At 34.5% G+C, this 144,179-nt stretch overlaps 2 protein-coding genes across 2 annotated transcripts; one reads left to right on the top strand and one right to left on the bottom strand.

The window, feature by feature from the left end:
• Nucleotides 1-63,474: 63,474 nt before the first annotated feature.
• Nucleotides 63,475-123,501, bottom strand: LOC149558007 (uncharacterized). The gene is made up of 3 exons (XM_089832452.1): nt 123,175-123,501; nt 63,902-63,983; nt 63,475-63,807 (listed from the first exon to the last, which is right to left on the bottom strand). Exons 1-3 carry the CDS (start codon nt 123,486-123,488, stop codon nt 63,673-63,675), a joined length of 531 nt encoding a protein of 176 aa, XP_089688578.1. The 5' UTR covers nt 123,489-123,501; the 3' UTR covers nt 63,475-63,672.
• A 9,146-nt stretch (nt 123,502-132,647) lies between these two features.
• Nucleotides 132,648-139,459, top strand: LOC149558006 (acetyl-CoA carboxylase 1-like). The gene is made up of 3 exons (XM_089830548.1): nt 132,648-132,773; nt 133,272-133,691; nt 139,370-139,459. Exons 1-3 carry the CDS (start codon nt 132,648-132,650, stop codon nt 139,457-139,459), a joined length of 636 nt encoding a protein of 211 aa, XP_089686674.1.
• The last annotated feature ends 4,720 nt before the right edge of the window (nt 139,460-144,179 follow it).

Here is a 144,179-nt window from a genome sequence, read left to right as displayed (position 1 = left end):
GTAGGGGAATAAACGAAGGACCACATCCTCATTGGCAATCTACTTTCAGTTGAAAATTTCTTTGAATACTTTAATGTGGTCTTCAGTAGTTTGTGTTTCTCTATGGATGAACCTTGGGCAAAAAATTTTGAGATTCTTAGGGAGGTCATGGAGTGTACCTCTCAATTTTATTGGTGAGTCTACAGCATTTGCAAAAAATTCCATCGAAGGATTTTGTGGACCTAAGGGTGGTTGTTGAGGTGGAACTATGGAAGTATGTGGTGGTTCACTAGGTGGTAGGAGTGGAGGTGGAGTTGAAGAAGATGATGAAAGTTCAAACAAAAGTGGTTGAATTCGGGTTACTCCTTTATCACTGTCTACTATGCGAAAGTGGGTAAGCTCAATAAACTCGTGTGCCCTTGGTGAAGATCTTAATCCTTTCTGAAATGGGGATTCTAGATCAAAACCTTCCAGTTTGCACCAACTCTGGAAAAAGTGCACATCTATAAAAGTAAACTTTCTCACAAATTAGGCACACCATATAATTTTGTGCACCTACACACTTGTGTAGTTGTGGATCCATGGACCTATGGAGCTACACACTTGCACACCTGAATTTCTCAAAAACCCAAAAAAATTCTTGAACTTGTAGAAAGTGCAAAATTCTGTAAAAAATGTAGAATTTTGAAACTTTGGAAAATTTTCCACTATTTTTCAAGAATTAAAAGTGTGGCCCTCCTTCTAGAAAAACTTCTTTTGAGCTATCATTATGCACAACGCTAAACAATAGGAATTTTTGTGAACTCCTCTCTTGAAAAGCTGATTTTGTGAATCAACTCCAAGGTTTGGGTCGATATTGCGACCTACTAGAATCTGTTCAATTGAAGATAAATGTGATTGTTCACAAGGAGGCCTTTGCTAGTTCATTTTAATTTTAATAAGATGAAGAATCTGCACACTGTTTCAAAATAAAACACACAAAAGAACTATGTTTTTGTATTTTTATGTTGTTTACGAATGCAATCTAACAATGCAACTAAATGAAGTCTTATTCTAATAGGGGGGTTGGTAAAGAAAATAACAAAACTTTAAAGCAAATAACATGAAATTGAAACCCTAACAGACATGAGCTATGGAAAATGACACATCTGTGAGTTAAGCTTTCAAAGAAATTGGTAGATAACCAATGAAAAGAGCAGTGCTTCTTTGATTCTACTAATGTAATCATCAGTGAGAAACTTGGCAGTCATATGATGTTTCACTCTTCATCAAATTGCAAGGCCACGAAAAGTGCGCTCATGTGAGATGAAAAGTTATGTAGGCATAATTTGATGATTTCTTCTCAAGCTAGTTACATCAGTGAAATTTGTCAAAACCATAACAAACACTAGAACTAATGAATTGTACAACCAGAAACAAAGCAATAAACTTTTGGCTCAATTACAATTCCGTGAATGTAAATTCACAAAACAATGACACATTTAGGCAAGAATTACTACACTCCAAATGTGAACACCAAAAGCATAATTTTATTGCAAAATAATGGTGGCCCCAATTACATATTACAATGGAGTATTTATAAGAAATCATCTCCTCAATTTCTGTTGAGAGTGAGAGATATCTTCATGCAATAAAATGCTTTTAATTTATAAAACAAACTAATTATATACAAACTAACAATCTAACTGGTGCTAAGCAAGACTCTATCCATTTTTTATTCATTAATTGGATGCATGAGTCTTTACATGTCAAAAAAAAAGAATTTATTGAAGAAGAATGAATGAGAAAGCCTTTATTCAAAGTGGAAGTGTCTAAAAGTGCTAAAAATGGGAGCTAATCCTTCACTAGGCATTTGTCAGAGTTAAACTACCATCAAAATGCATTCTCGATGCATGGAAAGCTCCATTTTTAGAACTGGCAGTTAACTACTAGTGCACCTCTAGAAAAGTGCACCTGTAGACTTGCGCACCTCAAAATGGTCCAAAATCTCAAAATTTTACTAAGTGTTAAAATTAAAATCTTAGCATCTAGGTTTTATTCCCCTTCATCCCAAAGCTATGTTTGGATGTTTTCCCTTGAATTTCTCTATGATCTCAATAATTTTAGCCGCATCTAGTAAATCTAGAGCCTCATATTTATCTTTGACCTTCTATTTCTAATTGTCTACCTTAATTTGAGTCTCAACAAAATCCTCGACTTTGCTACCCAATTCTAATAATGTTTCTTCTATTCTGAAAGCTTGCCAAATATCTTCATCTTTAGTAGATTCCTCAAAACTCTTCTTAAAACTCTCTACTACTACTTCTACAAGCAACAACTTCTCACATTCCTCATCTTCAAAAATCTCTAAGCTTGCATCATTGTAATGCCTCTCTGCTTCCAAAATTTGTTCTCAGGCTTGGTTCTTGAGCCGGTGGATCTTCGTGTGTAATGTTTCCATTGATTTATTACTATCAGTAATTTTCTCTATCCAATCATCAATCAAATCCAACTCTTCTATTGTATATACATCTACCAAAATTCTATATCTTTGCCCCTTTATGGCTTGCAAAACTTGTAAGTCCTTACTCGAGGCCCTTACTTCATCCTTAATGCTAAAGTCCTACTTCAAAATTGCCACCATTTTATTCACATTCTCTTGCATAGCATGTAGTAACTTTAAGTTCCCCTAGATAATGAAAATTCCCTTGTCTTCAAAACTTTCCCACCACTATTGACATGCTTTCAAATATGGGTCTACATGCATAGCTCCCCCTTCTCTAACCATAGTGTTCAACGTCTCCTTGAGGTGCTCAAGATCTAGAGGACCAACCAAACTAGCTAAATATCCCCTTAGGATCTCATTTTTCCATCAAAGTGTTTAGAGTTTTACCTCTTCCTACTCCATGTTTTTGAAAACTTCCTTAATCCCCATGGCTACCATCAATCTGGGTGTATACAATGTGGGCCTCCTAAGCGTGACCTCTTTGATTTGATAATCTTGAAGACCATGGCTTTATGTATCTATATCATTAGGAGGGATAGCCACTTAAGCAAACAAATCCTAATCCCAAGTATTTTTGACAAATGCCAATAGTCTTGCCTCATGTAATGGGGATTCAAGTTTGTTCAAGATCTCATCCAATTCAAAAATATCTTCCTCGTCTACATCAAATTGAGGTTTCGTGCTCCTCGTTATTTCTTTCCTGAGCCATCTTGGGACCCATTCAGCTGAAGACCTACCTTTCAAGGATGAAGGAGTGTGTTTAGCTACCTCCTTTCCCTTATCACTCTTCCTCGAAGTACTTTCCTTTTGCAAGGGTTCTTCTCCTATGGCCTCTATCTCTGTAGATCCTGCAACTTGCACCTCAGTGTCTTGGGAAGCTGGTTGAGAATATTCTACTATTTTTCCCTCCTTCAACACTTCATCAATCACCATTTGTTGTGGCTCTTATACTTGTGAAGGTTCCTTTTGAACATGTTCTTCTTTTGAACTTTGGAGTGGAGGAGTAACCGAGCCTTTATCTACCATCAAGGCTTGTGGTGGAGATGGGGGAGTAAGATTGGGACCCTATGACTTTGGCAAAATTTGCATCTAATCATTTGTCATTCTAATAACATGCCTCACCTGATGATCAATATCATCACCCTCCTTCCTATCAACCTTGGTGCTCATTATGGGTCTCTCTCCAATTTTGTCTGAGTCAAATAGGTGGTCCAGCAGCTCCCCAGAATCTTGCTGCAATATTTCCTCTAGAATGCTTATTTTGAGAGCCTTCTCTGCCAAATACAAAGTCATCCTATAATAGTCCCTAATATAGACATCATAGTCATTTTTTTCATTCATCTAGTGGTCCTCAATGGCCTCTTTGTGTTGGAATTCCCTACTAGCCAGACTCTCAACTTTGCCAATGTTATCAAAATATGGCTTGGGAGAGTTGTACTCCTCAAGGGGATAATGTTCCCACTCCTACTCAAAAGATGGAATGTCTTGCTTCCTCTTCACCTGATATGGTCCTATGATTAGGATCCACATCCAACATGGTCTCCATTGCCTCCTGACCCTATCATACTCATATTCAATCTGTCATGCAATCTCCAATAAAACCAGTTTATCACTTGGATATCTAGGGAGCTTCTTCATGTTGAAAATGGCACTAGCTACTCATAGATATGTGAACATTTTGAACTAGAAGTAGTAGGCCCTAAGAGATGTTATCTATGCTATTGCATCATTGGATAACCTCTTCGCATAATCTCCCTCTATGAATTGGATGATTGCAAAAATGAATGCACCATTCACAATCCTGTATTTCTTGCTCTATGCCAAGAGCTTCTTCCTCACCAGTTGAGGGTAGACAATGTATGGCCAAGCATTGGGATCTTGCATGTTTCCCATCTTGTACAATCCAAGATAATTTGTGGCCCTAACCACTAGTAGATATACCATGTATGAAGTCATATAGAACTTCTTCTTATCCTTGGTTGCTGCCAATTATTCTCACAAGTTCTCACTTAATGTCGTGTCCCAGTCAAGTGGCATCTATGCCATCTTGATAGTCTCAATAAAATTCACCATGAAAACATTCAAGTGTCTAGCTATTGTTAGATCCATGACCCTACTCAAAAGAATAATAGAGTAGCCAATATCCTCCTTCATGCACCCCCTTGTCATGTCCACCTTTCCTGTTATCCTCCCTAGAGGAGTCTTCTGAATGAGATAGGAAGATTGGATGATATCTATCACCTCCTTTAGGTGCTCTCTATACCACCTTTCTCTTGCCTCATAAGAGAGCCTTATGAATTGATCTACCCTCGGGAGATAAAAAAACCCTTTCAATGTTGTTGGGTAGGAGGTCAAATACAACTTCTCTTGTTACACTCTTAACCACCCTTTCCTTGAGAACAAAGAGTTGTACTAGTGTCATGATGAGTTCAAATGACTATACTAAAGTTGGGTGCGAAGCTACACTCGCCAACCCCAATCAAATCAAAGCAAATACTAGAGCTAATCTCTATATAGGCTTGTTGCAGATTCTTAGAAATTCTCCCAAGTCTATGTGTCCCAAATCAATGTCTTTTATCTCTGTGTAGTCGTCTTGAAATCTTGATTTGGACAGGACCCCTTGGAACTTGAAAACCATGGGCTTGGGTGCCATTTTCTCTCTAGATGAAGATGTCATTATATCTGCATGATAAAAGGGAGACACCCATTAGTTCAAAATAACAAGATTATGAAAACAATTAATCTTACTCAAAACAAAACCCAAAAAGTTAAATGCATGAAAAACACCCAATATCCCTTTTTCCTTTGAAATTGAATTTAAAAAATAAGGTGTTCACCTACACACCTGATTAGGTGTGCAGATGCACACCTCATTTTTTGGTGTTTTGCATGTGTGATTTCTAGAGGGTGCACAGTAGTGCACCCCACCTTTCCATGGAAGGTTTGGTTTTTAGGTTTTTTTAGGTTTTTTGCAAGTGTAAGGGGGTGCACAGGTGTGCAGTAGATTAGGTGTGCATTTGTGCACCTCCTCTATTTACTTTCGCACCTCTTGCGTGTGTGGAGTGGTGGAGGTTTTGGATATGGATTGTGTAGGAGCACACCAAGTCAGGTGCACACCATGCACTTCTTTGATTTTTGCATCCAAGGGTTTTGATTATAAGGGTGTTTAGGTGCATGCCTAATTAGGTGTGCAACTGTGCACCTATTATTTTTAATTTTTTTCCATCTAGGTTTTTTGTGCGATTTGTTTCAATTTTTTTCAAAGTTATCAAAATTGGGTGTAGACCAACGCATCCGGAGAGATGCGCAAGTGTGCACCTAATTGGGACTTTGTGCCATCACTTGTGTAGAAGTTGGAAAGGTTGAGGGTCATAGCTACAATATGAAGGAGACTTGGTGTGATGGAGTGCAAAGGGGAGTTTGGTAAAGTGTTGCGTAGGATCGACTAAGGAAATGCAAGGAGGCATAACAAAAAACAAAGTAGAGAGTTTGGAGGGGGTTGGGGTTTATATAACCCTACCCACCATTGATGGTGTTTACGATGCACAACTATGTAAGTGTGCACTTTGTGCATCACCAACGGGCATTACGCTCTTCAAAATTGCACACCAACGCAATTGTGCTTTTTCGCATCCCTTTTTAATTTATTTATTTTTTTAAATTTAAAAAAAAATTGAAATTTTCCAATTTTCTACCTTTCTAATTTTTTTAATTTTATTTTTTTAAAAAAAATTTTAACTGTTGGACCTTTTCAAAAAGATATGTCCTTTCAAAAGTTTAACTCCTTATAAAGGATGTGGGACCTGATTCTGGGGACCAAGTAAGACCCCATTAATTTTCTTGAATCCCTGATTAGGAACCTTAGATTCAAAAGAACTCAATAGGGGGTCCCCATTCCTACTAGTGAATGGGGTGTGCATTGTGTAACCACAACAATATCACAATCTTAAGAAACTACACAACATACGATTAAAGATGAGGGAAATGTGGATCAAGGTGAATTTCACACCACTTTTATTCATACTTGGTGCCCCAATGTTTCAAATGATGACTTCCTATGTGGAGAAGATCTTCCTATTCATATCCTTCCATGATCCTTCAAGGTGATGAATCTCATAAAAATGATTCACGTGAATCGAGGATGAATAATGGCAGTCAAAAAAGTGTCCCAGTGCTTGTACCTATTGCTCATCAAAATCGTACTTCTATTTATTCCCATCAAGTTGAATTTTTAAAAAGCTTCTATGGCAATGCACACCTAGATCCTAACAAAGTACATCTTTCTTTACTTAAAATGCTTCAAGAACTTGAGAAAGAAGACCCATGCAAGAATTATTATCTTGATAATAGAACATATCCTGATCCAAATGTTAGAAAGGATTCATCTAATTCTTCATGCATGAAAGAAGATAGGGATTCTATGTTTAATCAAAGAGATGGTCAAGAAATGGGGTTTATTAGAGAAGGGTTTTCTAGTGTGTCAAGGCATCATTGTGAAAATTTCAAAACCAAGGAGGAAGTATTCGATCATATCAATCCTAATGAGAAAGAAAAAGAAATATCCAAATCTCAAGAAACTACACAACATGCAACTGAAGATGAGGGAAATGTGAATCAAGGTTAATTTTACACCACTTTTATTCCTACTTGGTGCCCTAATGTTTTAGATGATGACTACCTATGTGGAGAAGATCTTCCTATTCATCCTTCCATGATCATTCAAGGTGATGAATCTCAGAAAAATGACTCATTTGAATCGAGGATGGATAATGGTGGTCAAAAAGGTGTCCAAATTCTTGTACCTATTGCTCATCAAAATCATACTTCCATTGATTCCCATCAGGTTAAATTTTTAAAAAGCTTCTATGGCAATGCACGCATAGATCCTAACAAAGTACATCTTTCTTTACTTCAAACATTGCAAGAACTTGAGAAAGAGGACCCATGCAAGAATTATTATCTTGATAATAGAACATCTCCTAATTGAAATGTTAGAAAGGATTCATCTAATTCTTCATGCATGAAAGAAGACAGGGATTCTATGTTTAATCAAGGTGATGGTCAAGAAATGGGGCTTATTAGAGAAGAAGGGTTTGCTAGTGTATCAAGGCATCACTGTGAAAATGTCAAAACCAAGGAGGAAGTATTTGACCATATCGATCCTAATGAGAAAGAAAAAGAAATATCCAAATCTCAAGAAACTACACAACATACGATTGAAGAATAGGGAAATGTGGATCAAGGTGAATTTTACACCACTTTCATTCCTACTTGGTGCCCCAATGTTTTAGATGATGACTTCCTATGTGGAGAAGATCTTCCTATTCATCCTTCCATGATCGTTCAAGATGATGAATCTAGTGACAAAATTAATACTTGAGTTATTATGGCACAATATGAAACCACTACCATTGATGGAGATAAAACCACCAATGAACCTCTACAAATATCTAATTTCTCTATGAAAATGGAGACCATCACATTTGATGACATTGATGAACTCATGATTAAAAGATCGATTGATGAAAAAGCTAAAAATTACATTCAAGGAGAAGAAGATGAACCATCTAGCCTTCATTCTGTATCATGTATTTTGGCTTTCACATTTCATGAAAGATGTCTTGGAGAAGAATCAATGATTCAAAAGGACATCAATATCATTGAACGTATCCAAAATGAAAGCTATATGGACATGAATACAAGTTCCTCTAATCCAATGGAAGTGCACTTAAAATCCTATAGATCATTCAAAGGTCAAAGAAATCATCTTTTGAGCCTTCTCCTCAAATAGGAAATCCTATGTCAAAGAGCTTCTATTAGAAGAATAACCATGATAAAGAAGTAATGAGTTAGTAGGGGCTCTCATGGAAGAATATGATGAAGGAAACTCTTATGATTTTTTTATCCCAAGCTTGTGCTCAAAAGCCTTGGATGGTAATTTCATCTATGAAGAAAACATTTAATTTAATCCTTTATTCTTGGAGGAAGGTAGTTTTAATGATGATTCTCAAGTTGGTATTCAAATACAAGGTTCAATGGATATAACTCCACAAGTTGCATCACATCACAGATTATATGAAGGCAATCCAATACAAGCTTTGATATCTTCTAGTCTTAACCATCATAAATCCCTTCATATAGAGAATTTTGATATTGATGAGGAGGAACTCAAAGTTATGGCTTGTAATGTTGAAGATGGTATCAATGTAATTTAGAAGTGCCTAAAGATTCAAGATGATCTTTTGGAAGATGAGGAAAAGGAAATGGTTCATGTGAAGATTCAATCTAACATGGATGTGCATCTAAGTTGGAATAATTTTATAGAAGATTCAACCATGATAATGCTAATGGAAAAGCAAGAGTGACTGGTGTCAGATATGAATTCAGAACTTCATGATGACCAATCTTTGGAAATTCAAGTAGAGGGCTTACCAAGTAGAGGAGAAGATCAGAGATGCATTCAGAAACTTGAGAATCCTATACTTTAAATCTTTGAAAATGAATTCAACGATGACATAACATAGGAAGTGGAGTTGATTTTGAAGTTTGAGATTTTTTATGAAGTCTAGTTATTTGGATGTGTCCCTTTACATATAGAGGTGGAGCATGCTAGGAATCTCAAAATTGGAATTCCAAAAGTTGGCTTATATTTGAGTCTACAAGAATTTGAAATTTTCCACATGTTAGCATGCCATGGTATTTATTTTTCCTAGCTAGGTAATGGATTTGCATGATTATACCATGAGTCACTAGAGGTAGGGAGACCTACCTTATACATAGTCTAGTTGGGATTTTTTGTTGTGCTTGGTCTTCCTTTTAGTTCTCCTATTTTTGGTGTCAGTTTTCCCCTTTGCAAAGTGATACTTCATGTGACTCTATAGCCCAAAGGATAAAGCACTATTCTAATTTTTTTGGATTTGAGCTTCATCCTTATTAGTCCTTGTCCCCAGATAGAGCCAATTGTTTTCTAGATATCAAAAATTGCTATGAATTTTCAAAATCCTCATCATGTCAAACTATGGTTATTCCTTGGATGCACCTCTTTTTAAAAGCTAAATTATTTCTTCTCCTCAAATTTTTTAAACATTGTTTCCTTTTGAATATCTTTGGTTCGTTCCTATCTCCATCCAAAACTTCAAATTTTTGAAATCTGGTTCCTGAGTCTCAACTTATCAAAGGTTAATGAAGCCTCCCAAAACACTTGTTTCATCTTAAAATCTTAACCTCTCCATCAAAAGGGTTAAGATAAGTTTCCGAAATACATTTTTTCAAATAAATCATTAACCATTAACCTCATCTAAAAAGGTTAAGGTTTGGGCTCCAAAACACGTGTTTCATCTTAAAATATTAACCTCTCCAAAAAAAAGGGTTAAGATAAATTTCCAAAACATGTATTTTCCACAAGATCATTAACCTTAACCTCTCATCCAAAAAGGTTAAGGTTGGAATTAGAAATGCATATTTTGGATTCAGTTATTAACTTCTTTGATCCAAGTTGATAATTAACAATATGTTAGGATGATTTCATCACACGAGTTGTTGGATTCATTTATGAAGAAGATGGTGAAGATGAATTAGAAGCTCTTAATCAAAAATTCTCTGTGCCAAAAACATGGCCAAGGGTGAAGATACAGTTAGGAAGTTCTCATATAATTAGGACTCCAATATGAAAGATGCTTCTTGGTTATAGCTCAAATATAGAGCCATGGAGACAAAAATTTGTGACACATGAAACATTTATCATGGACATACATCATGGAAGCATAGAAGGAGATACAAATGTTTGACAAAAATCTCCAATCTCCAACTCTCACCTATGGGGTATATTCTCCATCAATTACTTAGAAATCTTCTCATGAGAATCGAGCCTTTGATACAAGAGATGGCATATGATAAAAACATGTCTATTATACTAATTTCTAAATATCTTAAAAAATGCTTAATGCCTAAGTGAAATATTTCTCTCACTTAAAAGAAGTCCTAAGTGATAAGAAAGAATATCAATGAGCATGCATGTCAACTATTTGATTAAATGAACTGTGGAGATAGTGCAATCCATCCACACACCAAAGAATCACCCACAAACCCAAATAATTGTAGTTCAAACCATGGAAGAATTTACAAGCATGAGACATGCATGGTAGAGTGCTAGTGAAGAAGTCCAAGGTGAGGCTTGAGGGTACCAGTGACATCTAGGAAAAATTTCAAAGCTACTCAGAATCACACATTTATAGAAGGCACATGAACTATTTCACAGAATGCCTCAAGAAATATTTTGTTGTATTAGTCAATATTCACAATGAGAATGTAGGAAGCATATTGAGGAATGAGATCAAATATTGATACTCTATATAGTCATGGGTCAAAGTTGGAGAGTTGGGTTGCAGAGTTGATGTTGAAAGAGTGGCATGTGATATCTTGCATCAAATATTTGACAAAAAGACACATAGTTTAAAGATGACCTTCTTATGTTTGTTACAGCTTGAAGAGAACAACATCTCATTCCATGGTGTATTTATAAATCCAAATATAATGAGTTTTTTGTGAAGACTTTCAAATCTTTCAAAATGAAGCCACAATACTTGTGGTCTGTAGAAAACCCCACAAGGATAAAATCAGATACCACAAAAAGGAAGTGTGTAGCATGATATCTATTTGTGATATTGTTAATTGTTCAACCAAATGCCTAACTTCCATCAACTCGTAGCTTTGTAAATTAACTTAGCAATTGGAAAGATCTCAACATAGGCACTTGGACAAGGTGTTTGATATTAGAAACAATAGTCCACCAAGATAACTAAGAGGGGGTGGGTGAATCAGGTATCCAATAATTAAAACATTTATCTTATTTTAACAAACTTTTTCATTCAACCAAACTAAAAAAAAACCATTATAAAATGCACATAGACAATTACACTAGATATGTTGACTAGGGAAACTCTTTATCAGAGGGCAAACCCCAATGGGAATGATGCTCATAAGATGATGTATAATATAAATATTCCTTGTTAGAGGATGGACTCTATTAGAAGTCTATTACAACATTTAGTACGTAGAGTCCTTGTTAGGAGAATTTGAATTCCTATTAGGAGATTCCAACCCTATTAGGAGTTGTAGTACAATGTATGCAAGATGAGCTCGTTGCCCAAACATGCAATTTGAACTACGAGAAGAGCTCACTACTCAAAAAAGTAATTTACTATTATCTTCCTTGTTTCTATGTCCTATCAACCAGAATAATCACTTTTAGACCTTGTAGACTAGGTTACAAATCTCAAATCCAAATATCAAACCTTGGATCACTTATCAAAACCTTGGAAATGAATTTTCCTTCACTTCCACACTGCTCTGCTCAACTTCACATTATGCACTCTCTATTGCTTATCAAACATTCACAATCCATACCATCACACTTCATGATAAAGGAAAATTTCCTTCCTTTATACTGAGTCCATAAAACAATTCCCTAAGTTAGTTGTTGGACCTTCTCAATTAATTATTATAGGACCTCATTAAGAACACATTACAATTAGCGATAACACAAATCTTTTTCCTTACAACTTGAATAACTTTCTGTATACTTGTCATTATGATGAGAAAACTTAGCCATGTCATCACCAACATGTCTTCTTCATGTCCTCAACCTTGATTCTAAGAATAAATACTCTATGAAGAGATACAAAAATTTTACCAAAGCATGCCTCTATAAACTCTATCTTAGAACAGACATCACCAAAACTTACATAACTTCTTCCAGACTTATCATTTCTTCTTTTGACATTAACTAAATATACCAAATACTCAAAATTATATTTCTTCTTTTGACATTAACTAAACATACCAAATACTCAAAAGTATTTCCCTTAACCTTGGATAGTTAGAATACTCAACTAGTCATCCCTACTAACATGATCTTTCTACTATTCTTCTATTAGATACCACAAAAAATTGCTATGTTGACATCAATGACAAACTCAATCATGAAAGTAACATATCTATATCACTCCCCCATAGGAATATCATCAGAATTCATGCTTCCAACAAATCTTCTAACAATCTCCCCCTTTAGCATTGATGGCAACATACATGAAAATCATCTACTTCTAGGAATACCAACAAAAGGTTGTTAATCTTCTTCTTCATCAATCATTCTCCCTTATTGATATACCTCGATGTGTTTTCTACCAACTATCATTCAATTTTGTGCTTATGCCTAACATCTTCCTTAGCATAATATTTTCCAAACATCTTCCTCAACATAATGTTTATCATGCAATATTATTCCCCGTTGACATCAATGTCAAAGGTTTCAGCAACCAACATCTCTACAAAAAACTCTACAACAACTGATACTTACTAGCTCAAGTGTCAAAAGACAATATTAAAAACAACATCAAACAAGAGTCCTAGATGACTTTGTCCATCACAGATACTCCCCCATATAGGAAGCATCAGCATTCAATCTAGATAAACAATGGTGCTCTGTTACATTGAACTGATGCACTCTTGCATCTTTTATTCTAATGTAGGAAGGGGCATAACCCCAAGTATACCTCATAAATACTCAAAATTCTCTTTGAGAAGAGGCTTAGTGAATATATCTGTAATATTCTCTTTAGTGCTCACATACTCCAATCCAATTTCATTTTCTATAGCTTTCTCTCTCAAAATATGATACTTAATAGAAATTTTCTTAGTGCTCAAATGCAACACTAGATTCTTACACATATTTAACATGCTTTTGTTGCCACAATGTCTAACAATAGGTTCGTTGATTTCTATCCTTGTACCCTTCGGCATCTACTTCATCCAAATGACTTGATTGTAATTTTTTTTATTGCAGCATACTCTACTTTTGTTGTACTTTGTGATGTAAAATCCTACTTCTTTCTTAACCAAGAAACCAATCTTCCTCCAAGAAAGAAGGCTCCTCCACTAGTGCTCTTTGTGTCATTCATATTGCCTACCCAATCTATAGTAATATAAGAACTTACAGTGAAATCATTAGATTTTTCATATGATAATCCATACTTAGATGTTCCCTTTAGATCTAAATATGCTTTTAACTATTGCATAATATGCTTCTCTAGGATTATCCTATAATCTTGCAACAATTCCAACTACATTTTTTCTATCTAGCCTTGTGTGACTCAAATATTGCAAACCTTTGATCATATATCTATACTTCTTCTGCTCAATAGTAGGTGTCTCATTCTTTGTAGACAAATTGTGTTTAGTTACCATAGGTGTTCCAATGGGTTTGCATATTTCCAAACCAAACCTTTTCAAAAAATCCTTCAAATACTTAGTCTAAGAAATAAAGATTCCTTCTTTACTTTGTATAATTTGCAATCCTAGGAAATATTTCATCTCTCTCATAATACTCATTTCAAATTCTTTCATCTCTTTTGCAAAATTCTCACTTTCTTCATCATTTCCTCCAAATATGATATCATCAACAAATATTACTAAAATCATCAAGCCATCATCAATTTCTTTCCAATACGTATTACTATCTACCATACTTTTTCCATATCCAAGTTTTGTCAAATGTTTGTCCAACCTTGCATACTAGGTTCTGGGTGCTTACTTCAATCCATACAATGCTTTTCTTAGTCTGCATACTATTTCCTTGTCATATTTCAAAGGACATCCTTCAAGTTGTTCAATGTATACCTCTTCTTCAAGTTATCCATTTAGAAATTTTGATTTGACATCCATCTGATATACTTTAAATTTTTTCTATGTTGCATAGGCTAAGAATAATCTTACTACTTGAATTCTAGCCACTGCAGCATAAGTCACCTCATAATCTATTCCTTCTTGCTATGAGTAACATTTATATACCAATCTTTCTTTTTTTCTTACAACTTCTCCTTGTTCATTCACCTTGTTTCTGAATACCCATTTAGTTCCTATCACATTCTTGTCTACTGGTCTAGGGACCAATTCCCATGTCTCATTCTTTACTATCTGATCCAATTCCTCTTTCATAGCTTGTTTCCAACAATCATCTTTGCATGCTTCATTTTCATTCTTAGTCTCAACTTGAGATATCAAGCATAGTTCTTCATCTACTCTACTTCTTGTCATCACACCTTTGTCTTTGCTACTAATGATCTACTCAGATGGGTGATTCTTTATCATATTCTTTCCTAAAGTAGGAGTTACTATCTCAACTCTTGGCTCTACTAAAGGTTCTGAGCTTTGTTCTTCCTTGGCTCTCCTTCATTCTGCAAATCATTTTTAGTCTCAAGAAATACCTCATTATTCCTTGGCTTAGTAACAACATCATCATCTAAATTGTAATCAACTATTTTCTCTTGTATCTTGAATTTCTCATCAATTCTCACATTTGCACTTTCCATAATAGTCTTAGTTCTCTGATTGTAAAATCTATAAGCCTTTCTTTTCAATGAATAACCAAGAAACATACCTTCATCACTTCTAGCATCAAACTTACCAATATCATCATCTCTTTTGGTATAACACTTACTCCCAAGAATTTTGAAGTACTTAATTATAGATGAGTGACCAAACCATAGTTCATAAGGGGTCTTGTTTGTGTCCTTCCTAACTTGCACTCTATTCATAGTGTAGACTATTGTATTCACATCTTCTCTCCAAAATGTCTTGGATACATTATTCTCTACTCACATAGCTCTTGTAGGTTCTATAACTAACGTGTTCCTTCTCTCTACAATGCCATCATATTTAAGGGTTCTTAGAGTAGATAAATATCTTTTAATTATATTTTCTTCACAAAACATGTTAAACTTATTTGAAGTAAATTATCCTCCTCTATCTGATCTTAAATATTTATTCTTCATACCAGATTCATTCTCAACTCTGTTCTTGAATATCTTGAACTTATAAAATGCCTCAGATTTCTCTTTAAGAAATGAATCCCACATCATTCTAGAAAAATCATCAGCTAGAATCATAAAATACATTTCACCATAGAATCCTTTAGTCTTTTTAGGACCATTGAGATCTATGTGTAAAATCTCCAACTTTGTTATAGTTTTAAACTTCTTGCTAGGAAAAGAATTTATGTTATGCTTTGCCAAAACACACTCCTTGCAAATTGTGTTACTAGGCTTTACAATCTTTAGCAAATCTCTAACTACAAACATTCTACTAGTCCTCACAATACTATCAAAGTTTATATGAAAAAATCACTTATTTTATAACAACTGCCATCTACCTTTGCAACCAAACATGTCATTTCAATAGGATTCAACTGAAATACATTACCTCTAGATCTGGTTCTTGTTCCAATTACCTTTCCATTTTTGTCTTTAATCATGCATGTATTTTTTGTGAACTCCAACTAATAACCTTTGTTTACTATATATCTAACACTCAAAAGATTATGCTTTAAACCATCAACAAAGTATACATCCTCAGTGTTAGTTTTACCATCAAGAGTTATAGATCCAATACCTTTAACTTGGCATGTTGCATTGTTTCCAACTCTAACAATTCCTCCATCCTAAATTTTTTAGCCAAAAAACTTATTCATATCACTAGTTATATGATGTGAACAACCACTATCAATTATCCAATTAGATTTCTTCTCAACCTGTGACACAAAAGCTACCTTTTCTGGACTTTCTTCTTTAATTGCCACAAATCCAATTTCATCGTCACTAGCACTTAATGCTTTTTCATCAAAATCATTATCTTCACTTGTATACAAGCATTCTCTATCTTTTCTAGGCTTATGATATCTCTTATACTATTTCTCTCTTTTAGGACACTTAGATGCATAATGACCATATTCATCACAAGTCCAACATTTAAAAATATTCTTCCCTTCTTTTTCTCTTCTTACTAGAAGAATACTCCTTCAATCTTTCTGTCCTCCTCAGATCTGATGCTGCTAGAAAAATCTCCTCTAGCACTTGTACTTTTTGATAAGTTAGGTCAAATATTCGAAGCACTAAAAGATTTCTATGTTTTGGTTAGTTCTTTGGACTGTCTAAGTTTATTCTCAAATGCTTTTAGTCTTCCAAGCAATGTCTCCTTTGTGAAATATTTGGTACAAGATATCCACAATTGTATCATCTGATTGCTGATTTAAATGGTGGTGTTAGAGTCTTCAATATCTTCCATATAACCTCATCATCTTCTTTGGTTCCTCCTTGAACTTTAATACCTGTAGTAATTTTTGATATCCTACCGATATATGCTCTACAGATTAATCTTCCATGATTTTAGCATCTTGAAATGCATAAATCCAACTTTGTAACCTCAACTTCATAGGATGTACATCACCTACAAAACTATTTTCCAAACCTTTGAAAATCATATGTGAAGTAGCAAGTGATTTTACTTGATTGTACTCAATTTTAGGAAGCGCAATCAATAGTGCTTCTCTAGCTCTCATGTCACACATGAAAAGATCTCTTTCTACTTCGGTGCAAATTTCCAAATCCATTTTAGAAATGATTATCTTCTCTAATTTTTTCAATATCTTGGACCCATACGCAACAAATGTGTCTTCATCCTTTCCTTCTAGCTGTCATAATTTGTTCCCTTAAACTTTGGACTGTCTTTCCTGAACATGTTCATCATGGATCTCCCAAAGTTGTTAAACTTTTCCTTCAAAGACTTGATTCTCTAATACCAATTTTTAGAAATAATAGTCCACCAAGATAACTGAGAGTTGTGGGGGGGGGGGGGCGTGGGGGGTGGAAGTTGAATCAATTATCCAATAATTAAAACATTTATCTTCTTTAAAAAAACTTAGCCATTCAACCAAAGTAAACAGCAACCATAATAAAATGCACATAGATAATTAGACCATATATGTTGACTAGGGAAACCTTTGATCAGAGGAAAAACCTCGGTGGGAATGATGCCCTCAAGATGATGTACTAATATAAATATTCCTTGTTAGAGGATGGACCCTCATAGGATTCTTTTACTAAATTTAGTACATAGAGTACCTGTTAGGAGACTTTGAATCCTTGTTAGGAGATTCCAACCCTATTATGAGTTGTAGTACAATGTATGCAAGATGAGCCCATTACCCAAACATGAAATTTCAACTACAAGAAGACCAATCACTATCAAACCTTGTAGACCAGGTCATGAACCTCAGATCCAAATATCAAACCTTGGATCACTCATCCAAACCTTGACAATGAAGTTTCCTTCACTTACGCACTTCTCTTCTCAACTTTGTATTCTACACTCTTTGTTGCTTATCAAATGTTAACAATCCATACTATCACACTTCATGATAAATGAAAATGTCCTTCCTCTATACCAAGTCCATAAAACAATTCCCTAAATTGGTTGTTAGACCTTCTCAATTAATTATTATAGGACCTCAATAAGAACACGTTACACTTAGCAATAACACAAATATTCTTCCTTGCAACTTGAATAACTTTTTGTACACGTGTCATTATGATGAGAGAACTTAGCCATGTCATCACCAACATGTCTACTTCATGTTCTCAACCTTAGTTCTAACAATAACCACTTTGCTAAGAGATATAAAAAGTTTACCAGAACATCCCTTTGTAAACCCTATCTCCGAATAGACATCACCAAAACTTAAATAACTTCTTCTAGACTTATCATTTCTTCTTATGATGTTAATCACATAATTGATACTCAAAAGTATCTCCCATAACCTCAAATAGTTAGAATACTTGACTAGTCATATGTACCAACATGATCTTTCTATTGTTCATCTGTTAGATACCATAAAAAATGGCTATGTTGACATCAGTGATAAACTTAGTTGTAAATGTAACATATCTATTGTAATCCCCCATAAGAATATCATCAGCATTCATGCTTCCAACCAATCATCTAACATGTGAGCTATTTGAAAAAATTCTTTCAAAAGACATGAGAAAAATGATTGGTTGTTCAAGACAATGCCTCCAAAGTATGCTATCCAAAGGGGTAAAGTAATTGATTATGAACTACGTGCACATTTAAATGTTAGTTATGACAATGTTGATAGTGCTTATCAAGTGCCACTTTAAAGTAGTCGCATGAATGAGGACCCCACCATGCCTGAAACTGATGGTCAGATATGGAAAATAACATGTTAGCAACATGTCCAAAGTTAGAGGCCCCATGACATACTGACTTTATAGCTTATTCCTAATGTGAAGATTAATGTAGGTTATGAGCCTCATTAAAAATTAGAAATAAATGTCCACATTTTTATAATCACCATTGTGATTTCTAGACTATGACAAGTGCTAAAAGTGCAAGAGTCTCCAAATCAACTATTCAAATAAGTGCCTTTATGTAGCTCTTCCAAAAAGATTCAATCATGAATTAGGAAGATGAAAATTTTGGGATAACATGTACACTCAAAAAAAAGATGGCTCAAAAGAACATGAGAACATATGATGGGTACATGAACTATTTAGCAGAATTCAATATAGGTTCAGGCATGGTATTGATATATAGAGCATGATAGTTTCTTTCTATATAATCAAGGATGAATTTGATTTTTTTATGTCATTTGAAAACATATATCATGATTCCCACATTTGTATATGTGTAAGCCTCTCCTTAGCAAGCTATGCCAAGTTTTTGAATACCCATTCACTGAAAGATATGCAGATACAAAAATCAAAAAGTTATGTGATTAGAATCATTGCAAAAATGATATTCACAATCCAAGGGTCAAGTGGTAAGAGGTTGAATGCAAATAATAATTGGATTGATGAATTGCTCCAGAATGCTATGATCCATATGTCTAGTGGCAAGGGAGCAAGTGAACAATGTATATGACATTTTGGGTTAATTTTTTAGAGGTTAATTAACCTCTCCAAAATCACGTGATTGGGAGGTGGTTATTAACCACAGAGGAGTAGTTCTTAACCTTGATATCTATATAAGTGATCATCTTAGCTTTGTAGAGGGACTTTTTGGACTTTGGAATAGGAGAACACTTATGTTAGAGTTTTGTGATAAGATAATATTTGGAAAGTGTATACAAATTTTGTCTTTGTAATAAAAAATTCCTCTTAGGTTCTTGGTGCAAGAAAATAAAGGAACATGCAATTTGAGTTCTCTTCTTTCAAATCTAAATTGTTAGAAATGTTGATTCTCTATGCAATGAGCATATTCATGGTATTGTACATATGTTTATGAATTTTTATATCAACATTGTGCTAGTGGTAATTCTCAAGCATAGATCTTGATTGTTGTTATTAGCAGTTTAAGTTAGTCAAGGAAAGCTTTGAAGTTGTCTGGTGCATTTTTCATCAATGGCTTTATATTGATCCTTTAAAGTTTGATTTCATCTTTATTTGAAAAACTTCAAAATTATATCTTATGAGGGTGTTGCCCCTCTAAACACAAAGGAAGGTCGCCTATCAAGGGCCTATCCAACTATTGTGAATAGTTTACCACATACACTCTGTTGAGCCATTTTCAAGTGAGAAATCTATTTACCAAAAATATTGCAAAGTGTCTCTAGTAATATGTGCAACCAAGTGTTATTGTTTTCAAGTTAGTGTGGTGAAGACTCTAATAGACATAGGAAGTAGGGATGTAAAATCTACTTTCAAATTCCTAATGGCACTAGAGGAAATGAATCTGATCATAGAATATACAGTTGCTATTAATAACCACAATGGAATTCATTTCTGGAACTATTTGAAGTCCTTGACAATATTTTGGTCTGTTTGTGACATTGAAACTCGACGTTTGTTCCAAAACTCAAAATCAAACTATGAGGTTTGATTCAAAACTGCCAAAACAGAATCCAAAGATGACAAAATTAAAAAATTTAGAGGGGTTGATTGGCTTGTTGACACTATTTTTAAAAGACCTATGATGAATAAGAAGGGGTTTGACCAATCTCTTGATGTCATTTTATCAAGCCAGTCACAGGTTAAGGTATGGGATAAATGCATAGGTCAATGAGAACTACTATAGTTGAGGTTGTAAGCCATTAGGATTGGACCAAGACTATGAATTCTTTATCTTTTGGGATAGACGTACCTAATGGCAAGCTTGCCCCAACCCCCCAGCCATTGAGGCAAATACTCCATGGATTACCATCTCCATAGATCCTTCATGTTGATGTTGCTTATAGCTTGATATCCCCCAATGAACCATAGTGGAAGTCACTACTGATTGGATTCATCACAAATTATCAAAGTTCTTATCATTATTATGGAATGAATCAATGGTGCCACTATGGAGGAAATAAATGATGAGATCTTATTTTGACATTGAGTGGACAAGAGAAGTACAAACCCTCTAATGTAAGCAAATCACAGACAAGAGAAAGGGCAAGCGAGGCCCATAACACTAAAATCTAGTTGCATGACATGCATGCATAGAAAGACCCTTTGTAATGTGGAAAAGGATGTGGAAGTACAAAGAAATTAACAAGCAAGTAAATCACAACATCTATTTGCACAAATAGTAAGAGAAGTCTTATCTAATGTGGTATTTCTATCAAATGCATGATGTGACATTTCCATCAAATATGGATGCAACTCTCCCACAGTTTAACCACCCTATTTATAGGGGACAAAGATAGTTCTAATGTGGAGAAATAGGATTTACCACCAACTATTTTTATTAGATATGTAAATTCAAAAACAAAGATATGTTAGAGACAACATACAGGATACTAAATGCATATATATTACCCATCACAAAAGAAAAATAAGGGAGACATGAAAAAGGGTGATGGGAAGATGCATTAAGAAAGTTGTTGGTCCACTCACTATTGAAAATGCAGTAAATTATGTATGTGAGATTGCCAACTCCATGAGGTAAGTATAGGTCATGCATGCAACAATCTTAGCACCCATGGAAAGAGTTATGATGATTTGTATATTAGAAATATAGTATATGTTCTAGATTAAAATCTAAAACTACTTTAACATATAATTGGAAATGATAATAGAAGAAAAATTATATAAGGAGGAGATATATAATTATGTTCACTAACTACTCTTAGCTAGTAAAATATAGTTGGTATTATAATTATGAAGTTGGTAACAATAAGTTGTAATATTGTTACAAAATATAATTATAATAATAGAACTCAATCTAAATATATAGTGATAATATGATTTCCTAATAATATGATTATAGTTTATTCTTTCACAAGGAGTCTAGTATAATGGTGAATGATAGATAAGTCTATAAGAACCATTATATCAATTATGTAATGGATAGGGAGTGTGTACAAGGGGAGGAGTAGATTTCTCATATTGGGGAAAGAGAATCCCATGTAGATCATGTTTGAATTTGAGCATCTATAAATCTAGCATCCATTACATGATCTGATACATGGCGAATATGAATATAATCCAAAATTATTAATAGAGTTTTAAGGATAGTTTATACCATTTGGTTTAAATATGATAAATTATATTAAGATTTAACTTCCAAATAATATTATATTCCTTCTAGGATCATTCTAAACCCGCATAGTAGAAGTGATCATCATAGATAAGTAAATTTAAAGGAAACATCTAAAAGATCAACCTACAAATGAAAAATAGAGAAACTATCAGTAATAAATCAATATGAGCAATCAAAACAATGGAATAACATGCAAAAAAACATATATAAGGGTGATAAATAGGCATACAAAGACATGTGAATAACCGAATAGAGGAAATTTCAATTCTAAACCTAGGAAAATAAGTCACATTTTTTGAATGAAAAATAGGAAATAGAAAAAGTATTGCATATTCTTGTATGATAATACATAGGTTTTCATACAAATAAATAGACTCATACAAGGTTTTTCACCATATGAGATGAGAAAATAGAGGCTTAAAACAAATTTGTATGATGGAAAAATTAGATTATAGTGTGTTTGCATATATATAGTGGAACATTTCAGAGGAGAACATTCTTTTGGTTACTTATGAAATGAGTGTACCTCTTATAAAAATTGTGATTTTCAAATGTTCATCTCTTTTGTGTAATTTATTTTATGGTGATATTCTTAAAATAACTAAAATTTTGATATACAATTTGTGTAAATCTCCACTTTGTTAGGTTATCTAGTCTACTTGCATGCATGAAACATAAAGTAGTAAAGTAAAGACACCATAACACAGTATTTGGTAACCTAGACCCTCCAAGTAGAAATTAAAACTAGAGTGGGGATGACACCAACAATGTTTCACTACTATAGTAATAAAGTTAGCATGTTAAGGCTTATAATTGATCACTTCTAGTGATCTACTCAGTTAAGAGTAATAAGGACTATTAGGTCCACCTTTTGAAAGACTTTATACAATACAATCAAGGATGTACTCTATTAGGAGTTTATGGAAAGGATTGTTAGGTCCACCATATTAGGTGATTTGAGATTGATACACCTATTAGGATGAATCAGTGGATTGATCTTTGAGATGCCACTTTGATTGCTAATGAAGATCCTTTGGAGTAAATTGATCACCTAACTATGATAGATTAGTATCTTCTTTTCCTTATGCTTCTTGTAGCCTTCTAAATATTTTTCTCATCCATATTCACTTCTATACAATGTTATTCAACTTATAGTACTTTTATTTAGATTTAAAAAATACCTCATACTTATATCCATCCAAATAGTTCCATCATAGGTTGGCTACAACATAAATAGTTCAGAAAAAAATTACCAAGTCGGCTCAAATTTGTAACTTGGGTCCAATGGCTTACTCATGTGATACTAAAGACACTCGACAAACACTGTCACCTTGGTTAACTTTGGCACTCACTTGATATTGGATGCTCAGTTCATACTGATCACTTGGTAGACATTGCTAACTTAGTTCGCAGTGCTCTGCCAGATTGATTATCATCTTGGAACAAGAATACTTTGTTGACTCGATTCACATAGGAGCTTAGTAGATACTGTTAACTCATTTGACACTACATCTTAATGGGAATTGTCAACTCAATTGACACTTTACCTCAATTGACACTTCTTACTTCATGCTAGGTTAACACTATTAACTTAGTTCTTCATAAGCTCGATTAACAGTGTAGACTGGTAACTCAGTTACTATTGTCTTTCCATTATGACTAAGTGTTTTGACACTAATTGACAATATATCTTTCCATGAGATTAAAAATCTCCCCCTTTGGAATTAGTGACAAAAACACTTATCATGCAAATGATCTAAAATCAAAATTTCTTCAATCAAACTCCCCCTTTGAGTATGCTTTATTATGTAGCTTGATTTGTACTTAAGACTCTGCAACTTAGTTTGAACTAAAAACTTTGTTTTGATTTTTCAAATTTGTTTTTGTTTTTCTTCTTTTTACACATCTTTCTTGATGTACATATTTTCTCATTCCTATACATATCTCCCTTTACATATATAAATATGTACATTTCCTTTATACTTTTCCCTTATATATTTTCCCCCTTTTTATACTTCCCCCCTTGTTTTTGTTACAAATGCCAAAAACAAATTACAAGGTTATGCCAAAATAAGAAAGAAAATCATGGTGTACCTTCAAAATTATAGATAAAGTCTTGTTCCATTTATCTTGTAGAACCTTTAGAGTGTGTAGATCAATCTAAATCTTTGTTAAAAACTCAAACATGTGATCTGTAACTGATAGATGTGTATCCTTGACTAGTGTCCTTGCATGATCAATTATATTCCACATAATGTCCATGTGGGGAAGTATCATACTTTGTATATCAACCAGTGTTGCCCTTATTCTAGCTTCTTCTCTTAGTAGTTATGCCTAAAGATTTGTCAAGAATCTATTTTTCGCAAAATGATTGAAACTAGAGCTTTGATTGAGTACCAACTAACTTGCACTATCCTTCAAGTCCATATCAATATTGGATAGTTTCTCTTTTATTTCCTTGGTAAAGTTGGTGGAATCAATCAACTTTACAAAGAAAGATACAACATTATGTACAAAAATTTCTAATGCAAAAATTAAAGTAAATAATTCTACTTGATCAATTGCCATTTTCTGGGTTACACTGTCTAGCACTTTTTTTAAAACTTCCTTTCATCTTTCTCAAGGAGTTTTTCCTACCCAACAGTGTCCTCATTGAACTTATGTACAATATCAATCAATTGGTTAATGATAGAGGCTTTCTCATTTACCTCTATAGATAGAGCATCCACAAATATTTATTTGATGTCCTCCAAAAAATTTCTTCTATCTCTTTCAACCCTTAGCATTCATTGCTTCACCCTTTTCTTCCACAATTCTCCCAAAATATTCATTTTCTCAGCAAATAGATTGGATTGGTTCCAGTTTGGGATCACAATCTCTTCATCTAGATCTATGCCATCAACTATCTTCTCTTTACCTTTTCTCTTAACAATTGAACACTTGGTATGATCTCTTTGCCTTTGTCAACTGAGTATTTCTTTTGATGTAGCTTAGTTGAAACTATGGGATCCTATTTCTCAGTTACCTTCTAGGAGATATCTCGGTGAAGGTGTAATAGTCTTCACTTCACTACTTGGTTGAACTGGGTTCAACTCAATGTATTGTTTCTTAGGTGTTGCTTTAGGTGGAGTGGTAGGAAAATATTTCATGACTTCTGCAACAATATTCTCAAGATCATACTCTTCAATTGTTTGAACCTTTGTTAGGTCTCCCTCTTCCTTGATATCAAAAAAAAATTTCCACACATTTTTTGCAGACTTCACAACATCTTCTATCTTATTTAACAACACTTGATAAGCTTTAAACCTAGGAGTTTATCTAATTTCATGATTATACATTGCCTCCTTGATTTCATTGTTAGAGAGATTAGGTATTAGACTCCTTAGAGTGTGCTCTCTAATATCCTCCTCAATGTGTATTATATTGGCCCAATGATGTGAAACAACCTTCAATAGGCCTTTAGGAGCTTTCCCTTTAAGTTTAGAAGGGTTATATTTCCATCTAGCCATCTTCTCAACTAATGCTTACTTAATCTGTGTATGTTCTTCTTTGCTTCTTGATTCATACTTGAAGAATTTAAATCCTACCATACCCCTTCCTTCCTTTATATTTTTTTCAATTTTTTCTCAAAGGTGGGCGGTCCCTTCTTCAAAGAAATGATTGGGGTGTTATCCTCATCTTTATCATCATCGTTGCCCTCAAGTTTCAATTTCTTTCTTAGCCTCCTAGGCTTTGAGGTAGTGATCACAAGAGTAGACCTTGTTGTTTTTTTGGTGGAGGCTTTGGTTTAGCTTTCTTCTTGGGAGGCTCCTCTTCTTCTTCTTCTTCTTCCTCTTTTATATTAGAATCCTTTGCTTCAGTGAGTATGAGAGGTGAATTTATTTTTGAAAGTTTCTTCTCAATTTTCTCAAGCCTTTTCTTTCCTCTCTTCAAAATTTGAGAGAGTTGACCCTTTAGTTTCTTGATTTGTTCAATGGCCACATGTAGATCCAACTTTTCATTTTTAATGGCTTTCTCTAGCTTGCATACTTCTATTATCTCTGATATTTTCTCACAAGCTGATAAACTTCTGATAAGAGAACATTTTTCTAATACCAATTTTTGGAAATGCAATGCAAACTAGGTGACTGAGAGTGGAGGGGGGGGGGGGGGAGATGAATCAACAACCACTTAAAATTCTTTCACTTAATCCACTTTTTTCAGTTATCTAATTTACTTGCATGCATGAAACATAAATCAATAAAGTAATAACACCATAACATAATATTTGGTAACCCAGAAACCCTCCAAGTAGAAGGTAAAACTAGGGTAGGGATGACACCCATAATGCTTCACTACTACAATAATAAAGTTGGCTCTTTAAGTCTTACAATTGATCACTTATGTTGATCTACTTGGTTAAGAGTAATAAGGATTGTTAGGTCCACATTGTAAAATGATTTATACAATACAATCAAATATGTACTCTATTAGGAGTTTCTACAAAGGATTGTTAGGTCCACCTAGTTAGGAGATTTGGGATTGATGCACCTGTTAGGATAAATCAATGGATTGATCTCTGATATGCAACTCTAATTGCTGATGAAGATCCTTTGGAGTAAACTAATCACTTGACTGTGATAGATGAGTCTCTTCTTTTCCTTATGCTTCTTGTAGCCTCCTAAATATTCTTCTCTTCCATATTTGCTTCTATACAATGGTCTTCAACTCATACTACTTTCATTTGGATAAAAAAATACCTCATACTTATATACATCCAAATAATTCCATCATAGGTTGGCTACAACATAAATAGTTCCAAAAATAATTACCAAGTCAGCTTAGTGTTGTAACCCAAGTCCAATGGCTTACTCAGGTGATACTGAAGACACTTGAGAAACACTATCACCTTAGCTAACTCTGGCACTTGATTGATATTGGATGCTCAGTTCATATTGATCACTCGGTAGACACTACTAACTTGGTTCACACTACTCTGGTAGCTTGATTATCATCTTGGAACAAGAATACTCTTTCGACTCAGTCCACACTAGAGTTTGGTAGATACTATCAACTCGGTTGATGTAGGGCCCACTTACCGTTGCACCAAAAGCCATGACTGTTAGTGAACATGGAACACCACATAATTAACCACCTGTGGGCAAGGGAGCGCGTCGCATCACCCAACAATCTCCCCCTCAACGCGCATACCAGGTGCTTACGCGGGTCGGGAAGGCACCGGGGAGATTTGAACCCATGACAAGCCAAAACCAGGCTCTGATACCAATTGTAGGGCCCACTTACCGTTGCACCAAAAGCCATGACTGTTAGTGAACATGGAACACCACATAATTAACCACCTGTGGGCAGGGGAGCGCGTCGCATCACCCAACAGTTGACACTTCTTCCTTCATGCTAGGTTAACACTGTTAGCTTGGTTCTTTCATGAGCTCAGTTAACACTTCAGACTAGTAACTCGATTACTATTTTCTTTCCATTATGACTAAGTGTTTTGACACTAATTGAAAATATATCTTTCGATGAGATTAACACAACTATGTTCTTAGATGTCATCAAATTGATTATCTTTGGGTTGTTTGTATAAGTACATATTAGAGATATTGGTAAATATGCATCTTGTGAGACTTATGACTAACAGCTTAGAGATTAATTATAATGTCTTTGAGTTGTTTTTATAAATACATACTAAGTGTTTTACTAACTAAGCGATTAGACATCATTAAATTGAATGTCTATGGGTTGAGTAAAATATTGTTAGACCATTATCCTTGATTCCTTTTTGACTAAGAGGGAGTGTTAAATAAAAAATTCAATCTAGGATATTTCTTTTGGAGTAGTTTTATATATATATATATAATACAATTTTACTTTCATTAAATAATAATATCATTTATTTTACCAAAAGCTTATTGGATTATAAACTATTCATGATTGATTAGTTACAACTTGATGCTCATGGCTCATAGTCAACACCATTGGGTAGTGACTCATTAGTCACAACCCGATGGGTGTGACTATTAGTTAGCATCACTGGGTGGTGTCTTTTCCACCCTATATATATGTATCGAGTAAATATGTCAAAGATGTATAGACAACATAGTCCTTTGATAGAGGATATACTCAATCAACCTGCAATGATGTTGATCAAAGTAATTCAAAGGGAGTAAACCATGTTGAGATTGATTCTCCAGTGATTAATAAATTATATTAGTAAAGAGGACTATTATCCATGAATATACTTTGTGAGTATGTCATTTTAATGGGCATACCCCTTTTGTACATCATAAGGAAATGATGACTTCCAAATGATGTCAATTGTTTTTGTAGAAGTTATTGAAAGGTGATGATCTTACAATAACTTAATTTTCTATTATAATGGATATCTTAGGATGTCTACGCAAATCATGATAGGGTATACCTTTCATGGTGGATTTTTATATGGTAAGTATTATGAGAATGTGTGTGCACAAACCTTATAAACATTCCTTGAGTTCATGGTGAATGTTATGCAAATTGATGTTCTAGAGGCCATTACATAGAGTATGTGGTGATTATCACATGTTGATATTCTAAAGTCCACTACTCTTGATACCTTATGTGATATCAAAATGGTGGGTATCTTATGATCAAAGATATCCTTAAGTTTGTCATTCCTAATATTACCAATGGTGTAATATTTATCTTATGTTTATCCTCCCTAGCTAAGAGGGAATTTTGATGTTTGATAGCTTCAGTTAGATAAGCTTATGAGATATAATTTATGTAGATGTCCTAATATTACCAATGGTGTAATATTTGTCTTATGTTTATCCTCCCTAGCTAAGAGGGAGTGTTTATGTTTGATAGCTCCATTTGAATAAACTTATGAGATATAATTTATGTAGATGTGTTCATTATATTTGAGTTATATATTTATTGTTATATGGGAGAAATTAATATAATAATAATATGTGTATGTGTTGTGTGTGTGTGAGAGAGAGAGAGAGAGATTAAATTTAATATATTAATTTAATGAATAGACTTATTCTCAATATAAAGAATATATCGTTGTCATTTGAAAAACACATACCTTTTATCATGGTAGTGCTTAGTACATTTGCAGCAATCCTCATGATAACTCAATAGTTTTGAAGAAATTCATGGGTAAGTTTGTGATAGTAAATATTGATGATATTCTGATATTTAGTAAGTCTAGGGAGGAACAATTATTGCATATTAGGCAAGTTTTGGATAGATTGAAAAAAGAGAAGTTGTCAATTAATTTTAAAACATGTTCATTCATGAAACAGGTGATTGTGTACCTTATTTTTCTAAATTTATGTAGATGATATGGGGATGGATCTTGAGAAGGTAAAAGTAATTCTTGATTTGCCTACACCTAAGAATATTGATGAAGTTAGATCATTTCATGGATTTGCAAGTTTTTATAGAAAATTCATCAGAAATTTTAGTTTAATTTGTAATGCTATAACTAGAACAATGAGGAGTTGTAAAAGGAATTCAAGTAGACACATGGTACCTAAGGAGTTTGTGTTGTATATTGATCATAGTTTTTGGCAAGTCAACATAAATTAAATTAGAAGCATATTAAGTGGGTTGGGTATTTACAAAATTGCACTTTTGTGATTAGGCATTAGAGTGGATTCACTAACCAAGTTGCACATGCATTGAGTAGAAGAAGATATTTTTTGACTAAGATGAAGATTGAAGTTCTTGGTTTTGATGAGATGAAATATTTGTATGAAACTGATCCTAATTTTGATGAGCTTTGGAGAGTGTGTAGAGCACCAACTATTTTAGATTAACTAAGTAAGTATGAAGATTGTTTCGTTCAAGATGGTCTATTATTTATAGGAATTAAGTTATGTGTACTAAGGGGATCTATGAGATTCAATTTGATAAAGGAAAAACATAGCAGTGGATTTGTTGGACATTTTGGTATTGATAAGATATGTAATTTTCTCAAGGAGAAGTATTATTGGTAGATGTATAAGGATGTTTAGAAGTTTGTAAAGATCTATGGAGTTTGTCAAGTTGAAAAAAGAGTGAGTCAGAAGATTAGATTTCATACACCTATATTAGTACCTAAGAAACCTTGGAGTGATATCATCATGGATTTTGTTCTTGGTTCGCCAAGGACAACAAGATGGAATGTGATGTAGTATAAGACTAGTGAGTCCCCAAATCAGATGACCAAGCCCCCAACAAATACAACATAGTAGAATAAAAAAAGTATATAATTTCAAAAGACCACTTGATTAACAGAAGAAATCAATTATATATAATATTCACCATACATTCCATTGATGATAGCACAACTACCATGATAGACAAACTATGTTGGGTTGTAAGGCCTTCTTGGCTATGACCAATGTACAACTCCATTTTATAGACCAAAGTTTGTTATCCAAGATCATTATAAGCATCTCTTCCATTGATACTACTTAAATACTACTTCCCAATTCTCCTAAGACCCAAATACATTACATATATATCCATGAGGAAACACAAGTCATCTTAGAGTTCACAATCTCCTATAATAGGAATTGTACATTATATTAAATATAGGATTGGCCCAATTAATTAATCACCAAATCATAATACATCTCGAAATTAAATTATTTTTCCTTGCATATAGTTCCACATGTTAACAAGGCACCAAGATCCAAGAGCATGTAAACCAACTCTTAAAATATGAAACCGCACCAAATTAAATAGTGGGCATTGCCAGAAGAAAAACCAAAGGAAAATAGCACCCAAGAAGATGAAGCATAACTACTACTACTAGTCACATAGGATTATACACACTTAGGGTAATGATATATCATATGACCCCAACATGAATCCAAGAGTTCCAAATTTGGAAACAATAAACAAGAGTTTTCCAATATACACTATTAGGTAGGTATCTGTAAAATAGGAAATAGAAAATATATTTTTGGGTGATGTAAGATTGCCAATAGTCAAAGGATGCTCCTACATCAGACACCCAAGGTGACAAATAGATGTTCCACAAGGAATTACAAACATTTTTAAAAATTCAAAACATAAATTCCATGCTCATTCTTAATCCAAAAATCCTCTTCATCAATTGTTATAGAAGTCTGTCCAAATTTATTGCTACAATCAACTATGTCTTTAGTAATCTCAAATTTTCCACTGCTACTACAACTTCCAAGGTTAAATGAATCATAAATGTTGTATGCCTTCATCTAATTATGAATTTTATTTCTTTTAGCCTTGTTCTTTATCACTGATTAGCTAACTTTAATTCAATCTATCTTTCATCAGCAATAACAGCAATAATAGTTCCAATTATCTTTAAGATGAAAGTATTAAAAACACTTAGATTCTTTTCTTTGATAGCTTCTTCATCCTTCAAAGGAAGTAAAATAAATTTATTACCATCATTTTCAACTATGGCAATATTTTTTTCTACAATCATGTATAGCTCCTTTATTAAATTACCAAGGTCTTTCAAGTAAAACATGACAAGAACTCATGTGCACTACATCACATAAAAATTCATCCTTAAAAGGACCAATACTGAAGTTAACAAGAAATTTTTCTCTAACCTACACTCAATGATTATCTTGAAACCAACTAATACCATAAGGAGTAGGATTTTTCAATCTTTGCAACCCATGTTTCCTAACCATCTCTTCAAAAACAAGATATCAATATTTCCTCTATTCATAATAACTTTACAATATTTACCTCTAGACTTACAATAGTTTAGAACAAGTTCCTTCTTTGCACTAGTTCAACTTCATGTTTAGAAAACATGGTTCTTCTCATCATAAGAGATTCTCCATCTTTTGGTCAAGTCAAATCAACATCATGAGATTCCACTTTATGTACTTTATGTAGTGCCAATTTATGTTTGTCAACTTTCATATTAGACCATTCAAAAGCTTGGTGACTATCCTTATTGTTGGAGTTTTAAAACTACTGAGAAATAGATTGCTTCAATACCAAAATGATGATACTTATGCAACCTAAGGATTATCTATTTCCTATTTTCAATTACAGATGCAAACCATTTGGATCCAACATTAACAAAACCAAGAATGGTTTCCTTCTCTTTAGGCTTTGTAAGACCAAGGTGGGTATACCTAAGGGATGATTCAATCTGACTGTTGCTATATGGATACTACCTGAGTTTCATTCTGATTCTCATCCTCAATCCATAAACACACAGCTAATTGTGATATTTTAAATAGAATACATCCCATATAACAGATTTGGTCATAAAGTCTTCTATAGATCTACAAGTATTATTTACAATAGTGGCTAACTAAGGCTAGAATACTTCATGCAAACAAGCATTGACCAACTTTGAAGATCTTCAAAAAATAAAACTAAAATTGATTGTAATTTTACATTTTGATATCCATTTATGATCTATTTCTCTTTCAGCCGAATCACCTTGACCAATGCCTAATCTAGTAGGGCTTAGAGTCTACCACAAATCTATAAATCTAATTTATTGCCTTACAAAAAATATTATCAACAATTCTTACTGGAATCCATCATTCAAAACATCCTTCTGATTGCTACAGCAACCTTATCAAATTCATCAAAGCTCTTACTTAATTCATTGAACTAATAGTAGTGAGGAAAAGATATACAACCTAAAGAATTGCATTCAATTACATAAGTTTGTACTCATACAACATCAAGATAACTAGGTAACCAAAAGGAGACAAACTTCAGAAAGAACTAATATGGGGACAGCTCATAATTTGTATTCATTTTCTTTGAAAATTGTATGCATTTTGCAGTAAACTCAGAATGACCATAAAGAAAAAAAACATAGAGATCATTCTACATTAATGTATTCCCATAAACCTATAGAGAAAATACATCATAAAGTTTTCTCAAATTACTTGGACCGAAACAAAGTCTATTGAAATCATTAGAAATTGGACCCCCTTTCCAGCCCTGGGATCTCACTTAAATATGTGACATGCAACAAGCTTTAGGCTTGGAAAACTTGACACGTGTCTAGAAAAACAAAACTCAATGTAACAAAAAGTTAACATAATAATATGTACTTTAGGTAGGCCCATTTCTGTTACATCAAAATGAGTTACTAGCCTTTTCATTCGTCACCATTATTCTGACTCCTCTGAATATGTTGCCATTAGGCTGGCCAATGATGAGTCTTGTGGTGTTTCTATATCAACTTTTACCTTTGTATTTTCACTTTTTTCACCTTGGATGGACAATATTACTTTTATCCTTTATTGTTTATGTGTCACGTCCATATCTTGGGCTTTTGTAGCTATAACTGGAGCTAACTGGTCATTCTTGTCTTCTTCTTCCTATTGGCCTTATGTAATGGTGTCAATGATTTGAACCTCATCATCCTACACCTCATCATTATCCATTTAAATTTCCTCAAACTATTCATTAGGAGCTATATCAGCCATCCATTTGTCAAACAATGTGTCATCAAGCCAATCAAACTGCAGAATATCTTGTTTCCTTTTGATAACATATTATGCCTCCCTATTAATATCAACAAATTCTTGTTTTAAAGAATCAAATAATATTTGGTCTTTCATTATTTCTTCAATTTTGGTAGCTCACCATGCATGCCCTATTTCATTTATAATTCTATTCATCCTTAAACAAAATATATCATCAAGTTCTTTTGCCCATTCATCTTTGTTTTTCAAATTATGTCTCCTATCTAGGGCATGAGGAAACAAACTAAACTTTTGGCTCTTGTATTTGTTCAAGTGGCCTACTATTATTCTTTATAAATGAATCCTCCTATTGTCAAAATCAAAAAAATTAGAAACAATATCAAAGGTCTTCTCAATTTGATCATAAGAAGTTTTTATGATAGAGTAACATAAAAATGTTATTTCTTTCTTCCTTATCACCCACTTATTCACAATAGGCTTCAAAGCCTCATCACTGACTTTCAATTCCTCCCAGATATTGATCATCCTAGCCAACTGATCATAGACTAGTGGCCATTCAATTTTGTCCCCCAAGTATGTGAGAGATTTTCTTAATTTATCTTCATATTTTGCCTCCAACTCCACATGCAATGTCCATAGCTTGCCTTTTTCTTCTTCTTCTACTTTGTAGTATTCTGGCCTTTGGGGTGTATCTGGTATTTCTATGAGGGGGGTGGATTTGAAGGGTTCAATTGGGGGTTGAGGCTATGTTATTCTTGGTGTTGTTGACCTCCCCATTAGCTTTTTTTCAAGCTCAATCCTCTTTTTAACCTCTTTATTGTAGGCCTCTAGAATTGTTTCATATTTGCTCTGTAATTCAAACGTGGCCTATTCTTCCTTCTTAGCAATGGCCAAAACAAATTGGGATGAATCCACATTCCATTGTGTTGCCTATACATGAGACGTCTCAACCACCCTCCTCACAATGATGTTTCCTCTTAGCCAAGATTCATCTGGCTGTGATGAAACAGCCCTAGACCCTCTCCTTAATGACCACATGACTAGAGTAGCTTGATCTTCACTAAATGATGTCCCTGCAAACTCCTTTTTATTTGGGTCTTGTAATTTCAATTTATTAGAAATAGAATTAAAGATCAAAGCATCTGCAATATCCCAATTAGGCAACAATAATATATTAGAAGCCTTTACCATTTGTCTCCCCTCATCAGGGGTTATGTTCTAGAACTCTTGCATCATTTGTTCCTTTATTTGGTTTTGTATAGAGGCATCATCCATTTCTGGATGCTTTTCTATCAACTTTTTGCATATTTCCTCAAAATTGCTCATATTTTCCCTCCATGCAAATTGATGGAAGGCCCTAGATTTGACAAAACTGCCATTAGACAAAAATTGTTGACTAGCTTGTTCCAAAAGAGGGTCCAATTCCCTTCCTCTATAATCTGCAATTGTTAATTCAAAACTTGGCATTGGAGGCTCCTAAGGTTCTCCTTCATTTATTTTTTCTTGTGTAACCAAAACTTCCCCTTGTGATCTCAACTACTCAATCTACTCTTTAGTGTGTTGCTCCTCTTTGATTCTCAAGGGGGTCTGTAAGGGTGAGTATTCCTCAACATGAGGATCCTCTTCCCTTATTATCTTTCTCCTCTTTAGATAAGGTTCAAAAGGCATCTCCTCCACAGCAGCACTAGTGGAGGCCACTATTTGTTTTCCTTTGTCTACAGTGGCCCCTTTATTCTGAATAAGAGTGTACCTTGGCTTTTTTTGGATAGTTGATTGACCTGCCCCTATATTGGGAGTAAAACCCAATCTTCTCATTGCTTCCCTGGCCTTATCTAGGTAAAATCTAATAAAGAATTGTTTCTTTTCATTCATTGCCTCTATTATTTTAGGAAAAGTATTCATAAGTTTCCTTATCTTATCTACATTTGTGACTGCATCATCCACTGGACTATAATCTGGATCAAAATAATGAATGAAATCCAAAATTTTAGAGAAGACTCTCCACTTTTCTTTCCTTGTCTCCTACTCTTGCAAGGAGTACTCTTTCCTTATTATATCTTCTGGAAAGTAAAATTCATGTTCAATTTGTCCAAGTTTAATTCTACGCCTCAAGGCCATGTTGAAAAATCCCTCAAAATCACAAAAACAAGGGTAAGAAATAGCCATCTTGTAGGGATACAAAATTTTGTTCAAAGAGTTCCAACCCCCTTTTGTGATTACAAAATGATGGGCTATTGTGCAAGTGGGGGAAATTGACCCTATTGATCTTTTCAGAAAAAATGTTTCCTCTTCTCCTCCCAATTGCCACAAAAACTCAACTACTCCTACCTTCAAAAGCACCTGGTAGGGTAATACATGAGGGCTCCCCCTAAAACCATAAATTCTAAAAATAGTACAAATAGAGTAAGGAATAATATCTCCCCAATTATGTGAAACCATCAAATTATGGGGGCTATCCATAGGCCTTATGAGACCCATCAGTGCTTTGGAGATTCTAGGATTGTCACTTAATAAGAGGCATCTCAGCTTGGAAGCGAAATACCTATCAAACCTGACAAAATTAGCATTCTCTACATCCCACATCATATTTTCACTCCACAATTGGATTGGTAGTGCTACCCCATTCTCCTCTCTATTTAATTTCATTTCTTTACCAAAAAATGAAGCTCTCTTAAACAAAAACATATGCATCAATAATGATTAATGACCAAAGGTTTTTTCTATCTTGCTCTAGGCAATCCCAATTAATTCATTGTGAATTTTCTCAGCCAAATAAGAAGAAAAATAAAAAATGATGTCCACACCAAAAGATGAGATCTTAACAACCATATACATAACATCCATAGGCATAAATTCTTCATCTCTCCCAAAAACTCTGCACAAGGTCCTATATATTTCTATAGCCCTAGAATTGAAATATGCCCTTTTGAAGGGTTCCCTGGAGGCTATTGTTATCACTGGCAGAGTTCCAATTTTACCTATATGTGCCTTCAATGCACCTTGTCTAATGATATCCTTTTTGGACTTGTACTCCTTTTCTAATCCTTCCAAATCAATGGGCACATTGTAATTAGTGATAGGCCCTAGGCCAAAAACTTTCCTAATCTCATCTAGGCTGACTGTAATTAAGACTTGGCCATCAGTTCTTCTTACAACCCTAATGGCTTGGTCATAGTTTTTGGCCACAACTTCAAGTAGATCATAGTCCATGAACACACTAGGAACCACTAGTTTCCCTAGATCAAAGTTCTAGATATTGGCATGTGGGGCAAAAAGGTTCCTCTCTAAAAACCATTTTCTAAATAATTCTAGACCAATTTAAGTGGTACTGGCATCCCTGACCCCATTACCCTTGTCATATAATCCATCTAATATCCTCAACCTAAGGTTTAATGTTGTAAGTTTTTTGACTTGTACAATTTCAATGGTCAAATTGGGAAGCAACTCAAGTAAATCATCATGGACATTCATGTCCAAGTAATTATCCTAACCAGAGAATCCCTTCTTTGGAGGCATTATGAATTGTAATTTGTAGAATTAAGATACTATAGAGATTATAGTGTAAATACTTACCTGAATCTTTTCTTATTTCTCTCTGTAACTCTACAATGTCTTCACGAACACTAGGAATTTGCTTCACGTTCTTGTTCAGCTCACAACTTTCTCAGTAATGGCTTCTGCTTAAAAAAACTTTGTAATCTTTGTTCGCATAGGACGAACTTGAGAAAATCTTTTGTATTATACTCTGCTTTCCTTCACACGTGAAACCTTCAAGATTCACAAATGCACAGATTGGCAAAAAATAGTGTGGCATCATCTTTCTTTTTGAATTTGCATCGTTGATCTATGAAAAATCCTACAATTCAAGGATATAAACAAAGCTAATTCATCTTTCCTCTTAACACTTTGGCAGTCAAACCAATGAAGCATGTCCACCTATACCTTTCCTTTGTTTTTGGTGTTTCAGTTTGTACCCACTGAAGACTAGGGACATGTGTCATCAAGTCACTACCTCACTATACATAACTCTTAAGCATCTTGCTATAGCGAAGTAGCGACAACCATTGATCTTATGTTGATCATATGGAACACATTTTAATACAACACTTAAGAGAAAATAGGTGGGCCCCTCACTAACTACTTCACTATACATAAACTTTGTGTAATTCTTCATAGTGAGGTAGCAATGACCATAGATTTGAACTTGATCTGATGTCGTGGAAACTACATGAACTTCTTAGTATGTGGTGGGTCCCATATTCGCTATGTCACATAGAGTAAAAATTGTGTATCTTTCCATAGCGAGGTAGCAATAGCCATAGATCCCATCTTGATCTGACGATTAGAATACCTCATGTGTTTTATAAATGGGGCATGGGTCTAGGATATTGATTATGTGAGAAATCCTACATTTTTGGCATAACGAAACCATACTTTAATCCTAGTCACCCTTCCACGTTGCTTGATGCCCCACCATGTGTCATTTCACAGCAACTCACTATGTCACTAATGGAAAGATGCCTAAATTTTTTGATAGTGAATTAATGAGCTCTAGCATCTCAACAAAACTCAGCACTAGACAAATAAAGGCAAGTCAAGTCACCAGCACCCTTATTAAATACTTTTGGCAATAACATTTATTACTCATCATGCCACTTGGAAAAGTTTACAGTCACCTGGAAATTTGATTTCTTATGCCCACCTTCTACTGGGTTCCTACTTGTTCTAACAATATTGACAAAGGGCATGTGCCTAAAAAATTTGGATGCAACATACTTCTCGACCACCGTATCTCTAGTTTACACCATTGTTCTTTAGTTTCACAGCATTTGCTACCTCGCTATACATAAGAAGTGCACAATTCACCATGGTGAAGTAACGAATGTTGTAGATCTCATCAAGATCAAATGGGGAGGGATAACAACTTGGGGGTGTAGGAATGTTTTTCTTTTTTTCTTTTTTAAGAAAATAAAATACTCGCGAAAGTTCAAAAAGATTTTACACCCAAACTTTTGAAAGGTTTGAAATTTTTCAAAAGGAAAATAAAAATCTAGAAGACTAAACCAGAAACTCCATTCACCAATGATGGACTCAATCTGATTTTTGCACCTAGGCAAGGGAAAAAACATCATGCAAAAAATCAGACCAATACTTACCACATTTTTAAAAAAGTACCTCTAAAATAAAACTTCTTTTCAAGAACAAGTTGCTTGCCCTTATCAACTTTAGTAACTTGCTAACCTTTCTTTCTTCCCAACTTTTTTTCATCTTTCAATGCATACTGATAAATATCTTCAACTAAATTAAGTTTCAGCATACTCAATTCATCTTGAACATTGAATTTTTAACCATTAACATATCTTGCAACTTTTTCCTTAGAAGATTTACGATGTCCAAATCTAATTTGTATGTTGTAAAATTACTCAATATAAGATTTCACATTCATATCTTTTTGCTTCAAGTTCTACAATTTCTTAAATAGTTCAAGTTCTACCATGTGTTTCCATCTACTAATCTTAGATTCATCATTATCTTCTCTATCCTTCTACAATTCCTTCCACCATAAGGTAGCATGACCTTTCAAGTTAGTCTATGATAACCTAACTCTCTATAGTTCTACAATACTTTCAAGCTCAAAGTAATCCTCAAGTTCATTATTCCAAACTATCAATTACTCGGGATCTAAAAAACTAGAATAATTTGAGATTGTCATTCTATGATTCTTACCCATTTGTGACATAGATTTCAACTATATTTCCTTTTCTGCAAAGATCTCTACTTTAGGTACTTCAAGATCTTCAGTATCTTCAATATATTATTCTTGTTGGAATTACAATAGGAAAGGTAAACCCTAAGAGGGGAAGGTGAATTAGTGCTTAAAAATTTTACCCATAAAAGCATTCACCATACATCCATCTCATCATTTAACAAGTAAACTGAAATACCATATAAAGCATATACATCTAAACTATTTAAACAAGTAAGCATTCACACATGTATGACACAAGATATGATTACCCAAAAACCCTCCAATGACAAGATAAAACTAAGATGGGGATGACACCCACAAATCTTCACTATTACATTAATAAAGTGTATCCAATGAAGGTTATGATGTTTGATCATGAAACATGATCTACCTAGTGAAAGGTTTTCCCTATTAAAAGATCACAAAGACTATTAGGTCTTACCTTGTTAAAGGATTTCAACACCTTCTTAAAAGTGTGCCTAATTAGAGGACTTCAACTCACAATTAATTAAGCACCTTGTTAGAGGATTTCAATATAGCCTATTAGGACTACTTTGTTAAGAGATTTAATTGATTCACCTATTAGAATGTCTCAAAAATGATCTTGCAATTAGCACTTTATTGCTTGATGTCAGATTACCTTTATACTAATGTGTACTTGATCCTTTCTAATTAGATGTCTCTTTGTTGTCCACTATCTCCTTCCTCTGTTCTCCTTTTAACTGATTCTACAATGTAACTTCAAATCATAATACCTTGGTCATCATGAATGTCTTGTTTTCACATGAAAACTCTCCTTCTCTCTCTTTGATCATTCATAAAAAGTTTAGGGTTTTTCCTCCTTGAGAAAACTTAGGTTACTTAGGGTTAGGTATGAATCAATGGTTTTGGTTCAACTTAAGATTCATCCCTATCAACAAAAGATCATAAATCTATCCTTAAGTTGGCTCAAAAATGGTTTACATAGTAGTTTGTGCCAATACAAACAACTATGTCAAAGTTGTGTTACTTGGCATCTAAAGTCCCTGGTTCTAAGCACTAACTATGACTTTAATGTTGTTACTCAACAACTAAATGACTCAGTATTCACTACTTGCTCGACAACTGAATGACTTGGCACATACTATCTTCTCAACACTTGAATGACTTGGCACATGAGTGACTCAGCACACATTGTTTACTTAGCATGCTCTAACTTACATGGTGTGCTTGGCATATGTTACTTGTTCAGCATGAACTAAGTAAATGATTTAAGTGTATAAACACTCACTTGTCAAAACCAATCTAAGATTAACAATCTCCCCCTTTGATATGAGTGTCAAAAATAATTGGTCATGAATTAATGATCTTATCCTTACGATCATAACATAGATATTTATTTGTCTTCTATACAAAATTTCAAAATTTCAAAATTTTGCAATACATGACTTATACGTCAAAATTTCATAATTCCCCCTGAGTTGAATGTTCAATCATGTTTTATATGATGTATCAATTAATACTCTTTCTATGTTCCTGTCTGAACTGATGTTTGCATTTTGTTGTTCTCTTACTTCCTCTTTTCTCTTACTCCCTCTTTGTTCTTACTCCTCCTTGAGTTTAGATATCTACTTTACTTGGCTTGCTTACTCACCCATTGCTCTTACTCCCCCTTTTTCAACACTGATGTCAATGGGTTTATACACTAATAGTGTATTTGTCCAAAAAATATTTATGGACCTCAAGTATAATTTTAAGAGTAGCATCCCAATTACCACAAGCTACCTCCAAAGACTTGATTTGGATGGCCAACTTGGTAGCAAGGTGTACTAAGCCGTCCAATGTAGAAAGATTTGGATCTTTCTTCGTAAGTTTTTATGCATAGACTAGTTCCTTGTGTAAAATCTCCATGTGAGGAATCAATTTTGTTTGGATGCTAATCATTTTAGCCCTTATGTCGGCTTCATCTTCTTGTCATGATGCTAACTGACTCTAGGATTGTAATAGGTATCTAAAATGTTTCTCACTTTGAGCTGGAGACTTGGGAAAAGTAGCATCAGATGTCTAAAAATGGGTCTCCAAACTCAGGATGTGATTCCTTAATTCTTCTGTGAAGAGTGTGTAGGATTACACAGTTTGGTGTACAAAGAGAAAATATTCTCTAGTACCTTCTTCACACTATCTATCTTGGTTGCTAGCTCAACCTATGCTAGTGCGATATCACTTGATATCTTCTCATTTACCTTGTTTTGAAACTTCCTTTCAAACCATTCTAGTAATTTTAAATTAGTCCCCAAGTTTGTATCACTAACCCATTCCACTATATTGGTTAATTGTTTAATGATTGACTTGGTTTCATTTGGAGTTGGTAGACTGAATGCATCTAGGAAAATATCATTGATGTCAATCAAAGCTTGTGTCTTCCTATGCTCCCTTTTGAGCAATTCTTGATGTTTCTTCTTTGCTAGGGCCTCTTTTAATATACCAATCTTCTCAATCATGATTGATTTATAATCAAATTTAGGCAATACAATCTCTTCATCTAGGCTAACATATCCATGAGTAGTTACCTCTTCTACCTTAGATGAGCTAGGAGTTGCAATGGTGTAGAATCTATGCTTGGCCTCTGAAGAGCTTTTCTGGAAAGAGTACTAGATTCTAGTAATGTCACTAGTGCTTGAATAGCTAGCAGCTCCTTTGGCTTGGGTGTCAAACTTGTCTCTTTAGTCTTGTCATTTTTTGCCTCTATAGTTCCAATTGCATCTTGATCTTGTGATGGAGGTGCAAGTGCATCTACCTGACCTGTTTGGATTTGAGTCCCATCATTTGCTGGTATTTATGTCTTGTCTTCTCCAACTGTCTCATCCTTATCTTTTTTAGTTTCTTTTACATTCATTGAGACTGGAGTGTCTTGCATATGTGTACTAATAGTGAAACTTGATGTCTCCTTCCTTTGATATACCACTAAAGTTTGTAAAGGTTGTAAACTTGTGACTTGAGAAGTAACTAAAGATGTTTCTTGTATTTTCACTTCCTCCCCTATAGTTATTGTTTTTGTCTTCTAAATTTTATCTACACTTACAAGTATAGGGTTGTCACATAATTTGGCCTGGAGAGTGGACTGGATAAGTATCCATTTCAAATAATCCTCTATAAGGGGATTGATTTTTTAAGAAGTCTCAGAAACATTCTTTACTTTGACAATTTCAGTGATTACACTTGTCTCCTATGGAGGGTTGGCACTTGGCATTTGTGTATCTTGGATACTATGTTCTATTTGTTGCTCTTCCTCAATTGGTGCCTAGTTGTTAATATTCATATATGTGCCTCCCTCTACTGTGCCTTATTTAGTATCATCTTTTTCATCCTCTTTTACCTCAATAGGTGTCTGGTCAACTTCTCTTGATGTTGACAATCCATATATTGACTTCCACATTTTTTTTGACTTTTGTACAACATCCTCTAAGTTGTTTTGTAATATGTTGAATGCCCTGTATTTTGGCACAAATCTTATAACATACTTCTTAATGGCTTTAGACATTTCAGCCTTACTAAGTTTTGGCATAACTTGAGCAAGGGATGTCTCCCTAATTTGTCTTTTAGTGTTTAAACAATAATACCATTTTTTCTCAACTCCATCATATAAAATTTTCAGTATGGAGTTGGCAAGTTCTAGAGGAGTCTTTTTTAATATAGCCATCATGGAATATATTGCCTCTTCAACTTGGTTCTTCTCAATCTTCCCAAGATTGTCAAATTTTATGTGAGAGAAACATGATGAAACAACATTGTCTCTAATGTTCTCACATAAATTATATAAATCTGAAGAGGGACTATGACTCACCACTTGAAATTGGTTGTTTTCATCTGATTCAGTCTTCTCTTCATTGGACTTAGCTTGTGCCACATACTTCCTCCTCAATCTCTTCTATGTTTCAACTTTCTTTTCCTTAGGCTTGGCTACTTCTTTATCCTTCTATGTAGTGACTCTTGTACTATCCCTTGTGGTAGGTGTTGTGGGTTTGGGCTGATTAGGTTTAGCAACCTTCTTTGGTTTTTTCACTGCTTGAGCCTTTGCTTTCCTCTTTTTCTTCTCATTAGTTCTAGGTGCTTCATTGGCTTCTTCTTCCTTGGCATCTTCTACAATTTCTACTTTCTCGTCTTGTCAGTCTTCCCCTGACCTTGTTTCAATGCCAGTGGAGCCTGGCCCTATGTTCCCTCTTCTTCATCATCTTCCTCTTCTTCTTCCTCGACTCCTTCACCAAATCTTTATTTCAATTTCTTTACCAATTTGTTCTTCTTCCTTATCACTAAAGCAGTCTTCAATTCCATAGTGATCTTTGATTTGGCCAAGTCATAATTTCCAAATGTTGTTGCCTCTTTGTCCACTTCTTTTGCAAGTAATGTTGTGATTTCTAAGAGGCCTCATGAACATTTATTTCATATCCTAATGGCCTTATCCATCTCACCCTAGGAATTATTGCTTGGACATATGTGAAATTAGTATCAACTAGGAAGAAAACATCATTAAAATATTTCTCCACTAGTGAGACTATTATCCCTAGTCTTTTCTTCATTGTTTGTTTGAAATCTTCAAAGTAACTTGTCATGATAGATTCAAAATTTTCACCCTAATTTCTCAATAAATTCACCTATTTGAACTACAATAGGTCTGTTCACCTTCCATGCAACCTTTCCAAATATAGGGATTGTATTTTGCACATAAAAGAAAACACATACAAGAATAAATCTAAATTTACATTGTGCACTCTTGGTCTTCCTTATAGCTCCCAAATTCTCAATCAATTGTTGCAACTGCAACTCAGCAAGATCATAAGTATGATCCTTCTTCACAATTTTGTAACCCATATCAACTACAATGTAGGGCACACTATTTAATCTACTAGATTGATAAAACTTGTGTCTCTGACCCTAACTATAAAAGTTATTAGAAGATTTGTGATAGCATAATTTGTCATACCACTTTTATTCCACACAGCCCCTGTTCTTTGTTCAATTATTTCCTTTGATTCACTTCTCATGGTACTGGCCAATTTTAGTGATTTTTACTGGCCAATTTTCTAACCATATAGAGTTATCATGAATTCTACTGAAAACAAATTTAATTCACTCTGTCTTGAATGCATTGGGGAAACCTAGGGCACAAGTTAACCCTTTCTTCTCAACAACTTTAAACTCTTCCTTCAATGCTCCATTTTCACATAGTTTCTCATATGCTTCCTTGATCTCCATATCACCTCTACTCCCAACTTTGCATGTGTAACAATTCCTAACATCTTGAATCATTAAAATTTGCAGTGGTATCATGGATAATGCACAAGAGGGATCCTATTTATAAGCTATATTTGGGATAGCCCTAAAAGTAGGTTGTTTCATTTCATTACTTATCAATTGAATTTTTAAAACCTCTTTTCCCTCTACACCTTTAGTTGCTGATGAACTAGATGGCATCACATGAAACTAGGATTTGTGAAATTTAAAACTACATAGCTCGACACACGATAAATACCTTGTGAATCCTACTGGAATGATGTCGAACAGCCTTTTAAATTTCCTACAAATGCTCAGAAAATATTCTCCATATTGCATTTAGTTCTTCATGCTCTTCTTCAAATTTGAATGATGTTAAATGAGCAGAAATCGATCAAATAGCCCTTAAAACACTGCATTTAATGTTAAGTGCTTACACAACTATAAGCTCGGCTTCAATTGAATTTATGGCTCACTTGACATCCATGTGTTTTTCCATATGCTCAAATATCACTACAAGTTCAGCCTCAATTAACAAATTTTTTTATCTTGGCATCAACTAACATTTCACTCAACAACCATATGAAACTTTTTACACTTGGCAGTGACATGAAAACTGACAAAACTTAAAGATTTATTCTTGATTCCTAACAACAGTTTGCATCTTTATTCATGCATATGTAATCTTTTCAAAACTAAATCCTTGGAATTGATGTATGGTATATCCTTTTATATATCAGTCTCACATACCTCTTGATTGCTCAATTTGATGAGGTGTGATCACCTGACCCATTGGGTGAAGTGATTCCATTTACACTTGATGTGTTGCAATCTTCCTTTCTCTTCCATGTCTTGTTCATCTCATCTTTGACATTGTCAACATCTGTCTTTCCTTTTCCTTTGTTGAGCTCACAACTTGGTGCCTTTTACCTTCTTGGAAAATATTTGGTTATGTGACCAGTCTTCAAACAACTAAAACATGTGGTTTGACTCAATCACCTTTTGTAATCACTTCTGAAATGTGTTCTAATACAATTCTCAGGAACATGTCCATACTCTTGATAGTAGTGACAACTATACCTTGTATTATAATCCCAATTATAATAATTTCCATTTTTCTTTACCTATTTTTGCTTGTTTGATGAGCACTTGTGTTTGGATCTACATTCAAAAGCTCTATGTCCATGCTTTTGACAAATATAATAGTATCCTTCAAATCTTTGAGTGTGCATGGTCTTGATTCTACATTCATGTGTCTAATGACCTTGTTTGTTACACTTATGGTAGTGACCCATGTTCTTATTTTGATTTATGGTCTTGCTCCTACAAACATTAGCAATATGTCCTTTCTTACCACAATTATGACAAGTAAGTTTGGAGTCTTTACTTTTGTTACTTCTTTCTTCAACACTTTGAGATGATTCTCCTTCTTCAGTACTAGTATATCCTAGTCTAGATGTATCAATTTTAGATCTAGGGGATCTCATCAATTGTTTGAAGTATTTGATGGCTTCACTAGGTTTATTGGAACTCTTAGCAAACTCTTTTTCCCTTTTCAAAGTTTTGCTCAACTATTCATTCTGCAACTTCAGTGTTGTGATCCCAATGTCTTTACTATTTATTTCATCATTAGCAATCATGACTTGATTCATTGTTTCTAATTGAATGTGAGCAATTCTATTTATTAATAATGATTTATCTTCCAATCTATTGGTCAAAACCTTTTTTTCATCTCCAATCATGACTTTGTCTTCCATAGCTTTCTTTTTACGTTTAGTCACCTCACATAGTAATATGGCTTATGATTCTTCCTCTATCTTAAGATTTATGATCTCTTTAGCTAGGGTTCTATTCTTTTCCATTAGATCTACAACTACTACATCAAATTTGTTGGAATTTCCATTTCTAAATAGTTTAGTAGTTTTTATTTCATGGTATTGTGTGTCATTCTCCTCAATGGAAATTTCCTTCCTTCTTCTCAATGATTTCTTTAGATCTTCTCTTGCTTCATTCAACTGATGTAGAATGAGTTGTATTTCAATCTTCTAGTTCTCAATAATCTTTCCCAATATGTAGACTTTTGTTTCCAAGATCTTTCCTCAAAGCTACAAAGCTTCACTTTTAGAGGACAAAACTCTTATACCAATTATTGGAATTACAATAGGAAAGGTAAACTTTGAGAGGGGGTGAATCAGTGCTTAAAATTTTTACCCATAAAAAACTTTCACCATACATCCATCTCATCATTTAACAACTAAACTAAAATACCATATAAAGCATATACATCTAAAGTATATAAACAAGTAAGCATTCACACATGTATGACACAAGATATGATTACCCAAAAACCCTCCAATGAGAAGGTAAAACAAGGGTGGGGATGACACCCACAAATTTTCACTACTATAGTATTAAACTGTATCCAATGAAGGTTACAATGTTTGATCATGAAACATGATCTACCCTGTGAAAGGTTTTCCCTATTAAAATCTTACAAATGTCGTTAGGTCTTACCCTGTTAAAGGATTTCGACACCATGTTAGAAGTGTTCCTAATTAGAGGACTTCAACTCACAATTAAGCACATTGTTAGAGGATTTCAATACAGCCTATCAAGACTACTCTATTAAGATATTTAATTGATTCACCTGTTAGAATGTCTCAGAAATGATCCTACAATTAGCACTATGTTGCTTAATGTCAGATCACCTCTATACTAATGTGTACTTGATCCTTCTGATTAGATGTCTCTCTATTGTCCATTATTTCCTTCCTTTGTTCTCCTTTTAACTGATTCTATAATGTAACTTCAAATCATAATACCTTGGTCACCATGAATGTCTTGTTTTTGCATGCAAACTCTCCTCTCTCTCTCTCTCATCATTCATAAAAAGTTTAGGGTTTTTCCTGCTTAAGAAGACTTAGGCGATTTAGAGTTAGGTATGAATCAATGGTTGTGATTCACCCATATTGCCACTTAAACCTTCCCTTTATCTAATTGGGTGCATGTAATACATAGGGATTCCCACTTAAGATTCATCCTTATCAACAAAAGATCATAAATAAACCCTTTAAGTTGGCTAAAAAATGGTTTACATAGTAGTTTGTGCCAATACAAATAACTATGTCAAAACTGTGTTACTCAGCATCTGAAGTCCCTGGTGCTCGGCACTAACTATGACTTCAATGTTGTCACTCAACAACTAAATGACTTGGCACATACTATCTTCTTGGCACTTGAATGACTTAGCACATGAGTGACTCGGCACACACTATTTACTCAACATGCTCTAACTTACATGTTGTGCTCGACATACGTTACTTATTCAACATGAACTAAGTAAATGACTTAAGTGTATAGACACTCACTTGTCAAAACCAATATGAGATTAACAATTCTTCAACTTTAGGGTTTCCTCTTAAGCCATTCAAGACATTTTGGATCTGATTCCTCATCTCAGCCTTGAATTCTTCAAACATATTCTCCAAAATCGTAGAATTCATTCTTCTAGGCAGCATTTTGATAACAAAAAATTGCAAATTCCTCAACAAGTTTATCATAGGATTCTAAACAAACTTGAATAGGTCATTTGCAATTACGAGCCAGAACTTAAATCTTCCACCTCATGATCAAGGATTTCAAGTCTTCACAAGCTCTCCAAGCTTAAAAAAGATTAGATCAACAACTATTAGACTCTTATGAAAAATCACCAGCAAGATAAATGTGGCTTTGATACCACTTGATGCAGTACAAGGTAGGTGAGTCCCCAAAGGAGATCAACAAGGCCCCAACAAATACAACACAATAGAAGAAAACAAGATATAATTGTGAGAGACCACTTGACTAACAAAAATGTTTCAATTATATCCAATGTTCACCATACATTCCACTGATAATAGCACAGCAAGCATGATAAACAAACTCCAAGTTGTAAGGCCTTCCTAGTTATGGCTAATGTACAACTCTATATTATAGACCAAAGTTCTCTATCCAAGCTCCTCCTAAATATCTCCTCTACTAATACTAATTGAATACTACTTCCCCTTTCTCCTAATACCTAAAGGTGTTTCATAGATAGCCATCAAGACATACATGTCATCTTAGAGTTCACAATCTCCAAAAATAAAAATAAAAATTCATTACATTAAATATAGGGTTGCCCCAATGAATTAATGACCAAATACATAATATAAAATTACATTATACAGATATAGGTATAGGTCCACACATTAACAAGGCACCAAGATCCAAGAGTGTGCAAGCTAACACTTAAATACAAAACCATGCCAAATTAAATACCAAGCATTGTTAGAAGAGAAACCAAAGGAAAATAGAACTTGAGAAGATGAAGCATAACTCCTACTAGTGGTCACATAGGATTATGTGCACCTAGGGTAATGATCTATAATATGTCTCCAAAATGAAACCAAGAACACCAAATCTTGAAACAATAAGCAAGATTTTTTAATGCATACTATCAGGCATATATAAATAAATTAGAAAATATCAAATATATCTTTCCATGATGCAAGATTGCCAACAACCCAAGGATGCTCCTACATTAGAATGATTCTATATTTGTTATTGTAGATAGATTTTCCAAGATGACACATTTCATACCTTGTAAGAAAAAATTAAATACTATGCATATTGTAGATATTTCCTTTAAGGAGACTATTAGATAGCATGTATTACCAAGGAGTAATTTGAGAAGTGACCCAGTTATGTCTCAAGTAGTCAAAGGAAAACCAAGACAGTCAACCTCCTCCCTTGCTAGCCATGATGAATCTTCCATTGGCCTCCCTTTCTATTTGACTTGATACTCTTCATATGTTATGTTCCTTGTGCTCCTTCCAATATGACTATCCACCACTTGATGAAGGGTGCTACCCTAATACCATAAACACATAATAGAAATAAAGAAATTACAATAATTTGTGAGAACAAGATATTGGTTTATTATTATCATTGCAAATGAGAATTACCAAATTTTGAAATACAATATGCAAACCCATATCGACACCTTGCTTATAATAATATGCAAGACAGAGCTACAAACTATCACCTAGAGATGTCCTAGATAATCGACAGGTCTTTCTTATATAGGAAATTTTACACCACCCAAGAAGTTTCTAGACATCAAACCCTAACCCTTGAGGTAGACCAACCCTAAAAATACATATAGCATTGGCCCAATATAATTGACATTTATTTTGGAAATTTTGGTTGGCCCAACTTTGGAAGATCATAACTTGCAAATCATTGACCTGATTGGCTATTATAACCCATTTTGAAATCCTTAGCTTTTGATCTATGGGTCCTAACTTGTACAAGCTCTAGTCGACCTCATTTTGGAGCCCATTCAGAGTCTCTAAGGCCTTCAAAACTAATCCTTAATCTTTTGTACCAAAATTGTACACCAAAAATCCATAATAACTTCACAAATACTCATGATATGGCACTAAGCCTCAACTGGAAGGATGATATATCCAAGATGAACATCTACTTTTGAAATTAGGACATTTTGAGCTTATATGACTATCTCACTAAGTAGAAAGCCTCAAGAAACAGAAACTCTGCACAAAGACAACCCTTATTGAAGAAACATAAAGGAAATATTTTTGAGTGATGTTAGATTTCTCTTACACCCAGGATGCTCCTACATGAGACACCTGGGGTAATTTGAGAAGTGACCCTATTAGGTCTCAAGTAGTCTGACAAAAACCAAGATGGTCAACCTCCTCCTTTGCTAGCCATGATGAATCCTCCACTAACCTCCCTTTTCATTTGACTAAATAATCTTAATATGCTATGTTCCTTGTGCCCCTTCCAACATGATTATCCACAACTTGATGAAGTGTTATCTACATAATACCATAAACATATAACAAAAATAAAGAAATAACAATAATTTTTAAGAACAAAATATGGGCTTCTTATTATCGCCACAAATGTGGAATTACATAGTTTATAAATACAATATGCAAACCCACATGGGTGCCTTCCTTACAATAATCTACAAGATAGAGATGTAAACTATCACCTAGAGTTTTCCTAGATAATATATGAGTCTTTCTTATATAGGCAATTTTACACTACTTGAGAAGTTTCTAGATATCGAGCCCTAACCCTTGAGGTTGACCAACCTTGAAAATACATATAGAGTTAGCCCAATACAATTATAACATTTATTTTGGAAATTTTGGTTGGTCCAACTTCAAATGATCATAACTTGTGAACTGTTGACCTGATTGGCTATTATAATCCCATTCTAGAATCCTCAACTTTCGATCTACAAGGCCCAACTTGTGCAAGGTCTAGTCAACCTCATTTCAGAGCCTGTCCAAGGCCTATAAGGCCTTCAAAACTGAGCCTGAATCTTTTGTACCAAAATTGTACACCAAAATTTTGCAATAACTTCATGAATACTCATGATATTGAACTAAAGCCTCAATTGGTAGGTTGATATTAGGACATTCTAAGCTTGTATGACCATCTTACTAAGTAGAAAGGCTCCAAAAACAAAAACTCTATGGTAAGACAAATCTTACTCAAGAAACATAAAAGAAATATTTTTGGGTGATGCAAGATTTCTCTTAACCCAAGATGCTCTTGCATCAAGTTATGAGGTCTTTGGATGAGGAAGAATATCACAAGTTGGAACAACGAAATCATAAGTACAAGGATAATGTAGATAGATTAAAGAGATATGAGACTTTTGAATTTGGTGATGAGGTGATGATTCATTTGAAGAAAAGTAGATTTCCTATTGGTACATATAGTAAGTTGAAGATGAAGAAGTTTGGTCCTTATAAGATCTTGAGGAGACTTGACATTGGTAACGCTTATGAAGTTGAGTTGTCTAATGACATGGATATATCTTCTATATTCAATATTCCTAATTTGTATGATTCACATGAATCTAATGAATAATTTTGTATACTGAGTGATTATCCTAAGAAGCAGATGGAAGAGATTGAATAGATTCTAAAACAAAGAGTTTGCAAGAGCACAAGAGGTGCAAATTATTGGGAGTATTTGGTAAAGTGGAAGAATAGACCTAATGAAGATGCTATATGGATTTCTCAATCTGAATTGGATTCAGCTTAGATTGTGATACCTTCATGACTCGAAGAATAATTTATTTTAAACTCAGGTGTCTAGTATAGAAGCATCTTAGGTTTCTTGGTTATCCTTCTCATTTGGCTTGAAGTCTCTTAGTTACTTTCTTGGAATTTCTTGGTAGTTATTTTTGCATTTATTTCGATGACCTTTTTTTTTTCCTCTTTCACCGAGTTGCCTAACCTAGTTCAATGCATATGTTCTCCAAGTGTTCCTTTTCTTTGTCTGTTGAGTGATTCTTCCCTCATTCATTGAGTGTGCTTGGTGGCTTATCTGAGTTTGTTTGGTGATGTTTAGTCCTTTGCTCACGGAGTTGTCTATTTGGTTCTTCTTTGAAAGCCAACTTGTGTATTCAATTTGTGAGATGGATTTAATGTGTAGAATTGATCATTGGGAAGGATGTGGACCTATGTGTGGATCATTGTTTTACCGAATGCAGATCTAAAATTTCTAGTTAGTCATTTTGGCAAGTATAAATAGGGGTATTGAGTCTTAGGTTTAAGGGAGATAATGGATGGGAAGATGTTAGAGGTTGGAGTCTAGGAGATCACATATCGTGCATGAAGAATCTAATTTGTAATTGAGTCTTTGTATGTGTCTACAACTAAGAAGGCCTTATAGCCTAGCATGTGTGAAGTAAATTTGTTGAATCAATAAAGATCCATTTTCCTCTCTCCTTTTTGTCTTTGTCTCTTGGTTATTTTTCTTCCTTTGTGTTAACTCAATGAGGTTTCATGGTAGTTAGGTGAGCCTTTAGCCCTAGCTTTCATTCTCCTGTGCATTAGTAGGAGTGGCACTAGTTGTGCCACCTATGACTAGTGAGGATGTACCTTTATCCTATTCATATTTTCTTTGTTCACCCATGTCCTTTTCTTTCTCCTTGTCTTGTTTTTTCTCTTCTTTTTGTATATTTTCATTATTTTCTTCTTGGGGTGAGTGTTGTTATTTAGAATGTGTATCAATATACCCATTGGTGTCCTTGACTTTATATAAAGTTCCTTTAGTCTATTTATTTATTTCCTCTAAAACATCTTATGTAGTATACAATTGTGGTTGGTAATTCCATAAGTAGAACATTTTGTTCTTCAACCCATCCTTCTTCTCTATGGTGCTATTCTTCAGTGGGTTTGTTGACCTATGTGTCAACCTTGTCTATTTCTATTACAACTGGGTTGGCTTGGATAGGTGTTTGTACTGGCTCACCTTTAACATAAATTACTTTAGGATCAGTAGTGGCCTTATTAATTACTTCATCTATTTGATACATTAACATATCCACTTCATCTCTTCTGATCCTAACTAATTCATTAATAATGAATGTATCGTACACATTTGAGGGTCTAGCTTCCTCATAAATATGTTGTTAATCAATACCAAAAGCTCTCTTCCATATCTTTTTCATCTTTTCTTCCACCTTTTGATTCAAGATCTTCTAGTAGCATAATAGTTATGCTCTTACTTCTTAGTTTTCCTTTATTCTCTTACATGGAAATTTCTACATCATTTGTTGACATAGTTAGCATTTAAGTTTTTTAATATCTTCATCCTTATTTTCTCTTTATGTTAATAAGATGTCTCTCTAATCTTTGATGCTTGAAATATTCTTTTAGGAATCTTTCCTTGTACATCACCAGGGTTTCTTTTGAACACAAGAATGTGATGAAAGGGCATCCTCAATTATTTTTGTATCATCATCTAACAATCTAGAAATTTTTGTACTATTAATGGTACCTAAAAATTCAATTTCCTTTATGTTTTCTTCTATTCTAAAAGGTGTTTTGGGCAACTTAAATGTTTTCTTTCCAATTTCTTTACCCAAATTAATAACCCCTCTCTCTCTTTTTGAATATGTTCTTTCCTCATCAACTTCTGATTTCTTCTATCTTTTGGTAGCAAGTAAAATCCTAGTTTGACTTTTGGTCCTTCTCTTCTAATAAGTTATTTTTTATTGTGGCTAAAAAGCTTCAACTATTTTACCTCTAGAAGATTGTGTTTTCTAAACTTTAACTTCAACATTAGCAATGACAATAGGTGGTTTCCTCAATTGTTTTCTCACTCTCAACAAGTTCTTCGCTTTAATCATGTTCTTGCATAGAAGGTAGGGCTAATGTCCTAATCTTATTATCACTTTTACTAGTCCTCTTTTTGGCTTGTGTGGTAGGGAGTTCCATTGGTTTAACTCCATACTGTGAGCTACTTCCCTCACCACTTCCAAATTTGGTTTCTAAATTTGACATCATTTTCCTTTTTATCCTTTCTCTCTTGGACTTCTTAATGTATAGGGTAATTATTTTATATGCTTCTTCAAAAGTCTCAAATATTTAGAATTTTCATCCTTTGGCAAACTTAATAGGTAATTAAAATTCATGATTATTGCATTTTCTCCTACTTCATAACCCATCGATAGTACCCATGAGGTTCTAGGTTCTACAACTTGTAATCTCCAAGTGTCAATCTCTACTAAAACGAAAATGTTATATTTTTACTTCTTTACCATTGATGAGAGAATTGCCAACCATTTATGCATTCTGACTTGAAATTCCTTGAAAAATCCCCACATAATTGTGTTGAACTCTTCTCTTAGATGTTTGGTGTATTCATTATTCTAGCAATATAGGTATGTTTGTATTCCAAATTATTTGATCTATGCAAAGAAAGAATTTTTGTACATAAAAGAATAAACCTACCAACATAGAGCCATATTTCATTTCTTGTTTCTAGTCTCATCTAACTCCACTCATGTTCACCATAAGTTGTGACCTTGTCATTTTAGCTAAATCATGGCTCTTCCCTAACTATGTGAAATCATGTGCTATATGAACAACACCTCCAAGCACACTATTTACCTAACTAGATTGGTAACCTTATATCCAATAATCATGATTGCAAACTTTTTTTCTAAGTCTCCAATGTCAACAATTGTGACTTAGTTGTCCTGTTGAGACTTTGTCAACTCTTCAACATCTTCTCTACAAATGAGTCATATGGTGCATTCTTTTTCGTTTATCGATAATCCAATAATCATGTGAATTAGATCCTTTGCAATTTTTGTGGGTGTCTCTCCTTCCAACCATAAAAATTGATCATGCACGTGGCTCAAAACATATCTTATCCATTCTTCATGGGAAACTTTGGGTAGGAAAACCAAATGTGCCAAACCCTTGGTCTCCATGTGTTTATGCTTGTCCTTTGATTTCTTGTCAATACATAGATTCCCATACATTTTCTTAATGTTGACATCTCCCAATTCAATCAATTTTTATTCAATAAATGTTTTGATGTCTCCAATTATCATAACTCAAGGAGATAATAACAATAGAAATCCTTCTTGTCAATTATAGCTACCTTTAGCAGATAAAGCATGTATTTTGGTGTAGGATCTTCCTTGATGTCAATCAAGATGGGCATATACATCTTATATTACATTTTGATTCAATAAACTCTTTTTTACTCTAAATTCAATTATTCTCTAATATTTTCTGCTATTCCATTCACATCACTCAACTAGAGTTCACAATACATTCAATTTGATATTTTGCAATTTCACTTCAACTAGCAACTCATACAATCGTTAGTAATGAGCATTTATAACTAGCTTAGATGATCACTCTCATAAAGTTTAAGGTGACAGATGAATAACGTTATCATGTATTTATTTTCCAAAAATGGTTCCAACAGTTTCTTTGTACAAAGATTAAATGCTCTTTTACTGATAACTTTCTTCAATCTGATAACAACCCTTAATTGATAAGAAAACTCTTTATTGATTATGTTCTTCATACGAATAGTTGTTCCTATTAACTGATAGGTGCATAAATTCAAATGATAAGAAACGGTGGCTAAATTCAATCATCTCAATGAAACATGTCTACATTATCATAATGCATCTAATCATGTTGATAGGTATTCTAGTTTATCTATATAAATGACATGCAGATAAAGCAATTTTATCCTAAGTCCTTAAACAAAACTTACTTTCTTAGTTAGATTATGAGGAATCCCATGAACTAGAGGATGGGGTGGAGGGGTAACCTACTGGTGTATTGATTTCCTCCTTCTTAACCCAAATTTTCTTCAAATCGTTCTTTACATGTTCATGATTTATCATTTTTTCTTAGCTTCATTGTTGGGATATCGGTCTTTGTAATTGTGTGCAAGATGTCCAAACTTATGCAAGATGCAACATATCATGCATGTTGCTCTCTAGCGTCTAGAATTACCTCTTGGATTTCTCAATTTTCCATTCATTGTAGTATGTCCAAAATTTTCACAAGCATTCACATAAAAGGCATGTTTCCTTATCTCCTTTGTATACTTACTAGTTTGTTTGGTACCCTTGTTGGTGAAACTGTTTCTTTGTAATGTCTAGCTTTGTGTCCATAATGACAGAATGTATAGTAGTAACCTTCAAAACTTCCTCTAGTGAATATATTTCTAGATCATGTTTTGCATTCATGGGCTTCATGTCCAATTTTATTGCAATTGTAGCAACATCCATTGAATGGTGTACCTCTTGGAACAATAATTGATCTACTTCTACAAATATTTGATGTATTCATGGGCTTTCCATGGTTATAATACAGACTTAGTAGGTTTCTTACCTTGTGTACTAGTAGGTTCCCTAGGATTTTGTAATAGTTTATCAGCTCTAGATTTGGATGATTCTTCAACTTCAATATTTTTGTCACTAGTATATCCTAGGCCAATTGTCTGTATAGGTATTCTTTGATTCTTTACATTCTCGTAAACTTTTTGCATGCTCAATTCAAACCTTGTGAGTCTCTCATTGACTTCTTTTACAACTTTTAGATTTTTCCTTAACTGCTCAACCTCTTGTCTCGATCTTTCAATCTCAGTAAGAATCTGCATTTTCTCTTCGTGTATTTTATTCAAGTGTTCATTCGATGTGTTATTCTCTCGTTGTAGTCTTTGAATAATTGTATCCTTGTCTCTAATTATTTTTTCAATGTTTTGCTTCTCTATTTCAAGAAATTCTTTGGCACTTTCAGTTGTTCTCATTTTCTCAAGTACTTCAATCATTCTCAAAGCTTGACTCTCATTTTAGTTAGCTCTTCTTCTAGGGCATTATTCCTTTCTATCGAATCAGAAACAACTACATCAACGTCTTCAAAATTTGCATTACTTTTTTATAATTCTTTGATGTTATTCAAGCTTATTTGCACTTGTGCTAATAGATCCTTTCTATCTTCAAATGAGGCCTTCAACTTTTTTTTTAGATCCTATATTTATTCACTAGCTGATTCCAATTGTCTTTCCCTTCTATACCACTCCATATTCCCAGATTTGTTCTTAAGTTGTTAAACTTCCCTCTAGAGAATTGGGCTTAGATACCAATTATTGGAAGTGTAGGTATCAGGAAGGGGGGGATCCGTATTGACAAAAATTCACCAAATCGAACTTTTGAACTCAAATCACATCTATAATCTATTAACCAATAACATATACTCATTAACTTGTATTTATTTAGTTATTATATGTTTTATTGTAAACTAGTTTACCTATATGCTGAAATGTAAAAATAGTAAAACATATAACCACAACTAAATCATGCATCTACAAATAACTCCATGATTTTCGGTCTCACGAAAACCTTTTGCTAGAGGGAAATATTGTGGTGGGGATGGTACCCACAACTCTTTACTGTAGTAGCAAGTTTTTCTTGGTTAAGAGCTACATATGTCACTTTCTTAGTCCTTTCAAGAACTACTCTATTAAGAGATTTTATCCCACTTATATAGTGTTCACCTTGTTAGAGGATTTACAAATAGTTCAATCAAGAACTTTAAGTCTTGTTATGAACTACCCATTTAAGGGATTTTACAAATACTTGCAGAAATTGTTAAGTATTCAAGCAAGATAATAATGACCCGTAAATGCTTTCTCCTCAAAGCTTGTCAAGTCCAAAAACTGTATCTATTTTTAAATGTGTAATTTATTGTAATACTAGGATGCTAAAACTTAGTTTTAATAGGATGTTCATAAATAAATTTTGAAGTCCTTTGCATTGTGCCAAACATGCATGTATAGAGCTAACATACTTTGACCTAAATAAAAGTATTTGTCTATATTTTTCTAGGAAAAGTGTGTATGGTAAAGTTTGGCTATATTTTTAAATAATATTTTTTATTAGTCATCATTATTATTATTTTGAAAATATTTAATGCTCATCCAACATGATTTGAGCTAAACTAATCATATCGAGACATTTTTATAGAATAGACAAACTAGATTATATTACTAAAATTAGTAAAAAAATACATTGAAAAATATGGGGAAACCCGAAGTCATATGGGCTACACCCAATTACTGGGAACCAAATAAAACACACTCATAATTTAGAAAGGATGAACCAACTCCTCTACATCCTTCTACCACTACTTTGAATGCTTAAGAGTATTCCACTTTTAAATTCAACCCAGTTTTATTGTGTTTTAGCTTAATTTAACAAGACATTTTTTCCATTGTATAAATAATGATGTCTAAATAATTTAGAAACAAAAGAAACTAAAATTTTAAAATAAGATATTATTAATATTATGCTAATACTAATTATTTCAAGTTTATGAACAACTTCTTTCAAAAAACTAATTGATAAATACTAAAATAATTTCAAACATAAATATATTACATATTTGAAAATTAATTATTATCACATTTAAAAGATTTTAATTTTGTCAAATATATTAGAATATGTCATCAACTATACCATTATGCCCCTTCTGTGGTCAACCTGAGTCCTTTTTGCATATTTTCTGGTTTTGCAAGCGTGCTCAGAATTATTGGCACTGGATTCATGATTTTTTCAAGCCTTTCAGGCCCGAACCTTTTTCATGGCACATGATCCTGCTGGGTGATTCCCCCATAATTCCTCGGAAGTTCTCCCAGATTTGGCATACCTTCAGGATGGAAATTTTGTTTTCTCTGTCGAAAGATAGGAATGCAATTTTATTCACTCACAATTTTTTGGATGTTAACATTGCAATGTACACTAAGGCATGCATTTGTAACAATGTCATTATGCAGATACAGGTGCAAGCTAATAAAGTTGCCCTGGAAGTTGCGAACTTATAGGAATTGTTAAATCATTGGGGCAATGCTCCATGCACCATTGCCAGAGTGCCTCCGGATGCCTCGGTCGATGCCTCTTCGTCTCGCGGTCGCCGTTCCCAACGCCAGTCCTCTAGCCACCATTCACACACGTCGCGCTCCTGGGGTCCCCGCCCAGCGGGGTACATGGCAGTTGGAGGCGTCGCTCCGCTTCCCCACCGCGTGGTGGTTTTGGCTGGTCCCCGGCTCCTCCCCCTGGGCGGGCTTCTGGCCGGTCCCCGGCTCCTCCCCCTGGACGGGCGCACTCTGGCAAGTTTCCTCGGCTGGCCTTGGCAATTTCTCCTCCGCGGCCAGACAAGACGGATGCGAAGACTACGACTACCCCAGATCCTACTGATGCTACTGACGGCTGGACTGTTCCCAGTCCGCCCCACAATCCCACTGATGCGTGGATTTCTTGATAGAGACGATCCTCCCTCTACTAGTACTGCCTTGGCAGCCTGAGGTTGTTAAAAAAAAATTATTTATTTTTTATGAATAGTAAATAGTTTCTGGCTGAGGCCATGTTGTTAATTCCGGCTTCGGCCGTGTGAACTCATTCGCGAGGTGATCTTGTATCCCCCGGCCCCTTTTTTGTGAATTGTAAACTTAGTAAATTTTATTAATTGAAAAAGACTATTCATCAAAAAAAAAAAAAAAAATACCTATACCTTTAAATTTAGCCTTTCCTTGTTTTCATAACATTATACTTGTCATGTCAAAACTAAGAGTTGAGTTTTCAAACTTAAAATAAAAGTAAAATTAACAGTTTTAAATTTTAAATTGTATGATATATATATATATATATATATATATATATATATATATATATGATGTAAATAGAAATAATAATAAATGCTCTGCTCTCAACACTTTAATTCAAAATGAACTCACTATCTTTTAGTCATATTCATGCCTATCACTACAACTATGGTAGTATATTCCAGTGGATTATAGGCCATCTAATATATGAAAAGTTACACATTTAGTTTGGGTGTGTTATATAGTAAAAATTATTTGAATTGGCAGTTTATTTTCTATTTATAAATTAAGACTATTATGTTATTATACAAATGTGGACATTATTTTTTATAGAATTCAAATGTCTAATAGTGTTAAATTAAGAAAATGAAGGTGAAACTTCTAATTCATAAGTTCTCATTAATAATAGGAAAATAATAAAATGTCACTCTTAAAATATTTATCCATAATATTACAATTGTATTTGTTGATTTAAATAAGTTTTTTACAAAGATCAAGTAATATGTATGTTTATATTAACAAGGACATTACAAACTAGATGTTAAAAAGAAAAGACACATCAAAATCATTTAAAATTTTGTATAGCAATGTTTTGAATATAATGAGATATATATTATTGAAGAAAAGGAAGAATGATACAAACTAGGTTAAAGGGGTATGTTGTACTACACTAGAAATAGGTGCAAGTGAAATAAGTTCAAAAAAAGAAAATTCAATAGGACTATCATCTTGAGTTGGTGTTGTGAAACTTGCAATAGCTGGAATTGAGTGTAAAAAGTCATGTTAAAGATTTCTTAATTTTTTTTTAAAAATTATGTCCTTATGAGTTAGAATATGAGAAAGTAGATCAAAGTGCCAATGAAATAAGATTAAAAATACAAGACATGTGGAGAATGATAACGTTTTGAGCTATTAAGGAGACTTACAAACATGTACTAGAGATTGAGGAGAAAGAGAACCTACTAAGGACAACAAAAGATCAATGTAGAAAGCTAAAAGAAGATACAACTAGAATGATAAGACCAATTACTTTTAAGTATCAAAACAATCATAAGGTAGGAGGAATGACCTATAAAAGAGGAAGGTTGATTTTTTATAATTAGTGATAGATGATTTATAGTTGAATGCTAAAAGTGCATAGAAATCTACCATGAAGATAATATATAATATTTACTCACAAATGCAACAAGAAAGTAGAAGACAAAAGGCTCAAAGTCATGGTATTTTTACAAATGAAAGAAGCGATGCTTTACATAAATGTCTATGCAAACTAGACCATGAGAAATACCTCATGGTGACAAGAATACTACTTTAAAAAGAAAGAGAGATTAATAGTCTTATGCTAAAAAGAGGACAACGTTTAAGGTAAGAGACAACTATTACAAGGTTATTTTTCATATTAGGGACAAATAATTTGTTTTCATTCAAAATGGTAAATAGATCATGGTTAAGAAGAGTAACTCACCCTAATCTTTGCAAAGTGTCTTGACCATAAAGAGGACATCAAATATTGGTAAACTAGCTATCTTTAGTGTGTTTATAGATTAGTTCTTATGAAAATAGTATGGTGTGAGATTATGTTCATGGATGAATCTAATGTATTTCTAGAGAGATCGCAATAAATTGGTAGAATAGATGTTCATAATATAGAACAAATATTTTTTTCCTTGATGAAGAATGGAAAAGGGCATGTCCTTTCTCTATTAGTTTTCAATGAAGGAAAGGTGAAAAGCAACCCAAGAATGTTGCTATTTGTTGATAAGACTTTTTTTAGAGGTACAAAATAAGAATTTGTATGCATTGTTACAATACTTAGAATCAGTTGCAAGTGGGTGCATTCAATGAGTACAAATAGGACATTATACATGAAGCTACGAATTAGTGCATTAAAAATGGTAGATGTTAATCTGTGTATAGTAAATGCTTTCTTAATGATGTTTCAAGGCTTAAAAAAATGATTCTTAATGTAGTGGGTCTTTGCAATATAGTAGCAATATTAGTATCAATCATTTGCAACCTAAAGGTAATGGTTTCTTACATAAAAAGGGATAATAGGGCATTTGAATCACAAAAGGAGGATGCACTTAACATTTTTTTGAAGTTTAGGTATTTATTGACATTATTGACTACAAGTTGTAGATAATGGGTCACTTAATGTTTGTGTTAAATTTATTAGATGTTAAATAAATTAGATGAATAAGTAGCATGGTGCGGTTTACCTTACTATTGTAATGATAAAGCATATGGTAGTTATTCTTGCCTATAAAGAATTTATATAGATTTAGAGCTTGTGACCAAATGTTAGAATTTTAATAAAATATTTAGTATCATTAGCTTAGGAACAAACCTTCAATTTCACATACAAACAAAAGAACATTAATGTAGACGATATTTATAAGGTGGAGAGATGAACATGGAATGCTAGATAAATTCAATATAATAAAGAATCTTGCAAATCTATTAACATCGGTAGTACATATAAATAAGTTTAGATCGTACAATGAATGTGTTAGTCTCATATTCCCTAGATTCACAAAAATCACATAAATTAATGTCAGTTAATCATTAAATATGTAAATGTTACAATCCTTATGATTGATTACCTTTTATTTTTTATTTTTTTAGGAGCTCATCTAAAACAAGTTGCACTTAAGATGGCATTTATGCAATATTTAGTTTGTATTTTTATGTAACAATATATAATGTCACACAAGATTTAATAGTATCTATGACATTACAAGGTATAAAACATTAATGACATCCTCATGTGTACAAGAGAATGTCAGGGGAATGTTATATATTAGAGTACATATTTGACCAAATTATAAGACATGGGAATGTTACATCATAAAGCACATTTTTAGACATTGTTAAGGTTAAATAGATGGTGCAAGTTGACAAATTGTAGATGCATGATATGACATGCTTAAAATATTATTGAGGCCTAACTTGTTAGTAGGCATTGAAGTGTTGACTTGAGATTATTAGATGTTGTACATCTTAATTGTTTTTTGATTGTCTCTCATTTATGGCTCGATTTTTCTTGGTTTTGTTTGTCCATATATTTAAATTATTTTCAAGTGCAATATAATTCTCATTTTATAAGAACTTATATTGCAGATATATTTTAGATAGAGTTGGTGCAACAACATAACACTTGCCAAACTACATTATAATCATTGTACTCTTGGTAATAAATAATTCATTAAAGCTTCCTTTTTTTTCTTTTTTAAAGGGTTTTCCATGGTTAAAGCAATTTGTTATCTTCTTCTTCAGGTACACGGACCAGCATTGCCTTGCGCTCTATCTTCATGAATCCATATAGCTTGCGACCACACTTTGCAGCTATCTTTCCCCACGCGTCAAACCTAGGTACAACTTATCACAACCTCCTTCTCACCCTTTCTCTTGCCCGGGGTATGAAGTGACCATATAGTTCCCTAACACCAGCCACTCCAAATCGGTGAAACCCTATAGTGTTCCTCTTCACCAACGACACTCCTGTCGCAACACTCAGCGACAAAACAAAGCCCTTGGTTGCACCCGTCCATCTCATTCATTGTTGTCCTTCTTCCCTTTGAGGAAGGATCCCTAAACCCTAATCATGTTTGGGGTGACTCTTGCTCTCTTCTTCATCTTCTATTTTATGTTTGTGATTGTTCTTTTGTTGGTACCATTTGGTGTTATCTTCTTGTTTGTAAGCTCCTAGTCCCATAGACATGTGTTGTGGTCTCTTGTTGGACATTAATATTATCTCATCTTATCTTATCTATGTAGTTCTATTGCATGTATCTTCTTTATAAACTTGTTAAAGTGTTATATTTTATTTTGTTGCACATTTGTTGTTTTCTAATTTTTGTCTCATTGGTCTGCCTACTTTAAACTAACAATACATGTTTCTAGCACTATTTAAGTAATGTACTAGTGTACAAACAAATTCAATGTGTTTATTTTAATCGAAGCATAATCTATTCTAAGAGAATCATTTGTGCAAAATTGAAAAAAATTGATGACATAAGAAATATAAATAATCTACATCATAAGACTAACTATTATAAGACTAACTAGTATCAAAATTGATATATTTAAGTTAATAGAAAGTGTAAAGACTCTACATGTTAGCCAACTACCTACTATTTTCACTATTACAAATTTAAGGGAATGATATATATATTCAACACGCATAAGTCCTAGGCCATGAGCTTACCCTCTAAGAAAAAAGAAATGCGATACAAATTTAAATCTATGGCCAAATCCAACGTCAGATAATTACATAATCTTTAAGTTTTCAAAATTTTGCAGTGCATATCATTTCATAAATAACTCAAAACTATATCTTCCAGAGTCTCCGATGACCTATTTAGAACACCATCTCACATTTGAATAAAGTTTCTGACAAGTACACATTTTCAAAATTGAGACGAAATATAGTCATGGGCCTCATCCTCATCTGCCCGTTCAAACTTCTCCTTCCAATCATAAATTTGGGATACATAATGACGTCTAATATCACTCAAAGTTGTCCTATTTAAGCATACTGGACACTGCAATAATTTATATAGATATTTAATATATTGAAAAGGCCGATCAACCGAATAAAAAAGAAATTAATTAAAATATAAATCGAATTCCACTTACAGTAGAAGAACCAAGGCTTCCATTTCTTGAAATCCATTGGTTGATACATGATCTGCCAAAGAAATGGCCGCAGGAAAGAGAACTGGAATTGCGCAATTAGAAATATAAGAATTTTTTCTTCTAGTCTGCTGACAATAGATTAATGTATTCTCACATAAAACCAAACATGAGTGCTCTTGTTTTCCTTTTACAATTGTAAACTTAAAATATTTGATAAAACTATTGTGAATGGCAACAAAATTAGGTGCAGCCTCGGAAATTTCTTTCTAGAGATTACATCCTTCGACAATCAAGTTGTCCAAACTGCACAGCAAGTACCGTAACTAAGAGCAGAAACCCACTTCATAAGTGCGATTGGGCTTGGCAAACGCCCAACAGCTTAATTCAAAATTTCTTTAAATAACTCTTCTATCAAACGAACATAATTAGCAATATATACTCATTCAAAATATTTTTTTATTGTGAGAAATATAAAATTATATTATTGGAATCAGAAACCAGAACACGGATAGAAAAGAGATATAAATAGTAGCTCGAAAACATTCATAGTTGCAAAACAATAACAGCAGCAATAAGGATATTACTGTCATTACAAGTTTACAACAACAGCAGCTACATGTAACCATCAACAGAAATAAATCTCACTTTGGTATTCTATTAGGTTATTTATTTATGATTTTTTTATAATAAATGAGGGGCCGAGGACAATAGTTGATATTAGTAAAATATGATAAGAAGACTACTATCTGCCAGGAGATCTAAATCGATCTAAAATGGAGGCCAAATGTTCCCAACTACACCTTTGAGACTATCTATGCTTAGGCTGTCTAAGAAAAGCCTGAGCTACAACAACGAAAGCAGAAAAAAAACTCAAAAAAGAGCAAGTAAAGGGCATAGCTGTTACCTCCTGTTAGAAGAGGAAGAAGAGCCATGTGTGTTATCTTGATCTGGCTCTTCCTCATCCTCAGCTGCCTATTCTTCCTCAGCATCTTCCTCTTCATCATTTTCTGGCTCGGCTTCCTCTTCATCCTCCTCAGTTTCCCTTTCTACCTCCTCTTCTTCCTTCACTTCCTTCCTCTTCATCACTCAGACTCAGCTTCTGAGTCATCCTCTGATTTTGCAATCACTACCACGTCCTCTTCATTTTCAGCCTCTGAGTCCATGCTGACAAGGCCCTCCAATTTTTTATCATACCTATTTGAAAATCCACTCTGCCTCTTTGTCCACATCATTACCATATGGGGCCTCCAATCCAGCAGGCCAAGGTATTTTATAATGAAGGCAGCTCCACATCTCATCATGCTTCGTCTTGCCATCATGTCCGTGAATTGCTGAATTATGTGGCTTGTTGAATGCCCTTGCTCTATATTCCTCATTCTTGGAGCTGAATTTTCCATCCCGAAACATATTTGACTCATGTTGTTGACTGGATGAAATAAAAGGTTTCATGCATTTGAATTACATGTCCCTTCGATCCCTCGAGTGATTGTTATAGCTGTTCCTTTCAGCTATTCTCTGATTCATTGTCTCTGGTTAGGAAGTTGGGCTCAACTCTTGTCGGAGCAACATTTAACCCCACTTGCTAACTAGAGACACGTGACATTAAACATGAAACCAAACGTGTTAGAAATAAAAAAGTTTATCAGTGTATGTGATGTTTCAACTGCTTTCTTCTTTGATGCACATTAAGGTTTAAATGTACAGGCATAAGTAAATGACCATAAGCGACCTTTTGACTTGTCATTGTTTAGATCTTTTGGATCTACCTTGTTGCTTTTAGAATGACTTATAGAGACCCCCATACTTATGTTATATTGTTCCTGCAAGTTGCAAACTTGAATTTGGTGAATGAGCTCTTCACCCACCGCCAATTCAAATTTAAATTGATTTTGATGAATGATTCAACCTCTGGACAGTGATGTGTGTTTACTCATTTATTTGGAGTTGAGTGCTTTCAAAGCAAACAAATTGAGCTAACAAATTTGTTTGATAAAGATAGCATCTTCCCCCTGTTTAGCTAGTTCGTCTGCCATGTTAGTTGCCTTCCCTAGATATGTGATTGATTGAAACTTGCTCACAACTATCCATCAATTTTAAAATCACTTCCAGTAGTGAGTGAAGCCTCCAATTTGGTGTATGCTTAGACCTTACTGCATTTACCACTAGTGTGGAGTCCCCTTCAATTTGCAGCTTTTTCAAGTTTAATTCTAGACATAGGATAAGTCCTCACAATAAGCCTTAAATTTTGTCATGTTGTTCGTGTCCATTTCTAATGGCTTGGCCAATCTAGCAATAGTTTTACCTTGACTGCAATGTATCACACATCCAGCCCCAGAAGGGCCAGGGTTCCAGTGGGAGGAGCCGTCAAAGATTAGTCTATGTCATCCTAAGTTTGGTGGAGACCAAATGCAGTTTGCTCTAACTTCAATACCGGCTTGACCATGTTTCCTTAACACTTGGGGATAATTAAGGCAAAACCCGATTTTTAGCACAAAATCATCCCATTCACCATAGAATTTTAATTATACACTCTATGATTGAATCTTAGAATTCATTGTTTCAACAATCATTACCTCAATTTCATTTTAAAGCAAGGCTTTGTGCATCTTCTTGTCTTCAAATAATCTCCTCTTCCTCTCCTTCCAGAATTCCCGAATCAAGATTGAGGGTCTTTCCACACAGGCTTTCTTTGAAAAGTGTAGGCCATGATTTGAAAAGGGAGATGATGTCATTTTGCAATGCTGAAATCCAGCCCAATTTAGCACAAAGCCACTACCAACATTCTGGTGAGAAGGGGCATGTGAGCAGTAACTGATCGACCCACACAGGCTTTCTTTGAAAAGTGTAGGCTATGATTTGAAAGGGAGATGATGTCATTTTGCAATGCTGAAATCCAGCCCAATTTAGCACGCAGCCACTGCCAACATTCTGATGAGAAGGGGCATGCGAGCAGTAACTGATCGACATCCTTATCATAGAGACATAGGGGGCAAATGGATGGACCCTAGAATCCATATTTCTTAAACCCGTCTGCAGTCAAAATTCAGCCCTGCAAAGCTACCCATGAAAAATACTTGCCTTTGGAAGACAAACTTTGTTCCAACAGAGATGGGTAGGCAGAGAAGTTTTTAGTTGATTTTTTTGGTGAGAAGCTATCTTGTAGCCTTCTTACAAACTATATTCCCCTGACTATGTTCCATTCCATATGATTGTACCTCAACCTTGTTTAAGTGCAAAGAACCTCTCTTTTAATATTAACTTCAAGTTCAGAAAACCCTCTTGAGGAAAGCCTAAATCTTCCCATTGTTTCCACTGCCACACCCTTTTTGGATTGGGCCTAGTGACTGTGATATAATCTTTTACATAGACTCCCCAGTTACTGAACATGTGTCTTTGATTCTATGAGTATCCATCACATTACTAATGATTGCATAGCCCACTCCAAGAGTAATCCCAAAATAGAGCATTGTTGCCATCCTTAATGTTCCAAGTGATGTGGTCTTGTATGGTGTTACTTGACTTAAATTATTTTATTTATTTTTTTTCATATTGATTAACTTGGATATTTCTATTTATCTATCATACCTTTAATTTTTTGATTCATATTCTTCAATGAGTAACACTTACCAAACTCCTATATTTAGTGTCTTGTGCAATCATCTATTGCAATTTGAAGATCCATTGCCTCTTCCTAACACTGTTTGTCATGTAGAAATTGATTTTTCAGAGTATCTGTAACCATTTACAGTACATGTAGTACGAGCAAGATGTGTCATATAATGATCATGTCCTAATAATTCTCTTGTACCACAATGCTCAAGCAAATCAATAATCAATGTGAAGTTATCTAACTATACACAAATCCATTGACAATACTTTGTCTCCATCATTTATGATTGAAAACATTTGCTGGAGGTACTACTGTTTATAGAATGATCGGGAAGATATCTTCTTTCCTATCAATCCAAATAGTAAAAACTTTATAACATAACTCTACCAAACTAGTGCCCCTCATTAAAACTCAAAAGAGTAGAATTCAAAAATACAAGCAGCATGCTATAGGAACAACACTCAACATGAAAACTATGACAACATATGTGCTGAACTGAAAAATTGGAAACCCAAAGGGAAGATATGTTCTTCTACTATGCCATCCACCAAGATTGAACCTCTACAGGTATAATATATATGAAACGAGGCTGAGATTGTATTATAGGTAGCTTAGGTAGAATGGATACCCTTTGATCCGTAACTCCCTGGTAAAGAGCTTTCAGCATTGGTTGATGCTCCTCTATCAAATAGCAAAACAATGTTATGGACAATGTTAAAACCCTACAACAAAAGGGAAAAAAATGAATTTTTCTACTTCAATTAAAATTCCCTCTCTAACAACATGGTCAGACTCTAAGTAGAGAATCAAGAATCAAGCAGAATTATCCTCATTTATTGTGGTTCAAGAAAATCTTGAATATCAAATTTAATACAATAAGCTCAAATAATCCAACGCACACGTGAATAAAATAGCAAATACAAATATTTTCAAGTTAAAAATACTTAACTAGGCCATTGGGTGAGAATAGGCACCGGTCAACATATGGATCATCCATTTAAAAATTAGCAATTGCACCACAAGGAGGTGCATATGCTGATTGTGATTTATATACAATACCCTATGAATTTCATGTACCAAATTGCCAATAGGGTACCCAGGAATTTTATAAAAAATCATAGAAGAATGTTTATTGACTAGCTAATTTGAGATAAAATCTCAACTTTAAAGAATTATATTGAATAGATAGTGTATAGGGGTGCTCGGTGGAGCATAACTATCTTTTTATATTCAAAATTAGATCATTACTGAGATTCTTCTATTGCTTTCATGGCTCAAGGTTTGTGTAATTTTTTGGGTTTACCCATATGTGTTGTTTGCTAAGTTACCAATCTAGGTTCAAGGACAAATTTGGGTTGGAGTTCAGGTTTGTGGGTTCAGGGAAAAAAACAATTCTCATTTGGGATTGTGGGTGGGTTGTATATGCACGCGCTTGCGCGCACATACACACAAACACTGTAATGCCTACCCCTAGTTTACCTCTCGTGTCTTATTGCCGAATTCGTTTAGGTCAGTTTTATGGTTATGTTTTATGATTAGCGATACTTGGATTACCTGACTTGATTGGATGTTATTTCATACTTAGTTTATATATTTGATGAGCTACTTGATATTCAGTTATTTCATGTGTTCATGATTATTCTCCCGATCTTGATACATGTATGTTCGTATAGTGATTTCAGTTATTTCATGATGATAGTTACTTACCCCATACTTGCATGTGTATGGTGTACTTGTATGTTTTACTTTATGTTTGACGTTTCTAATGTGGTTGAGGGAGGCAGACGTAATCACCTGCAAGTTGGGATCTACACGATGCACCACTCCCCGTCATTGCCTATTTAGTTTAGATTTATATGTATATGTACATGTTCGGCTTTTATGCAGATTGCAGGTATCAGGCATCAACTTCCTTGAATTGTCAGGATGAGAGTGCCTTATCGTAGTATCTCAATGGTAAAAGAGGGGAGATAGTTCTTTTCTCCAAATCCTAACCCTAAGCCAATTGTCCTAGAATGTAGGACAAGTATCTGAGTTATTTACCCTTCTAAATTCGTCAAGTGACGTGAATTTGTGATTTTGACCCTTGAGTTTGGTTTAGTACTCTATCTGTTTTATGAGTTTTCAGATTTCGATTGTGGGTCTGTTGTGATTTTTAATTATAATTAAATCAAATTAAGAGAATATTAAATGATTTAATTTAATGAAAATTTTATAAAGAAAAATCAATCTTTAATTATATTTAATTAATCGAGAAATTAATTAAATAAAAAAATTTAATTAAAGTTCTAATTTTGGCATAATTATATTTATTTAATTTAATAATAATTTTTTTAAGAGTTTCATTTTAATAATAAACTCTAAATAATATTATTAGCTAAATTAATAAATATATAATTAAAGACGTCTTGTGTTTTAATAAAAGATAGAATAAATTAAATAAAGTTTATTTTAATTAAAAATGCAAAAGTTGCATGAAATTAAAATAGAATTAAAGAATAAAGAAAAAGGGTTCGTGGGATTGAAAAAACCGAAACCCTAAAGGGAGAAGGCTCTTTATTAACAAATGAGAGTTCACTTCTCCACACACAGGTTTGAAAGAACAAATTTCGAGAAAAGGGTTTTTCGAGGAAACGGGAAATTCATGCAATCTCCAAGTGTTCGTCTGGTTAGCATCAGATCGAGGTAGGAATGTTGCTTGAATTTATCACAGTAATTTCCCTTCGTATTTCTCTCTGCCGTCTTCGTGTTTGTTTGAGAATCTTGTTTTGAAAGTGACTCTATTTCAAAACCTTGTTTGTGAAATCATTGATTCTTCGTTTCAAAAACGTCTGTGGTTGAAATCAATAAGAATTCCTTGATTGAGAAATCTTGTATTTGTAATTGAATCAATTTAGAAAAATTATAATCTGGGGTAGGGTTTGGAAAAGAAATCAAGGTTTTATTTTACAAATTCAATCGGTTGTATTTATCTACCCTATTAGATCTATGCCGGATTTTGTTTAAAAATATATTTATATATATAATATAAAATTACCATAGTAATTGTGATAATTTTATATTAAAACTGCAATTTGTTTATACCAAAAGAAAAGGATTTTTGCATGTGTTGGTGGGGAAGGCATTATTTTATTGTTTTATTAAAAGAAAAAGAAAAAAATTAAAAAGGGGATCGGGGTCATCACCCCCCATCCCCATGCTGCTCATGTAGCTTGGTTGCGAAGGCAACCAAAGCTGTCGTTAGCACCTGAAGCTGCTACGGCAACAGCGTACAGGACTTAAATTTTTTTGAATATGCGTGTTCTTTTTTTAATAATTATTTTATTAATTATTATTTTTAAATATAGTTTTATTATTAAATACTTTAATTAATATTAAATATTATTAATAATTTTTAATAATTATATATATATATATATATATATATTTTTTTTTTTTTTTATTTTTTTTTTTTTTTTTTATTTTGATTGATAAACAGCGAAACTCTAGATAAATTATTGTTATTTATTATAACTAGTTATTTTTATGTGTTAAGTGAATTTGAACCCAAGACCTCCCACATAAGAGGCTCACAAGTTACCATTGTGTTGTAGGCTCTTGCCCTCATAATTATATTGTATTATTAAATAGTAATTATTGTTATCAATAAATTAAATATTATTTTATTAACAATTTCATAGTTAATATTTTAATGATTTAATAATTATTATTTAATTTTAATAATATTTATTAAAAGATAGGTTATAAGGTTATCGTCAATTTGTAATAGAATTTAATTTTTAATGAAGTTTGGTTTTATTATGAAAATTCATTTTTATATAATAAAAAAATGGGGTTTTATATTTAAATGATTTTTTATGGATTGTTGAATCTATTGAGATTGTTGTGAACTCGGAAACCTTTTTCAATATGACTCTTGAATAAAAATGAAAACTTGAACCCTATTTATAAACTGAACATGTATATTTTAAAAACAAATGATTTATGAAACTACTTTTGATGTGATGTATGTTTTACCTTGTGTTGGGTTCGAGTATGACTTAGTACGTTGACCAGTCGGGATGTTACCAAAGGCTTGGGGGATTTTTGTTTTGCAATGATGTTATGGTTATTATTTGGTTATGATCTTTTATACCCGACCATCGTGATGTATTCATGTATTTCTATGATGAGTTTTGATCAGTCGCTTGTTAGTGCTTTCCAATTACTTGTGTAGAACTGAGGTGAATGGTGTGATTTTCCTAGTGTAACCATTGAGTTTCGATCAATTAGCTAGCTTTTGATGCTTTCCAGTTGCTCGTATAGGAATGAGGTGATTACTATGACTTCCTTGTTGTAACCTTTGAGTTTTCGATCAATTAGCTTATGGTGCTTTCTAGTTGCTTGTATAGGACTGAGGTAAATATTGTGATTTATCTTTAAGTACTTTCCAATTGCTTGTATAGAACTGAGGTGAAAAATGCAATTTTATGAATTGTACATTTTATGAGCTTAAGGTAGGTTACCTATGTGTATGTTGGGAAGTGGCTTGCAATGGAGGCCGAAGCCCTAAAGAGGCTGCTTGGGTAACCCATTGTAAGTTGTTTTAATAAGTGATAGCATTTCATCAAATGGGTTTAAAATGAATTAATAAGGGTCTGTGTTTTTTCCTCGCTCATGAATTGAGTACTAATGCAGGCTAGGATGGGAGTAGAGAGGATGTTTGGTTGCGACTTTGCCTCGTTAGTATGCCTTGTCTGTACGAAAGGATATTGATGTCACATAGAGTCACTAGGGGGCCGGAGTCTAAAGAGGTTGTCAGGGTAACCTTAGAGTTGACTCATGCGATGACACTTGCCCACTTATATAGTAGATTTCCTACATGTCTTTGTTGCCTCTGGGTTTAAATGTTATTTGTGTCTTGGTACCCTTTGAGATAGATTGCTATCAGGTGTTTCCTTGACCTAGATGTTGGTTATGACTTGTGGATTGATATCCATATGGGACTTAGACAGTATCTCCTCAGGATGGTGGGTGCGGGCTATTTAGGTTCCACGAGGTCGAGTGGTAGTGTTTTTTATACCATTGAGATCCGACGGATAGATGTCATTGCTGGATGTGCTTGTGCAATTGTTCCTTTCATTCTAATCTCGTGTTTCAGTTTGATGGTTATATTCTATTGTATTGTATTTGATTATCAGAGATTTATGAGATGATGTATTTTATTCATAATGTATATTCTTTGAGCTTTTCATATGTTGTGACTTGTACAGTGGATGATTATGCATTCTAGTTATGCCATGTGGCATCTTATGTAATTGTATATTATTTAATTGGATTTGTACTTGTAGTTATTCTATGATGTAAATTTGTTGTGTATCGGATTTAGTATTAATAAAACTTATATATGTGATTCAATGTTATGGGACCCTTAAGAGATGTAACTGTTAATGTATGGCTTATGTATATATGTGAGTTATTGCTTCCGCTATGTTATCTCTTGTTGTTTAATCTTTTTGAAAAAAAAATGTTTGGTAAACTTAGTGAAACTTTAGGTTATTTTCTTTTGGGTTCCCTGGTGGAGCATCACATACACACACATATACGCATTGTATAGACCAAAAAAAAAAAGACAAACGTGCATAATTGCAAAACTTAGTCATTTCATAGTATGAATATATATGGCTTGATCATTGATCAATGCCAAATATCAAAGATATACATTAAATACCAGCTCATTAATCTATGTTCATGATTGCAAAGAAAATCATTCATTGAATTACTAAATTGCAAAATGAAATTTCAAAACATAGCATAGTTCATCAAATGATAAAGTTTGAAATATAATGATAAATGACAAGTATTTAATAGTTTATCAATGATCATAGTATCAAATGCCCTTCAAGGGTCAAATGGGTCATCAAACAATGAGGGATCAATGGCTTCATCCCCAGCTGCAACTATATCAAGATCCTCATCATTGGAACAAACAATCTATACAACCTTCTCTTAAAACTTGCAAAATGGGCGCATCAAAATGAGAGAGCAAATGAGAGATTAGATGAGTGAAAATGTTCTTTATTAGGCTCCTCTAAGGATGACATAAAAAAAATATTTTAAAAAACATTATTTTAAGTTGTTTTATTTCATTTTTTGAACCCTACTGCTGCAGGTCCTCTTGGGTTTGCCCGGATTCGTGCCAGCAAGCACCCAGACTGATCCACAGTCTGAAATCCAAACCCTGCCCGGACCTGCAGTGAATCTGGACCCAAATCCGGGCTGCAAGTTGCAAACCCGTCTTTGTAGGAACTAGTTTGGAGTGGCTTCATAGAGCTAAGCTTTTGATTGTGAATACAAGGGTTGATATCAAGTGCCACATGGCATTTAATTGAATGAGAATATAAGTGCATAAATTGGCATTTCATTTCAATTTGCGTTCTACACTAAGAGACACAAGTTCAGTGTAATCTAATAGAACAAATAGGGTAAAAAATAAGTTTAACACAGACATTAAAACAATCTCATTCAATGTTCTCAAAGATTGTTAAACCTGAAAATGAAATTAATAAAGGAAATTCAAAGGTATGTATAGATGTTTTAAATTGAATATCATAATAACATTCATAGACAACAATCTTAAGTTGATTCTAAAACAGAACTGAAGTTAATTAACAGCCAAATTAAATTGTACTTATCCATATCTGACAGGTAATTGCAAAGATAGTACTTTGTCTTTTAATAAACAGAGAATTAACTGTAGAGATTCACCCCATTGGCCATGCCAAGTGGATTGCACAAGAAAGCAACAATGGATTTTGTGGTACATTTTCCAAGAACCCAAATCATAAATGATTCCATCTTTATGGCGGTTGATACGTTTCCAAACATATGACAACACGCTTTATTCTATGTAAGAATACAAGTGGAACATTCCAGAATTAAACAGGGTTATTTTTCAAAGAAATTGAGAGACTTAGTGGGCTTTAAAAAGAAGATAACATCAGATCAAGTGGTCTTCAATCACTTTCGGAATTTCACTCTTTGGAGGAAGTTGAGCACAGAACTAAAGTTCAGTTCTACCTACCATCCAAGACAAACTATGGTGGCTAACACAGATAAATAGACTGCAGTGATCAACAAAAGCCTTATTTCTGTCTAGAGGTGGATTGAGTGGAAAGAGTCATTGTTGTATAGTTTGGAAGCACTGCATACTTTTGTTTCAACACATGGAATCTAAATGTTGAATGGTTCAGCTGTTGCACAATATAACAGGCTCCATTGCAAGCCTATTATGTAATTCTGGTTGGCTGTGGTCGTAAATTCAAATATTAAAATTAGGAAAGTAAATTTATCAGAAAAAGGCAAGTAGTTTGTTTTGAACATAGTTATCATTCATGTAGATGTTCCACAAACACTTGATTAAGAAAATCATTATGTACGCCCCTTTGTGGATTGTATCCTATAGCATGGGACTGAAAACTATGATCTATAAAGGAATTTCACTGGCACATAATCCAAAATTACAACAAACATCATGCCTGCACCAAACAACATCAAAGCAATGTTCTGATTCATTGTGCAATGCAAACCCAATATTTTCCAGAGGACAAATTGTCCATGAAAGACATGTACACGCCTGTGTTACATAAAACAAAGCGGGGCAACATCAGTGCTACATTTTTGTAAATTACAAATCCAATTCTTTGAAAGGGATTGATAATGTACGTGCAGGAAATATTCTGTAAGCCTATGTTACAAACACGACGTGGGACTCCTGTTACATATTAAAACAGGCTCTTTCAGTGCCATTTCTGCCATTGTTCACTTTTTGCATTTACTCTGTTTCTTGCCATTTCATTTGATCTGGGGCATGGCAGGGTCATTTCAGACCTCTGAGATATGCATGTTGCATATGTACATCTCCAGCCAAAGCAGTGATGTTTCCTATGCACATCCTCCTAACCCAGTTTCTCGTTGTTATGTAACATTTCAACATTTCTCTCTTATCACCATCTACCAATAAAAAATATTCCCCATTAAGATTCACATTACCTTCAAGATTCTACGTCACAAAAATGTTTATTGATGGGAAATCCATAATCGATGATTTCATGCAATTCTACAGAATTATCATATTTAACAGTTATTGCAGTATATTGCTAGGATGTATAATGAGTTAAAGGCACTCTGCAAACAATGTAGAGAGATGCTAATGCAAATCACAGAAGTCAAATTTCCCAATCTAAGAAAGAAAAACCTGTTATTTTTGTGCATTGGGTGATTAATGAATCAAGCAAAGGCAATGGAGAAGTTTTGTTCTTTAGATGGATTTGTTAAAGTGACCAGCAAGGCTCCGAGCAAGATTTCTAATCTGAGCTTGTAAGACAATTTTGTTATTAAGCTTGGCCGACTCCTGAGAAATGCTCTGCCTGGATATACAGAAATGCTATGGGGATTGACTCTTGGATTATTTCTAGTTGTAGGATTGATCGCCCCAATCTGAATAATGATAAAAGCCCAACAGTATCAAGAAGTTTATTCTATCCTAAATGATTGTGACATTGTACAAAAATCTCAAATTTTCAACCCAAGTAATGACATCCACATATCTAAGGTAGAGTGGATTGTGCTTGGCATAGATTGGCCAAGATTGATATCTTCTTGAGCTTGGTGCATGTGAGACGCTTATTAAAATGTGTTTCCCACATGCTGTTTTTGCCATGAAACAATCCATTTTCTCTATCACGATGTCAATTTTTTATTTAAAACATTTTGTAATTGAATTTTACAAAAAAATCAAATGTTTCTTTAAGAGATTTTAGTTTTTACTACCTTCCAAGTTGCCTAGTTTTTGTTGAGTATTTGCCAAAATGTAATAACCCCAACAGGTTATAACTTCTTCAAACACCAAGAATCTTTATACTTCAGTTGTTTGAAATTTCGTCAAACACTTTGCAAGCAAGGGTTATCTAACTGATATAACTTTTTAGATTGCTGCAGTGGTTCTTGTTTGGATTTGCCTCAAAGAGAATGCTTACAAAAGACTCCAAATTGTCTAATCAATGACCTAACATAAATATGCAACTAATTTTGGCAATAGTGAATGCATATATGAGTTCTGAAAATGATCACCTACAGTCAACTGGTATTTTAACAAACAGTTGATATGCAAACTAATTGGCTGATAAGAAATGATATATTAACGCTCAAAAACAACTATTAATGACCAGCAATTGTATCTCCTTGATTGAGAATGAGTATCCAATACAATATTCATACTAAGTTAGCCAAGACTCTTGGCATTTACAAAGATATCAAAATATGATGATGGCTGGTAAAGTAATATGCACCTACAGCTGCCAATGAAAACTGATGCAATACTAAATATCTATCTTCAATACTCCCTTACAGCAGTACGCTAATCACATGCATGATTAAATACAACTCAAGCCATGGATTGTCGATACCATTGTGAGAAATGTAAAAATGAATGATGTATCTATTAATGAATGATAGGTCTGATACGAAATGACAATTACAACAACACTCTATAGTGAAAGGCAACTATGAAAATACACATCAGACCTAGCATATGAAGTAGCCTTAGAGAATAGATGTATTGCAATACCGCTGAACAGAAAATAACCTCCTCAAGTGCTCAAGTCGTGCCTCTCTAGCTGCTACCCCTGATTGTAGATGGCTGTAATAATTTTCTTTGCTTTTTAGAATTTATTTTTTCGGATTGCTTTTTCAGACTGCTTTTTTCAGATTGCTTTTTCGGACTGCTTTTTTCGGATTGCTTTTTCGGACTGCTTTTTGTACTCAAATATTTTTTCTCAATGTAGCACAAATAGAAGACTGAAGTATCTTCCTCCCAGCTACAATAATTCAAGTGATATTTCACACCCTCAAAATTGCGTACCAATTGAGAGTTTTCGTTCTCAATGGCCAGTTGTGACTATTGCAGAAATCCTAGGCTCCACAATGCAAATCAACAAACATCAACATCAACAACAACAAATCTGGATAATTAGAATGAAGCCCGGGGTGCCTATTTATTATTTTTTTCTCCACTTTCTCCAAAAGCTTCTAGAACATTATTTTATTTTATCTATTAAGTGACTTTATAAAATATTTTATAATTCAAGTCACTTTATTAAATTAATTAAATATAAAGTTACCTTTTAATATTTATTTATTTGATAAATTTATAAATAATTAACTTAATACCACTTATTTATTTAATTAAAATAATTAATTAGTCATCCTCATAAAATATTCATTATTTTGGATAACCTAATTAATTAAATTAATTAAATCAAATTGCCTCCAAAATGGGGACATGACACAAAATGAAAAAATTTGGGCTTGCCAAGTAGCCCCTTAATCGGAAACTGCGACCTATGATGGTAGCAATTAAGAACTAAAGACATAATATATATTTACTAAGTAAACTAACTAAACAACTTAAATAATCATTATAAGGTAAACATTACGAAATTACCTTAATACCCGCCCTTAACGGTCATTCTACTAATTACCCTACAGAAGACTTAAAATAGAATGTGCAGGCTAGTTGGCCATGAATGCATAAAGGCTGAAAATTGCTCTGAATGCTTTATGGACTAAACTAACTAAACAACTTAAATGGCCATTATAAGGTAAACATTATAATATTACTTTAATATCCACCCTTAATGGTTGGCCTACTAACTACCCTACAGAATACCTGAGAAATTCTACAGTCATTTAGCTATAAATGCATGCATAGAAGGCTGACTCGCACTCTGACAGTTCTATGGTTTGAGTTTGCTATTTAAACCCTCCCTAGTTGGATTTTTGGTTAGCCAACTGTTTTGTGCAGAACTATTTCACATTGACGTGAATTTAATGCCACTACAACATACAGAATTAGAAACTTTGTATTCTATATGAAACACCAAATCTCCAACTCTCTCTTGAATAAGGATGCTCCTACGTTAAATAATATATATGGATTGTGTGATTAAATGAGACAACCTCAAGGTTCCTTCTTAATTGTGGACTTTCACTCAGCTATAATAATGTGATTTGTAGGTATCACAAAGAAACTTACATTGTTCAATCAATGGACATCAACTACTTAAACTATTTCCAACTAAAAAAACTGCAAAGGGATATAGGGTTTAGGACACTGGTGTACTCCTAGAATGCAAGAAACTATGAATGTTTTTGTGATTCTACCAAACTTAGTTTAGCCATCGACATGAACCAAGCTAGTGCGATCTCCAACTATACATATGAGATCTTCAAACTATTACCATTCCATTAACACCATGCATCAATTCATATCAATGTGAAAGCAATAAGCGAAGTTCAGCTTATGAATATGCCAGTTGACCCCGCAAGGCAGCCTTATAATCAAAATGCCGTTAGTCATATGGTCTATGCGAGTTCAACAAAGGTACATCCAAAATACCTTCCATTCAACCAAACGCAACTAATCAACATGAAAGAAAATCCTAATCCAAATGAGGAAATCTAAAAACCATGAGGTACTCTAAAATGCTACAAACAATCCACCATTAAGACCGAAAATGAATTTAATACAATTTGGCAATATCATAGCGATTTCTCCAAGTCTCTCCCATTCTAAACTAATCCAATGAGTTACAAATGAGAAAGCCTAGGCCTTTTATAGTTGTTTGAATACAATTCAAGATCAAGGGAAAAGATTATGCCAACAAAAATCTAATCCAACTACTAGCTACAAACATTAAATGCTTGTCCAATTACATCAAAGCACAACCTTGTGGGCTAATAAGAAAATTGCAATGCTTTTAAGAGTCAATGAGAATAAGGAAGGTAGAGACATGATCTGGACTCCATGTCTAGACCTTGGTGTGATTTGATTGTATGCTCTTCAATTAAAGATGAGTGGGTGCCACATCAACATTCTTATCTTATAAATTTAATCAATATCTCTTGATACTCAACATTATACAATCTTTGACCCATTGTGATCGCCCATATTCTCAAATTGTTTCATCTTCTTCTTCATCCATTTGACCTTGAGTTCCCAAAGGGAACTCATGGGAACTCAATCTAATGATAATTCCTATTTACTTACAAACTTGTTCATCCTCTCAGTTTGTCAATTTCCATCCCGAATTTGCATCTTCACCTTATCCTCGATCTTGAAGCACCTTAGTTGTCCTCCTTGATGGATGATTGGTCATGTATAGATTATTGCCTTACCTCTTTATGCTTTGATCTTGCCACAACCCCTCCCCTTGCAAAACAAGACAATGACATTTGTCAAAAGCTTGGATTTCATACTTCTTTTTCTAAGGTCAAACTTTCAAAACTAAAAGAATGGAGTCAACGTACTTGAAACCAAATCTCAACAAACTCTAATAATGAAAGAAATGAGCCATTTATATCCCATTAACTAGATTGTATTTCTAAGATCAAGAAACGATTTAGAATGAACTTCTTGGATGCAAAATCTACCAAACGTATCCATAACCTTCAACAAAGCTCCATACCTTTATGCCTCTCATGAAAATTCTGAATTTATACTTTCAGATCTGCAAGGAAATCTTCTTTAACACTTGTTTTTCCCACACAATGTAATGATTTTTTTTAATCTCCAAGCTTGATGGAATCCCAACGTTTGGCAACTAAGGCTTGATTCTGATACGATTTATCTTTTGAAGCCCAGATTTTGTGCCCACATTTGTAATTCACAGCCCCTTTATGCCAGACTTTTTTCCAACATTCAAATAAAATAATCATTTTTTTGAAACAATTGTTTTTGCCTATCAAATGACCATGGATGGAGGTGATAGAAATTTGGAGTGGCTCGTCCACTAGTGGACATGAGCAGGGTGGAATTTGCCACTTCCATGTCAAGCCTTGGACATGAGCAGGTCAAATTCTGACCCCTTCATGTGCTCTTCTGTAATGTCCCTAATTTAGAAGGTCTCCGGAGTGTGGGTTTGTCAGCTCATTATCGCGACCCTTGTGAGTTGATGTCTAGTTTTGGGGGTCTTTGTCATGAGATTGCTATTTTTGGACTTACTATTTTTAGTAGGTCACTATTGGTCGGTTGCTATTTTTGGATTGAACAGTTCAGGTAGGATGGTCCTCTGATTCTAGATATTTGATCTCTCTGAGATTCTTTATTGAAGTCTATTATCGGTGAGCTTGTTGGCTTAATGATGATTTAATTCACATTTAATAAGCATAGTACTTTATATTATAAAGTGTTATGACTTTATATTATAAAGTTGCCTTTTAAGCAGAAGGTGTGAGAGTGAAGCTGAATAGCTCAATTTGTGTTATAAATGCAGCTTTTTGTTGAGGAGAGATCATCTTGAATATTATATATTTTCCTTGCTTGGTTCTGGCTAAGGGTTTGGTGAATTTATGAGACCTACATAGGGAATTGTGCTGAGATAAACAACTGTCCATTTATCCTACTGTGTTTACTGTGGCTAGGGGGATTAATTCGTTTAAGGAAGTTAATTGCATCAGTTACATCCAATCATAGCAATTGAGACTAGGGTGCGATTTGGTGAATTCTGAAGCTATCGTGTGTTACCTGAGGCAGCTTTCGGACTCTCTAATATCAAGAAATTGACATCAGACATTGGACGCCAATTTTCTCAAGTTGGGCAGACTGTTTGTAAGTAGCGTTTGAGATAGGAGGAAAATGATCGCAGGCCCAACATGCCTAATATTGTACCTGCGATTTGTTTGAATGATCTGCGATTTGATTGGGAGGCTTAGCAACTTAATCCAGACTGTCCTCAATCAACAATTGGGATAAATAATCGGTTTGCAGACCTATGTGTTTCATCTCCCAGGCTCATTTGAGATCAGAGGCGGCTAGGGCATTGAAAGGGAGTTGTGTTTCATCTCAGTCTAGTGACTTCATTATGCTAGTGGTTTCTCTATTCCGCAAGGCAGTGCAAAAGAATGTCATTATTTGAACAGGTTCCATTATTGTTTTAATTGCATTCAACTCACACAAACTTGTGGAACTATTAATCTTTTCCATTTCCAATTAAAGTTTAATAAATTCTAGAGTTTTGTTATTTGATCAATTTATTGTTTGCACTTCATATATATTTTCAAAATACAAAACAAAAAAAAAACATATATTCAAAAAATTAAATACAAATTCAAAACATTTCTTACACTTCAACAAATCAATATAAGATAAAGGTTCTTTACAATGGTATCAGAGCAGTTTTCCTGCTAGCCTATAGGAATTGGACTCAAAAATTATCAAAGGCATATTTCTGTTATTCTACTTCCTTAAGTATGGATGGTGATTGAAGATTTGTGCTTGGAATGCACTACACCCAACGGGATCAGAATGTACCTCCCAAAGAGGGAGAGTCGGAGATTCAGTTTGGCATGGTGGATAGTCTGGGTGGTTCTAGTGGTTTTGGACAACGTGCTACGGATGCTCAAGTTGATAGAGATGCCTTGCAAGCATTCTGAAATATCGCAGATGACAAGTGTTCTCCAACAATCGTCCAACACCTTGCAGCAATTAGCTTTGTCTCGAGATAGGGGTAGAGAGAGAGATCAGGATGTTTCTATTGGTTCCTACAGGTCACGTGTGGATGCGGGGCCCAAGGCTAACGACAGGCATAAGACCGAGGATCATGTCAGGATGGATGGCAGGGTGGACAAGATAGGTTATATTGGGGAGCAAGACAGGCCATAGAGACCTACTTTTCTGAGACCTAAATTAGATACAGTTAGCACTACTTCTGATGCTGCCCCATTTGTTGATGATGTTCTGAATCATTTTCATGAGTGGGATGCTCTTCCCCAAACATTAATGGATAATTTGAGTTTTGACAGGTATTTGACACAGAAGCGTGAGCATTCCAGGGGTAGGCCTGCTACTGATAGACAGCGGCCCAGGGATACAGAGCTCTAGCAGGCAACTGGTAAGATGACGTTGGCTCATTTTGATGGGAGCGGTAGAGTGACTACTAGAGCTTGGGTCCACAAGCTCGACACCTACCTTGCTTTGCATCCTATGACTAAGGAGGATGCCATCAGGTTTGTTGTGTTACACCTTGATGGAGTTGTGCACGATTGGTGGTATCATGGTTTGGTATCTCTCCATCATGATCAGATCCTATCATATCAGGAGTTTGTTGACAAATTGATAGAACATTTTACCAAAAAGGATCCTAAGGTTTATTTTAGAGAGTTGGCTCAATTATGACAGATAGCTGGTTTGGAGGCATTCATCAGTGAGTTCCAAAGGCTGTCAATAATGGTGTATGACATATCTAAGCGGAGGGGTATGCACACTGAGGATTTCAAGGGCCTACGGGTACAAGTAGCTGACGGTTACACCTTGAAGTGTAACAAGATGATTACAAATCTTCCTGTGAAGCATAATACATATGCTTTCACTGCAGATTTTTATGTGGTGGATATGGGGGGGACAGATATAGTTCTTGGTATGGCATGGTTACACACCCTTAAGGATATCTACCTAAGCACTAAGAAGATGGAGATGAGGTTCATTAAGGATGGGCAGCCCCAAGTACTTAAAGCAATCAGTAATGATGAGCTGAAGCAGATCTCACTTAGGCATACGCAGCACTTAGTTCGTCATGAGGATATTGTTGACTAGGCAGTTGAGTGCAGAATTATGCCAACACAAAAGAATATTGAGGAGGCAGAATATCATCCTGATATCCAGCAATTGAGGATTAAACACTCTAAAGTGTTTAATGATTTACCTCTCGGTAGGCTACCAGATTGCGAGATTGAGCATATTATTGAACTAGAGGAAGGCACTAAGCCTATTATGATTACTCCTTACCGCCATCCGAAGAGGCTCAAAGATGAGACTGAAAAAACCATTTAGGAGCTACTTGATCAAGGGCATATCTGGCCAAGTAATCCCCCATTCGCTTCTTCAGTTGTTCTAGTAAAGAAGAAGGATGGTACCCTCCGGATGTGCATTGATTATTGGATGCTGAATAAGAGGACCATTAAAAACTAGTATCCCATTGTATCACCTTGTTTAGTAGTGTAAATCGAAATCTAACTATTAAATAGAAGCTTTAACCATACTAAACATGGAAAACACTTATGATAGGACCAAAGAGAACCAATATGGAGGAAAGTAGACCAAGAATGATAAACTCTTCAAATGCTTCTCATGATGACGAAGCTATGTCCCTGATGAGAGGGGATGTATGCTCACTTTGTGCTCAAGCTTCCAATGGATGGGGGTTTTTACCAAGTGTGTGCATGAGTGAGGGTTTCAACAAGGGAGTCATGGAGGTATTTCAGCATTATAATGGTATTTTGGTAGTTTCTAAGCTCTCAAAATAGCATTATAACTTTGCATAAAAAGGTGGATTATTTAGTGAAGGAAGAGGGTTCAATTTATAGGCCAAGGGTTGAAGGAATGGATGGTCAAGATGTCAAGATGATGAGATGGTGAGGGAGGGTCGGGATGCACTCAAAAGGGAGCACATGAATTGTGCTTGTTTAGCACCAATAGGGAGGTGACACTTGTCAGAGGGTGACTGGATGAAGGGAAGGCAAGGTGGATGGTCAACAAAGGAGGCTCAAGAGATAAGGGCTCCATAAATGCTTTGTAAGAGTCATTAAGGGAGGTGTAAGAGATATTTTGAGGATGTGAGAGGTGTGGTTGAGTTTGTTGACTTTGGCTAGGGTTAGCAAGTTTTAACCCTTGCTTAAAGTTGTCACATGTTTAAGAGGGGGATTAGGATTAGCTTGGAAAGGGGGGTTAGGGGGTAATTGATTTAGCTTTGATGGGATGGGTTAGTTATGAGGCTAAGTGAGGTTAGTATGGGTGAATGGGTTGGATTAGGGGTTAGGATAGGGTTTAGGAAGGCTTTTTGGATTTTAGATATTTTATTAAATGTTTTATTCAATAAAATGAGAGTATGGAATTAAATTGAATAGATTTAATGATTTATCCAATTTAATAGAGGAATTGGGATTTAATTGATAAATTGATTTTGGGTGATCATTTGATTTTATCAATTGAACTATAGTTAATTTAATTAATTAATTAACTAGGGGATGACAATTATTTAATTAAATGGTAAATATTTAATCAATAATGTCCTAGGAGATGACTAAATATGATTACTTATTGATGTAATCAAATTTAGGTGTCTACACCCATTCCATGGATTGATGAGTTCATTGACGAATTGCATACGGCAAAGTACTTTTCGAAGATTGATCTGAGGTCCGGCTATCATCAAATCCAGGTTAGAGAGCAAGACATTGAGAAGACAGCATTCAAGTGTCATTGTGGGCATTTTGAATTCTTGGTCATGCCCTTTAGTCTCACCAATGCTCCTACCATTTTTCAATCTACTATGAACAGGGTGTTTCACAAGTCAGCTCCGCAGGTTTGTGTTGGTCTTCTTTGACGACATTCTGATCTATAGTAAGACTCAGGATGATCATGTGGTTCATCTGGATACAATTTTGGGTATTTTGGATCAAGCCTCCTTGTATGCCGAAGAGTCTAAAGTGTGCTCTTGGTATGACAGAGCTACTTTATCTGGGACATATTATCAATTCTAATGGAGTTCGTATGGACCTGGATAAGATCCGTGCTATTGTGGAGTGGCCTACACCAGAGACCCTGACACAGTTAAGAGGGTTTATTGGTCTTTGTGCCTTTTATCGTAGGTTTGTGGCTGGTTTCTCACGACATGTTGCACCCCTTACAGATTTGACCCATAAGGGTGCTTTCCAGTGCTCAGTGCAAGCACAGGAATGCTTTGAGAAGTTTAGGACCATTATGACTTCATGTCCAATGTTGGCTTTGCCTGATTTTTCTAGGCCTTTTGATTTGCATTGTGATGCTTCTGGAGAGGGTATTGGTGTCATCTTATCCCAGGATCGACATCCCATCATTTTTCAGAGCAAGAAATTGTGGGTTCCTGAGAGAACTTTCAGCGTTTATGATAAGGAAATGTTAGCTATCATACACGCTTTGGCTAAATTCTGGGAGTATTTGGTGGGCAGCAAGTTCTGCATTAAAATTGATCATAATAGCTTCAGATATTTCTTGAGACAGAGAGATTTGAATGAAAAGCAGCAGAAATGGGTCAGCAAGCTACAATCTTATGATTTTGATATCTCCTATATCAAGGGGACTAAAAATGTAGTTGTGGATGCTCTTTCGAGGAGACCTCACATGTGTGTAGTACTAGTTTATGATATTTCAGAGGATTGGAGGCATTTAATTATAGCTGAATATGCCAGGGATCAGTGGGCGATAGGTATTGTAGATGGTAGTATTCAGGATAACAGATATTCACTTTTAGGTGAGTTTATTATCTACAAGGGGCGGATTTATTTGATTCCAAAGTCAATGGTGTGTAAGATTATTTTATGGGCATTCCATGATTCTCCTATGGCTGGTCATCTGAGGTTTTTCAAGACCTACAGACAGGTTCAGGAGAGATTTACATGGAAGGGGTTGAAGGATGATGTTCATCACTATGTCCGAGAATGTTCGATTTGTCAGCAGAACAAACACGAACACACATATCCTGCTGGTTTATTACAACCACTCCCTGCTCCTAAAGGAAAGTGGGAGGGGATCTCCATGCACTTCATTGTGGGCTTGCCCAAGGCCCAAGGGCGGGATTGTATATATGTGGTAGTTGATAGACTCACAAAGTATGCTCATTTCTTCCCTATTACCACTACCTATTCAGCTATGTAGTTGGCTAAATTATTTTTCAGAGAGATCTTTAGGTTGCATGGTTTACCTAAAACCATTGTGAGTGACTGTGACAGTAGATTTATGAATCATTTTTGGCAAGAGATTTTTAGACTGTGTGGGACTGAGTTGACCCCTAGCACCAGCTACCATCCGCAAACTAATAGCTAGATGGAAATAGTGAACAAGTGGGTTGAGGGTTATCTGCAGAATTACGTCTCTTCTCAGCAGAAGGCATGGATAAAATGGATTCACTTATGTGAATATTGTTACAATTCCACTCATCACATAACTATATAGATGTCACCTTTCAAAGCTCTATATGGTTATGATCTGCCGAGTTTTGTGGATTTGCTATGTGGTGATAATAGAGTACCGAATGCTGGGAAGTTGCTACAGGACAGCCAGGATGTAGTAAGGATCTTAGAAGATAATATACAGAGAGCATAGAATCAGCAAAAGCAGTATGCTGATCAGAAGAGAACAGCTCGAACTTATCAAGTAGGGGACATGGTCTACTTGATATTGCAGCTGTATTCGCAGTCTTCAATCAAGAAGAGTGGAGTTGAGAAACTTAAGCTGCAGTATTATGGACCCTTTCAGATTGTGCGGCGGGTTGGTGAGGTAGTATATGAGTTTGCAGTTGCCTGATGATAGCAAAGTTCATAACGTGTTTCATGTTTCATGCCTTAAAGGGGCTTTGGGTCATTATGTGAGACCTTCTCCTGTTTTGCCTCCATTGGATGACGAAGGGAGATTGGAGTTGATTCCAAAAGCAATACTTGATACTAGAGAAAGGCAATTGCGACGGAGGACCATTCGTGAGTTTTTGGTTAAGTGGCAAAATCTTCTAGATGAGAATGCTACCTGGGAGCCTGAAGATATTCTACAACATTCCAGACTCTGATTGCTTGAGGACAAGCAATCTTGGGGAGGGAAGACTGTAATGTCCCCGATTTAGCAAGTCTCCAGAGTGTGGGTTTATCAGCTCATTATCGCAACCCTCGTGAGCTGATGTCTGGTTTTGGGGGTCTTTGTCATGAGATTGCTATTTTTGGACTTACTATTTTTAGTAAGTCACTATTGGTTGGTTGCTATTTTTGGATTGAGCAGTTCAAGCAGGATGGTCCTCTGATTCTTGATATTTGATCTCTCTGGGATTCTTTATTGAAGTCTATTATCGGTGAGCTTGCTGGCTTAATGATGATTTAATTCACATTTAATAAGCATAGTACTTTATATTATAAAGTTTCCTTTTAATCAGAAGGTGTGAGAGTGAAGTTGGATGGCTCAATTTGTGTTATAAATGCAGCTTTTTATTGAGGAGAGATCATCTTGAATATTATATATTTTCCTTGCTTGGTTCTGGCTGAGGGTTTGGTGAATTTCTGAGACCTACATAGGCAATTATGCCGAGGTAAACAATTGTCCATTTATCCTACTGCGTTTACCGTGGCTAAGGGGATTGATTCATTTAAGGAAGTTAATTGCATCAGTTACATCCAATCATAGCAGTTGAGACTGGAGTGCAATATGCTGAATTCTGAAGCTGGCGTGTGTTACCTGAGGCAGCGTGCGGACTCTCTAATATCAAGAAATTGGCATCAGACATTGGACGCCAATTTTCTAAAGCTGGGCAGACTGTTTGTAAGCAGCGTTTGAGATAGGAGGAAAATGATCGCAGGCCCAACATGCCTAATATTGTACCTGCGATTTGTTTGAATGATCTGCGATTTGATTGGGAGGCTTAGCAACTTAATCCAGACTGTCGTCAATCAGCAATTGGGATAAATAATCGGTTTTCAGACCTGTGTGTTTCATCTCCCAGGCTCATATTGAGTAGGGTATTGAAAGGGAGTTGCGTTTCATCTCAATCTAGCGACTTCATTATGCTGGTGGTTTCTCTATTCCACAAGGCAGTGCAAAAGACACTCATTATTTGAACAGGTTCCATTGTTCTTTTAATTGCATTCAGCTCACACAAACTTGTGGAACTATTAATCTTTTCCATTTCCAATTAAAGTTTAATAAATTCTGGAGTTGTGTTATTTGATCAATTTATTGTTTGCACTTTATATATATTTTCAAAATACAAAAAAAAACATATATTCAGAAAATTAATACAAATTCAAAACGTTTCTTACACTTCATCAGCAAATCAGTATAAGATAGAGAAAGGTTCTTTACATCTTCTCACTTACTCTTTCACATGGAGTAGGCATTACACGTTTTCAACTCCGAAATTCACTCCAATCTCCCTTCTTGACGAACAATTTTCCCATAAAAGATCTGATTTTCATTGTTTGGTTGGGAAACTAATCTTCTTGGCCTTTCAAACCATATTCAATTTAGGGAAAATCTGATTTATAACCTAGATTTAAAATCTTTTGATACACCAAAGACAAATAAAATGGAAATTTATTTTAGCTTGATGGTGGAGGTTTTGAAGTTTTTGTACATATGTGGACAAGAGAGGTGGTTTGAGATTTTCACACCATCGCTCAATTGCAAATGGAGATCCACTCTTTTTTATTTGATAGGCTTAGGTGGTAGAACAAATTTGGCAACAATTTGAACTTTTACAGGTCTTCCCCAAGATCAAGATGTCCAAAAATTAAAAAATCGCAAAAAATTGGCTAAGTATTGAACTAGAAGGGTTAAGCTAGTGTATAATTTTATGTCTTTTAAAAAAATTACTAAGTGTAAATTGTTAGAAAGTAAAGTCCACCAAGATAACTAATAGAGGGGGGTGAATCAGTTATGCAATTAAAACAACTCTCAATATCCTTAATAATTCTAAAACATGTAAATAGAAGATGCAACAACCATAGAAAGATAACCATACACAATAATATCATATTTGTTAACTAGGGAAACCCTTGATTAGAGGGAAAACCCGAGTGAGAATGATGCCCACAAGATGATGTACCAATATAAATGTTCCTTGTGAAAGGATAGACCTTGTTAGAAGTCAATGAAATACATTCAGTACATATGAGTCCCTAATAGGAGACTTTGAATCCCTGTTAGGAGATTCCAACCCTATTAGGAGCTATGCCAATCCTGTTAGGAGTTGAAAGGAAGATAGAAGGACCCACTGTCCAAACAACTTCACTACTATCCTTACTAAATAATATAAGTGTACATCAACAATTGTCCAACAATAACTTTTCCTGCCAAATATAGTTCCTTGTAAGCTCACCATGCCTCAACTGCACCAATCTATTCTCTGATCCAAAAGATATTCACGTGTAAGCTTGCACAATACACAATCTCACTCTTAAGTTTGCATATCATAAAAGTGATCTCACTAAAGATTACAACCAAGGAAAACATCTTTCCTTTATACCAAATCCTAAAACAAATTATTGAGTTGGTCTTGAGGGCTTTCCCAATTTACCATAATAATATAGGACCAACTTAAGATATTACATTACATGTTACATTACAACATTACATTTTTTTCACAATTACAAGTAATCTGTCGGCTCACAGTCTTCATAACTTCATACTCGTTGATCATCTGATTATGCGTGATTAACCAAAGCACCTTCAACATGTCTTCAACCTCTATCTCAACTCGCTCAACCGGATTCCATATCTATTAGGAGATAAAATTCAAACATCAGTACCCGCTTTCCAGAAACGTTGTCTGAAAGTTGCATTTACCAAATCCTTCATAACTATGTCCAATCTTCATATTTCCATATGCGCTCTTAACTGTGGCATCTAGACATACTCTAGAATAGAATCCCATATGCGCATAAGCTGATCTTCAATCCTCAAACCCCACGAAGCCAAACTCTGTATGCTGCTCTGCCAATCTTCACAAAATAACCAGTGTGTTGACAACAATGACAAATGTTGTCATGAATGCAATAAACAACCATTGAAACCTGTCTCCAACATTGCTAGTATACTCCCCCATAAGAATACCATCAGCATTCATGCTAAAAATTGCCATAAAGAGGAAGGTGAAAAATAAAATGCTTGAGGTCGCCACATCAAGGAAAGGAATTCACTTTCTAATGTGGCAATTGACACATCAAGAAGTGGAATACACCTACTCAAGTGGCAAGGTTGTCACATCAAAGAGTGGAATCCACCTTCTCATGTGGCATTTGACATATCAAGGAGTGGAATCAACCGTCTCAAGTGACAAGATTGCCACATCAAGAGGTGGAATCCACCTTCCCATGTGGCAAAGAGATAAAATCAAGAAGAGAAGAAATTCCACTTAATGAATTTGATTAGGGAACAGAAAACAATGCAAAGGAAGAAGCGGGAAGCTTTCAACCAATCACATGGCCTCCTCATCAAGTTCAAATGGCCTTAAAAAGCTGAAGCACAACTCTAGATGGATAATCATAAGCCCTACTCTCAAACATATGGAGCCTCAACCAATCAAAAAGTCCTAAATGTGAAACGTGTGAGTCTCATTTGTCAATTAAGTGAAATCTTGAAGCAAAATAAGGCCTAGAGCAGGCCCGAGCTGAAACATGTGGCTCAAAGCTCTAGGCTGGAGCCTAAAACCAACTGCAAGTCAACCCCATAAGGAAAAATGTGGGCTTGATCTAATCAGATCAGGCCTTAATTTGATGGAGAAAGGGTCTAAACATAGCCATACATGAAACATGTGGGTTTCCAAAGACTAAAGTATGAACTCAAGGATACAGGCCTGGCCCAAAAACAGTATTGGTATGAAGCATTAGGAGGTAATTGGATCAAATAAGGCATGAAGTTTAATGCAGATCTGACCTCTAATGCCAAATGTGTAGGCTTGGGTTTTAAATGAAACATGTGGGCCTTTTCCCATGAGGTAAGACCCATATCTGGGCATTGAATTCAAGAAATTGGTGCCAAATCTGGCCTCCAACAGAAAATGTGTGGCCTCAATAATCAAGGGTAAAGCCTCAGTGTGAAACACGTGGGGCCTAATTAGGCCTAAATTCGAATGCATATGTCTCTAAGGCCTCAAACACGGGGTCCCAATTGAGAAAGATCTGGCCCCATAGATAACGCAGCCCTGTATGTGTAACGTGTGGGCTAGGCTCCAATAATGAGACCTTAAAATCTAAACATGTCGCTGCATAGTTCAAATACTTGGGCCCATATTCCAACGTATAGGCCTTACCAAACTCAAATGTATGATTTCAAAAAACCTCAAATGTATAGCTTTAAATTCATTGGGCCTGGGCCTAAATATGAGTTAAGTTTGATGAGGCAGCCTCTAAGCCAGACATATGGACCTAAACCTGGGTGTATAATCAATATGATAGGCCCTAAATCAAATACTGTCCCTTGATCTCAAACGTGTGGGCTCAAACTCCATGAAACAGGCCCAAATCAAGCCTTGATTTGAACAGGACAGGCCCTAAGTCTACCAAATTAAGCTTTAGTACCAAATATATGGCCTTAAATTCAAATGATGCCCCAAATAATACATTCAAGCCTAATGATGTTACAGTTTCAAATTTTAAAAAGCCTCATGAATCAAATTAAATAGGAAAGGGTTAATATTTTTGAATTTTAAACCAGCAAGGAGGCATTGAATTTTAACTTTGAATTCAAAATCATGAGACAGTCAGCCCATATAAGAAAGGTGTCTCTTGAAACTAAGACATGTTCTAATCCCAATTCAAGGAATAAAAAAATGGAACAAGAGCATATGGGTAAGAATCTACGAAAAAAAGGGTGCAAACTTGATCATGTTAAGGGCAAATTTATTAGATCCAAAGGAAAAAATTATATGTGATAGCGAATTCATCCAACTCAAAGACACAGGCAGAACTGAAGCAGACTGGAGTATAATTTTGAGACTTATAAGAAAGCGCATCAAAATTCAGGGGTGAAGATTAAATCACATTTGGAAGGAAGAAGGTGACTTCATCAACTATTCAAATGATTAGGGATTTTAAAGTAACTTTCAAGTCTTCTGTGACAAAATCATATTTCAAAATCACAATCCAATTCAGATCCAAGTCAATTTATAAGCAGAACACAGAGTAAATTTTCCAGACCTAAATGGGTGTGAAAATCAGAAGCGAACATCAGAAAATAAGGGAGATTATTAAGAAGAAACTTCTAGAATGCAAAATGAATTTCCAGCAACGAGATGAGAATCCAAAATAAATATCTTTTTTGTAGAAGTGATTGCATGGAGGATGGTGACGGGCAAGGAAGATGATGGTATAGGATTCTACAATGGAAAGAAGATCGAAGGACATCAAGATGAAGAAGATCATAGATGACTCCAGAATGTTGAAAAAGAAGATTTTAAGACGGATTTAGAGAGCAAAGAACAAAATGTAAATCCAAACTCTATTCAAGAATATATAAATCAAGAGGAAGTCAAGAATGCAAGAACAAGCAAAATGCAATGAAAAGATTTCCAAGGGGTGAAGGGAAGAGCATGAAGATAACAATATTGGAGAATATGAGCCATCATAATTGAAGGCTTAATAATGTTGAAATATTTTCTTGCCATCAAGGGGTCTAAAATAAGCCTGCTGAGGTGGCAGCCATTTCTTGAACCATTCAGACCATGCCAAGTGTCCTAGTAGGTGGATCAACAATATGATGACTAAATTCATTGAGCTTGCAAAAAGGAGAAAAGTCAAAGAAAATTACCTTGTAAAGGGAGATTTGTTGCAACCCCATGGGGCATTTTATCATTGGCCCAATTATGGGTATGTTCCCTTACAAGCTTCCACCTAACCTCTACACTCATTGGCCCACAAAGCATCGTAATTTTCTTTTAGGCCCAAATAGTGGTGCTCTTTGTAATTAAGTGCGCATTTAATAATTGTTAGTGGAGGTTATGAAATCCTAATAACTGATGTGTTGGCTAAATCTTGGCCCTTGCTCTTTAATTGATCCTGGCCCTTCATTGTAATTGAACAACTATAAAAGGTCAAGCCCTTCTCATTTGTAACTCATTAGAGATTAGATTAGATTAGCTAAGAGGGGAGACTTGTTGAGACCATTGCTATGATAGAAACAAATTGTTATTAATTCATTATTGGTCTTCATAGTAAATTGTATTATTTAGAGTATTACATGGTTTCTACATTCTTCACTTAGATTAAGATTTCATTTCATGTTGATTAGAAGTAGTATTTAGTTGAATGGAAGATATTTTCGATGTTTCTTTGGTGAACTTTCTTAGACCAAACCACTATAGGATCACTAATGTGCTGTCCAATTTTGATTTTGATGCTTCTTCAATCATTTTCGCAAAATGGGCGAATTATTATTTAATTAAATATACTATGCTTGTTATTTTTGCTAGTATTGTATATTGGTCACCTTCGTGTCATATCTTGTTGGAACCGGTTGAACAGTTTTAAATCTTGGGCACAAGAAACAATGACCTTGTGTGTCAAAATATCATGATATTGAGGAAAAGATCATTTTTGGAGCCAAAGAGAGTTAATAAATTATATTATTCAAATATGTATCTAAGTATAAAGCAAAGGGCATTTAAGTGAAAAGAGTGCTCATGAAGACTCTTGGCATTGAGTGTGAAGAAGAAGCCTCTGCATTAAAATGTTATCAATAAAATGCCTTGAAAGGATCGAACCATTCCATTATGCATTGTTTATTTCATCACATATGAATTCCAAGGGTTTGGCATTGGATTGGAGGAAATGGTGAATTTTCTTTAATGTCTTTCAGCACTTTGAGTTGCATGTGCCAATGAATTTTGTTTGTTGTCTAATCAGATGGATGCAAATCAATCTGGGTTTGTGAGGTTAATTGTGTCAAGAATTGCTCTAATTTTGCTGCAAATCAGTGTGACACGGAATGTCTCCCTCAAGCATTTACATTCCTACCATAATACTTAGCACTGGACACTGTTTGGATGCATATTGAAGGGCTCTGATCATCAGCACAGAAGCAGCATTTCTTGTCATAGGGCTGCAATTGATCTTCAAAAGGCAATGCTTGAACATATAGAGGTTTCATTGATTGTTAAAGTCAATTTTCAGCATCAACAAGGAACCCAATGTTGAACATCTACATTTGTCAGGTTATAATTTAGTAGCTGTGTGCATAATTTGAACGTTGAACATCTACATTATAATTATGAAATTAAATGTGTGCATGATTTATTAGCTGTGTTTGTAGATTGTTTTGATTAGTTGTGGCGAAAATAGGAATGCGCTCCAAATGTTTGATGTAATGTCATAACTGAACTGCTCATAGTCAGTTAATTAGATTGCATGCCAAGTGTTTGTGAAAATGCTAATTGGCTGTAGATGCAAGTTTCACACGTAAAAATCATATGTATGCATTCAAATGGTCAAAAGGGATTGCATTTGTGTTTCAATTATTTAGCTAATTTTTCAATAACTATTTGCTAGCATTTAAAATCATTTTAATCAAGCAAATGCAATCTGAAAATAAAAGGACTGACGCAAAGATTTCATGCAAAGTGTTTGAAAAAATATTGAACATCTGAAAAGTAAAGCAATTCAGTGTTTCTCAAAGTTAAAACCAATTGGGATCATTACAGTGGTATCAAAGACTGCTATCCTGTGGCATTGAAACTTTTGAGTTCCCATGCTTGATTTGTGTGATTTCAGCATTCTCACAGGTTATTTTAATTATGGACAAATACAAGAATTCTAGTAAATATGGAAACTAGTTGAGTAGTGTCACGTTTCAGGAAAAAATAGGTGCCTTGATAAATAAAATGGATAAGTTGAGGCAAACAAAAGAAAGGCTAAATACAAAACCCTCAGATCCTATGACAGTTGAGTGTACCAAGGTTTATGGTTTCCTTTTCCAATAAGTCCTCTTCACAGAGAATGCAGGAAGCAAAACTAGAGATTTTCATAGAGGAGACATCCAGGAGTCTTCAGAATGAGTTTTCAGCATCTAGCAATCATGGTGAAGATGATCCTGTGCTTAGTGGTGCAGCCACTATCTGTAGTTATGATGTTGAAGATTCTACACAGGGACATGTGGATGTGTCTGTTTCATTATAAGGACAGCAACATTGAGTTCCAACAGTTTGAGAATTCCAAAGATAGTTATTCAAAAAATACTAAGGACATGTTAACTACCTTTGATGACAGTCTTATATCAGTTAGTAGTTGGGATATGGGTAATACAGGGTCTAAGTTTCAGGACAGAAGTCCCTTATGTGAGTATGTTGATGATAATGCAAATAGTGCGACTGCAGAAGATGCAGTTGATATCATTGTTAGTCTAGGCTTTCCTGCTGAGGATGTTGTTTTTTAAGACTGCGAGGAGGATATTAGCACTGACAATTCTGATTTTTATGGCAGCAATCATAGTGTTGGATCAATGCAAGGGACTATTGTCAGTAAATATTGTGTAGCTGACGGGTAGATTGGCATGTAGTCGATAATTATTTATTATGTAGCCGACGGAACCCTTCGGGAAGGTTCTTCAAGAAAGTATATGTACAACATCCGAGATCATTGTAATCATCATTGTAAGCACTATGTAATCTCTTCAGCATATATGCGAATAATAAAAGGAGTACTGCTGTTAAATGTTCTTGTCTATTGTCTGTATGCATTAATTTAAGATTAGCATGTAGTCGGTGATTATTTATTATGTAGCCGATGAACCCCTTTGGGAAGGTTCTTTAGGAAAGTATAGGTACACCATCCGAGATCATTGTAATCATCATTTTAAGCACTATGTAATCTCTTCGGCATATATGCAAATAATAAAAGGAGTACTGTTGTTACATGTTCTTGTCTATTGTCCGTATGCATTAATTTATTTACCCCATACGGTAAATAGGGACAACATTCTTCCCGTGTGTAGAAGATGGGGAAATGGAGTCACTTGGTGATAACACTCATGATTTGAGTGTTAAGAAAATGCACGATGTAGATTCATGCCCTAGTGATGTTGATCTACATGTTGACATTGAGTCATGTATGCAATCATGGGATATAGAAGATGAGTCTCAATTACATGATGTGTATACTAGTGTTATGGGCAATGGGAGATAAAAAGATAAGTCTCAATTAGACAATATGGGTACTAGTGTTATGGGCACCTCTAATGATTTGTATGAGGATGTTACATGTTGCAAAAAATCTGGATCATCATGTCAGACATTGAGAGATGGCTCGAAGTTGTCATGGGATGAGGATAGGTGCTAGGACCATGTTTTATATGGCCTTACAGTAGAGGAGGAAGCAAAGATTTGTGAGGAGTTGGGCATAGCAGTGACTTCCACTTTAGATGAGTTGTTAGCAAAGGTACCCAGTGGTAGTAACTCGTTGATGGACATGTGCGATTTTGTTGGTGTGCATGATGTTAGTGATCATGTGGTGAGCAGTAAGGATACGATTTCCTATTACAGTGCAGTTAGTAAGTCAAAGAACTTACGTAGGAGCCAAGGTATGTAAAGACAACATGTGACCAGACATCAGAAGGTGAGCGATAGTGATATTTTTTCAGCTTTTGAGCATTATGATGTTATCTGGCATATGTCAGCAGTATTTGGTTGGAGTGATCCTATGTAAGATGACCACAGTGGTAGTTGCCTTTTCCTACCAGAGATTTATTCACTTCAAGCGGTTGTTAGGATCTTAAAGCATAATTATTTACAATTGGTAACTAGCAAGGATTGTGTTTTTGAGTAGAGTAGCACTTGTTATGAGTTATTGTTAGGAAAAGAGGAGGAAGTGGTTGAGCTCACCCATGAGCTTAAGGCGACTTTTGGGGTGTTGGAGAGAACACAATTGGCTCTCTAGAAGTTGTTGCAGTTGAGAGAGGTGGTCATGGAGTTGGAGCGTGTACAGTCTATGCCAGCCCCAGATTTAGTTCGGCTACTTATAGTGGTGGTTGGTGATGAGTTGACTTCCATGTATAGGGATCATGGATGTGATGAAGATGCAATACATCCATCCTCGATATGAGTGCAGTAGCTACAGATGAGTGGAGGACTACAGAGAGCTTCCTGCTATACCAAGTCTCCCAGTGCCCACTGACAGATGATGTGGATAAGGTTATTGAATCCCGATGTGAGAGCAGTAGATTCTTCAGAGAGTTGTGTGCCAATTCCTGACACCACTCCCTCTTCTTCACAAGACTTGGGCAGGGTATCATCTAATTTGGAGACGAGCTCTCATGGGGATTTGTTTCCTTTTGCTGAAAGAAGATCTATTACTCTGTCTCAAATAGCTAATAGCAATGGACAGTTCGTAGTGTCACAGTTTCATAGCGATCAGCTGTAGATTGTAGGGGAGGAGGTTGATGCTTCATATAATTTCTATAGCACAATAGAATTGCAAGAGGGATCATTCAAAGCGTCTAATGGTACTTTTATCTAGGTTCTCGTGGTATTCAAGTTTGGGTGGGAAAGATAGAAGACTTTGACTACAATGCTTCCCCACAGGGATTTTGTAATTGGGTTTGTTGAAAGGATTACTTGGGATCCTATCCAACCCGTTATTTAGAAATGGAAATTGGAGCCATCTTTTGGTTCTCAATTTGATGATGATGATCTTCAATGGAGATTGGAGCATTTTATTGCAACTACACAACGATGAGTGCTTGTCATTTCTCTTTTGACCCACAAGTAGAGGAATTGGTTTTGCACAAGGGTCGGTTGGCTCCAGGTTCGTACCATCTCTAATAGGATCAGTTTCCACCATCTACAATTGATGGGGTTAGTTGTTACAAGTTTGCAAGAGGCTACTTGTAGAGACAAAATATCCATGAAGATTTCACAGAGGGTGGATATGTAGGTTATAGTATAAATGTTTTTGGGAGTACTAGTTCCTGTTGCACAAATAGACTCCATGCTCATGGTAGATTGGTAGGGTGTGCAGATGATATTAGATATCCATTTTTCCTTGTTATGGATGGATGTGAGTTTCCTCACTCCTGGGATCCAAGTGGAGATAAGATTGGCACTAAGATTAGTTGAGTCATCATGGTTGGTGTGGTGACAGTATGTTCAAGATAGCTGTGGATAGTGTTATCATAACAGGAGTTTGCAGGTGACACCGGGAATATTATACATGTTTATCCTTGGGATCCAGGTGTTTCACTATGTTTCTCTGAATCCTGTGATTGCTTGAGGACAAGCAATCTTTGGAAGGGAGGATAGGATTGTCCCCCTTTTAGCATGACCATGATAGCAGATGGATTTGGCCTATTATTGGGTCCTTATAGACGAATATTGGTGATTACAAGACCCTTTGAGTGTTATGGCTTTGTTTGGTGGGACTTACTATTTGTAGAAAGTCAATGGATGGTTCCAAGATGGTTCCAATTAGCTCAAATGAGTTTAGAAGAGTTGAATGATGCTCTCAATTTTAATTTGACTTCTGGTTTGGGCTAATCTTGAAGGAAGTGTCTATTTTTTGTAAGTCACCCCATCAAGTTCATTCATTGTCTTTTTTCATTGGATGACTCATGCATTGTCAGATTTTGATTCTAATGTTTCTTCAATCATTTTCGCAAGATGGTGAATTATGATTGTTATTTAATTAAATACACTAAGGTTTTTATTTTTGTTGGTATTGTACATTGGTCACCTTAATTTCATATCTCGTTAGAACCACGTTGAAAAGTTTTAAATCTTGGGCATAGGAAACGACCTTATGTGTCAGAATATCATGATATTGATGAAAAGGTCATTTTTGCAGCCAAAGGGAGTTAATAACTTATATTATTCAAATATGTGCCCTACATATAAAGAAAAGGGCATTTAAGTGAAAAGTGTGCTCATGAAGACTTTTGGCATTGAGTGTAAAGAAGAAGCCTTCGTATTACAATGTTATAAATATAACGCCTTGCTAGAAATGAACCATTTCATTATGCATTGTTTATTTAATGAAGTATGAATTCCAAGGGTTTGGCACTGGATTGGAGGAAATGGTGAATTTTCTTCAATGTCTTTCAGCACTTTGAGTTGGATCTTATGCCAATGAATTGTTTTTGTTATCCGATCAGCTGGATGCAAATCAATCTGGGATTGTGAGGTTAATTGAGTAAAGAATTGCTCTAGTTTTGCTGCAAATAAGCGTGACAAGGGCCAGCCACCTCAGGCATTTACATTCCTACCATTATACTAGCATTGGACACCATTTGGATGCATATTGAAGGGCTGGGATCATCAATACAGAAGCAGCATTGGAAATTATACTAGCTGTGATCACTAATTTGGAGCAGCGTTTCTTGTCATAGGGCTGCAATTAATCTTCAGATGACAGAGTTTGAACATATAGAGGTTTCATTGTTGTCAAAGTCAGTTCAGCATCAACAAGGAACCCAACATTGAACATCTACATGTGTTAGATTCCATTATAATTCTGAAATTCAATGTGTGCATAATTTAGTAGTTGTCTTTGTAGATTGTTTGAATAGTTGTGGGGAAAATAGGAATGCACTCCAAGTACTTGATGTAATGTCATAACTGAACTGCTCATAGTCAGTTGATTAGATTGCATGCCAAGTGTTTGTGAAAATACTAATTTTCTGTAGATGCACGTTTTACATGTAAAAGTCATTCATATGTGTGCATTGAAATGGTCAAAAGCGACTGCATCTGTGTTTCAATTATTTACTTGGATTTCTTAATAACTATTTGCTAGCATTTAAACTTCATTTAAAATCACTTCAAGCAAGCAAATGCTATCTGAAAATAAAGGACAGCAAAACAGGTGTCCTGCAAAGTGTTTGGCAAAATGTCAGATGTCTGAAAAGTAAACCAATTTGGTGTTCCTTAAAGTTAGAACCGGTTGGAGTCATTGCAATTTTGGGCTTGCCAAGTAATCTCTGAGTCCGAGTCTACAAACTATATATATATATATAGAGAGAGAGAGAGGGGGGATATTAATGTTGCAGAAATTATAATATATATTGCAAAGAATATACATATTGCAGAGGTTATAATATATATTGCCGATGATATACATATCACAAAATATATATCGCCGATGATATACATATCACAAAAGTTTGAGGATACACATATCACAGAAGTCAGATATTGCATAAGATATATCTCAGTATATATCAAAGACTTGTATTGGATTGATCACAAATTGTAATATAGAAAGACATATATTCAGCAACTTGATATTGTAGTAGTCATATACTGAAGATAGATCAAAAATCGATATTGACAAAATTGTATTGAACTTAATCATTTTGATAAGTATAATCAGAGATTATTTGCTGGGTTCCTAACCTTCGAGCTTTGAGGTTTTCCCAGGGTACATACTACGTATTTTGTGTGTATTATTTTTAAAAATGCTTTCTTATTAATATGATCATAAAAACAATAGTGTAGACTACACAATGTGGCACATTCAGAATTCTCTTGTCAACCATGTTAAGATATTATCAAGCAAGAGAAGCAAAGATGGGATGGTTTAACTGTGAGCAACAAGATACAGAAAATTTAGAAAGCATACCATGAAAGAAAGAGTTTGGCATGGAAGGAAGATAACAAGGATCTCATTCAATAGAGGAGAATATAGCATCTTCATCCAATAGAGGAGAATGAGTTGCAAGGAGATGACAAGATTGAGCTTAACAACACTGTACTCGAGTAGAAGATGCACATCACAAGAGGAAGGCGTCGAAAAAAAACTCAAGAGAATTCATCCAAGGAAAAGAAATAATAAGCAGTGAAGGTGGATATTTGGAGACTTGTGAGTATGACGAACTACAAGAAGATCACCACAAGCTTGAAGAAAAGGAAATCCTTGGTAAACTTTGTTCATGCCATAAGGGGAGAATCTTGAGGATGAATTGCGTGAAGTTTCAAATATCCTTTAAAAGGAAGGCAATCAGATAGACCCATTGAAAGAAGATCTTCAAGTTATCACAGATGAATCTGAATGCGAAGAGCAATCTGAATAAGTAAATAAAAAAAGACAGACAAGTAGTTGTAAGTGGCATGATTCTTCAGACTTTGACTTCCCAAGACGTTGCCACTCATGATTGAATTCGACGAGCAGTTCATGAAGATATTTGAGGGTTCAATCAGCAAACCTGAAAGTTTTGAGAAGTTTTATACAAGTGAAACGGTGGCAATTGAAGAAGCATATGCAATTTGGTATTTTTTCTACTTTCTTCTATTGAAGAAATCTTTCATGCTCTTCAGACGAAATCCCTGGAACAAACTAGAGCCTAGATGCATAGTTGGAAAACTCGCCAAGGCCTGAAAATTTTATTTGGGGAGAACTTGGATTTTTAAGCGACAACTTGAGAAAATACTCGTGGCTTAAAGCATTGCTTAGATTTAATTAGAAATGCATTTTTTTGCAAAATTCAATTAGAAGATGCATCAAATGAGTCATTAAATGAGAATAGAAAAGAAACAAGCTTAGGATATATTTAAGCAAAAGGTGGGTACAAAATCACATTCTCATGAGGAATGTTGATGGCTGGAAGCAAAATAGCAAATGATTCATGTAAAACTAAAAAAATTAAATACATCATTCTAATTACATATTCCTCTTCTCAGCTCTAGTAAAACCTAAGGGAGAGGTAAGTTTGCGTTGGGCATGACTGTGCCTCCTTGCTTGGTATGTCTAACTCAGTCTATGGCTCGTCCTCCATCCTACATGTAGCTCTGCCTCTAGGTTCTCTTTGGCACTAGTAAGACTACTCATTCAACTCAATGTCATCCAATGTGAAACCAAATCCAACCTCCTCCTCCATGGCTTGCCTCTCCAAATCATTGATGTCATCCTCTTCAAAAACTCTACTTCAAATCGATAAAAATCAGTCTGCAAGTGTTTGGAATACAAATGTTTGGAAGACTATTTTCCCCCTCAGCAAAATACAAGTGAAGAAATTAAAAAGTGAAATTAATTTGGGTCGCTTATTTCCTTAAGTGTTGTTATAAAACTACGAAAGAGTTTTTGAGTTTTTGGCTTGGCAAGTTGAGTTTTTGCTGAAGATTTGACAAGTTTTTTCCACCAGTAAAAGTTGTAAAAACTCGCCAGCACAGAAAACTCGGCCAGTTTTTGCAACTAGGAGAGTACTCTGCCAGTAGTACATCTATGCCTGGATGTAACTCTGGGCTATCAAATTGTTTCAATTCAGCCAGCTAAAGGAAGGTGATTTGGTCTACCACTTGGTCAGTTATTAACCTACCAAACAAGGAAAATCTTCTGCTCATTTCACAGCTAGTGGCCTGTCTGAATATCTCAGAAGGCAGTTACTTCAAAAGCAACAGAAAACCCGCCATGAAGAGGAAATCACAGATAACATCTTGATTCTTAAGTCTGATTTTCGGTATAGCTGGAAGGAGTTTGTAATAAGTTTCTGCCCCTTTTTATTTAATTAAAGTAACTTCTATTTGCAACGTTTCCAAATTCTAAATGTCTGCAATTATGTTACAAGATCCATACTTGTTGTTGCATGCATATGAATGGTAACAAATTACGATTAAGTATTATTTTAGAAAGTTGTAGTATCAATTATCTACCAGGAAAGGAGATTTCAGTGGTATTAGAGCCACAAATCTTGCCCACCTGTGAGGTTGCATGACATATATTTTTCAATTGCTTGATAGCTTTTTCAGTTGCGTGTCAAATGATGTGTTTGCATGTTACTTTTAATCACATGCATGTCAAATTATGGCAGTCCCATGTACTCAAGAGGAACGGGATTATATAGATATTTGAATATTTCACCAGAAGTAGATTCCATCACCAGTCAGAAGCATCTGAAGAAATGAATCCCTGGCTTGATCAAGGCAACATGGAAGAACAAAAAAATGATGGGGGTAATGAATGTGCATTTTATTATGGCACAGATGGCACAATAACAACAATAGATAATGCAAATGTTTATGCAGTCTCAACAACTTCTTGCTCAAATAAAAAATCTAAGGGTCCAACAGCCACATGCACAAAAATCCAGCTGGGTATATAAGTGATGCTAGAAATGAACAGCATGGCAGGACATTATCTAGTGTTGTTACCACAGAAGACACCACCTCTGATCAACCTCATAAACCTCTTCTCTTACCAAGGCCTATCGAAGAAGTGGTTCTAGAGGTAGAGAAAGACGAAAAACGCATCACAGATGAAATTATGGTGGCTTGAAACGAATATTTGCAACTGGCAGTTGATGGAACGAAGTTAATGAACTTAAATCAGTTCATGAACCAGTGTAAAGACGTGGCTAGATACTGTTTAGAAAGGTAAGACGAGATCTAGAGGACTAGTTAGGTAGGGCACACAACCTGTGGAGTATTAAGGATGCTTTGAACAATATAAATTTGCCAACTTTTAATGGAACCAATGAAATGTCAGTAAGATCATGGACTCATAAGTTGGATACTTTTTGACACTTGAGCCCATGGAAGAGGAAAAAGTGATTCAGTTTGCTACCATACGCCAGGAAGGAATAGCATATAATTGGTGGCATCATAGACTTTCTCCCAAGATCATGCCATGATTCATTCTTATGAAGAGTTTGTCAAGAGGCTGGTTACTTGATTTTGACCAAAAAGGCATAGAGATCTATTATAGGGAACTAGCACAGCTTTAGTAAGTAAGAATTTTCGAGTCTTACATAAATGAATTCCAAACTAATATTCCTAATGGTCCCTAATATGCCTCAAAATAGAGTGACAATGCTCTTTGTTGAAGTTTTAAGTGACAAATTAAAATGTTTGGTTAAGTCACATAGGCCTGTTTCATTAGATGTTGCTATTGGGTTAGCCATGGACTTAGACGTCACACCTTTCTACCAACCACAAAAAAAAACATTTCAGTCCTTGGAAATCTGATAAGAGAAGTTCAAATCAACAGAAGAACATGGGTTTCAATCAGCAAAGAAATATGCCTTCCAAACTTGAGAAAAAGACATGACATGAATTAAGATGAAGAAAATTATGTTTCCCCTACAAGAAACCATGGGAACTTGGTAATCGCTGCCTTGGAAAAGGAAATCTGCATTTGATAGAAGTCCATTGTGATGATGACAAACAAAATGAGTAGGAGGACAACATTGAAGAAGATGTTGTAAAAGAGGTTCAACCTCGGAAAATTGAGATGGAAGATACTGCAGGCAAAGAGACTCCACACACTGCCACATTTTTAGAAGTACCTTTGCAGTCATCCTTTCTAGTTCAAAGATGTCCATAAAGGGTAAATGACGGTACATTAGTGGATGTGGATCCAAACATAATTTTATAGATGAATGATTAGAAAGCAAGCATGGACTACGGGCTCAGGAATACCCTGGGTTTAGTCTTATTGTTGCAAATGGTTTTCCATTAAGTTACAGCGGAGTTGTGCCAAAACTGAACATAAAATTTGGAGAGTACACTTTGACGGGTGATTTCTATGTTCTCAGGTTGACTAATGCAGACACCATTCTAGGAGAACCAGTTAAAGTCACTTGAACAATGTGTTTAAGAATTCAAGCACATACAGTTGGAATTCATGATTGATGGGAAGAAAACAGTGCTTAAGGCTATGGAAGATGGTGGGACACGTGGTTTTCGCAAAGAGGATGGAGGATCTTTTTTGACATGAGGATGTGGAATGGGTAGCTCAGTGTTTTATTCCCAAAAAACCGACCACCAACAGCAAGTCACCTTATGATGTGGATATCCAGAATTTGTTAGATAAACGTAGTGTAGTGTTTGGAAATATTCCTCCAGGTTGTACACCTGAACAAGTTTTGAGCATGTAACTGAGCTAGAAGAGGGATCAAAGACTGTTAGCACAAACACCTTACAGCATACCTGTCATTTTAAAGAAGAAATCAAAAAAAAATTAAGCAGCTGCTGAAAATGGATCACTGATGCAGGAGCATCTTGGGTTGTTTGGTTATCCTACTCATTCGGTATGGTAGTGCTCAGTTACTTCTTGGACCTGCTTGGCAGCTGTTGTTGTTGTTGGCTCAGTGGATTCACTTTGTCTTCTTTCATCGAGTTGGCCTGACTTGGCTCAAGTGCATATGCTTGTCGATTGATCCTTTGCTATGTTCATCGAGTGATCTTTTGCTTCGTTTGTCAAGTTCTCTACTTCGTTCGTTGAGTGTGTTCAGTGATGCTCGTCTAAGTGTGTTTCGTGATGCTTGGTTTCCTTTGTTCACTGAGTTATCTGATTGGTTCTTCTTTGAGAGCTGACTTGTGTATTTAATTTGTGAGTTAAAATTAATGTATGGGATTGATCATTTGAAAGTGTGTGGACCTATATTGGGTTGTTTCTTTCTCCAATGCAGATCTGGAATCTTCTGTAAGCCGTTTTGGCAAATAAAAATCGGAGTATCAAGTCTTAGGTTTGGCAGAGGATGGTAGAGGTTAGAGTTGGAGACTAAAAGGTTGCAAATCGTGCGTGATACATGACGAATCCATTCTGTAATTAAATCTTTGTATTTGGCCACAATTGGGAAGGCCTTACAGCATGGCATGTATGAATTAATTGTTGAATCAAATAAGATCTATTGCTCCCTCTACTTCTGGCGTGGTCTCTTGGTTGTTTTGCTTACGTTGTGTTAACTCAGTGAGGTTGCATGGTAGCTGTGTAAGCCATTGGCCCTAGTTATCATCCTCCCTTGAGTCAAATGGTATCAAAGCAAATTCCTTGCAAGTTTGGGATTGTGGAGAACCCAAGTTGGATTAGTTATAGGGTGTCACATATGATTTTTGACCTATAACTTGCAAAGGGTTACAATCTTGCAAGAACCTGTTGTCAAGATGGTTCAAGCTAGACGAAATGTAGACAATGCTATTATGAACATGCTGAGACAAATTGCAGCCAGATTGGATGTTGTTGAGACATCCCAATGGAGAGAAGTACATCTTGATGATGTTAGTGATGATGAAGCAATAGTTGTACCTAATCTTGAACCTAAAGTACAAGAAGATGAAGAAATGCAAGGGTATTGTCTAGGGTGAATTCTAAACCTGCTATCGAAGTTGCTAGTTATGATGGGAAATTGGATGCCAATAACTTGTTGGATCGGATCTCTGCGATGGAGAAATTCTTTGACTATGAAGGAACCCCTGATATTAAGAAAGTGAAAATAGTAGTCGCCAAGTTGAAGGGTCATGCTTTGCTTTGGTGGGAACATTAGCGAAAATATAGATAGAGAAGAGGAAAAGAGAAGATCAAATCTTGGGTAAAGATGGTAGGTCAACTGAAGAAGAAGTTCCTCCCTACAGATTACCAGGTTAATTTGTTGAGGAGAATGCAAAACTTGAGGCAGAAAGAGATGATAGCAAAGGCTTATACTGAGTTATACAAGTTAGATATCAGATCTAGACATGTCAATGATGATGTTGAGAAAGTTGCAAGATACCAGAATGGACTGAGGATGGTGATTCAGGATGAGAATTATTATGTTAAGATGGATAATATGGAAGAAGCATATCAGTATGCTTTGAAAACGAAAGACGTTTTGACAAAGAGGCAAGAGCAAAGAGAAAGAGGAAGAGGAGGAAGATTTCAAAGAGGTAGAGGCTGATCTTATGAAGAAAATAGGAAATCCGATGGTACAATGCAAGATAAAGGCAAAGGTGAATGGTGTAGTGCCTGCCCTAGTTTGCATTTTGCTATTGTTGCCGAACTCTTTTAGGACAGTTTTATGTTGATGATATTAGTAACATTATTTTGAGATTATCAAATATTGTTTCAAATTCAATTGATCATATGATGAGATTACTTGATACTCCTTACTTTATGTATGTATGATGATTATTACGGTGTTTGCAGTTATTGATGATGATTAGTTAGATGATTTATTATCATATGTGTTTTCTTATGGATACTTACCCCATACTTGCATGTGTATGGTGTGCGTGTTTGTTTTCTTTCTGTATGGTGTTTCTGATGTGGTTAAGGAAGGGAGTCGTAGTCACCTGCTAGTCAGGATCTACACGATGCACGACTTCCTGCCATTGCCTGTTTTTTCTTGTACATGCATGGATTTTATGCAAGTTGCAGGTACCGGGTATCGACTTCCCTGAATTGCCAGGATGAGCATACCCTATCGCATTATCTCAATGGTAAGAGAGGGGAGATAAATTCTCAAGTCCAAATCCCAACCCTTTAAGCCATTTGTCCTAATTGAAAATTAGGACAAGCATCTGAATCGAGTACCCTCTGAATATGTCGGATGACGTAATTCGTGATATTAACCCTTGGTTTGATTTTGTATGTGTTTTGCTATGATGGGTTTTCTTATTTTATTTTATGAGTCTTTGGTGTATTTTTCTATTAATTAAGTCTAATTAAAAGATTTAATTAATGAGTTAATTTAATAGAAAATTAATATGGTATTTTAATATTTTATTTTATTTAATTAATTGGAAAATTAATTAAATAAAAAAAATTAAATTTAAAGATAAAAGTTATAAGTTTAGATTTGGAATGTGATAATATTTATTTAATTTAATAATAATATGTTTAAAGTTCATTTTTAAATAAATGCTAAATAATATTATTATTTAAGTTAATAAATATTTTATCAATTAGGTTTCGAAAATAAAATTGAAAATGGAAAAGAAATTAATTTATTAAAAATTTCACGATAAGTCCATGAGATTTAAAATTAATAAATTAATTTTAAAAATAAATAGAGAAAGTGAATATTAAATAAAGTAATGTGCATTATTTTAATATTTATTCACACAGGAGTATGTGAACTCTTGTGAGTTGTCATATTGACAATACAAGAGTTTGCACTCTAATTATGCACATGTTGTCTACACTTAGGAGTTAGCACATTATTTAAGCACATGGTGTCTACAACATTCTAGACACCTCATCATGTCTATCTTCTTATCGTGGAAGTTATGTGCTTAGTTGTCATTCTTATCTCCTAATTCTTTCTAGACACATTCTAGATGCATCTTAGAGGCCTTTATATACAGGCTCTCCTAGTGTGTATGGACATCCTCATATGCTTCTACAAGCACTCCTAGTTACTTGGGGGGGTTCGATTCTTGGAGGAATTGCAAATGTTGGAGAAGGAATGAATTTTCGGAAAGCAGAGGATTCTAAGAGAAGGAGCTTCTCTACAAATTTTATGAGGCGTAGCAAATTAGCATCAATGTCCAGGTAGGCACTCGTGATTATTTCGCATATTTTATTACGCTCTTTCTCTTCCTATCTTCATCGTGTTTGTTATGTGTGTCTGAATAATTCTCTATGAATGAATCTTCAATTTTGTAATTTGGAATTCGGGCATGCATATTGTTTCATCCAATTATGGGAATTAAAAATATTATTGCAATCTTCCCTCAGAAGAATCAAAATTTGGAAATTGTTTCAAGTTTGGGTTCGAATTAAAATAGAATCTTATTATTATGCATTAGTTTTATATGATTTATTAACTACTCTAATTTAATTTAATTTAATTAAGATTATTTAATAGTAGAAGAACTGTAATTAATTATTAGTCAATTTAAGTAAATGGATTTTTAAATGAGGGCAAATTAAAAGAAAAGAGATATTAATAAGTGTTTAGTGGAATTAAATAATTGAATTATTAATGATATTGATTTTACTTAAAATCAATGAAGATTATTTTAAAAAAATGATTGTCCTTGAAGTGTTTTGAGGAAATTGTAAACTAATTATTTGAAAGTTGATAAGTATTATTCTTATGATTTGAATAATGGGAGATGCTCTTGGATTTAAGGGAGTTTCATTTAATTATTAGTAACATTGATTTTAGTAAAATAATGCAATGATTTTATTAGAAGTCAATGGGAATTAGTTTAATGATTTAAATAAGTAAATAATTATCTTTTGACTATTTTAGAAAATTGTTTTAAAATAATGGAGGGATAATTCTATGTTTTATTTGAAAAGATAAATAAGTTGACTTGAAAATTAAACAAAGAATCTTATACACTTGAAGTATACTTGAAACGGAAACTGAAACCTCATATTTGGCTTAATCATGTGATTGCGAAAGCAAACTAAAATGTGTTTGTATCTTGTTCTTTATGCTATCCATATTTGGGGTATGGGTGGTCCTAGAGTGTTGACCAATTAGGACATCTACCATAGACTTGGGAGTTATGCGAATGTGATGGCATGTTGATGTTATTTGATCTCAATCTTTCTAAACCCAACCATGGTAATGTGATGGTATGCTCTATGAGATGTTTGTATTTACTGATTGTTATTGCTTTCCAGTCTTCTTGTGTGAAGTTGAGGTGTATGTATTTGAGATACTTGACTTAACCATTTTTGAGTCATCGATCAGTTATACTTGGGTTACTTTCCAGTCGCCTTGATGGGACTGAAGTGTTTGTTTTGATCTTGATGATGTCATGTTGTGACATGTTTCGACTTGACTATTTTGGAGTCTTCGATCAGTATTACTTTGAGATACTTTTCGGTTGCTCGTTGAGAACCGATGGATATTATGATTATCATTGGATGTTTTTCAGTTGCTCGTGGAGAACTGATGTGATTATTTTGATTATCTTTATGATGCTTTTCAGTCACTTGTATAGGACTGAGGTGATTTTGTGATTTGTGATTTCATGAGCCTAGGGTAGGTTATCTACTTGTAGTGTCGAGAAGTGGCTCCCAATGGCGGTCGAGGCCCTAAGCGGCTGCCAAGGTAACTCATTGTAAGTTATTTAATAAGTGAAAACATTTACACTAAATGGGGATTAAAATGAACCTAATAAGATAATTGTATGTTCTCGCCCATGCCTCGAGTGCTAGTATAGACTGGGATGGGAGTAGAGAGAACGCTTGGTTGCGACCTTGCATTCCGTAGTATGTCTCGTCAGTACGAGAGGATACTAGTGGCCGCATAGGGATCACTAGGGGGCCGGGGTCTATGGAGAGACTACCAAGGTAACTCTAGCGTGATTTGTGCAATGACACTTTCCCGCTTACATAGTAGGTTTCCTATGTGTCTTGTGTGCCTCTGGGTATAGGTGTCAACCCTTTATGTTGGTATCTTTGAGTTAGTATACTTTTAGGATTTCCTAAATTTAGAGAATACTTGTGTTATGTGATTTGATTCCTATTTGGGACTTGAGACTATCTCTTCAGCACGGTGGGAGCGGGCCATTTAGGTTTCACGCAGTCGAGTGGTAGTGCTTTTTCACTCTTACCATTTGAGATCCGTCCGAGACACCATGGCTGGAGCATTCTTTGTTGGCATTTACTTTCATTTTATTCATGGATCTTATAATGGATGTTATTTACTGGTATGTTTCTCTATATTGATGATTAGCATGTGATAGATGATGTTATCTATTTTGTAGGATCATCTTATGTTTTATTCATGCATGTTAGATTTCTTTATGCATACATAGTAGCATGTTTTAGGAGTGACATTCCTACTATGATAATACCGATGATCTCTTCGGTGACTTGCAAGAGGGTTGACTAGGGCCCACGATGGTCTGATGATGCTATTGACGGTTGGGAGGAACCACGCACTTAGTTATCTTTTACGATGGTTGTTATATCTTTATTGATGGATGGATGTATCATGTATGTTATTGGTTTCATTTACTTTATTGCACTAGTATCATGGATTCGATGAGGATGATGTATCTTTATTTTTACATATGTTTAATCTTTTAAGCCTTTCATACGATGTGACATGTACAATGGATGATTGAGCAATCTGAATAGGCATTTGGAACAAATGTATAATATGGACAGTGGACCTTTTAATTATTCTTTCATGTGGATGTGGTAGTTGTTAGACTTAGTTTTAATTAAGTTAAATGTGACTCAACGTCTTGGGATCCTTAAGGAATGTAACCTGTTATGTATACTTTCAGTTGAATGTATGTTATTGCTTCCGCTACTATGTGTTTGATATGAATAGCTTATCTTTCATGTAAAAAAAAAAAAAAAAAAAATTGTTTGGCAAACTTAGTAAAACTTTAGGTTAATTCTTTTGGATCCCTTGGCGGGGCATTACAAATGGAAAGGTGAAGATAAAGGCAAGACCGAGTGGAAAGGTGGTAGTTCACACCGAGGAAGAGGTAGTTCTTACTGACGTGGTTATAGTAGAGAAGAGTTTTGTGGAACTTGTTTTTAAGTGTAGAGAAGAAGGTCATAGAGCTTTTGAATGTACTCATGCAGAAAAGAAGAAAGGAAGTGGTGGCAGAAATGTCTTAGGTCAAGAAGAATCTTTAAGTCCACCTAATGAACCTGAAAATGGAAGGAACTTGATGGAGAGGAGAACCTTGTGGAATGATAAAGCTGATAAGGAACCTATTTAAGAAGAAGTTTGTTCAAGACAAGATGCAAAATTGCAGATAGATGTTGCAAGGTAATCATTGACAGTGGCAGTTTAGATAACTTGGCATCAGCAGAATTGGTTAATAAGTTGCAATTGTAGAGGTTGAAACATCCTAAACCATACCATATTGCTTGGATCAGCGAAGAGCATAAATTACTAGTAAGTGAACAATGCCTTATGAAATTTAAGATTGGGAGATATTATGATGAAGTCTTGTGTGATATCATGCCTATGGATTGTTGTCATATTCTTTTGGGTAGACCATGGCAATATGATAGACAAGAAGTGCATAATGGAAGGTTGAATCAGTATACCATTTGGGCTAATGGAAAGAGACAAGTGTTGTTGCCCTTGATAGAGAAACCAAATGAGGATCATTGTACAACAGTTAGGGTTTGTCTAGTGAATGGAAATCAGTTTGTCAAAGATGTGAAGACACAATATGTTTGCTTTGTTGTAATTTCTAATACACCGAGTGATGATAGTGTTGACCGAGTTCCAACAGAAGTTGAAGAGTTACTCACCGAGTACAAGGAGACTTGATGGTTTATCACCAGTATGAAGTATAAGTCATTGTATGGACCTGATTCCTAGAGCTAGTTTGCCAAACAAAGCACCCTATAGACTAACAACAACTGAGAATGAAGAACTTAATAGGCAAGTACATAATTGTTGCAGAATGGAGAATGAAGAATGTACACTGATTCTGGAGCTATAAACAAGATAACAGTGTAGTATAGGTTTCCATTTCCTAGGATGGATGGCATAATGGATTGCTTGAGTCGAGCAAGATATTTCACAAAGATTGATTTGAAAAGTCAATATCATCATATCAAAATCAAAGGAGATGAATGGTAAATTGATTTCGAGAGCAATGAAGGTTTGTATGAGTGGTTGGTTATGCCTTTGGTTTAACTAATGCACCTAGTACTTTCATGAGGCTAATGAATGAAATTATAAAGAAATTCTTGGGTAAGTTTGTAATTGTATATCTTGGTGACATTCTAATATTTAGTAGGACCAGAGAAGAACACCTTGAGCATATTAGACAAGTGTTACAGAGGCTGAAAGAAGAGAAGTTGCTGATTAATCTGAGAAATATTCATTCATGAAGGAATAGATTGTGTACCTTGGTTTTGTGATCTTTGTTGATGGTTTGAAGATGGGTCCTGAAAAGGTAACAATTATTCTGGATTGGCCTGCACCTGAGAATGTTAGGGAAGTTAGATCATTTCATGAGTTGGCGAGTTTCTATTAGAAGTTTATCAGAAATTTTAGTTGAATTTGTAATCCTATGACTGAGACAATGAGAGTAGTTAAAAAGAATTCAAGTGGACACATGGAGCTAATAAGAGTTTTGCAACTTTGAAACAAAAGGTTGTTGAATTACCTATGTTAGCTTTGCCTGATTTTAATAAAGTATTTCAAGTAGAATGTGATGCAAGTGGTGGTGCAATTGGAGTTGTGTTGAGTTGGGAAGGTAAACCTGTTGCTTTCTTTAGTGAAAAGTTGAATGATGCTAACAAGAAGTATTCTATATCTGATCAAGAGTTCTATGCTATTGTTCAAGCTTTGAAGAAGTAGAGACATTATTTGGTACCTAAAGAGTTTTTGTTATATACTAATCATAAGGCTTTACAGTATTTGGGAAGTCAGCATAAATTGAATCAGAGGCATATGAAGTGGGTTGAGTATTTGCAGAATTTCACATTTGTGATCAAGCATAAAAGTGGAGTCACTAACAGAGTTGCAGATTCATTGAGTAGAAGGAGATCTTTGTTGACCAAGATGAAGGTTGAAGTTCTTGGTTTTGATGAGATGAGAGCTTTGTATGAAATTGACCCTGATTTTTCTACCATAGGTCCAAGGGAAGTGTAATATATGGTTTTTCCTTAACAAGTTTTAGTCTAAAACTAAACTGTTCTCTAACTCTATTCACATGAATAAGAATTCCAACAACTATTTAAACTGAAATGAAATCTACTTACATTACTAAAATTCCAAGAATACAAAATGAGATGTTATCAATTAACTTCTTAATCAACTGAAAGTAAATATCAGATGTAATCATTTAACTACTTGTAATTATTTAACTGAAATTAAATAACAGATGTTCTTGAAAAGAAATATCTTATTTAAGTAAAGTTATTTGTAAAAGCTAATAAAAGAGTAAATAACTTCCATCTTGAAATGAAACAACTAAACATTCAGAGGTGAAAGGAACATACAGTGAATATTGTGAAACTTCTTTTACTTGTTGTCCAAGCCCTAGCATTGGTGAGAGAAGCATTGACATAGGCTTAACCTCCCAACCGTGGAACATTACTTATCCCCACTTATTCTAATTTAATAGAACGGCCCTCCCTACCCCGAGGTCGAGCTTGGGATGTTCATAGATCCAACCATCAAAGTATCCAGGTGGGTTGAAGTCCCAACAGTTATTCGACAAAATAACTGAAGCATCTGGACAATCAACAAAGATCACTTGTTCCGGCAAATCTGCCTAATTCACCCTGGCCAAGGATTTCAAAATGTGGGTCATCAAACTCGATCTCCACCACTCGGCTTGACAACATCCTTCACGAGTGGAACATGCTTGAGCTAATGCTTTATTTATTTTATTAATTATTTACTTCTGATATCATTCTTGTTTTGCAGATATCTCTTCACCTCCTCACCAGTTTCAAGCCAACAAGCCGGTGATTCCTTGGTGCCTTCAGATTAACTTCACATAGATACTTTACACCTTCTTCCCCATATACTGGCATTTTCGCCTGGCGAATTCCTTGGTGTATTGGTTTCATTATCTCACTTTCAGTTATTTTTATTATATCAGGATGCCTTTGATTACCAACTGAGATGATAATATTCTTGCCATTGACCTTAAATGATTTAGAGAAATTCTACATATTCAGATATTTATATGAATAAAAGAAAACGTCAGACTTATGTATAAATCAGAGTAACAATATCACCAAAGGGAATCGATTGACTTACAAGGTATTCAATAGACTTGTGCATTAACTATTGTCATATTATCACAAATGAAAAATGAAAACTTTGCAAGGGTCACGGCAAACTTGATGAACTGTTCGGTGGTCAATTTCACATCCTATTACTGACGGCTTAAAGATTAACTTTTGCATTCATATTTTTAAAAATAAAAGTAAAGGAATACAAGGATTGTATCAAAAAGCTTACGTGACTCTGTCACCAAACTTTGCGAAGAGTCCTACACTTAGAAGAACTGCCTAGCTTGCTCTGTGACCCGCGGAAGTTGGTACTGAATTGGTTTAAGGTAGAATAGAATCGATACAAGGTTGATCAGTTATGTTATCGGGCTGAGTTCAATCTCTTCAATGGTATCTATAGGTAACTCGATTGCCAAAGAATAGAGAAGCCAAGGGAGTGTGTGCATGAATGAATGCTGATAGGCCATATTAAAGAATAAGCTTGTCTCTACGGCTACCTACAGTTACAAGACTCAATTCGAAAGTCTTTCAAAATGGCTAAAAAGAAAAGAAAGAAAGGAGGGAATAGTGAGAAAGAAAGAAGATTAAAGGTTTTTAAAAAATTAATATTATTTTATTATTGTTTTATTTTCTCAACTATGCTTATATGTACATAATGATAAGGTGGCATCATTGGATTAATATTTTTAATGTAATGGTGTCATTTTATTATTATTTACATATGATCATATTTGAGAATGTAAAATAATATTTAAATGATATTAATATTTGATAATTCTTAAAGGTAAAAATTTATGTTTATTTTACATTGTTTTATTATAGTGTTTCACTTTATAGCTCATGCGGTTCCACCATGAAATATGTTGCCAAGTCCTAGTAAACTTGCCAGAATAGTTTTAGCTCAAACCTGTCAATTCTAATGACTAAACCATTCGGCCATCCCCTTCCGATGACCTCGTTTCGCAATGCTTCCCCTCTCTCTTCAGTCTTCATCTTGTCATCATTCAAAACAACATTCTCGCCAAGATATCAATTCAAGATTTATAAATTGCTGATTCAAAATCATCAAGTGACCGTTAGGGATTTCATCCATGTCAGAATAACTAACTTTACATGCTCATCACATATGTATAACGGCTATAATTAACTAACTCAATTTCACATGATCATGAATAGATTGATACAACTGCTATAATTAACTAACTCACTTTCATATGATAATTAAGTCGATACAACGGCTATAATTAACTACTCAATTTCACATGATCATGAAGGAATGAACAACAGCTATAATTAACTAACTCATTTTCACATGTTATAACAACGGATTTAATTAACTAAACTCCATTTCACGCGATCATGAAGAAATAAACAATGGCTATAATCAGTTTAAAATTTTAGGGCAAAATTTGGGATGTAACAGAAAGATTGTATATTCGTAGTTGTGGATAGGTTGACAAATACTCTCATTTCTTTTCCATTGCTATTGAATTTTCAGCATCCTAGGTTTTCTTATTTTATGGGAGGTTTTCAAGTTGCATGGTCTATCTAAGACTATTGTAAGTGATCAGGATAGAAGATTCATCCGCATGTTTTTGCACGAGTTGTTCTGATTAGTAGATACAAAATTGACTCCAAGCACTAGTTATCATCCTCAAACAGATGGGCAGATAGCGATTATAAAATAATGGGTAAAGGGCTACGTTAAGAATTATGTTTTAGGGCAGCAGTGTGCTTGAGCAAGATGGCTTCATTTAGGTGAGTATTGTTACAATACCACCTATTATATGTCAATTGGCATGTCTCCATTAAGGGACTTATATGGATATGATGTCTTCTCATTTGTCGATTTGGCTTTTGATGATAATAAGATCTCCTATGTAAGATAGACACTTCAAAGTTATCAGGATATAATATAGCATGCCTACGATCAACAAACAATGTTTGCGGACAAGCATAGGGTTGAGAGAATGTTTCAAATTGGAGATTTGGTTTTCTTGCATCTAGAACCATGCAGGCAATCTTCATTGAAGAGTAGTGGTGTGAAAAAACTAAAGATGGATCCTATAAAATCCTACAAGCAATAGGTGAAGTTGCATATGAATTAGATCTTCCCAAGGGAAGTAAAATTCATAACATTTTCCATGTTTCCTGCCTAAAGAAGGCATTGGGACAACATACAATTCAATCTCAAGTGCTGCCACCATTAGATGAAGAAGGGAAATTGGTACTAGAACCCAAAGGTATTGCTGATTGGAGAGAGAGGAAGACAAGGAAGAAAATGGTCCAGAAACATCTTATTAAATGGAAAGGTTTACTTGTTGAGGATGCTACTTGGGAAGGCGAAGAGATACTGTAGCAGCCTAATTTACAATTGCTAGCAGTCCAACAATTTGGGGAAGAAAGGACTGAAATGTTCCCTTTTGCTTAGTCCAATTAATAAGAAATAATAAATTGCTATGCCTTGTTGTTTTACATTCCCCAAAGGCTAAGCACTAAATTAATCAAAGTAGATGTCTATGTTTGAATCACTTAGGGCCCGTTTCATTGTTGGCATAAGAATTGGAAATTTAGAATTGGGAATGGGAATGGGAATGGAGATTGAGAATGGGAATGGAAAATTGCAATTCCAAACCCGTTTGGTTCACATGGAATTTGACTGCTTGTTTGGTTGTACTGGAATTAGAATAGGGAATAAGAGAATAATAGCTCTAATACATAAGCCAATCTAAAGATGAGCACCTCAAGACTCTTGAGAAGGCTCGGAACTCTCCTTTCCCCATCTTATGCCTAACTGGAAGGATTCGGTGAGCCTGATAGCCAGTTCTTATTCTCTGCCAAGGTTGGTGTTTGTATTGGTGCAATGATAGATCAAATTGTACGGGACGTTACTTCTCGCAATTTGTTGTCTATAGGGTGAATTAGTTTCTATTTAAGCTTTTCCCTATGTTGGGATAAGATGTGACTCTTAAGAAATTTAGGCACAAAGTTCTTGCCATTGCTACACCTCTTCTTCAATCACATCACCCAATTTCTTCTTGCTCCATAAAAGTGCAATATGGGTGCCTATGATCAAAACAACCCACAGAATCATAATGGTTTATCAACGAGTAATTTATAAGGGAACATGTTTATGAGAAGGTGAAATAGGAAAGACAGTTGTTTCCTTGGTGTTCATATGTATGGTGGCATTGTCCAGAGCAGATCGGCTCCTAGTTTCCCAGTGGAAGAAGCATGACATGCACAGGCAACACCATTTGTGAGTCTCAGTACAATTTATCCTGTAACTTGTCTAAGCACGGATTTGAAAAGATTATACAATTTGGAAAAATGAGATTGGGAATAGGAATAGCTATTCCAATAACAAGTTCTTTTTTGGAATGGACATATGCTCATTTTAGGGGCAAAATGGGAATATCTATTCCTATTCCCTATTCCGATTTGATGCACCAAACGGAGAATACAGAACATATTGCTAATTTCCTATTCCTATTCCAGCAACCAAACGGGCCCTTAAGTCCTAGTTTTCAGTCATTGGGGGGAACCAATTTGAGTCGCAAAGGATTATTATTTGATAACCCTTCCTGGAGGGAGCTTTATTATTTATTGGAATTGGAAAGGTTCATGTTAAGGCAAGGCGCCCGAAATCCAAGATTTTTGAGAAAGTTTACAACTTTTTAAAGAAGTTTTATTTATGTGGATCGTCAGAATTGGAGATCATCTTATGCAATTTGGTGTTTTTTCTAATTTCTTCTATACAAGAACCTTCATGTTCTCAAGACGAAACCCCTAGAACAAACCAGAGCCTGGATGCAACCCTAACCTATCAAATTGTTTCCTCAATCAGCTACAGGAAGGGGTTTTGGTCCACCACTTGGTTCCACTTATTAATCTGTCAAACACAGAATATCATCTGCTCATTCTACGGGTAGAGGCCTGTCCAACTATCTCAGAAGGCAGCGACCTCATAAGCAACAGAAAATCTGCCCATGAAGGGGGGCTCGCAGATGACATCTTAAGTCTGATTTTCGGTATAGCTGGAAGGCAAATCAGTGTTAGGAAGTATCAAGTTTGTAATAAATTTCAGCCCCTTCTATTTAGTGAAAGTAATTCCTAGTTGCAACTTTTCCAAATTTAAATGTCTGCAGTTATGTTACAAATTCCATTCTTAATGCAGCATGCATTTGAAATTTGAATGGTAAAAAATTAGGATTAAGGATTGCTTTAGAAAGTTGTAGTATCGATTATCTACCAGGAAAGGATATTTCAGTGAAGATCTCATTTACTGGAGTTTTCTTGTTCTTTAGCCTTGTTAAGCTTCTCCTCCAGTTTGTTGTTTTTTTAACTAGTTCTTTATTTTGTGATATAGCTGTAACAAATTCAGTTTTAATGTCAAGAATCTTCATCCAATATTGCCCTCTAGCCTTTGGGAGTTTCTCCTCTAGTTTTTTGTTTCTTTTACCAAGTCCCTATTCAGACTGTTTTTTAGCTCAGTGGAGCTCCTCCACTAGTTTTTTATTTCTTTCTGAAATATTCTTTCTACTGAATTGTGTGTTGACAGACAATTTGCCTTGATCCATTTCACCACATTCTTACAACAAACATAAAAATAGGATCTGGAAGTAAATCATGAGTCTCAGAGAAAATATTTATTCAGACCTCATATCTTAATTACAGACCAACTTCTGGAAGATGGATATTCAGAATTTATTTGTGCACATACCCAGAGACAATTCCAAGCTTTGGTTGCCATATTACCAGTTATTCGTAGCAGATTATTGTTGTAACTTGGAACCTTCAGATCTGATTGTTTTTCCTGTCGCCAGCTTTAACTGTGCTTTCCTTGACTCAAACATGTTTGTTGTTGTTTATTGCTATTGGTGTTTTCTTCCTTGTGAAGATGGAAAGCAAAGACATGAGCTGTGTGTAGGTAGTTTTGTGCTGATTTGCGTCCAGTACAGAAGATTTCATTGGTTTCATCCTGATGGAAATTGCAAGAGACAATAATAAGAAAATCAGATTAATGCAAATGCCTCTTCTTTCACTTTGAACTCGTTTGTAACTTTACTTCTTTCAAAAAGCTGTGAACCCCTCAATAAATCCATAATTTTACATGACTTAACTTAGGCAAAGATATTTCCATTAATTAGAAAAAGTCTTTCCATAAATCTGCCAACTAAAGAAAAGAATTGTTAACTTAAAGTGGCCTGTTGCATGACTGAATTATAGGACTTTAAGTGATTCATTCCCAACTCATTCCCTTTATTATTCAGTGCCTCAGCCTTTGGAGACTTAATGAAATGAAAGCTTAGCATTATTATTATTTATTTGAGACCCTAAACAAGAGGGGACATTACACTTTCAACCAATGCCTTACTATCTCTTTTCACTCCAACCAAGTTGGCTTCAATGCCATGAAACTGCTTACAATATTTATCCAAGGCAGATTTCAGAGAGGATTGTAAAGAGCATTCTCCAGGATTTCTCCCCCTAAATTTCTCCTACATGTTCAGTGCCTCAGCCTTTGGAGACTTAAAGAAATGAAGGCTTAGCATTATTATTATTTATTTGAGACCCTAAACAAGAGGGGACATTACACTTTCAACCAATGCCTTACTATCTCTTTTCACTCCAACCAAGTTGGCTTCAATGCCATGAAACTGCTTACAATATTTATCCAAGGCAGATTTCAGAGAGGATTGTAAAGAGCATTCTCCAGGATTTCTCCCCCTAAATTTCTCCTACATGTGAAAGGAGAAATAGGGCATTCCTCCCACTCCATTCATATGTCATCTTCCTCATCTTCCCCTGCCACAGATGAGTTATCTTCATGTGGTGAGGACGACAATTCCTCCATCCATACATCTTCATCTTCTTCATCTTCCCCTGCTGCAGATGAGTGGGAATAATAAAAAGGTCTATTTTTATTAACATGTTTGTATTTTACAGAGAAAAGACTGTGTTAGATCAACTTTAGTTTGTTCTTAATGAGGGAAGAAGGGTCTAGATGCAAGATCTAGAAAGCCATTAAAAAAGAGGGTCAGAACACTTTTTTTTTCTTTTTCTTTTTTTTCCTACAATGTGTTTTTATGGCTGCATTGGAGTGATCTTTCTGAATCTATCTAAAGCTTAAGCTGATAATTTTTCATTAAACAGTTAGCACTCATACTCGTGTTAAGGTACTCAATCACTGAGCTACATGTCCTTTTATACTCAAGAGAGTATATTGTTCACTTTTACTCGTGTTGCGAACCCTCTTTGTGACACAATTGGTATTTACAGTTGCAAGGATGGATTGATGCCTCGTGCAATAAGGTATAATCCTTGGGTCATCAGGATCAGCTGGTCTTGAGCAACCAGTGCATATCCCTGTGGCCCTCACCCCATTAAATTTAAATATAATTAACTCAAAGACATGTAACTCAAAGACTCATGAACTCATAGTTAACTTCACCATATTAATAACATTTTAAGTCTTCAAAAGAGATATTTATGTTTTTTCGGCCAACACATGTAATATCTAATATCTATCTGAATTGAATTTGGGGGTTTCACTAATACACGCAACACAGGATAAATGCCCAAAACTAATTTCATTATTTTTAGTATTGTATTGAGGTCCCTTTTGAGTCAACTCTTTAATTTAAAATGAAAGAATTGTTTACATTTTTTCACATAATAGTGCAATGTAACAATTCTGGGTTAGGAGGAAAATTGCTAGTCAGTGCTTGTGAAAAAATGATTAGAACTACGTTATGATTAGAACCCAACAGTCTTGAGAGGTTTAATCTATTCCGAAATGATAGCATGATGGATTTAAAATTTCAATCCACACAACTAAATCCACATATACAAGGTAAAGTGGATTGTACTCTGCACAGATTGGCAAGGTTTGATTTTTTTTGAGGTTGGTTATGGAATAAAAATATTGGGAAGTTGAAAATAAACAATTTATAGAATGAATGGAAAGATATATCCTTGTGTATTCCACAAGAGATGTCTCATAAGCTAAACTGGCAAGTGGTTCGACTTTAGACTAAACAAAATAAAGGTATCAAACAATCACAAACGTTCCTAATGGGATTCTGCAGATCATCAACACACAAATACAGAGAAAAAATGAAGCACGCACCAAAAAGATCTTGTCGAAATTCATTGAACCACACACATACCATAGGATTCACAACCGAGTCCAACCAATCTGACCAACCACCTAATAAATAATGAGTTACTATCAATGTTCATTAACAAGTGCTTTTACAAAATAACTTTCAATTTTACGAAGGCCATATCCATGTTCTCAAACAAGCTGCAATCATTTCAGAACCCTGATGCTTATTTTTTGAAGGTCACATCCATTGCTTTGAAGGTTATATTATAACCAGGTCACATAATGACAGGAGACCTGTAATCTACACATGGAGAAAGCTTCAATCTATCATGGGAGTTCTACTCACTTTACCCTTGGAATCAAATTTTAATAAATACCCTTACACAGTCAGTTGAAGACTCATATTGGTCTATTCATCAAGAATCTGTGTCTGGTGCATGTGTAATAAAGTAAGTACCGACTTGTTGAAAATTCTAGAAAGGCCATTTGATTAAGAACCCATATCTGCTAGGTGTATGAAATTATAAATCCATAAAAAGCAAGGTTGACACCAGTCTCAAAAAGCAGCAGAGGTCTTTTTGCTTCAGCAACCATATCTACATATGTAAATAAATACTAAGAAAAGTGGATATCTTGCTGAAAACCTATGATTTATACCCGCATCAGATTTATTCTGTATATTGACATTACACATAACCACGCAGAGCAAAAACACCGTTTTACTATTTTGAATTTTCCCTGTCTTGCGGTCGTGAGCTCAGGTCACATCATACAACCAGATATTAAACTTTGGCACACACTCTGTGAGATGATGTGTGATATTCTAAACTAAAAACATACCAGAAAATGATTCAGCCATTTACAGATTCCAAAAAATAAAACTCACTGAAACCATGATGACTCACCTCAAGATTCTACACAAATTGTCAAAATTGTCACAATGCCAGTCAGAAAAATTGTCAGAGTTCACACAAAAAGTTACCAAACCCTATAGGCCACAGCAGAATTTTTTAAAATGAGGTGATGCAAAGCCAATCTCCCTACAGCTGCTGCTTCAAACTAGACAATAAATTTGTAAACGAAAGGTGTATCTAAAAATTTCTGGGCTTAGAGCTGGCAAGAATTTCAAGTGTGAGTCCACTGAAATCCTGTAACCTTTTGATAGAAAGTATCAATTTCAGGTCAGATTTTATTTTCGAGTTGAGGCCAGAAATGCTTCAACCACCTGGAAAGAGTTACGTATATGTGAAATGCCTTATTCTGGTGGGCAATGCCCAAGCAACATATCTTATCGACTGATGAGAATTCATGTAGATAACAGAATTTGTGTCATCACATAATAAACCAAAAGCCTTTTCAGTTAATCTTTGCTCAGAGAAAAAGGCTTTTAACTAGGGGGGGAGTGCAGAGTAGGACACCCGATAAACATAAAATCCTAGCAGATATATCATATTATATAGGAGCTCTGTTCAGAATATAAATCCAGTTATTGTTGCCCCAAAAGAGTTATCCATAGATTAATAGAACAACTCACAGATAAAAGATTTTGAATATAACGTTGTATTCCTTGACATGGAAAATGAAAAACATATGGAAGTTACTTTAATTACAGATTCATTTGCATTTACAACATACCAGGCATTATGTTCTCCTGATTCAGTCCTTGGTTCAAAGCAAATTGAACAATTCGCCCAGCCATTGACCTCGCGAACCTTAAGAACATATTTCCTCTTCTTGCAGAGATGTGGAGCGGCTCCTGTCTTCTCTTGTTGTTTGCATACTTGATCACGTTCCTCTGTAACTGCAGTGAGCGTTGTACAAAGTTCCTGCAGCTTCTTTCTTGTTTGCTCAAGATTTCGTTTGCTGGATTTTTCTCGTTCTTTAGCCCTGTTGAGCTCCTTCTGTAGTTTGCCGGATTTTATGAACGATTTCAAGCATTGTGTTGCCATCTCAGCAATCCGTTCCCCTAGTTTTTTTTTTTTTTTTTTTTATCTAATTTCCTAATTTGTGATTTAGCTGTAACTAATTCGGTTTTTACGTTTAGAAACTTCTTCCAATATTGCCCTCTAGCCTTCCAATACTGCCCTCTAGCCTTGTATAATTTCTCTAGTTTTTCGTTTCTTGTATCCAAGTCCCTATTCGCAACTTCAGCTTTACCTAATTCGGCTTTCATGTCTTGTAACTTCTTACAAAATTGTTCTTTAGCTTTGTGGAGCTTCGCCGCTAGTTTTTTGTTTGTATCAGTCAGGGCCTCCTTATATCTTTTCGCTATGATTAAATCTGCTTCCTTGTCATGAAACTGCAAACTGTATTCATAGTAGGCCGCTTTCAAACGAGAATGTAAAGATTTAATGCGTTCTGCTGGGTTTCTTCCACTTGAATTTCTCCGACGTTTGAATGAGGAAATAGGGTTTCTCTGCCGTTGCATCCTTTCGTCCTTTTCAACTTCTTCATTTTCACCTGCCACAGATGAGTAATCTTCCTGTGGCGAGGAGGACGATTTCTCCATTCGTACGTCTTCTTGATCTTCTTCTTTTTCCCCAGCCGCAGATGAGTTCACGAGGGATTCCAAGGACCCAATGCGTTCTACGGGATTTCTCTCAGTTGAATTTCTCCTATATGTGAATGGGGAAATAAGGTTTATCTCCTGCTCTATCCTTACGTCTTCTTCAACTTCTTCATCTATCCCAAACCGCAGATGAATCCAGAGAAGATTGTAAAGACCGAATGTGTTCGCTGGTATTTCTCTCGCTGAATTTCTGGTTCTTCAAATTCGAGACATAAATTCCTCAAATTGATCTCTAGGGTTAAATCCCAGCTTGTACATTTGGAATATCGCAGAGGCGTAAAGAATCATACTCGATGCACGCTTGTAGCAATTCAGTGCTTTTCTCTGCATGGAGGAGTAAATACAACTGCCAATTAGTCTTGTCCAACGGCCAAAATGTCATATCAGTACGTATTTCATAATCTCGAGGTTTTTAAATATAGTACAAACGAGGGAATGGTTAGGAAGACTTATGAAGATTAATGCGACTGGCTTAGAGTATTTATTTTTATTTACTAGCATTTTTTTTCAAAATTGGAACAAAGCAAATTTACAAAGAATGGTAGCTCGAAGAGAGATTCAACATATAAAACAAATCAGTACAAGAGAATTAATTACATTGAAAGGACATGACAAAATACTTTGCAAAAGTGTACATAGGAGCCAACATTTCTTGGAGAGCTAAAATTCTTATTGCTCAGCTGAGAACCAACTCTCACCAACTTCGTTGTGAGACCGGGCGTTGGAAGAGGCCAAAGGAGGCTTGGGAAGAGAGAATTTGCAGATTTTGCAATTCTGGGAAAGTGGAAACTGAACAGCACTTTATTCTAGAATGTGAGGCCTACAAGGATAGCAGGGATAAGTTTGCGGATACTATATGTGACAGTTCTTGGCATAACCTGTTCAACGAAGAGTACATTGAGCAATTGGGGGGGCTCATCATTAGTCTACACAAGAGGCGAACAGCGCTACTTAAGTCTGCTTGAGTTGTCTTGCTGTCCCATAGGCTATTTTTGGCCTCGTGGACGTTAAAATTTTATCTATCTATCTATCTATGGCAGTTGTTTTGACGTTGATTCTTTAAGTTGTTGTAGTTGAGTCATGGCCGACAGATTTCTTATAGATAAATCTGATATGTGCGACTGTATGCACTTTAAAATAGTCGCCTAGACTATGGGGTCCCATTTTTTAATTTATCAATTTATCAAATTTCTTGAATCAATGGTTTGCAATATTTTATTAAATCAATTTAAATCAATTTCTTTGATCAAATTCAATTTGTTTTATTTCTAAGGTTGATCATTTTATTCTAAGTCTTATTTAATTAAAAGAAAATCTATCTTTTAATTAAATAAAATAATTTCCTATTTAATTAAAAGAAAACCTCTTTTTTAATTAAATTCATCCACATTTAATTAATTAAGAAGAAAACCCCTCTTTTAATTTCATTAAATATTTCTTATTTAATTAAAAGAACTTGCTTCCTTTTAGTTAAATAAATTCTAACTTAAAGAAGAAATAAAATAAATTATTTTACTTAATTTCTCTACACTTTAATGCACATATTTCTAAATGGGATTTATCTTTCCACTTTCTTCTCAACCACTCCTCTTTTCTCATTGGTGGATCCTTATTTCACATGGATCATTATTTCTCCACCCTTGATTAAATTTTTTTCCTCTCAATCTAGATCGTCCAATCTTCTTTATAAAGGAGAGCCCTCTCCTCATTTTGGATACTCAGGATGATGCTATTGTTATGCTACAGGATTGGTAGAAGATTTGAGAGACTTAGAATCTTTAGGGGATGCATGGATAGTGGAGGAAGTAAAAGATGGAAGGGGAGCATGAGAAGACAAAGGTTCAACATTAACATGATCTTGCTCAAGAGTGTAATCTTTATTTTTAGCATGAGGTTTCTTAGAAGAGGAACTCTTATCCCATTGATGTTGTATTTCAGCACAAAAAAATGCTTTCTCTTCCTCACGATATCATTCTTCTTCTACTTCTACCAAGAGTCTTATTCCTCTTATTGAGACATATGATAATGAAAAACATGAAAAGTCTTGTGATATGCCTATCTACAATGCTTATAGTGATAATGATAAAGTCTTGTGATATGCCTATCTACAATGCTTATAGTGATAATGATAAATCATTATCACTATAAGCATTGTAGATAGGCATATCACAAGACTTTTCATGTTTTTCATTATCATATGTCTCAATAAGAGGAATAAGACTCTTGGTAGAAGTAGAAGAAGAATGATATCGTGAGGAAGAGGTAGGTGAAGATCTACATGAATGATATTTAGAAGAATCATGGTACGACTTGGAATATGAAGAATGTGAATGATATTTAGAAAAATCATCATAAGATTTAGAAGATGAAGAATGTGAACGATATTTAAAAGAATCATGATAAGACTTAGAAAATGAAGAATGTGAATTATATTTAGAAGAATCCTGATAAGCCTTAGAAGATGAAGAATGTGAAGGATATTTAGAAGAATCACGATAAGACTTAGAAGATGAAGAATTTGAATGATATTTAGAAGAATCATAGTGAGACTTGGAAGATAAAGAATTTGAATGATATTTAGAAGAATATAAATCTGATATCTGTGACAACAAAAAATCAACCTAAAAAACTATATCAGAGTATAACATTAAGATACCTCTTTCCTACAAATAATTGCCTGAAAAAATAGCACTGCATCTAGTTTTCCAAATATGTCTTAAGATAACTTGCCTAATAGAATCAGCAATAACATCATTATGAAGGCCAAAACCAAGGAGAGCTTCCTTCCAATTCCATTTATGGTGAAAAATAGCTGAAAAGTTATTAAAGATTGTAACATATGGTTTTCCTACAACTACTTTCTTCATTTATCTAATTCAATTTTATATTACATTATAAATAAGAAACCAATCATTGAGTTTACATTGTTTCATAATCTTCCATAATTACATAATCAGCTAAATTTAAATTTTGACTAATTGATGTGATCAAATCCAGACTAAATACTAAAGTTAAACTGAAATTGAATCTATTCTAATTACTAAATTTAAATCTATCTAAGTTCTAAAATCTAAACTAATCTATATATTGAAATTGAGAACTAAATGCTAAAATTTAATTCTACACTAAAATGTTGGAATGAAAAGATGCAAAAATCTAATTAAATTTCTTTGATAACGTCTATCTCAAGTGAAATCTTTCAATTGAAAAATAAAGAAACTAACTTAAAAAGCAAAAAGATACATATTGATTTACTTGAGAGACTTTTCCAATTAATTGCCCAAGCTCTGACTTTGGTGAGAGGAGAAGCATAATCATAGGCTTAGCCTCCCAACTGCAAACCTTTTTACTTATCCCCACAGGTTCTAAATTAATAGAACGACCCTCGCTACCCCGAGGTCGAGCTTGGGACGTTCATTGGTCCATCCATCAGAGTATTCAGGTGGGTTGAGGTCACAACAGCTATTTGGTTGAATAACTGAAGCATCAGGACAACAACGCGATCATTTTGTTGTGGTAAATCTGCCTATTATCACCCTAGCTAGGAATTTCAGAGGTGGGTTTTACAACCCGATCTTCACCACTCGACTTGACAATTAATTATCAAAGTGGAATTGCATGAGCTAATTGTATTGGTTATAATTATGTATAATAAACTTCTGATATCGTTCTTGTTTTTATTTTACTAGGTTCATCTACACCTCACACCATCAACAAGTCATCAGACCGGTGTTTCCTAGTGCCTGAACCATTACATCATGTACCTATTTATATGATTATGACTTTTACATCCTAAGAGATTTCCTTGGTATTCAGAATTGATTATTTTTATTGATTACTCATCTGAAAAGAAAACAGTGCACTTTGAGATAATATTTGCAGATTAAATCATGCATGGTTTGCTTAAAGAAATAATTTATATTCAAAAGAATTTCATGACATGGCATTCGATATTCTGGTCAAAGAAAAATAAAAAATAAAACATATAAGCTCTAGTACTTCCACAGTCGGCTTTCATTTATTTTAAATCCCCCAACTGCTTCATTAGTGGTCATGCCTACATATTCTAAGGCGTCTCATTTATTCAGAACTATTGGTAAGCATCATAACTTATACAGTGAATTTTATTTAAGAGTTGGACCAACCTGACTCAGATAAGACAAAATGTGCATTGGATGTTGGAAGATAAAATGAAAAGAAACTAAATACATGATAAATTGCATCCTTACGTGACTTAAGGCTTTTCAATCGGATTCTAGATCTCTTGCACGGTTGCCTCTTCAAACTTTCATTGGTACAAAGACAAGTGATATGCAAAGAACGTAGGAATTCAGATAATATTGCATTGTGGTTGAGCAGAGGATGAATACATTTTTCAGAGAGGATATACGTATAGCAGGGTGTTGGATATATAGCAGAGTGTTGGACGCTATGTAGGTTAAATCGAGTTGGATTTCACTAGTACAAAAACAACAATATATTACTAAATAAACTACTAAAAATTGTAGATATGTGACTAATTTTGATCACGTGACCAATGGTAGTTTATTGCCAAACATTTATCTCCCGACCAAATTTATGACTAAACTATTTTAATCATTGATTTAGTAATTTATTGTTGTTAATTGGTAGTTTATTTGATAGTGTATTTGGTAATTGTGGTAGTATATTTGGTAGTTTTTTGGGTAGTACATTTGGTAGTATATTTGGTAGTACATTTGGTAGTTCTTTGGGTAGTATATTTGGTAGTTTTTGGGTAGCATATATGGTAGTATTTTTGGTAGTTGATTGGGTAGTTTTTTGAGCAGTATATATGGTAGTATATTTGGTATTTTATTTGGTAGTATATTTGATATTTTATTTAGTAGTATATTTGGTAGTATATTATTTGGTATTTCATTTGGTAGTTCATTGTTGTTAACATCATTTATTGATCATTTATATTCATTAGTAGCAAATATGGTTCTCAAATGAATAATTTATTCAATAGTGTAAATTTTAAAATACAAAAAACATGATATAGACTTGAGCTAAAACATAAAAGCAAATGAAAATATACACATGAACAAGCCACAACATAATCAATTAAAAGATTGATTTAATATCATGATAAAGAAAGGTAATATGCAATAACACATCAAATTTGTCTAAAAGAGTACATAATATAATAAAAATGGCAAAATTATCTAATAGTTTCCAACTCTTTCAAATACACCTTGATAGTCAATATTTAAACACCACTTTCAAATTAGTGCAATATTAAGAAATGATCCAAAATTTCTAAAAAATAGAACATTATAAAGCATTGATCAACTATGTCATTTTTTGCAAATACTTTAGTGGCCATTGTGTGAAGGTTCCCTCTTTCTCTTTGAGATGAACGACTCCATCTATTTCATCTTCATAAGAAAGCGGAACATTACTTGTGACCTTTATAATATTTACATTAGCATCTCTAGTTTATTTCAGGTTGGATCCATGTATAATATTGGACAGAGAATGAATCAGCCCAATAGCTACAACATCACCATCATATGGATCCAAAACTTTAACTTTATCCCCTTCTTTGAGTTTATGAATACATTTTTGCAAAATGAATTAAAAAAATACATCAGACTACATAGGTAATGAATAGCCAAAAGTATAATGCAATAATAATGTACTTGTGATAAAGATTCATTTTTCTTTGCTAAAGGTAAAATATTCTTCTAAAATATAAGAACACTCACAAAATACTATATAAATTAATAATTTTATAATTTTATATGTACATTCTCAACTTAGAATCTTCCAAAGATTAATTTTTTGGTTATACAAATAACAAGACAAGATTGGTTATATCTTCTACGTGACTCAAAGTAAGTTACCAATGAAAGATAATAGCTTGAAAGGAAACAAAGATGTATATGATCACTTGACTTTACATGGAATGTGAATGAAAAATAAAGCTAATCAAATATAAAGAAATACACAGTCACAAAATAATAATTTTAATTGTGTACAATGAATAAAAGAATCATTTTGAGGCAATTTCATGACTATTTTGGGTTATCTGACAACTAACAATCATATCTTAATCAAGAAAACATACAATTTTATAACACTCACCTCAAGTTTAGTACTGCTAGTTCCATACATATCATGTGCATCCTCATCGAAGTCAACATAATCACTATCAACATTGTTGTTTCCTTTTCGATTTGTTTTCATATGATTGCTCTGCATGTGGTTTAATCATCATAGAGGAGTTAATATAGTTCAAGTAGAGAATACAAAATCTATTAAAAAAAAATCCACAGTAGTTATTATATTACCTCAAATTCAGCATAACTATGATTGGGCTGCAAATTATTCATATATGCTAGTTCATCATGATCGCTATTAATATTAGCAGCTTTATTGGCAGGAAGGTATTTTTGTTTTTGCATTTCTTTGATAAAATTGTTTTGCATATATATCTTTTTATTTTTTTAAAGACAATGATCAAAATGATGTCTTCAACAATGCAAAAATACATTAGTACAAAATAGACTTAACTCACCAATAGAGCCTCTTACCTGATATGAATCTGTGGAATTGTGGTCATTCCATGTAGAAAGCATAGGCTGAACTACGAAAGTCAATTGAGAAACTTTCTCACCAAGACTATGCAAATAACTCATCATATGTTGGTATCCTACATTTGAGTTAGCATGATTTGGAGAGGCTCTTACTGTGTGTTCCACAAATGGTTGTGAAATTGATGTTGACGAACTAGATTTCCACTTCATACTACTCTTATTTTTTGTAGGATCTATTGCTGCCATATAATTGACAATATCTTCTGCACCTGGTTCTCTACTATTGTTTTCCACCTAAAATACAAGATCAATTTTAATAGTCATTTAAATAAAAAATGAAATAAATATCATAATGTAAAATGAACTAAAAAGTCATACACTTACTCCAAATTTGTTTATTTTGGCCTGCAACCCACCTCGGCCAAATGTATATTGAGCCCTTACATTATTTCTTGCTCTCTTTCCTTTGTTACTCTTTGTCAAATATTCTTCAGAACGCATGCTTTCTTTTAATGCATCCCACTAGTTGAGAGTTAAGGTATTGTCAGAATTCTCTTTTCCCTCCATGATTAATTTTCTACAATTGTATCAAAAATTATTCAGTAGAATTCTCATCTTGTTCTTGTAATACGTTCTAGAGATTTGTCCACCAATAGTCTCAAAGATATTTTCCAATTTTTGTATAACAAATTCCACTTGTTGTGGATCTTGCTCTGTAAAATTCCATTTGCAAATATCCAAATGGGTCCGACATCTTACGCCTAACTTGGTGGCCCACCTTGCGGCATTTTTCCCAATGGGCTCACCATTTTTTGATACCTCAACTAAGAATGGCTTCTTTCCTTCTAATTTCCTTTCTTTTGCCTCTCTCTATGTAGATTTATACAAATCTTAACTCAATTGCTTTCTTTTAACAAAAGTGAGCACATCTTCTATTGAACCACTACCAAAAGGTGCACTTTGAGGTACATCAGATGCAAATGAACTCTCTTCATGACTTTCATCAAGATGTGTATCATCATGTGCTATATTAGGTTATGCATCATCACAACTACCTTTTTCACCAACTACATTTGTTGAATCACAAAAGCATTGGCTTTTATGAACTGGCAACACTCTATCTTTTTTTGCTACTTTTCTTTTCTCTTCATTTTCTTTGTAGTCTTTTTCTTGCCTATAAAACCAAAAAAAACATATCATGTCATATATACAAAAAGATATTTCTTGTATAATTTCATTAGTTAGTATTAAACAAATAATATACTACTTAGTTGATTTACAACTTGCATGTTTGCCAAACCAAGACACAATAAACATTCATTATTCTTGGCCACACGTTCTTCAGGAAAGCACTCATAATCTATCACTGGAATTTCAACATTTTGATCACTATCATCTAATTTGCGCCTTACATTATTTCTCTTCATTTTCTGATATCAAAAAAAGCAATAATGTATAAATTAGTAACTTGATACAACCATAATTAACCATAACAGAAATTGCAAAAATACAATTTCATGCAACATTTTTTATGTAAAATTTCATTTGTGAAGAAACAAAATGAACCATTGAATTCAAGATATCTAACAAACTGATAGGTCTTGCCACTATTTAGTTTGCAAGGTCTATTAGGCCTTGATGAAGTAACAAACTGAATTCTCATTTACAAGAGAAAATTGCTAGTTTTTTACAATTCTCATAATAAAATATATATAAATAATCTTGTCAAAAATTCACTAAAAGTAATAGCAATAGCAGAAAGTGTACTCCAAAAAATAAAATGAAAGAAGAAAAGGGGTTGGCAAGCTCTATTCAATGAGAAAACTCATAATGAATAATTTAGTACATAATAATAAATGAGGTGAGAAATCTATCCAATTAAGCTAATTTTGGGTTTCTACTCTTTGCTTTCATCTAATACTAAAACTCTCCAAAATCACATTTACATTAGAAGGGTGGGCACAAACAATGGTAAGTGGATGAGTGAAACTTGGGGCATCCCTGTAGGTGTCATTGCTGTTAAGACTCAAACAGTAATGCAGGTGATTCCTATAGATCTTGGAGAACTTGATTCTGCTGAGAGAGTAGTTCCTCAAGTTGGGCAGGTTTGGTTTCTAGATTCAACAAGTAAGACAACTCAAGCCTTATAAGATTTTAACAAGGAAGAGTTGCCTCTTTTCATCTTGGCTAATTGGAGAGGATTCTCTGTTGGCCAAAGGGATCTTTTTGAAGGAATTCTTCAGGCAGGATCAACCATTGCTGAAAATCTCTGTACATACAAGCAACCTGTATTTGTTTTCATTCCAAAAATAGGGGAACTAAGAGAAGGGGCATGGGTTTTTGTAGATAGCAAGATTAATTCTAATGAAGTTGAAATGTATGTAGAAAGAACCATAAAAGGTGGTGTACTAGAACCAGAGGGGCTGATTGAAACTAAATTTTGTACAAAAGACCTACTTTAATGCATGCACAGGCTTGATAAGCAACTGATCTCACTTAAAATGGAGTCACAAAAAGCTAATGATCGTAACATTGGGGCAATTATAGACACACAACAAAAAATTAAAGCTCACGAGAAATAGTTGCTTCCTATTTATAAACAGATAGCTATCGGAATTGCCGAGTTGCATGACACATCCTTCAAAATGGCTGCAAAAGGGGTCATAGAAAAAGCAGTTAAATGGGAAGAGTCATGCTTTTTTTTCTACAAGAGATTAAACAAAAGAGTAGCAGAATCGATTTTAATTAGGACTATAAGAGATGCTACTGGGGAAACCTTGACACATAAGTCAGCCTTGTGTCTAATAAAGGAGTGGTTCTTGTCCTCAACGGTTAAGGATTGTGGAGAAGATGCATGGAAAGATGATGTTGCTTTTCTGGCTTGGAAAGATGATCATAGCAAGTTTGAGACACATCTACAAAAACTAAGATCTGAGAAATTGTGTAGGAAGCTACTAGATATGGAAACTTCTATGGCAGATTTGCAAGCATTGCCTAAAGGATTGGTTGCCCTTCTACGCAAGGTAAATTGCGTGTTTGCTTCCTTGAAAAGATATATCTTTTGGTTTCTAGCTATGAAAGGATCCCTTAAAAAAATGCTAATGATACCTTAAAAAATCTGCATTCTCAGATACTCGGTTACAGTCTTATGTTTTTCCTTACTATCTCATGGGTTTTGGTGATGTTTCAAATTCCTTGTGAATGTTATTGAAGGTGTGACTCAATATGTATACAGCATGTATATCCATCACCCCTAGTTGTATGGATTATTCTCAGTTAGAACAGTAAAATACTAGCACTCTCGGGTTCATTGAGCACAGTATCTATTTATTGTCATTTTATAAAGGTTGTGGAAGATTTAAAGACCAATTTGGTTGTTTTAAATGACCACCTTAGGTGTTGAAACCACATCACCACCCCTTTGTAATGAACTGGCTAAGAATTAGCAACTCATCTTTTGTTGTATATAATAACAATAAATCTACAGGCTGGAAACCCATGACAAAGGATTTTATGGTTTGCATGCACATTAGAGGGTTAGTATATATATCCTTGGGATGTTGAGAAAATCTTTGGAAGGAGTAGATCATATGCATATTGGAGTTTGAAGGTTGTTACAACATTCAACAATAAAACATTCATATTGGCATCTGCCAAATTCAGGTTGCTAATCAGTTGAATATCAATTTAAGCAATAAAAGAGATGAACTCTTTCTTGGTAACAGGTCACACCATTTGAAAGTCCAAGTAAAAAGTACATCTTAAAGCAAGAACCCAGTGGTATTCCATTGCTCCACTTAAAACCATTTATGTTCCTTCACGATGCTTCCAATTTTTACAGCTAACAACCTACTTCATATGGGTATGAATAGGACTACCAATATGGAAACAATCTAACTGTACTCATATCTTGCAGATAAAACTAGAAGAACACATATTACTATCACAGCGTAGACATGTTTCTATGTCAATTCCCTGTTACATTGTTGCAATCTTTGACTGAGTGCAAATCTTTCTTCTAAAAGAAACTGTATAAAATGCACTGCTTGCATCTTTATCTTCTTATTAGCTCCTATTTAATAACAGAATGAATGAGAACCACCTTATCTCGATGTTATTATTAGGCAGTGAAAAACATAGAATTTTCTCATTTTTTATTTATTTTTGATAAGTTAGGTATATTATCTCATATGTACAAAGGAGTTTTTGGATGTCACACTGCACTCATTTTGCGAAGGATGCACAGGATTTGTCATCATTGTATGCTCTTTATTTGAATTCTAGATACAGACGTGATACTTTAATGTTTATTAATCACTATCTTTGCATACTCAGATTTCTTCTTTTATATAGATTCAATCTTTGAGATGTGGATCTTTCATGATCTTTATGCTCTCCCATTTTCTATTGTTCCCAATAAAATCTTGAAAGACCAACCTTTATTGTTTTAATTGGATTTGCAGGACTAGGATAGGATGTCATCTTTGGGTAAAATGTGCAATTATGTAGCTGCTCCTCGAAAACAATGAATATCCTCAATTTATGCCAATGCTGCTTCCTTTAGGTTTATTTTAAATTATGACATACTTTTATTTCTCGATACAACATTCTCTATCATATTCTAGCCCTAATATTTACTCCCAAAATATATTCAACCTTCACTCAACACTGATTACCTTTTGCACACTATCACTTTATCAAATTAAGAGTACCTATATACTGTAAGATTAAGGTAGGTGTATTGGTCATTTTTTCTTGAAGCATGTTAACTTACAAGTCGATCTTTAAGAGTTTTTCAAGACACTCCTATGAAAGATACGACATAAGCCTATTTGATTCATGGGCATTAATAAGTGTGAATCCAATTTTTTTTAAAATAACTGAGACTGAAGGATTGTTAGAGTAAATCATATAAAAAGATACTGGCTTCTAATAGACACCATTGAGCTAAAGGCAGGGCAGGTATTATGGAACATGTGTAAAACCAGGTGTAATTTTTTTCCATCATTACACTAACATACACACATAATTAGAATATAAATAGTATGATAATTAGAATATAATTAGAATACTTGAGTTTGTACTAAAAGTTGACACGTATTTGTAGCCAATTATTCTTAGTTTTCTTGTTATTTTCAGGATAACATGGAATCAGTGATTCCTAGTTTTTTTATATTCTTTTAGGACGGAATGGAATCAGTGATAGGTTTATTTGAGTAGTTATCATTATTTTGGAGTCCCAGGTGTGTCATCTGACATGTAGTCTTTTGGTAGCAAAAATGTATGCTTTTCATAATATGATTAGCCTTGATGATTTCAAACGTGGGACTCATTTACCCCATGGATGTTTATTGCTTCTTTCTTGGCTTGTTTATATTATCACTACAATTGATATTTTTTGCAATATAGAATTTTTGATGTGCTAATTTACCAACTAGATTTTTTCCATTGGAAAGGTCATGTGCTGAAGACCTCGCATGTTAGTGAGTCTGGTTGTACGAGGAAATTATTAGGAGTTGTGTGCACAGTCAACTTATTTTCAGCATCAATCACCAAGTTCTCCTTCATACATCTTTCACTATCAGTTCTAAGTTTATCCTCTGTTTCAACAAGAATTAAACTACTACTTAATGTTATTCATCTTATAGGAAAACTTTGTAGATGATGGTAGTGGATTTCTATTTTTTTACATGAGTATAGAATGGTAGAGACTCTTGGTTAGACATTAAAATGTGATGACCACCAAACCCCTTAAATTTTATCGTGGCCATGTTTGTGTTGTTTGAGAATTGCTGAGTTTTTGCAATATTAATGAAATTGGTAGATAAACAAAAAATAAAAATAAAATAAACTCTCTATCTGTAACTGTACATGCTTTATATATTGGATCATTGAAATAGCCAACTAGTGAGATCTCTTGGTTTAAATCTATGTATTTGAACTTTGTGGAAAAGATAATTAATTTAGCAAACATTATGAGATAGAATCCCAGCTACCAGTAGCGAAGCATAGGTTGAACCATTATTTTTGTTTTCTAAAATCTATTCTTTCTTCTTAAAAGGAAGCATATCCACAGCTGTTGTTTTTAAATATATATTATTCTATGCTCTTTTAAACGTTGAAATAAATATTTTTCCCTTTGGTCATTTGAAAAATCCCCTTTGTAACATCTATTATGAAGTGATGTTTTTTAATTAACTATAGAAAATCCTCTATGAGAATAGAGTTAATATTATGCAAAACTAGTCTATGTCCAGTAGCATAGATGAGTAGCTATTGAGAAAGATTACCGGCTGGGAGTGACAAAGCATAGGAGATAGGGAATCTTGCGTCCAGGTTCTCTTTTAAATTTTTTTTGTTAGTTATGCATGATTACTCTTTTGATTTCTCTCATATCAACTGATGTTGTCTTCCCTTGAATATTAGGAATCATGAGAAAGAGAACTCATGTTTATGGTTGAATTTTGCAGGTATGAAGGCAATTATTTGGCACATGCTCAAAGAAAGAGACATTAGACAAATTTAGCAAAGCATGTTGCTCGTGAAGAAAAAGATGCTCCAACCCAACCACAACCAAATAGAAGGAAAGTTGCCCCAAAGAAATCAAGTGTATTATCTTAGATTTAAGATGTTAGATAAATTTAGCAAAGCGTGCTGCTCATGAAGCAAAAGATGCTCCAACCCAACCACAACCAAATAGAAGGAAAATTGCCCCAAAGAAATCAGGTGTATTATCTTAGATTCCTATTTCATTATATGCATTTTCAAAATCATTTCTTAACTATTTACTATCAAATCCTAATTGCACTCTAGTGAAGTTTTTTCTTCCCATTTTTATTTTATCGCAGATTGTCAAATTGCAATTATTTTGTTTTGCAATTTGGCTAGTTTGGGTTTTGCACTTCTTGCTATTCATCAGTATAGTTTTGGTATACTTATCTAATTCTCACTTAATCATAGTCAAGTGCAATGTCATGCAAGTTCTGACATTGTTTTTTAATTATCATTAGATTGGAGCATCATCTTGAATATACGATGAAAAATATTTGAGAGTATGGAAGAGGTATTGTTGTAGTTTATTTTAGCAATTTTGAGGGTCATGTCTTCCAATGATGACACTTCTAGCACCTCCTATCTAGCTGCAAGTTAAACTTACAGAATGATTGAATGTGCTTACCTCTGGTCCTTCATAAAACTATGTCTATATCCAGTCACTAGTGTTCAATTTATATATCCTTTTCTTTCTTGGGTGAAGCTTTTGCAAGTTTGGACCTTGATTGAAATGTGTAGCATGCTAACCTTGGTAAAATAAATGATAATGGGCCAGTTGTCATATGTAGCTAGCTTTAAAACTTGATGACCGAAAGAGTCTAGGTTTTTGTGAGTTTGTTGGCTTCTGTCTATCATCTATTTTTTGTGGGAGAGTGATGCATACTACTAGAGCATATTGATAACACTTGCCCTACGCTATTGGTTATACTTGGATCTCAGAAACAAGGGTTCTGCATCTCCTACTCCAAGTATCAATTCCATGAATGACTAGTAACTAGTAGTGCAAGCCGATCACCTTTAAGCATTCTGGTGAAAAGGCCCTTATTCTGCTCCGTCAACATCCTGTAGCTCTAGCAGTTTTGGAGTTGGTTACAATTGCAGTTGCTCACCATCCCTGCTTGCCCTGCCTTCTACCTTCCCTGAACCTTCTCATGCATGTTCATTTTTTGTTGGTTTGGTTTTAAATTTTTTAAGTTATAGCTGGCTACTTAGCTATAGATGCGGAGTTCTTAATGAAGATTAGTCTTTGAGGATTAATGTTGAACATTCATTCAAAATATTTTCTATATCTATTTTTTTGTTTTAATTTTTATTTTCCTCCAAAAATTGGTTAGGGTCATGAAAATGTTTAGGGTCTTAATCAAACTTCTTATCAAACTCACACTCTTTAAAAAAAAATCAATTTCTAGGGTGTAGAAGTGGTACATCTTGTGTTACTGCCCTCATAAAAGATGATAGCATTGTAGTCCCTTATGTTGTAGACTGTCAAGTTATAATTAGTAGATATGGCCATGCTGAAGCCCTCACTTGTGATCATAGAGTGGGAAGGGAGCATGATTGAGAGAGGATTGAGAATTTGGTAAGCAAATTCAGCACTATATTTGGCTGTTGCAAAAATATCGTTTCTTTTCTGTGTACGAATAATTGTTGTTTCTTGGAAATGCCAGTAGCTACAATCAACCTTATCTAATTTTGATTCCTATTTTAGAGAGGATATGTTGATTGCCTCCATGGAGTTTGAAGATTCCAAGGAGTATTAGCTATATCTAGGAGAGTAGGCGATTTACATATGAAAGATTATATTTTAGCTGAACTAGATACCAAGAAGAGTGAAATTGAATCTAATTACAAGTTTTTAATTATGTCATCAAATGACCTATAGGATAAGGTAATCTTTTCCAACACTCATGGCAGATTTCTACAATCCATTTGAATTCAGTGATATAAATATCAAAAGAATTGACATAATCAAATTCAAAAATAGGTCAGAATTCATATAGATTTTTGATAGAAAACTTATAAATTTCTCCACCATGATATTTAGCTCATAATATTTGAATACTACATTTTCATAGGGGTTTATGGTAGAAAACTTATAAATTTCTCTGACATGGCAATTATCTCACAATACTTTTTTGTAATATTTCAGGTTACCAATCAAGAGGCAGTAGACCTTGCTAGGCTCTTCTGTACTGGGATGAGGCCAAGTGTGGAACCTTCTGAGCATGTGAAAGCATAAGAGTTATTAGTAGAGGATTCTAGTTTTCCTAAAGGAGGCCCCTTGCTGTATGCCAAGAGCTTGTAGATCTTTCAATAGACATAGGATCTCTAGATGATGTGTCCCTCAATTGTACTAAAACATTTGATAGCTAACAGAATAGAATACCGTATATCTTTCCATGCCATGGTAAACATAGACAAATCTAATGAACCTTGAAGGGTGAAAGCCTTGAAAAATAAAGTATAAAATTCAATGACTTACCCATAGCATAGCGGATAAGATTTACTAATAAGGGAATGTAAGAAATGGACATCAATTTTATAAGAACACTCTGTTTCCTTGAAGCATACTAAAACATAAAATAATCTCAAAACAACATAAGTGTCTCAAATTAAAGTTCATAAAATGGGAATCATCAATAGTCATTTGCATTTCCAACAAGATCAAAATCATGATCACCCATGTCTATATCTACTTGATTTTCTTCATCATCCTCATTAGTGATATGCAGTACATTCACTCTCTCAATTTCTTCATTTGTAATCAAAATATCTTCTTCAAATAGTCCCTCATTGTCTTCATCCACTTCTTCGAATGTTTCTTGTACATGAAAATATTGTCCATTAGGCGTTACATTGACAAATTCCATGAATTTTCGTTTCAAACGAGGCTCTATTTGAATTACATATGGCCAACCTAGGCTTCTTACATCCTCAATTAAAAATGACTGATTAATTTGAAGAGGAGAAACATATGGCTCATTTGTCTCTAATAAAAATTGTCATGTATTTGCACATATAAATCCATACTCATTAGCTTGTATAGCAGATGGTGGGATCCACTTACATTTTAATAATATAGGGTTGTTTTCACCAAAATCCACTTGAATGATTTCTTGGATGATTCCAACATAAAATTTCTTCTCAATTTCATGAAGAAATTCAGCACTAACAACACAATCACAATTTTTCTTTCCTTTGTCCTTTTCTTCCACTCTTAAATGACTACCATAAGCCAACATTCCACTAAAATTCATAGCCCATATATATGGAGCTTGTGAAAGCTCACTTTCCTCTATTGTTATATCTTTACCTTCTCTTTTTGCATCACTAATTGCATTAGCAATCCACTCTTCAAATTTAGGAAACGAATTACATCTACTGAAATCATAACGCCTACACTTTTGAGGTTGATGTTGCAACCAAGATTTTTTCTCTTCTTCATATTTTTTACATAGAATAATGACATACAAATAGTAAGATTAATAACATAAATTTATGAATATAACTGAGCAAATAAATTAGTGTAACTTTTTACCTTCGCCATTTTTCGAATGAAGACATGTTTTGAAGAATAAAGGTATGTATTGTTGTTCTTTCTTCATATGAGAGTTTGAAGTGACATCCATTTCCTTCTAATACTTCACCCACAATTCTCTCATCTTCATCATCATCCCATACATGTTGATTGACATTTTTAAAATCCTTCATATATTATGTGCAAAATCCCATGGCCTCTTGCATTGAATATCCCTCGAACATGTTGCCTTTAGGTTTTGCCCTAGTACGATCAATTTTTTTCAAAACCTTCATATATCATTCTATAGGATACATCCATCTTGTTCTTACTGGGCCACAGTGCTCTAGTTCATATTCTAGATGTATCAAAAGATGCATAGAAATGTTAAAGATTATTGGTGGAAATTCTCGTTCTAATAGACAAAGGACTTTGATAACCTCCACTCGCAAACTATCAAAGTTTGAAGGATCCAATACATGTAAACTCATTCTCTTTAATATTAGGCCAAGCTTTATAATTTCCATTCTTGGCCCTTTTGCCAAACTTGACATATTTACTACAATAGGTAATATATCCTCAATTATGACATGATAGTCATGGGTCTTGAGGCCTCTTATGCTATTAATATCAGTTTGGCTTCTAATGCTACTGCTCACATATCTAGTAGGAAATTGAATTTGAGACACTAACTATAAGAATTGTGCACGTTGTTCCTTTGTCCAAATATAAGGAGCGTTAAGTTTTCTATATTTTTCATTATCATATTTTTCAACTCAAAGATTTCGACGAATATTTATTTCTCGAAAGTCTTCACGAGATGAAATAGTATCAAAAGCACCAAAAAGAGTTTCTATAATAGCATAAGCTATATTTTTCTTAGTATGCCTAATGGAAATATCCTTAAAGTATGGCAACTTATACAATATGCACAATCATTTTACACCAATTTCATTATATGGATCATATCTACTTCCAGCAATCCCACCATTTTCAATAAATGACCTTCTTTTTTGTCCATTCTCAACAATGTAATGACCTATTTTTTGCAATGGCGCTACATGATTCTCTTCTTGACCATTAAAACATTTTTTTTTTAACGATATGGATGATCTATTTTAAGGTAAGCACGATGCCCACAATAGATACACTTATGCAAACTTCTTGAGTGTCTCACAAAATCCCTAAAGTTGCAAGCAAGACATCCATGGTATCCATGAACTGATAGACCAGAAAATGTGCCATATGCAGGAAGATCATGAATTGTAAATAATAAGGAAGCTCTTAAAGTAAATTTGATTAAATGGCCATCCCTTAAAGATTGAATTGCTTCAATTCCTTTCCACAATTCAATTAGCTCATCATATAATGGCTCTAGATAAGTATCTATTGTATCTAAAGTCACACTTTTCTTTCCTAGTATAATCAATGATAACATTAAGAAAAATGGCTTAGTTGCTAACCTTGGCAGTAAGTTATAATTTATTAGAAACACTGGCCATGTTGACCATTTATTACTCTGATCTAAGAAAGGATTCACCCCATCTAGAGCCAATCCCAACCTTATATTACGAGGATCTTAAGAAAAATTAGGCCATCTATTATCAAATTCCATCCATGTCTTAGAATCTGGAACATGTCATTGTTTTCCATCAGTGCTCTTATTTTGGGCATGCCACTACATTAGTTCAGATATATCTCTACACCTATACATTCAGAGTAACCATGAGATTATTGGAAAGTGGCAAAGAACCTTTCTAGGAACAACAATTGATTTGAATCCTTGTTTATACCTCCCTTCATTACATTTTGGACATTCACTCTCATTTGCAAGATTTTTATAAAATAAGACAACCATTAACACATGTATGAATGTTTTCATACCCTAAGCCAAGCTTACTGATTTTTTTTTTACATTGACTTTGTTTTGTCGGCAATGTGGAGTCATTTGGTAACAATGAACTTAATAATGCTAGTAGTTGATCTACACTCTCATTTGTCCAACCATGCACCACTTGCAAGTTAAGAATTTGAAGGATTGTTGTCAAATGACTTAACTTATAGTTTGTATACATAGGCTTTAAAACATCCTCCATTGACTTGGCCCAGTCATCATTTAGTCCCTCATTCAACATTCTATCAACTTCAAACCCCTTGTCAAACATTTTTGTCACTTCATTTGTGTTTGGTGTCACTTCATCCATTTTTTTTGCCTCTTCATCTCTCATAGTCTATAATTCTATCATATTTTCATAATAATTATAAGCCCAAGGACTTATACCACTATGCCCATATCTTATCATGTGTCAATAAATCACATTTCTTTCTTTCACCTTTCCACCAAGACAATCTTTACATGGACATGGATATTTGTTAATGCCCCCCTCCTTAGCTACTCTCTCATCATATGCATGATATTGATTCGTAGACAACCTATGACGCTGATTCATCTGTAATATTGTGCATTCCAATTAATTGAGCTTCTAAATTAATGAAGAAAATGTATATTTGAAAACATAGATGCCAAAAAATTGTTGAATGTAGTCACTTTTGGAGATATAATGAGTCAATATTTTGAAATCTTACATTTATTTGAAGATTACCTAGTGGGAATAAAAAATGCATGTGTTTTAGGTTTTGAGTTACCTCTAAATTTGTTGTAGAGGGTGTCACTGACTTCAAATTTGTTGCAACAAACTCTGATTTCCTTGCATGCCTTTTCAAAAGTCTCCAAGTCCTATCCAAAACAACTTTATCGCCCATGCATGTGCTTCAATACCTACCCACGAGAATAAAAATGCCAACAAATATGATGAGCGTTTATTAACAACTTATGAATCAATCTAAAGATGAGAGGAAAATCATTGTAACTACGATATCTTTATTACAATCTACGAAAAATAATTGCTTCAATACCTACCCACAAGAATAGAAATGCCAACAAATATGATGAGCATTTATTAACAACTTATGAATCAATCTAAAGATGAGAGGAAAATCATTGTAACTATGGTATTTTTATTACAATCTAAGAAAAATAATTCACATCAGCAAGAAGATTCAAGAAGAGATTCTAGTCATCATATTAAAGCAAATAAAAATAAAACTCTATCAATGATCTGATACTTATTCCTTAATAGTTTTAACTATTATATTGTAACAAGGAGATTATCACAGAAAACAAAATAAGCAGCAATTCAATTGCAAACATTCACATATTAGTTTCTGCATTTGGTTCTCAGGCTCATCTAGAGAGGTGAGCTGTAGCAACTCGCAATTCGTATCACAAAATTCTAATGAAAGCATTCCATTTGTGTGTCCTCTTAGTTGGTAGTGCAGAAGTCAAAGACACTTAGTGTTAATTCAAAATGTTCACAAGTGCTATTGCACATCAACTTTTCATCAATATGCATCTTAAATGGTTGTGCTTTAATGTGGAATT

The sequence above is a fragment of the Cupressus sempervirens genome, chromosome 5, assembly GCF_028749045.1.
Source record: "Cupressus sempervirens isolate cs-2001-9-10 chromosome 5, ASM2874904v1, whole genome shotgun sequence".
In the NCBI taxonomy this organism is placed as follows: domain Eukaryota; kingdom Viridiplantae; phylum Streptophyta; class Pinopsida; order Cupressales; family Cupressaceae; genus Cupressus; species Cupressus sempervirens.
This window is presented reverse-complemented; position numbering and strand designations above follow the sequence as displayed.

Coding starts and splice junctions, on each gene's coding strand:
- LOC149558007 (XM_089832452.1), bottom strand. CDS start 123,488: ATGGCAACACAATGCTTGAAATCGTTCATAAAATCCGGCAAACTACAG. Junction 63,984..123,174: donor TCAGGAGAACATAATGCCTG/GTATGTTGTAAA, acceptor GCGCAATTCCAG/TTCTCTTTCCTGCGGCCATT. Junction 63,808..63,901: donor GAAGCCTTGGTTCTTCTACT/GTAAGTGGAATT, acceptor AAATTATTGCAG/TGTCCAGTATGCTTAAATAG.
- LOC149558006 (XM_089830548.1), top strand. CDS start 132,648: ATGAGTGAAACTTGGGGCATCCCTGTAGGTGTCATTGCTGTTAAGACT. Junction 132,774..133,271: donor TAGTTCCTCAAGTTGGGCAG/GTTTGGTTTCTA, acceptor ATTTATAAACAG/ATAGCTATCGGAATTGCCGA. Junction 133,692..139,369: donor TGGTTGCCCTTCTACGCAAG/GTAAATTGCGTG, acceptor GTAATATTTCAG/GTTACCAATCAAGAGGCAGT.